The sequence below is a fragment of the Glycine max genome, chromosome 17 (genome assembly GCF_000004515.6).
Source record: "Glycine max cultivar Williams 82 chromosome 17, Glycine_max_v4.0, whole genome shotgun sequence".
Classification (NCBI taxonomy): Eukaryota; Viridiplantae; Streptophyta; class Magnoliopsida; order Fabales; family Fabaceae; genus Glycine; species Glycine max.
Genome location: NC_038253.2, coordinates 31,728,521 through 31,872,699, shown reverse-complemented (window position 1 = coordinate 31,872,699; position 144,179 = coordinate 31,728,521). Strand labels below are relative to the sequence as shown.

The 144,179-nt window shown below is 33.4% G+C and overlaps 10 protein-coding genes, 2 long non-coding RNA genes and 1 pseudogene across 20 annotated transcripts; 7 read left to right on the top strand and 6 right to left on the bottom strand.

Moving 5' to 3' along the window:
• Window positions 1-2,678: 2,678 nt before the first annotated feature.
• On the bottom strand, window positions 2,679-3,275 carry LOC112999942 (uncharacterized). Its single transcript, XM_026126364.1, has one exon. The coding sequence runs from the start codon at window positions 3,273-3,275 to the stop codon at window positions 2,679-2,681; it is 597 nt and encodes a 198-aa protein (XP_025982149.1).
• Window positions 3,276-15,571: 12,296 nt separating this feature from the next.
• On the bottom strand, window positions 15,572-19,955 carry LOC100816031 (DNA-directed RNA polymerase I subunit RPA12). 3 transcript variants are annotated; one of them, XM_026126413.2, is made up of 7 exons: window positions 18,006-19,955; window positions 17,217-17,361; window positions 16,914-16,986; window positions 16,763-16,833; window positions 16,083-16,145; window positions 15,953-16,009; window positions 15,572-15,867 (listed from the first exon to the last, which is right to left on the bottom strand). In XM_026126413.2, exons 2-7 carry the CDS (start codon window positions 17,286-17,288, stop codon window positions 15,793-15,795), a joined length of 411 nt encoding a protein of 136 aa, XP_025982198.1. In that variant the 5' UTR covers window positions 17,289-17,361; window positions 18,006-19,955; the 3' UTR covers window positions 15,572-15,792. The 3 variants fall into 3 exon arrangements, with proteins under 3 accessions (XP_025982198.1, XP_025982197.1, XP_014624964.1); XM_026126412.2 differs by having other exon boundaries at window positions 17,217-18,153; window positions 18,542-19,955; XM_014769478.3 differs by having other exon boundaries at window positions 18,542-19,955.
• A 2,119-nt stretch (window positions 19,956-22,074) lies between these two features.
• On the top strand, window positions 22,075-29,990 carry LOC100815496 (uncharacterized protein At2g24330). The gene is made up of 5 exons (XM_003549169.5): window positions 22,075-22,674; window positions 23,510-23,654; window positions 24,918-25,027; window positions 28,960-29,383; window positions 29,496-29,990. Exons 1-5 carry the CDS (start codon window positions 22,411-22,413, stop codon window positions 29,756-29,758), a joined length of 1,206 nt encoding a protein of 401 aa, XP_003549217.1. The 5' UTR covers window positions 22,075-22,410; the 3' UTR covers window positions 29,759-29,990.
• Window positions 29,991-45,725: 15,735 nt separating this feature from the next.
• Window positions 45,726-55,700, top strand: LOC100814430 (ubiquitin carboxyl-terminal hydrolase 26). Of its 2 annotated transcripts, none has more exons than XM_006601038.4 (14): window positions 45,726-45,978; window positions 46,813-46,918; window positions 47,016-47,612; window positions 48,383-48,638; window positions 50,113-50,840; window positions 51,017-51,125; window positions 51,783-51,961; window positions 52,199-52,483; window positions 52,560-52,758; window positions 53,053-53,124; window positions 53,366-53,596; window positions 54,183-54,446; window positions 55,066-55,213; window positions 55,292-55,700. In XM_006601038.4, exons 2-14 carry the CDS (start codon window positions 46,836-46,838, stop codon window positions 55,384-55,386), a joined length of 3,246 nt encoding a protein of 1,081 aa, XP_006601101.1. In that variant the 5' UTR covers window positions 45,726-45,978; window positions 46,813-46,835; the 3' UTR covers window positions 55,387-55,700. The 2 variants fall into 2 exon arrangements, with proteins under 2 accessions (XP_006601101.1, XP_040866888.1); XM_041010954.1 differs by lacking the exon at window positions 45,726-45,978 and adding an exon at window positions 46,002-46,177.
• Window positions 55,701-56,926: 1,226 nt separating this feature from the next.
• Window positions 56,927-59,618, bottom strand: LOC121173788 (uncharacterized). The gene is made up of 3 exons (XR_005889162.1): window positions 58,880-59,618; window positions 57,958-58,130; window positions 56,927-57,213 (listed from the first exon to the last, which is right to left on the bottom strand). It is a non-coding gene; the product is annotated as an uncharacterized lncRNA (long non-coding RNA).
• A 2,884-nt stretch (window positions 59,619-62,502) lies between these two features.
• LOC121173878 (uncharacterized) lies at window positions 62,503-63,992 on the top strand. The gene is made up of 2 exons (XM_041011416.1): window positions 62,503-62,978; window positions 63,467-63,992. The coding sequence occupies exons 1-2, from the start codon at window positions 62,503-62,505 to the stop codon at window positions 63,990-63,992; spliced, it is 1,002 nt and encodes a 333-aa protein (XP_040867350.1).
• Window positions 63,993-71,592: 7,600 nt separating this feature from the next.
• On the bottom strand, window positions 71,593-72,906 carry LOC100798973 (guanine nucleotide-binding protein subunit gamma 2). Its single transcript, XM_014769399.2, has 4 exons — window positions 72,449-72,906; window positions 72,256-72,308; window positions 72,087-72,131; window positions 71,593-71,893 (listed from the first exon to the last, which is right to left on the bottom strand). The coding sequence occupies exons 1-4, from the start codon at window positions 72,662-72,664 to the stop codon at window positions 71,812-71,814; spliced, it is 396 nt and encodes a 131-aa protein (XP_014624885.1). The 5' UTR covers window positions 72,665-72,906; the 3' UTR covers window positions 71,593-71,811.
• A 6,739-nt stretch (window positions 72,907-79,645) lies between these two features.
• LOC121172637 (ribosomal RNA small subunit methyltransferase H) lies at window positions 79,646-83,533 on the top strand. 2 transcript variants are annotated; one of them, XM_006601036.4, is made up of 5 exons: window positions 79,647-80,153; window positions 81,395-81,463; window positions 82,175-82,367; window positions 82,621-82,750; window positions 82,908-83,533. In XM_006601036.4, exons 1-5 carry the CDS (start codon window positions 79,917-79,919, stop codon window positions 83,188-83,190), a joined length of 912 nt encoding a protein of 303 aa, XP_006601099.1. In that variant the 5' UTR covers window positions 79,647-79,916; the 3' UTR covers window positions 83,191-83,533. The 2 variants fall into 2 exon arrangements, with proteins under 2 accessions (XP_006601100.1, XP_006601099.1); XM_006601037.4 differs by having other exon boundaries at window positions 79,646-80,153; window positions 82,621-83,533.
• Window positions 83,534-84,476: 943 nt separating this feature from the next.
• Window positions 84,477-90,491, top strand: LOC100813897 (uncharacterized). 5 transcript variants are annotated; one of them, XM_003549166.4, is made up of 8 exons: window positions 84,477-84,644; window positions 84,764-84,854; window positions 85,788-86,018; window positions 86,582-86,690; window positions 87,762-87,807; window positions 88,370-88,455; window positions 88,902-88,960; window positions 90,075-90,491. In XM_003549166.4, exons 1-8 carry the CDS (start codon window positions 84,641-84,643, stop codon window positions 90,181-90,183), a joined length of 735 nt encoding a protein of 244 aa, XP_003549214.1. In that variant the 5' UTR covers window positions 84,477-84,640; the 3' UTR covers window positions 90,184-90,491. The 5 variants fall into 5 exon arrangements, with proteins under 5 accessions (XP_003549214.1, XP_040866887.1, XP_040866885.1 ...); XM_041010953.1 differs by having other exon boundaries at window positions 84,487-84,644; window positions 88,888-88,960; window positions 90,075-90,214; XM_041010951.1 differs by lacking the exons at window positions 84,477-84,644; window positions 84,764-84,854 and adding exons at window positions 84,878-85,173; window positions 85,334-85,415.
• Window positions 90,492-92,067: 1,576 nt separating this feature from the next.
• On the bottom strand, window positions 92,068-97,887 carry LOC100813358 (protein starmaker). The gene is made up of 3 exons (XM_014769750.2): window positions 97,694-97,887; window positions 96,886-97,264; window positions 92,068-94,462 (listed from the first exon to the last, which is right to left on the bottom strand). The coding sequence occupies exons 2-3, from the start codon at window positions 97,239-97,241 to the stop codon at window positions 92,329-92,331; spliced, it is 2,490 nt and encodes an 829-aa protein (XP_014625236.2). The 5' UTR covers window positions 97,242-97,264; window positions 97,694-97,887; the 3' UTR covers window positions 92,068-92,328.
• Window positions 97,888-110,343: 12,456 nt separating this feature from the next.
• Window positions 110,344-116,283, bottom strand: LOC100527271 (transcription factor Pcc1 domain-containing protein). The gene is made up of 5 exons (NM_001354207.1): window positions 116,093-116,283; window positions 115,036-115,133; window positions 111,344-111,416; window positions 111,206-111,261; window positions 110,344-110,762 (listed from the first exon to the last, which is right to left on the bottom strand). The coding sequence occupies exons 2-5, from the start codon at window positions 115,065-115,067 to the stop codon at window positions 110,648-110,650; spliced, it is 276 nt and encodes a 91-aa protein (NP_001341136.1). The 5' UTR covers window positions 115,068-115,133; window positions 116,093-116,283; the 3' UTR covers window positions 110,344-110,647.
• A 15,279-nt stretch (window positions 116,284-131,562) lies between these two features.
• LOC106796687 (uncharacterized) lies at window positions 131,563-139,603 on the top strand (annotated as a pseudogene).
• A 1,160-nt stretch (window positions 139,604-140,763) lies between these two features.
• LOC102664427 (uncharacterized) lies at window positions 140,764-143,205 on the top strand. The gene is made up of 4 exons (XR_005889161.1): window positions 140,764-141,394; window positions 142,130-142,191; window positions 142,283-142,722; window positions 142,989-143,205. It is a non-coding gene; the product is annotated as an uncharacterized lncRNA (long non-coding RNA).
• Window positions 143,206-144,179: the final 974 nt, after the last annotated feature.

Here is a 144,179-nt window from a genome sequence, read left to right as displayed (position 1 = left end):
CAGCAGCTCTAGCCCAATCTTCTTGGAGCCTCTTGCTCATGGTTCTGGTGATTGGTCCCTTCCTAGGGAGGATTGCATCATTAAGCATCTTAAAACTTTATTAATTAGATCTTCATTAGGGAAGATTTTTCCTAAAGGAGCAAGATGGTTAACAATATGTATGAATCTTTTCTGCATGCTATGGATGTTTTCATTAGGGTTCATCCTACACAATTCATATTCATGTGTAAGGGTATTGACTCTAGATCTTTTCACATCAGTGGTGCCTTCATGTGTAAGTTGGAGAGTATCCCACATCTCCTTGGCATTTGTGCAATTTGACACTCTAAAATACTCATTTATTCCTAGGGCTGAAGTAATAATGTTTTTGGCTTTAAGATCATACTGGATTCTTCTTCTATCTTCTTTTGTCCACTTGTCTCTAGGTTTTTGTGTTGTGGTGCTAGTACTTGCATCTACTACAGTGGGTATGTAAGGTACATCCTTTGTGGTACAAGTAGAGAAGATGCAAGTACTAGCACCACAACACAAAAACCTAGAGAAGATCTCATTATAGTCCACACCCTCTTTCTAACTGTAGCCCTTAGCTACCAGACGAGCCTTATACTTGACATCTACAGGTTCAATCTGTCCAAGAATGGATGACACATCATTGGACGCACTAGGCTTGGAGACTCCACTGTTGGATGAACCAGCAGTAGACGACCCAAATTCAGACAACATTGAATTTGTGCGTTCAACCTTCTTCTTGTAGATCCACTTGCATCCAACAGTCCTTCTGCCTTCAAGTAGCTTCACCAGATCCTATGTCTCGTTCTTCTGAAGGGACTCCATCTCCTCATTCATAGCCACAATCCACTTATCAGACTCAGCACAAGTGATTGCCTCTCGAATAGAGGTTGGCTCAAATTTGTCAACTTCCTCAGCTACTTGTAATGCATAAGCCACCATGTCCTCGAAACCATATCTCACGGGGGCTCTGATTTGCCTCTCAGACCTTCAAATCATAGAGTTTCCTAGTTGAGGAGCAATCTAGCTGGACCCAGCACCAGACTCTCCATGGAATTATTGTTGGATGCACTCCTGAGGGTATCGTCCAGCCCCATCAGACCCATTAGACTGAGGTTGCTCCTGGCGTTTGCTGGTAGTGGCCTCCACCTCTACTTGCTGAGTAACCTCCTGGGACTTCTTTTTATCCTTTTCAGATTCTGCTAAATGCAGCAGAGACTTTTCATCAAAAGTAACGTCTCTGCTCAGAATCACCTTACCTTCAGACGGTGACCAGATTCTGAATCCCTTGACTCCTCGTCCATAGCCCATGAAAATACCATTCTTGGCTCTAGGCTCCAACTTACCCTTACTCACATGATAGTAGGCTGGACATCTAAACACCTTCAGTATTGAGCAGTCACCTGGTTGATCAGACCAGACCAGACCTCAACAGGGGTTTTGAATCCATTACCAGTGGGCGGAGACAGGTTCACCAGATAGCCAGCAGTGTTAACTGCTTCAGTCCAAAAGTTGGCATCCAGATGCGTGTTAGACAGCATGCACCTTGCCCTCTCAAGCAAGGTTCTGTTCATCCTTTCAGCTACTCCATTCTGCTACGGAGTATGAAGAACAGTGTGCTGTCTAGCAATGCCTTCCTCCTTGCAGAAGTTATTAAACTCCTCAGAGCATAATTCCAAGCCATTATCCGTCCGCAGATGCTTCACCCATTTACCCGTCTGGTTTTGCATAAGTGTCATCTAGTGCTTGAAATTTTGGAAGGCTTCAAATCTCTGCTTCATCATGAATACCTAAGTCTTCCTTGAGTAGTCATTAATGAAAGACAAGAAATATCTAACTCCTCCCAGAGATGGAACTTTCGAAGGCCCCCAACAATCAGCATGGATGAGGTCCAAGGTTGCCTTCGTTGTGTGTACTCCCTTTGGGAACTTGAGTCTATGTTGCTTCCCATACACACAATGCTCACAGAATTGAAGAGCATCCATCTTGAGGTTGCCAAGCAAACCTTTCTTGCATAGAATTTTCATACCTCTCTCATTCATATGGCCCAAATGTATGTGCCATAGAGGATTATCAGAGGCTTTAGATTGTGACACGGACGAGGAATTGCCTGTCACAGTGGACCCTTGCAAGATATAGAGATTACCTTGCCTCATTCCCTGCATTACTATAGACTTCCCCTTTTTGACTTGCATCATCCCTCCTTCAACACAACAGACGAACCCCTTTGCATCCAGCGCACCCACAAAAATGAGGTTCTTCTTCAGATTAGGGACGTGATGAACATTGGTCAATGTTCTCACCACACCATCATGCATCCTGATCTTTACAGACTCAATGCCAACGGTCTTGCAAGGAGCATCATTGCCCATCAGCACATTACCACCTACCTTCTCCTCATAGTCGTCCAGCCACTCTTTGTGTGGACACATATGAAAAGAACAGCCTGAGTCCATAACTCACTGCTCAAAATGACGTTGCTGTTGTGAATCGGCAGCTAACACCAAACCTTCGTCTAATGAATCATCCTAGATGATGGCAACTGAAGAATTCTTGTTCCTTTTCTTGGGGCAGTCCTTCTTCGAGTGACTCGGCTGCTTGCAGTAATTGCATATGTCCCTAGGTTCAATCTTGCCTTTCTTGACCTTCTTCTTCTTTTGTTTGTCCTTCTAAGAGGTTGTTAATCCAGAGGCAGGCTCATCACCATCCCCAGACATCTTGTGACGAAGCTCCCTCGAGAAGAGACTGGACTTCACTTCCTCAAGGATGATGCAGTCCTTTCCAACCGTTAGAGAACCCACAAAATTCTCGAATGAGGGAGGGAGAGAGGCTAACAGAATCATTGTGACATCTTCATCTTCCATCTTCAGGTCTATGTCGCGCAGCTCCATCAATATTGAATTAAGCTCGTCCAAATGCTCCTTCAGAGATGCACCCTCCTTCATGCGAAGTCCGAAGAGCCGTTTCTTTAACAAAAACTTGTTGCAGATGTACTTCATCATGTAGAGTTTCTCTAGCTTCAGCCACAACCCAACAACAGTTTGTTCTTCAGCCACCTTGTAGAGAACTTTATCTGAGAGAGACAGAAGAATCAGCGAGTGAGCCTTTTCTTCCTGTTGCTCCAGAACTGATGCTTCCAGGTTGGAGGATCTGCTGGAGAGTGGTGCCCAGATGCCCTGTTCCTTCAAAAGAGCTCGCATCTTGATTCGCCACAAATTGAAAATGTTCTTCCCTGTGAACTTCTCGATCTTGATTGTGCTAGCCATCTTTCAAGAATACTGGAAACTTGAATAGGAAACTAAACACAATAATAAAGCAACGAATATGGAAGCCAGATCAGAGCAAGCTCTGATACCGGTTTGTTACAGATTTAACATCTAAAAGTTAAGAAACAAAGTGTGCAGCTTTAACCCACAAGGAAGAAGAAGAGTAGGAGATAAGAAGAGCCAGCATAGCTTAGTGAAAATAGGGGGTTTTCACTTATTTAATCTGATGCAATGAATACAGAGTTAGTCTCTCCTTTTTCAGCCAGTTACAAGGCCCTATATATACAGACAGACCCTAACTAACTAACTAACTCTAATAGTTACAACAAAATAACAAAAATACAAATAACAGATATGTGGACTCGTCTGAACGCGGATGCGGCTTCAGAAAAGAGCTAGACGCGAGAGCCTCAGTGTATGGGTCCAAATGCTTCTGATGAGAGAATGCTTGCCATCTCTACATAAGCCTTGGAGTACATCTATCCAAGAGCCTCCAGATTGTTTAAAAGAACTTGAAGTCTCCTAAACATGTCGTCCACAAACTCTCCATCCTTCATAATAAAACTTTCATAATGTTTGGTCAGAGTCATGACTTTCCTCGATCTAACATCTTCAGTGCCTTCATAATTTATGCTCAATGAGTTCCAGATCTATTTAACAATTCTTAGTTTGCAGATCTTGTTGTACTCATTTTTTGATAGGACACTTGTCAAAGTATATATGGTTTTTGTGTTGAGCTCCATAATGGTCATATCGTTATCTGTCCATTCAGCTTCAAGTCTGGTAATGGGAATATCCCCATTGGTAATGCTAAACCACATTCTATACTAGGTGAATTTGATGCACATTTCAATCATGTCCTTTCAGTAGGGGTAGTATTCTCCAACGAAGCATGATGGCCTTGTGAGAAAAATTTTATCAGTGATGAACTGACATTGGTTATCTGTCATTTGGATCTTTTTCTTTACACACTATTAAGTGCTCAACCCTTAGAGGTTGAGGTTTGATATCAAATTGTAGAAGCAAATAACACAAGAAGGGGGATTGAATTGTGTTTTTAGAAATTTAAAACTTTTCTTAAGACTGAAAAGCACGTTAATCATTTGATGAACATAAATCTCTAAAACACTTAGAGATGTTTTGATATAGACTGTACCAGATGATGAGAAAAACAATTCTTTGAAAAACAAAAGATATAAGATCTAAAAAAATCAAACCTTTTGTTAGTTAAACAACAATAAAGCACACGAGGAATTTAATGTTGGTTCGTCTCAACCCTGAAACTAAGTCCAATTCTTAGTAACCACCAAGTTTCCTTTAACTTATCGAAGTTACAAGTACTATTCACTATTACTTTTGACTCTTACACTTGCAAACTCTACCCCAAGATTAACTTAAACCTCAATATTCTCTGTCCTACCAAGCTACTATTGGCTCTAAACAAATTAACAAGATGTGTTGGAAGTTTTCTCACTGACTAAAGTTCATCGTCTAATAAAAGAATATATCACTCAACACTTTTTAGTCTTTTCTCTCAAGGTATACAAGGTGTTTTTTAAGAGCTTTGTATATTTACAGGAATTTACAAAGAGCTTTACAAGAAAGAATTAAAGAATAATTTGTTGTCTTAAATTTTCTTCAAAGCTTCTTCTATATATAGTCTTTTTTTCCAAGTATTCGTTGTCTCACGACGATTGGATTCTTCATTTTGATCTTCATCTAAAGTCTTGAGTTTGTTGGAGAACGTCCCTTCTTTATGCAAAGTTCATGCTGATAGAATAACATATCTTAAACTTCAGTAGGGAAGTCTCTTTTTTCACCATATTAGGTCTGCAACAATAGAGCACGCCTTTTGATGAGGACCAGTGTCTTCCAGACTATGAACTTTATTTATTCTTTATGGGACTGTGACAGATCATTGGAGAATGTTTTCTGCATAAATGAATCTCAGACATAGAGTATTAATGAAGGTATTAAATGCACTACTTAAATGTTACATCAAATCGTTTGATGAGTGCATTGCTTGAGATCTTCAGACACACAAATATGGATCATGATCTAATAACACATCAAACACAACTTTTGTCATTTGTATTTATTTGCATCTAATCAAAATAATTAGGAATCCTGATTTGTCTTCAAGAAATAAATGTCTTTTGACTTAACAAGATTCTTGGAAAGAAAATAGCAATAGAAGAATTAAGAATCTGCAAAAAGGCTTCATTTTGTTGCTTGGTCTCTTCAGGTTTATTGGGGGTTAGGTTTGTGGTTTAATGATTATAGAGAAAAGTGGAAGGGAACAACGGTCGTGAGTGAAAATAGGTGGTATTTTGACATCAGAGGTGTCATAAGCTGCTAGTAGTGGTGGTGTTGCAAGATGTGATGGTAGTTGTCTTCGGCAGGGTGTTGCAACAAATAGTGGGTTACGCACAGTGGTGGAAGAAGGTTAACTCGTATTCAATCTCCTTGCAGTGGAAGAAGGCAGCGCAGATGATAGACCTCGACCCAATTGGCAAAACGGGTACAGGTGTCGCGACATAACCGTTGGGGATGTAGATCTTGTCAACAGACAAGGACAACATCAACGATGAGCTCGCAAGCAACACACATGGAGGTTAAGCAAGAGTCAGGCATTGAGGGAGGGAGATCACGTGGTGAAGGAGCGTGAACCATTGGGTTTCAAAATGAGAGAATAGTGTTACAAGTGTAGGGTAATTTTGGGTTTCATTTAAAATTTTAATGGAAACTAACATCGTTAGACACCGGGGTCATGCCAAATAAATGTTTAGAAAAAAAGGGAATACATGTGTAATTAGAGTAAACCTCAAGGAATGTTAGTGTAATTTGCTCTAACATAAATGAAGTAAGTAGTATGGTATTTATAAATAGAGTTAATTATAATGATTACTCTTGCGGTTTGTTTTTATTACATTCGTCACTCTTTTGTTTTTCGGCATTACTTTCAACCTCATTTGTTAACTTTGCAAAACTTATGTAAGTAAATTTAATAAAAGAAAAAAAAAGACATTCATTTATGAAAGAAAAACAAAGACATAAGAAAATGATGTTTAAATAGTGATATCAAGAATTTTGTCAGCAGTTACTTTAATACTTAATTACATTAATTTTTTTGGGTTTACTTAATTGAAGTTTAAATACTAATTCGGCTTGTTGAAACTTAATATGAACCATTTTACACACATGCACTTCTCGACAATCATTTTAACGTGAAGCACCTGCGAAGTTAAAAAGAACGAATAAGGATATTTTAGGTAAAGAAAATTTGTTAAAATCACGTGTTCCTCATGTGACAATCTCAAACTAATATTTATTACATCAAATGATGGCTTCCACAAACAAACAAAAAACATCAAAGGGTAAGAAAACCAACAATTATGATATTTTTTAGGGTTAAAAAAAGTAAAGGTGTCCGATGTAATAAAAATAAATGACATGGGTGATAATTGTAATTTAATCTTATAAATATAATAGAGAATATACAATTTAATAATGAGAAAATATGTAATTTAATTTATATTTGAATATAAGAGTAATGAACAATGCAATACTTGTATATTTCAATCGAGAAGAAAATAATTTACTTTATATAAATTTTAAAGTAAAGTAATTTCTTTTTATAAATGAAAAAGAATTGTATAATTTTTTATGATAGAGAATGTTGAATCTTGAAAATCATGTTTTACCGGAAGGAATAAAATTTGTATGATTAATCATTTAAAATATTTATATATGTTTTTTAAGAATTAAAGTTACATAATATTTTAATCATTTTTTTTAATAATCGCACTAAGATTTGAAGTTAGGACCTCATACATATTACTCCAAACCCCCACTAATAGGCCGATCCTAGTGGTTCATATATTCTTATCGATTACTTTTACATTAAATAATTTAATAAGAATAATATAATGTTTTATTGTAGTAAAATAAAAATAACACTTGGACCAGTATTTATATAACATTAATTAATATATTTATTATATTTAATAAATTTAATGATGATATGAATATTAAATATATGAATTTTAAAATCAATATATATAGCATTTAATTAATGTTATCAAATTAGTATTTATAGACATCTTAATAAATTAATAGTTTTATTATGTAGTATCAAATATTATATTTTCAAATACAATATATCTATTACATTTATAAAAATATTTATAAATTAAGTGGTTTTAATATATATTCTAATCAAAACATATTTTAACACTTTTTAAAGATGTTAAAAATTATTTTAAAAAAAGATGTTAAAATAAATGGAATGGATATATATTTTGATATAAAAGGAGAGAAACAATGTAATAATCGCATTATTTTGGGAAGAAATATGTATTTTAATTTATATTTTAACATAAAAAAGAAAAAATAACGTAATACTCGTATCTCTTAGCAGTTAGCATATGAGAGACTAACTTATTTTATACAACACTGTATGTATTTTAGAGTAACGTAATTTCTTTTTATAAATAAAAAAAGAATTGTGTAATTTAGCCACCTTAATGATGGGTTAGTTTTATTTTAAAAAATAATAATTTACAACATCAAAGTTTACGGAAAATATTAAAATACTAGTACTAACTTCCTATTAACGTCGACCGTTTTAAGAGTACGCGACATCACACCGCACCGGTCGGATTTTTTATTTTTTGCTGAGTTTACCGGTCGAAGTCAATACAGTGTAGCTCATTTTTTTATTCTTAAATATTTTTTTTAATTTAGTGTTTTTTTATTTTTATTTCTTAAATTTATTTATTTTTTTTTAATCGTTATAAAATATATTTATTTTATTTTTTATCCTTAAAATAATTTAGATAATTTTTTTACTGTTTAAATTATTTCTTTTATTGTTTAAAGTGAAAGCTAAAACACTAATGAAAAAACAAAAAAACATAGGAACTAAAATGAAAAAATAAATTTGTAGTGATAAAAAAAAATTAAATTATTGAGACATATATTTAAGGTTTTTTTTAAAGATTTTGTTAACTAAATATATAACTATTATAATGTTTTTTTAGGGAAAATATAACTATTATAATGCAGTAAATGTTATAATGATAATTATTCCATTTCCTATATACATTTTTATTTTTATTTTTATTTTTTGACGATTTCATCCTCTGACTAATTCTGAAAAAACGACATCTACGTCAAACAATTATTAGGATGGATAATTTCTCAGGTTTTTTTTTTTTTTTTGTCAAACTCCACCTTCTCTTTCTTCTTTATTTACAAATATACACTATTTTTTTTTCTCAAATACACCAGTTTTTGTGTTGACGGTGAGAACTCAAGACCGGGGAACTCGACTTTTCAAGGGGTGTGTTTTTCTTTCAATTTTTTTTTAAAAATTTGAAAGGAAAATTAGTTAACATTTTAATTATTTTTTTAAAAAAATTGAATTTTCTTTTAATATTATTTTTGCATTAATAAAATAATTAAAACTATTAATATTATTATTTTATTAAATATAATTTTTTTTGTTTATGTCATTTAATTTTTGTTAAAATGATAATATTTTTTATTTAACAATTTATTTATAAAAAAATACATTACATATAAGTAAAATACATAAAAATAATATTTGTATAAGGAAAAGCTGAATATGAACATATATTAGGATAATTGTTTATGTTATGGTCTTGTTGCATGCATGCAAATTTCACATTTTTTTTTTAATTTTCCGTTCATTTTCTTCCTCGTCTCAGTAGGAATATGAGTTGAAATTAGATAACCCTTTATAGTCCTCATTATTTGTTAACAATGTGCGCATTTGATTCTTTTTGACAGTTATTCATTGCCTCAAAGACAACTGCGGAATACTGCATGCCAGAGTTGATCATTGTCTGGGTTTGTCGGCCTCTAATAGCAAAAAGTTTTACGATCTCGAAGTACGTCTCCTCAACAATGATGACATTGACAAATATCTTATGCTTTTGAACATGGAATTGAGGCAAATTTGAAGTCATATGTCCCCAATGTTTCCCCTCATCCAAGCGTTGTACCTAATATTTTTTGGGTAATTGATCAAGCCATTCAGTTATTCGCACGGATATCCCTAAGATGTCGCCAGTGCATCTTCTCTGATAGTCAACCAATTTAATACGTTATGAAATTTGATTTAAAGTAAAGTTTAACAAATAAATAAAATATTATAGATTCTCACCAGCCTGCATGAGTGGTTTCTTCATATGTTTGCCATTTGAGTTACCGGGAAGGAAATTTTGTGCAATGTGACGCAGACAAATGAAATGGGATATGTCTTGAACCCATAAGTTACTTGGGTTGTTATAGGAACTTATAATTGAGGTGTGTCTATCTAAAATGAGAGAAATATTACTTTGGGGATTAACATGCCTCCTTAACTTCTTTAGGAAAAACCCCACGCTAAAGTTGTCTCCCCTTCTACAATGGCGTGGGCAATCAATATATGGTTAGCACTATCTTGTGCTATAGCTATCAATCATGTGTCTCCCGTAAAGGCATGACTTTTTGTAGGATGGAGCATAATTCATGAACGTTAATGTTTTGATTGAGACTGTTGGGTTTGTCTTGACAATAGGTTTGATGATCTGCCCTATGACGTGTTTGTCGAGTTGATGATGATCTTCTATGAGCATTGGCACGAGACAATTGCGATGACCTCTGATACTCTTAATAATCCATTTCTTATGCCTCCTTGAATTATATGTGCCTAAGCTCCATGTACAACCATTCTCATGTGATTTACACATGAAGTTTAGCCTTCTCTAGTCAGAATATATTGTTTTGCAGTCAAAATGATTTTCTGATGTTGTATTCTTTGATTGCTCAAATACATTGTGTTTTTTCATCGAAGGTCATGCCAACCTCGAGTGCATCGATTGGTAGTTGTACACAGTGTTGTCGCAAAACTAAATGATGTTGATCAATGTATTGTGGTAGGTGGTCAAGATTCAACTCTAATAACACCTAAGTTGGTGATATTACAACAGAGGTGACATTGGTACGACAACACCCTCGTCATCGCTTTGGTCATAGTTTTGGTCATTGTTGTGATGAAACAACTCTTATCCTCATGCTCACTAAAATCATATGTGTTTTCTTCGTGAAATTGTATAATGAGATCTTCATTTGTGATGAGATGTTCATTTTGGTTTGATATTTGTGTTTGTGGTTGTTGTGACGAGGTTGAAGTAAAATATTGTGATGGATGATAGTTTTGTTGGTCAAAGGAGGTTTGTTGAGCATAAAAAAAGAATCATTTTGGGATAATAGTTGTGCGTATGAAGTATAAATGTTAAAGACGTCTTGTGTTGCACGAAGACATTGGATTATTGAGGTTGAGGTTGTTGTACGGTAATTGTCATAGGATGATAGTTGTAGTTGTGGACATGACATTGGAAAAGGTAATTGTGGTTGTGGAGATGGTTGATGAGAATCCTAAAATTGCCCAAATGCAAGGACGTATGATCAGGAGTAGGACCAAACAGTCAGTGGATACCCTCCAACAAATGGTATCAAACATACTTAACAAGGCCAAAGTGGAGAAGGATGAAGGCCTAGAGGCAGAGACACTACTAAGAATATTAATTGTTGCTGAAGGTCCAGTCTAATTTGAAAGTCCAAGCCAAATATGTTCTTTTTTATATTTCTATTGTTTTTCGTTGTCATTTTGGCCCAAACTAATTTGAGAGACCCATGTCTATTTCTATTTTTTTTTCAGATACACTATATGTATTGATTTCATTTTCAACAGAGAGACTTTTGGCATTTTACGAATATTTTGTGAGAGCTTCTCTCTAGGTTCCTTGTTGAACCAATCTCAGACTTATCAAGGTAATTCTTATGGTGTCTATCCTGACTTATCTTTCCTCTCTGGAAGTGGCGTCATCCAAACTTTGTGACCTGTATCAAGCGATCTGCTCCTAGTAAGGATCATATCAATGGGGTTGTGGTTGAGGAATAAGCTCAATAATAGCATACAATTCAACAAAATTCAATTCTAGATTTTGGACAATTGTTTCCAACACGCCTCTAAGATCGTCATTATTGTGTAGTTGTGTTGAAATAAAACGTGCTTGACCATGATGAAATGAAATAGGGACACGATATAACAATTAAACAACTATTTCAGTTGCCCGAGTAGGGAGACAATTGTTAATTTTTCGAATCAATTGTGTTAACCTAATAGACCGACTCACATATAGAAATATTGAGTTTTCACATGAGTACATTGATCCTTGAACCGGGTCGTTTACAATTGACCATGGTGGTGGATGACAATCGATATTTCTTTAGGTGGAGCCATGGGTGGTGTTTGTGGGATGCGAGTGGGAAGACTGTGAGAGTTAGGAATAGAGGTTAGTTTTGTGAGAATGTTGTTGTGTGTGATGTGTTGTGAAATGGTGAGATTATATATAGGGTGAGAAAGTTTGGTATGAGAATTAGGTGGAAGGGTTAGGGGGCAAAGCTAGGTACGAGAGTTAGGTGGGAGAGTCAATGCATGTGAGTGAACAGTGTGCAGTTGCGTACATTAAAGACAATAGACTATCGGTTGCATCATGACTGTTGATCGCACTATTCCGTATCGCGCACCAAGCTCACGCAAATTATTGAAAACCACATTAATGTGGTTGTCGGTGCATGTGAGTGAACAGTGTGCAGCTGTGCACACTACAAACGATAGTCTATTTGTTGCATCATGACTGTTGACCGCACTATTCCGCATCACACATTAAGCCCACGCGGGTTATTGAGAACCACATTAATATGGTTCTCGGTACATGTGAGTGAACAGTGTGCAACTGCGTACATTACAGACGTTAGTCTGTCTGTTGCATCACGATTGTTGACCACACTATTCTGCATCACACACCAAGCCCACACGGATTATTGAGAAGCACATGAATGTGGTTTTCGGTGCATGTGAGTGAATAATGTGCAATTGCGTACATTAAATATGACAGTTTGTCGATTGCATCATGATTGTTGACTGCACTGTTCCGTATCACGCACGGAGCCCACACGGATTATTAAGAACCACATTAATGGGGTTCTCGGTACATGTGAGTGAACAGTGTGCAACTGCGTACTTTACAGACGACAGTCTATCCGTTGCATCACGATTGTTGACTGCCCTGTTCCGCATCATGCACCAAGCCCACACAAATTATTGAGAAACACATTAATGCGATTCTCGGTGCATGTGAGTGAATAGTGTGTAGCTGCATACATTACAGACGACAGCCGGTTCATTGCATCATGATTGTTGACCGCACTGTTCTGCATTGCGCACCGAGCCCACGTGAATTATTGAGAACCACATTAATACAGTTCTTGGTGCATGTGAGTGAATGGTGCGCAATTACGTACATTACAAACGACATTTTGTCCGTTGCATCATGACTATTGATCGCATTGTTTCACATCGCGCACCGAGCCCACACAAATTATTTAGATATGCATTAATGCGGTTGTCAATACATGCGAGTGAATAATGTACAGCTGCACACATTATTGACGATAGTCTTTTTGTTGGTGTCGTGACTGTTCATGGAACTGTTCCGCATCGCGCATGGAGCCAACACAGATTATTGAGATCCGTATTAATGCGATTGTCGATGCATGTGAGTGAACAATGCACATTTTTTTATCCAACTACTGGAAGCGTTGCTTGTCCAATAGAAATTTTAGTTATTTTTTAACAAACCAATAATCCAACTATTGGAAGAAGACATGTCCGTTGCACAACACTTTTAAAACTATGATTGGTTTTGTCATTTTCATGTTTGAATTGTTATTGTTAGTAAATTTTATTGTTTTTTATTTATTACTAGTCAGTAACCCGTGCGTACGCACGGGTCACTCGATTAACCAAACTTCAAAGGTTGATGTTCATGTGAATTTGAAATCCATTCTTTATGCGAATTTAAAATCTGTGCATACACATAGATAACTTGATTAAGGAAACTTGATGTTCATGCAAAACAATTGTTTCAGATCACAAAATTAACAAACTATATTAAGATGAATCTCATAAGGCTCAAACATAATAAACAAAATAAGTGTTTAAAACTAAAAGGGTTAAAAAGTAAAAAGAAAGTGTAATTAAATTGAGAATTGAAATTTCAAATAAGTCAAATAGTTTTTTTTATAAATATATCACAGTATGTCAATTATAATATAAATTACTCCATATTTACATTTGTCAGGTCACATAACAGTTGTTAATTTACAGTTAAACACTTGAATTTCAAGCACCTCAACAGTGACCACACTATTTTCTCTAATTACCTGAAATAAAAGAGAAAAATTATCAATTCCAAATCCATGTTCATGTTCTATTAACTGCATTTAAAGATGAAACTATACACATATAAATAAACAATTCTAAATACAAATCTATTAAAATGCTGAAATGAAAATATATCCCATGTGAAAAATAAATAACTTTTAAAGTGCCACAAATTTAAAATTACTCACTATTAATTTTTAAAGTGTCAAATAGATAATTTTTTATATAATTACTCACTATTGTATACGTCTGATTTTAAAAATAAAACATCAAAAAGAATATATAATAAGTTGAATAGTTAATAAGATAAAAAATAAACACATTTGCTAAAGTTAAATCAACAATACATAATAATAATAATAATAATAATAATAATAATAATAATAATAATAATAACAATAATAATAATAATAATAACAAAATTAATTAATTAATTAATTAAATACAAAAAGAGAAAGTAAGGAAAATTGCTACTTTTCATTACACTATTGACGTGATTTCTCTCCCGTGTGAATCTCAGCATTAAAGTTGGTAGAGTATTTTCAATTACAATAAATAAGAAATTCAGAGTATAATTTGTTTTCCACCCATAAATATAAAGAGAAATAACTAAAATACACAGAAAATCAGAAATATATTATGTAAATAAAAAATGCAGGAAGCAATCAGCAAGATAAAAATAGAAACATTATTAATTAACTGAAAAAGAAAAAAGTGATTTAAAAAATAAAACATCAAAAAAGATATATAATATGTTGAAAAGTTAATCAGATAAAAAAAATAAACACACTTGTTAAAGTTAAATCAACAATACATAATAATAATAATAATAATAACAAAAGAAATTAATTAATTAATTAAATACAAAAAGAGAAAGTAAGGAAAATTTATACTTTTCATTGTACTACCAACTGGTTTGTCTCCCGTGTAAATCTTAGCAAGTTAGTAGAGTATTTTCAATTACAATAAATAAGAAATCCAAAGTATAATTTGATTTCACCCATAAATATAAAGAGAAATAACAAAAATACACAGAAAATCATAAATATATTATGTAAATAAAAATGCAGGAAGCAATCAGCAAGATAAAAATAGAAACATTATTAATTAACTGAAAAAGAAAAAGGTGATTTAAAAAATAAAACATCAAAAAGGATATATAATAAGTTGAAAAGTTAATAAGATAAAAAATAAATACACTTGCTAAAGTTAAATTAACAACACATAATAATAATAATAATAATAATAATAATAATAATAATAATAATAATAATAATAATAATAATAATAATAACAACAACAAAATTATAGCAGCGGGTCGCTCGATTATTATTAGTAATAATAACCAATCTCCCTTTTAAATTTGTGGCACTTTAAAAATTATTTATTTTTCACATGGGATATATTTTCATTCCAGTATTTTAATAGATTTGTATTTAGAATTGTATATTTATATGTGTATAGTTTCTTTTTTAAATAACACTGATATTCGAGCACTATGAATTTATATATGAAATCCTCTTTTGTCATGTCTATTCCCATTGTCTACAGGATTATTTTTAGTAACATTTTATTTAATTAAAGACCAAACCTTATTTTGTAATCATCAAAGCTCAGGGGAACATAAATATTTAACTTTGTGTATATCATTTACGTTGAATTATCTATGTAGCCTTATGCTTGTAATTTTTTAATTTGCAAATGCTTTGGCCAGTTCTTTTGTGGCATGAAGTTTTGTAATATGGAAGATGATATAACCAACACAGTTTTATTTCAAGCAGGCAAAACCAGAGACAACGAAGAAGGTGTATGACATAGTCAAGAAGCGATTGGCACTTCCAAAGGAATCCGCTGTTATAGGCAGTCTAAATTTTAAGCATGAGTACATCAGTAATTAAATATTAATGTATAGTGATAAATAATAAAAATAATTAGTAAAGTAAATATATTAAAAAAAATTCTGCACAAAAAAAAATCTTCTAAATATATTTTTTTATGAAAAGATTAATTGCTACATTTGATTCCAAGTTTTAAGTATTTATTACATTTCACATACATGTTTTTTTTTCCTTTATACACAATCAAATAAGAAGAAGAAAAATTAACTTTCTTTTCATTTTCTCTCCTACCAAAAAAATCATCTCAGTTTTCACTCTTTATCTTTCTTTTTCCTTCCACTTTTCTCTCCCAAACTAAGCATAACCTTAAAGTAAACCACTAATTCTCCTGAGACGGATGACCATAGCTGGTACATGTGTAGAAAGTAGTTTGCCCTTTGTCTGCTGATCTCATCTGAAATTAGAATGATTAAAATAAATAAATTTAGACTGTTAAATAAGAGCTTCAAATTGAATTGGCAAATCTACATTAAAGATACCTGTATAGTATAATAGGTAGCTTCCCCATGGCCACATTTTTCACATTTCTTGCTGACCTGTCAAAAAACAATAACATTTAAACATACAAAAATCTGCTAAAAAACTACTAAGTATTGCATGATGCATCACCTTAGAATATTCCATCACCGTATGTTCCTCAATTATTTCCATTCCAAGCTCTCTTCTAATATCCTGCCAAACACATGATAACATAAGGAACAATTGCCAATACTCAACATAAAATGAAATATGTTCATGGTTACGATGAAAAAGTCATAATACTTAAATCCAATTTGGTAGTGTGTGAATCCAAAATTAGTGCCATAAGAAAGCTTTTCTATAATATCAAAGTAATGGTATGATGAACTCAAGAGTCTCTTTCCTCCACTGAGTCCAATAACTGCAGCAGTAGCCATTATATCCTTTCGTAGCCACTATGTACGATCACCATCAATTTTGCCTATTATAACAATGATCCTAAATCGTATCCACTACTCCTTCTGATAAACCAAAGGATATAAAAAATATTAATTATTGTAATAATATAAATAATGAATTATTCAAGATTTCCTTTATAAAGAAGATTAATAATATACCTAATTTCCCTATTTACATTCAATCATTTTTTTTTGTTGTTTTGGGGATTTGGCAAAATATATCATAATATAGAAGGAAGCAAAGATGCAAGAGGGACACATTATTTTTAATTCAGGTGCGAAGAGAAGAGTAAATGAAAGAAATTAGATATCATCCAAATGAAAGAAATTAGATATCATTCAAACTACCAGTGAGAGTTAGAAAGAGCATACTATGGACTCTAAATTCATTAGAACTGCAGACTTCGTGGATACCTTGGCACGGTCAAGCTGTACCTGTGTAACTACCATTGCAGGAAGCCTATATTCAATTTGGCACATATCAGGATTCACAGCAAGAGACAAAAAGCAACGCAGATCAAACCTTGTCCTAGTGATGCACTTGTTATTAATTCTCTGGCTGCTAAATCCACAGCTTTTGCCACAAAATCAGAGCCCTATATTGATGCATAAGAAAAAGCACTAAATTTTGATATATAAAGCAGTAACTACTATTGTAAAAAATTCCAAAGAGCCTAAAAGAAGGAAAAAGAAAGAGAACACGGTATCCATATAGCAAGAGTTGAGCAATTATTATATAGTTGTAATTCTTCCCTAATTCAGGGAAACCATTTGTGTCATCAACATTAAACCACATCTAAGAAGAGCCTACAGATGCAATTTTTACCTCCCCTTTGCTTATCACGACTGATTCCTTTGCTATTTTTTTCCAAGAATTCTTGACAACCTCAGCCGACATATCATTGGAATCCCCACCCGGCTTTGCATGTTAACACTGGCTGCTCAAGGCAACCAATTCGACCTATTAAAGCCTGCAACAACACATTAATATTATCAGTCAATATGTGTGCATGATTTAGGGGAAAAAATGGGAAAATAGAGCAAGGCAAAGAATGTGTTTAGAAGAATTGAGAAATATCAGTAAAGTACTAAGCAATTTCTTTAACTATATATCAACGTTCCAACAAAAATACTTGTATACATCAAAAACCCCAGGTTTGCCGAGGTAAATGTATAAAAAGGGACAAATTTTAGCGGATGGCGAGGAGTTATTTTTCAAAAGAATGAAACAGGTACATACATTATAATTTTTTATATCAAGGGATGCAATTTAAACATTTTTTTAATTAAATACAAAATATTGACTAAAAGAATGAAACAGGGAAGCAAAAGTTTGCAGCCTCATCAAATAAAAGTGAACAATCAATACAATGGATATATTATGAAATGATAGAAGTTCTTGTTTAATGTAAAAATACATCCTCATGTGTGTAACCCTCAGCTGCACCCACCATATCAAAATCAAAATAAAAAATTCAAACAAAACTTTAAATGAATAAGAACAAATTAACAATACCCCACATTATCTTCTTAGTATATGCCACGACAACAAATTAGCAATACACCACATAATTTTTAGCATCAATAATGCAAGAAAGAGATCAATGCTCTTAACCATCAAGTCTCTCGGGAGGCTAACAATGGTTGGCAGAACACACAAAAGTAAAATGTGATTGGCTTTCTCATTTGTCTCTTTACTGATGCCATTTTCCCTAAAGAATGCTTATCCACACCAGTACTGTTTATCCACGTCCTAAGCCAAACTTAAAAGGAGGACAATGATTTAGGTGCATTAGTTACTTGAACCCATTAAAAGAAGTGAACCAATCAAAATAAAATAAAGTGTGCTTCTTTTCTACTGCTTGAGAAGCAAAATGTTAAAAATAATTGCCCAAAGAATTTCCTTTATATGTTATAAACTTAAAATAGATATTAGAGACTATTTAATTTCAAAGTTCACTCGGTCATTATAACAAAAAAAGGGACATCCAACTAAATAATAATAATAATAATAATAATAATAGCTTCTAAAATAGTCTCTATAAAAACTCACATTTTTCAGAATCTTAAAATCACTTTTTTTGAAGCTTTTGACTAACAATAGTTATAAAGACTTTAAGCACATGCAATGGAACCAAGTCAAGGGAGTACCTTTTTAATCTTCTAAGACCTTTTTTGGTTTTCTTTGTTATCACCACCTACACACACTAGGAACCTCAAAGAAAAATTTCAAAGTTCACTCGGCCATTATAACATAAAAAAGGACACCCAACTACATAATAATAATAATAATAATAATAATAATAATAATAATAATAATAATTAAATAAAATAAAAAAACACAAACTAAGAGAGAGCAAGAAAAAAACCTGCGTTTCTTCTTGTTGAACAAAAAACCTGGGCTTCTTCCTGTTGAACAATAGATTAAAATAATTAAAGAATATAAATGATATCAATACCAATCAATTGTTACAATGATTATCATCAAAATCTTGCATGTATCATTCATTAGACACCCAGCGTGGAATTTGCAGGATGCGCACTGATGCACATGAATTTTTAAGATTAAAAACTAAAACTTCATTTAGGCATTTCATCAAACACATAACTTACAACCCATATGGGGAAGATGACAAAAAAATTAGCTCGGGAAAATAAAAAAGGAACCAAAAACATAGTTGAAAAATCAGTAAAAAAAAATAAAATAACTATTATTAAGAAGCAAACATGCATAACAACAAACAAAATTAGAACCTTGCAAATAAAAACAAATAGTGATGAAACAAACATGCATAACAGCAAAAGAGGAAAAAACATGCCTGTTGGATGCTTCTTCGTCGATAGCCCGACAAAATAAAAAGGAACCAAAAACAAAATTGAAAAATCAGTAAGAAAAAATATAACACTGAGATGTTAATGCTATAAAAGGACACTCGTGAAGAAAACTGCAAAGCAGTGAAACCTGATAATCTTCTGAACTGAGAAGAAGCCATGACAGTGAGAATAAACTGCTCCATTCAAAACACCCTTTGTCTCCTTAACCCTCCCTTGTTTTCCCTTCGTTACAGAGCTTCTCCCCTGAAGCTGAAACCTCAATTGCATTTTCGTCAAAACCCCTCTCGAGGAGCTTTGTTTTGAGAGAGAGAAAGCTTCCAAGTTGTACAGAGAAAGAAAGTGAGTGAGAGAGAAAGAGAAAAGAGCCTTTTGCCATGGGAGAAAGAGAAATGGAAAAATAAAAAGAAAACTGAAAAAACTTGGGATAAAGATTGGAAAAGGAGACACCTGCAACAATACGTGGAGCAACCAAGGAAGTGGAAAATGAAAAGGTTAGAAAAGAGGACATATGGAACAAATACGTGGAGCAACCAAGAGAGTGGGAAATGAAAAGCCTAAAAGACCAAAAAACCAAGGAAATGGACCAAAAAACACATGGCAGCAAGGTGGCAGAAAACCAACCCAACTTAGAAGGGCATAAATGACCAAAAAACAAAAAACTTGGACAGGTGTCAAGCTCTCAGCAATGGGTATTTTAACAAAAAAACCAAAATTTTGGACAGCTGTCAACCTCTCAGCCATAGGTATTTCAGTATTTTCCATTTACTTCTCTTTTACTATATAGATATTGATGTTTCGTTTATTATGTTTCAATTTCGTTTTATTATTTTCAATTGTTATTGATAGTATTTTCTGTTATTTGAGTGCTTTAATTTCTTTATATAATATAACTAATATGTAATAACTATATATTCATTGTTCTTTATAAAAAATATTTAAAAAAATCAAAAGTTTGAAAGTATTGTATAAATTAATTATAATTAAACCAAAAATATTATCAAATTTTAAAAATTAAATAATATAAGCAAAAAAAATTATATTTAATAACATCATTTTCTTAAAAACTAAATATTATTTTACAATTTTTTTAAAATTAAATCAATAAAAATTAATTTTCATAAAATATAAATTTATTTTTTTTTAAAATAAATTAAAAAAGTATCTCCTTAAGAAATCGTGTTCCTCAATCCCGACTCTTCAACACAAAACTGGCGTATTTGAGAATTTAAGGGGGTGTTTGGTTTGGTTGTTTTTTGTTTTCATTTTCACTGAAAACAGAAAACGGTAATAAAAATGTGTTTGGTTGAATTTCTAAAAACATTTTGAGTGAAAATGAAAATAGGAAACAACTAGAAAATGAAACCAATATAAATTCTCGTTTTGAGTGTTTTCAGTTGAGAACAGAAAACCTCATTTCGGGTAAAATGAAATTGCGATGACAATGAATGTAATTTTAAACAAATCTAAAAATACAAAAAGACAAGAAGTGAATATATAATAAATATTCAGTATTTTTATTTCATGAAAACAAAAAAAAAAAGAAGTCAAACCAAACATGTTTTCAGAATTTTAATCTTTTGAAAATAAAAACAGGGAATGAAAATAGAAAATAAAAATGCAAACCAAACACCCCCTAAATTTTTGACTGGATTATATTGGAAATAAAGAGGAGAGAGAAGGTGCAATTTCACAAAAAAAAATCTAATTTTTCAAATATGATTTTTTTTTGAAGCTGACAGCTTTTTTGTAAGGCAAACATGATAGCTATTTACATTTTTTAATTAAAAAATAAAAAAAAAACAAAAAATGTATTTTTTAAGGTTAAAACAAAAGATATTATTAGTTAAGATACGAAGTGAAAAAAAACTAATCCTAATTAAAGAATTATTTTTTTCATAAAAACTACCATAATAATACGGCGACCATAAATTACTTTTCATGTATAAAACATATAATTAGATGACATGATGATAGTAAACATTTTGATTGTCATATTATATGTTATTTATTTACTACTGTTAAAATAGTTATTATTATATAAAATCAACATATCAACATCAACATTATAGTGTCAATATATTTAAATTTTAATTTGTTGATCAGAATCTTCAGCTCAATATTTCACACCCCCTCATAAAAAAGGAAAAGAAAATCTTGTTTTTTTTTTTTCTTTAATGACAACAGAAAAAGAAAAGAAAATGTTAAGAAGAGTAAAAAACGGTTGACTGATCGTATTCATTTACTAGTGTTAGGATGTTCAGTCAACTACCTCATCGCAGCAGATGTTACTCTGTCTCTTTCAGTTTGTTGTTTAGAAGATTTAAATTTAAAATGATATTTTTTATAAGACTCAAATAATAATATTTTTTATTAATTATTTTTGGATTAAATATATCTTTCATTGAAAGAAGAGATATAATATAATGATAAATAATTAAAATAGAAATAAGTATTAATAATAAGGATAATTTAAAAAAAACTATAAATTTAAGATAAATTTATTATTATTAATTAAATTAATTATTTTTCTTATTTTTGATGAATATTGTAATTGAGTTTTATATATAAAAATGAAGGGAATACCAAACAAAAAAATTAATAAAAAATAAATTCATATCTCAAAAATGCATAAATTCAATTTTTACTGTTGTGAAGACTTTATTTTTCAATATGAGGTATGTCTATATTGATTGCGGACCTGACTCTTTTTAAAGTGTATTTTTACACCTAAATATTAACATATCTCTCAAAATTTGAAGGGACAATAAGGAAACAATTTTGATGGCAGTGAGTTTCCGTGAGCCAAATCACCATACATGTTCAAAAAAAGAGGATTAGGTTGATGGAGTGACATCAAACTTCAAAGTATTCGCATCCACGGAGCGTGAAGTCCAACGTGCTTGACACTACGTGGAGAGAGAGAGAGTGTGTTCTCAAAAACCAAAACAAAACCCCAAAATTTTTGAAATAACCCTCTCTCACGCTTCTTCTTCTTCTCCCCACTCTCACTCCACTTCGTAACTCACCACCAACCTACGCACCGAGATCTAAACCGCCGAACATTCTCGAACCCTCCCAGATCGAACAAGTTCGTGTTCATTCCTCTCTCTCTCTCTCTCTCTCTTTTCCTTTCATACCATTTCTCAATTCTCACTTTCTTTCTTAGAAAGAAAGGGGTGAGAGTGATGGGGGATGAAAAAGGTGAGAAGAAAGAAAAAACTAGTCCCAGTGCCAGTGGAGGGAACGATAGCAAGAAGAACGAGAAGAAGAAGAAAGGGTTTATTTCGCGAATTTGGAACGCGATTTTCAGGTCGAACCGCGACGACTTTGAGAAGAGGCTTGAGTATATTACAAAAGAGGAAAACATGGCTCTGACTAGATTGAGCAACAGATCTCGCTCTTGGAGGCGAACCTCTCGCCAACTAATTCTATTCTCTGTTTTATTTGAGGTAACTACATCGATTTTATCTTTTTTTATTTTATTTTTTATTCTTCTATTGAAAGTGAGTTGTTTTGCTTTTCACTCCTCACTTGCCGCTGCGGATGGATGTAAGGTTTTAAATTGCGGTCGCAGTCGCGGAGTCTCTGAAAATCTTGACATTGTGAAAAATTGTGAATGCGATGTGGTTTTGGAGAATTAAAAAATCCCGATGTTGTGGAAAATTTTGGCTGCAAGTGTGGTCTCTTAAAAGACTGGTGAATTTGAGAAATTGTGGTTTTTAAAGACTGGAGAATTTTAGAACCTTAGATATTTGAAGGAATTAAGCAGAGGCGGACAATTTTATGTATTTGGTTTTTTGAAAGATTATTGTCTTGGGTTTAGTCCCCTGAGGATTTTAAGGGTTGTTGCCTTGTTGGTGTTTTAGATTTGTTTTATATTTTGGATCTTGGGAGGACTCGGTTTTTGAAAGGATTGGTTTTTTGGAGGATTTGGGTTAAAAAAAGTTATTTGTGTTTGGGAATGAATGGTTGGTTTTTCTTTCTTTGCCATTCTAGGAATGATGTTTTAAAAGTTAGTTTAGGAGAACTGATTTTGTTTGGACGGGAAAGTATAACCACTTTTTGAATGTAAATGTAGATGTGGTTTCAATTTTTCAGTAGGGTCTTTGAAAAAAATGAAAATAAATCTTTTGAGGAGTGTGCAGTAATGTTTCCCTTTTATTGAGTGACAATGGAGGGTTTACTTGAATTTTAAATTTCTTCTCTGACAAATTAATATATTCTTATTGATTATTGAGGGTGTTTTTATAAATGGATTTTGCTTAAAATGGTTTCAACTTTCAGGTCATTGCTGTAGGTTATGCTATTATGACAACAAGATCAATGGATATGAATTGGAAAATGAGGGCAATCCGAGTTTTGCCAATGTTTCTTTTGCCTGCCTTGTCTTCAGCTACATATACTGCATTTGTCAGCTTCACCAGGATGTGTAAGTTTCCAAACTCAAAAGGTTTACAATCAACATGAAAGACAATTTATTTATTTTATTTCGTTTTGTAAATTAGAGCATCATATATTTATCTGTTCTACTGAATTTGCATCTGACTTCTAGGCCAAGAGAAACTTTATGTCTTCTGATTTTTATTCTCAAATTCAAGCTTGTCAACTGTTCTAGTCCTCCCATTTTTGAAGTTGTTTACGAGTTCTGATTCCATCACTTAACAACTTAGTGGGAGTGGAAAAGTTTATATTTTAGCATTCAAATAAAACTCCTTCACACAGTCACATATATCCTGACCAATGACTTCCCAGTATTCCCAATGACTATTAGTTCAAACTTGAACATGTGGAAGATGTATTTGCCCGATTCATTATTTCTTGGTACCCTGCAATATTTGGGAGTACATGAAGCTTTGTGGGACGACAAGAAAGACTTGTCAAATTGGGATGCTTTTGGTTCTTCACACCAAATCCTTTATAGCCTGTTGTAAACAGACTTTAAAATATCATCCCATTTGGCACTGAGAGAAGAAAACAGAAAGAATTCAAGCTGAATCTATTTTTCGAAGAATTTCCCGAGCATATAAGGTAATATCAAGCCGAATTGTTCATGGGATGTTATATATGCTGTCAACATGTGTGGAATTAAGGTGTCAACCTTAATACAATATATTATGGTTTGCATATTTGTTTGTCTTCCAGAACCGCACGTCTTCAAAACCAACATCCCACCATCATTATAAGTGTCTTGAACCTTCGGTAGAATCCAATCCCAGCACTTGAAAAGCTCCCGAAATCCATTTGAACTTGATTTCATCGTAGGCTTTTTCAAGAGGGCCCTTACTTGGATGTCATTTCCTCATGAGTTTAATGTATGCGTGCTCGATAATGGTGAGCGAAGTACCATCTCTGACTCTAAGAATCTTGTAACAGTTATCCGTGCCAGTTGACCGGAGGACTAAGGACTAGGAGAGCCAACAACCAGAGGATGAGTGTTTCCGATGCCAGTTGGAGGAGAGGGCCAACAACCGGAGGACGAGAGAGCCAAAAATGCTTGATTTTTAACATTACATTCATCAAAAGGTCCTAGAGATCTTGTACAAAAACAACATTTATTAGAAGTTTGGTATCTTTAGTCATAAGTGGTGAAAGCTATCATGCACAACCCAGTGATAAGCTAGTATTTAGATTTGATATGCCAAGTGCAAAAATGATATTATTTAATTTTAAATATAAAATTGTGGTTTTATAGGTGATCGCAAGGACCAGAAAATTCTTGAAAGTCTTAGAGCTGAAAGGAAGGCAAAAATTGATGAGCTCAAAGAGAAGACAAATTATTACATTACTCAACAACTCATTCAGGTCAGTGACAGATCTAGAAATGTTTGGTAGTGGGGGCAATATTGATGCATAAATTTATAGCATTAAAAATATAAAACAACATTGTTAAAGTATAGATCATAGTTGTCAATAGCGGCCGTTGCGACCGCTATAGCGGCGGAGCGGCACCCATCCGCGACAGACATGTGTGTAGTGGCGCGGTTTCGTGTTGCGGCTGGAGCAGCCGCTATCGCGGCAGAGCAGCGTGGGTTGCGGAGCAGTATTTTGTGCCACTACTTTGAAGCGCTGGTGGTTCTGAGTGGGTTTAGTGGTTCTGTTCTGTGTTGCTTCTTCTGCTTTGTTCTTCCCAGAGAGGGAGGGAGGGAGGGAGGGAGGGAGAGAGAGAGGGCTTTGTGTTGCTTCTTCTACTCTGTTCTGTGTTGCTAAGAAACCCTCGATCTCAAATATCACTTGACGAAGTTGCACCCGCGCGCTCCACCAACTATTTATCTCCACATCTCCCAAAATTGTCCTGCCTTAACAATTATCTAGTATCTACCATGTGTATACAGTAGATTCACGTCGTTTTAATATACCATTAGGGGGATTCAACAAAAAAAACATATATACCACTAGGGTTGGCTTATGTAGAGGCAAACAATATTAATATATAATAATAATGTTAATAATTAAATAATATAGAAATAGTATTAAATAAATATAATAATATCATAATTTTATAATATTAAAAACTTATATATATATATATTTTTGTTTTTGAACATATATATATATATATTATTAATTATTTATATATTTATATTTTTGTTTTAAAGTTTAACATATCTAGTTAAATTGTAGCCGAACAATATTAATATATAAATGATATTAAATAAATATAATAATATCATAATTATATAATATTAAAAACTTATATATATATATTTATATTTTTGTTTTTGAACATATATATATATATTATTAATTATTTAACATATATAAAAAAAACATTAGAATAGCGGTCATCCCGCTATCCGCTATCCCGCTATCCCACTTTTGGGGTCCACCGCTCCGCTACGCCGGTGTTGACAACTATGGTATAGATATACATCACAATTCAGGTTAGTGACATGATGTTTGGTAGTGGGGGGCAATATTGATACATAAATTTATAGCATTAAAAATATAACACAACTTGTTAAAGTATAAATATATATCATAATTGTTCTTTACGAGTTTTTATATTATGAAAATATTGGGTGATTTTCACACCTTCAAAAATCCCTCTATGTATGAGTAACTAAACAATTATTCAACATTCATCTCTTGTACGATTTCTCGTCTGATTCTTGATGATATTACTAATTATCGACTTTTGTGGGAAAGAGAGAAAATAGGAATAAGATATTTGAAGTTCTTTTCTTGGTCTCAAATATAAGAAAATTTCAACTAATTAACTTTATCTTATTTAATGTTATTATCTCTAAAATATCTTTCATTTAATTGAGGTGTTAGTTTCAACAACTCTTTTTTAATTGAGTCCTGATTTCAATTTCTAATGAAGCATAAGTTGGAAAAATACTTTTAATTGAAATTAATACAATTATATGTGGATAACTAATTTAGAGAAAGGACCAGAATTTTTTTTTGAAAGGAGGGCAAAAATTGATACATAGATTTACAGCATTAAAAATATAACACAACATTATGAAAATATTGGATGATTTTCACATTTTCAAGAATCCCTCTCTATATAAGTCACTAAACAATTATTCAACCACTGACTTTGGTTGAAAAAAAAAATAGGAATAGACATAAGAAGAAAAATACTTTTTTTTTTCTTGGTCTCAAATATAAGAAAATTTCAACTAATTAACTTTATCTTATTTAATGTTATTATCTCTAAAATATCCTTCATTTAATTGAGGTGTTAGTTTCAACGACTCTTAATTCCTTATACCAATTTCTAATGAAGCATAAATTGGAGAAAAATTTACTTTTTAATTGAAACTAATACAATTAAATGTTGATAACCAAATTAGAGCTGAAAGTCTTAGAGCTGAAAGGAAGGCAAAAATTGATGAGCTCAATGAGAAGACAAATTATTACATTACTCAACAACTCATTCAGGTCAGTGACATCAGATCTAGAAATATTTGGTAGTTGGGACAATATTGATACATAAATTTATAGCATTAAAATTATAACATAACATTCTTAAAGTATAAATATACATCACAATTGTTCTCCACGAGTTTTTTATATTATGAAAATATTGGATGATTTTCACGTTTTCAAAAATCCCTCTCTATATAAGCAACTAAACAATTATACCATTCACCTCTCCTCTCCTATGATTCCTCATCTTATTCTTGATGGTATTCACAACAGAAAATGTTAGATGCAGTTAAAAAAGTTATATTCAATTTAAAGTCACTCATTATTGACTTATTTAATGTTTATTATCTCTAAAATATCTTTCATTTGAGGTGTTAGCTTCAACGAATCTTTATTAATTCCTGATACCAATTTCTAATGAAGCATAAGTTGGACAAAAATTTACTTTTTAATTGAAACTAATACTAAACTAACTTTCTTAGTTAGAGTGAATCATTTCTTATTTTTTATATGTAAGATCTAATATACACTATATAAAGAAACTTGAGAGATTAGTGGGGGCATTTCCCCCCAGTGTTAAACCTGCATCCGTCCCTGACTCAGGTAATTGTTTAAAGCAAGTATTGTTATAGGACTTTCAATATCTCCTTGTTCCTTCTCATTTAGAGCAGATGAAATATACTTGGGTTGTATTGAACTATTGATCAATTCATGCTTCTTAATGACAAAACCTTAAGGTATTGTCTAGTGCATTGTATAAAGTAGATCTTTATTGTAAGAAAATTCCATTTTTACTAGGTGTTTGCACCTAAGTAGTCAAATCTAGCCAAACATTTTGATTCCTTACAATCACTCTTCCAACACTTGATATCACCTAATAAGAAAAAAACCGGCCTCCTTCCTTGCTCTAGTGTAAGCCCCACTGCCAATGCCACTACCACTTACACAACTAATTATCAGATACAACATATCGATAGGAGCCTTCAAGAAATAAGGAACCTGAAGGGCTTTTTATAATCCAAACTTAATAAAAATCCTAATCAATCAAACAAAAACTCGCAAAATGAAATCTTATAAAGACAAGATAAATACCTCAATTGCAAAAGTAGAAAGACAGTTATTCCAAAAAGTAACACATAATTAATAAATATTTTATATCACCCTCTTTCAATAGTTGCCTATTTTTCTTTCTTTCTGGTTTGCTGTTGAATCTGACTTTTTGCTTTGCCTATTTTTCCACTAGCCCATTTTTCTTTCTCTTTCATGTATCTTCATTCTTCATTTGGGTTAATAGAAGTTTCTTGGTTCCTTCGGTATATTTTCATCCTATAGTTAACTAGTGTCTTTTTATTGCTAATAATATGTAGCATCATGCTATCTTGCTGCTTATGCAACTGGGTAACAGGGATGGTATAAGAGCCTAGCCTATTTTTACTATCAGGTCATGTCCCCATTGATTTGACTTAAGATGTAGGAACATGGTCAAAATACTCTAGGCAATCCTCTTCCCTTGAGCTAGCTTTTGGGTTGAGTTAGGTCAGTCAATTTTCAATAACTTGTACTAAATTTCAAGTTATGTTGGAAACTTTTGCACATTAAACATTCACTTCGGATTTTCTTCAAGCTGTCACCAAATGTGATTGCATCCATTAAGTTAATTGTTATTAAGACTTTTGCCTTGGAGAAGATAACAAATCACACAAACAATTCTATCACTTGAATCCTAGTTTCTTTATTTTATTACGACCAAGTATATTCCTTTGCTTTGAAGTGCATTATAAAAGTCAACTTGATATATTTATTTGCAAAATACTTTAATATTATTGTGTATTATACTTAGCTCTTGTGATCCACAGAGATATGATACAGATCCTGCAGCAAAGGCAGCAGCTGCAACTGTTTTAGCATCCAAGTTGGGTGCAGATTCGGGTTTGAAAGTGTATGTGGGGGATGAATCTTCTGGTGTTTCAACAGGGAAGACCAAGGATGTTGAAGTCGTTCAGTCTAGTGGGCTTCGAAATCGCAAACAAGTGACCTCTAGATCCACTAGTCCAGGGACAACTACACCAAATTATTCTGATCAACAATTAGTTGGTTCTGGGAAAATTGATCAAACCCAAACTCATGAGCATAATCAGCTTGTAGTTGTTGAACATCACAATCCTCAAAGTTCAACAATGAACGATGGAGGATGGATTGCTCGAATTGCAGCATTGCTTGTGGGTGAGGATCCAACACAGTCTTATGCACTTATATGCGGTAACTGCCACATGCATAATGGTAAGTTGGCTGCATTTGATGTTCTAGGCTTATGTTCATACACAAAGTAATAGCTACTTATCATTTCTGAATACAGTTTAAATTGTGTTTTTGTCTACTTGTTTCCTTTCAGGTCTTGCTCGGAAGGAGGATTTCCCATTTATTACTTATTACTGCCCACACTGTCACGCCCTGAACAAACCAAAGCAATCGGATGAGCGTATATCTGGTTTAAATTCCCATAACACTCAGTCTCCTAAAACAGATGACGGTGAAGAAGTTAAAAATGCTAGTGATTCTGCAGTCCGGAGTGTAATAAGAAGTGATAATCCCGTAAATACTAGCCCTGAGATTGAGGAAGTATCTGAACCGGCTATTTCAGAGGAGAAAAGCTAGTTAAAAGACAAGCCTGATTTGGGGATGGACTGTTTAGATGACATGTCTAGGCCCCTGTTTCAGGTCACAGACCAACTATAAGGAAACCAACTACAGACCAACTATAAGGAAACCAACTTTGTAGTTGGTTTCCTTATTGCTGTTGTAACAGGAAGAGTTTTGATAACTTTGAGACTTGTGATTTATAAATTATAACACATAAATTACATGGCTTGCTTATGAATTAAAGCAATTTTGGGATTTCCATATAATTTTTCTTTCTTTTTTTGTCCGGATAGTCTTATTTCAAAAATGAGATTGTGTAAAGGGTTTAAACTTTGAATGTTGTTGCAACTTGCAAAGGTTGTGTTTAGATCTGATCAATGTAAAATTTGTTGAAACTATATACATATCATTCATGATGGACAATGGCATCTTGTGATGCATGTAACATGATTCCCCCCGATGGATATTGGATTGTTGTTATTTAATTGTTGTGTAGCAAGTGCTCCCGTGACTTAAGTCGAAGGTGGGGTGTGTGTTTTGGCTGGTGAACAATTGCAAGTATGCTTTGGATGATTTCAAGGTCATATTTTCTATTATAAGTTTAGTGATAGATTAGCGTGTTTGGATCTGCATAAAAAAACACTTTTTTTGTCCAAGTTTATGTTCAAATTAACGCAGAAGAAAGGAATACTTGTTTCAAGGGTGACATGCATCAGGGCACTTTGACACTCATACAAACATGTTGGTTTCAAACTTATATAGTGAAAACATACATGATACATTTCTCACCAAATCACTTTGTGTTGAAAGCAAGTATGTTAAATCTAGTGGGACAAAATTGAAGCAAAACTCTAGTAATTTCACCTATCAAAATGAAAACCGAAGGTAATTTTTTTTTACAGGATTCACAAGACTATAGAAACTAGGATATGGCATTACTTCTGCTATCTTTTTTGCTGAGACAAGAAGGACTAGGCCCCAAACAAAAACGAAAATTACAAGGATAAACTCCCTCCAGCCTTAGCTTGAAGGGGTGCTGAGTAACAAACTCATGAACACAAAAGAAAATGATTCCACCATGGAGAGACAAGCCATTCTTTGCCATGCAATCTGCTGCTTAGTTCCCTTCCCTAAAAATATGGGAAATGCCAATGTCTTCCTCTTCCTTCATCAATCTGTGATTGATGAGGATCAAATGAGCACAATTGTTGGTCGAAGAGACACCTTTTCACACCATTTGGATTGCATTCTCTTAATCGAACTCAACCATAACCTTGGTGAGGCCTTTAGGGAGCACCAATTTGATACCAAAAATAACGGATTTTCTTCTTGGACCGGTAGAATTTCTTCTACACCTAACAATTAAAGTGAATTGGCGAAATTGCCCTTCACTTAAAATTGAAAACCACCATCCCCTCCCTACACCCATCCCCTCCCCTCCCTCTCATGTTTCCCTTCTCCTAATCCCTTCGTTTGCACTGCGAGTCTCCTCTCCTTCATCCCTCCGTTCATCTTCACCATCATTGTTGGTGGTGTTTTGTTATGAAGTAGCCAAGGTGGATTCATCAATCAAATAACACTAAAACAGAAAAGTTGCAAACAGACATAGGGGAGACAAGCACTAACCAGAGGCCCAAAAGGGAAATCAACAAACCTCATCACCTCAAGGATTTCGTATAACTATCTATGAAGAAGAATGATGAACTGACAAAAGATTAGTGGTCACCAAGATTAGTTGTTTGCCAAGAATTTCCCTTTCTATTAGGAATTATTCCCTTGGTTCCCTGTATTTGAATTCCACTAAGGCAAGTAATGCCAAATTTCGTTAGAAATATGTTAGAGCAATGCTTATATAAGAATGAATGTTGTATTCTAATGGAAAAGCATAAATAAAACTCTTTTTTCTCACCTTTTCTCTAGAGGGACCTAGACATTGAATGCTAGGATCATCCTTTTCATAGTTCTGATCATAACACCTTGGTGCTTTCATTGAGAGTACCATGGAAGAATCCACTCACTCGAAATCCAATATGGAGTGCATTGAAGAAGCAATTGCCAAATTAGCTTCCAATCAACTTCACATCACTACTAATCTTGACGAAATCATCCAATGCATCACAGTTCTAGAGACTAGCCAACAACAATCTCCCTCACCTTCATCCTCCTCTACAAACCCACACCCTATCAGCCCTTCATCCCATCTTCCTCGCATGATGCTCAAAGCCCCAAGATTTGATGGATCCGATCCTTCGGGCTGGATCTTCAAAATCAATCAATTCTTTAAGTACCACACTACCCCTGAACCTGAATGCCTCGTTATCGCCTCCTTCTCCATGAAGGGTCTTGCACTAGCCTGGTTCCTGTGAATGATGAGGAATGACCAAATTTCTTCTTGGTCAGGTCTTCTTCACGCTCTCGAAGCCTGTTTCTCTCCCTCATAATACGAAGACCCCATTGGGTCCATTTTCAAACTGACACAGTAAGACTTCTTGAGTGAGTACTTGTCCCAGTTCAAGATGCTTGCCAAAATTATTATTGGCTTACCGACACCGTTCCTTCTGAGTTGCTTTGTTTCTAGGTTGGTCCTGAACATTTGTTGTGAAGTCCAAGCCCTTCAACCCTTGACCTTGGTTCAAGCGGCTGGGTTGGCAAGACTTCAGGAGGAGAAAATAGCAGAACATCGACATTCCTTCCATGGTCGAATGCACTCCGGACCTGAACCTTCATCTTCTTTCACCGCCATCTTTAACTCTATTACCTTCATCGACGAAACTGCCTCCCCCACCTGTCAAGCGCTTATCTCCCGAGGAGATGGCGATTTGATGTGAAAAGGGCTCTGTTTCAATTGCTATAAGAAGTTCACCCGAGGACACCAAGTGTTCCTCTAGGTTCTTCCTCCTCATCACCAATGATGACAATGGTCCTTTGGATGGAAACCCTATTATTGACACACTCACTCTCTGTCCCAAAAGATGTTAGACTTGCCCCAGGCCCAAATTAGTTTTTACTCACTCTCGGATCATTTGGCTCCAGAGACGTTGCGTTTAGTGGGCCGGGTCTCGAACCAGACCGTGATTATCCTTATCAATGGCGGAAACATGCATAATTTTGTGTAGGAGCACCTTGTTCGGTCACACATCCTTTCAGGGTCGTGGTGGGTAATGGAAATGAGGTTTCTTGTCACCACCTTTATGTTGGAGTTGCGATAAACATCCAAGGACAGTTGTATACGTTCAATCTCCATGATTTACCACTATGTGGGGCAGATTTGGTCCTCAGATTCAGTGGTTAAAATTCCTTGGACCTGTACTTACAAATTACAATGACCTTACCATGAAATTTATGCATGATGGAAAAATTATTGAACTAAAAGTGGACACTGATACTAATCTTCACTTAGTTACTCCACCCCAACTTCGCCGTATGGTCCAAACAGACAATGCAAGTTCTCATTCGAGTAATTGACCTCGCGCTTCCTTCAACCAAAACTGATACACTCTTATACCCAGAAATTGAGTCCTTGATTTGCAAATTCTCATCCCTGTTTCAGATACCAACAACTCTACCACCTTCACGCATTACTAATCACACCATTCATTTACTCCCTAACTCTGACCCTGTAAACGCTTGACCTTACCGTTACCCATATTACCAAAAGCAAGAAATTGAAGCTCAGGTAGAGTCAATGTTTAGAGTGGGATCATTTGACCCAACATAAAGTCAATTCTCTTCACCAGTTCTATTGGTTAAAAAGCATGATAGGTCTTGGCGCTTTTGTGTTTACTATCGAGCTCTAAACGCCATCACTGTCAAGGACCAGTTTCCTATTCCGACGATTGATGAATTATTGGACGAATTAGGAGGTGTGTGTTGGTTCTTAAAGCTTGACCTTTTGCAGGGATACCACCAAATACTGATGAAAGAAGAAGATATGAGCAAAATGAATTTTCGAACTCACCACAACCATTATGAGTTTTGTGTTATGCCATTTGGTCTGTGCAATGCCCTATCATCTTTCCAGGCGACCATGAATAGCATATTCGGTCCTTACTTGCGCAAGTTCATCATCATCATTTTCTTTGATGACATTCTGATCTACAATCAGTCATTCACAGAACATCTCGCACACCTAGAAAAAGCCTTTGAGGTTTTGGTTGTAGGACAATTCTTCCTCAAGCTTTCGAAGTGTATGTTTGCTCAGAAGCAGGTCGAGTACCAAGGTCACTTGGTTTCCTAGAAAGGTGTTGAACCGGTTCCCGCCAAAGTTGAGGCAATTCACAAATGGAAAATCCCTCGTTCCACGAGAGCTTTGAGGGGATTCCTTGGTTTTTCAGGATTCTATAGAAGATTTATAAAGGGGTACGCTTCCATAGTAGCCCCATTGACTCGCCTCTTGGTCAAAGACCAGTTTTATTGGTTGCTGGAAGCACATCAGGCTTTCGACAACCTTAAGAGTGCGATTTGCCAAGCCCCTATTCTTGGACTGTTGGATTTTTCTCTGCCTTTTGTCGTTGAAATAGATGCCTTAGGGGTAGGTATGGAAGCTGTCTTGTCTCAGCAGAATCATCTCATTGCCTTCTTTAGCAAACCCTTCTACCCCAAACTTCTTCATTCGTCCACTTACGTCCGAGAGCTTGCGGCCATTACCATTGCCATAAAGAAGAGGAGACAATATTTGATGAGTAACCACTTTACGATTTTGACAAATCATCATAGCCTTAAGGAATAAATGTTGCATGTGATACAAATGCAAGAACAACAATTGTACCTGGCTCGTCTATTAGGCTATGATTATTCGATCTAGTATTGATCTAGAAAATCCAATTCAGTTGCTGATGCTTTCTCCCAGATTCTTGAAGTTTCCACGAGAAAATTAATGATGCTAACCTGGCCACATTTCAATTTTTAGTAGGATCTAAAAGCAGAATTATGCCGCCACCCAGCTTATATTGTTTTTCAGCAGGACATTGAAGCTAACCCTCAGGATCATCTAGACTGTGTCACTACACTGGATTTCATTCTTCAGAAGGGACGAATATGGCTTCCAAAATGGCTTATCTTTATTCAAATGATACTAGAGGAATTTCATTCAACCCCAATAGAGGGCATATGGGAATCACTAAGACATTAACACTCGTGTTAGTGAAAATTTTACTTGGCCATGTATTAAGGAGGATGTCTGTAACTTCATTCTCACCTGTCTTGACTGCCAACAGACCAAATATGATCACTGTAAACGTCTAGGCCTACTTTGCCCCTTGCCTGTCCCTTCTTGGCCATGAGAGGACTTGTCCTTAGATTTTATTGGGGGATTACCAACTTTTTGAGGCCACACAGTTATCTTGGTGGTAGTCGATCGTTTCTCCAAAGGGATTCATCTGGGTATACTCCACCCACCTTCATTATACAGCCTCTACGGTGGCACATCTCTTTATGGATATTGTTGGCAAAATTCATGGAATGTCGCGCAGCTTGGTGTCGAATCAAGACTCGTTATTCATAAGTCATTTTTGGCAAGAATTATTTAAACTCTCAGGCACAAAACTACACATGAGCTCAGCCTATCACCCTCAATCTGGCAGACAAACTAAAGTGATTAATAGGGTTATAGAACAACATTTACGAGCCTTTGTTCATCATCAACCTTTGTCCTGGGGCACGTTTGTAATATGGGTCGAATGGTCGTATAACACTTCAGTTCATTCAGGGATTGGGCTATCCCCTTATAAAATCACCTTTGGCAAGAAACCTCCCAACATTCCCTAGTACCTCACCGAAACTTCCAACATAGATGTTGTTCACGATTTTCTTACCAGTTGTGAGACGATATTTGCTGAGTTAAAGAAGAAGCTCGTTAAGGCACAACAGACAATGAAGTACTTTGCTGATAACTATAGACGTGAGGTTCAATTCCATAAAGGTGATTGGGTGTTTGTCAAACTCTGGCCTTGCTGCCAAATGTCCATTATAGGAGCTACACATTCTAAATTAGCCAAACGTTATCACGACCCATTCAAGGTATTGCAAAAGATTGGCTCAGTTGCTTACCAACTGAAACTACCACCAGATTCCCGCATACACCCAGTGTTCACTGCTCCCTTCTCAAACCTTACCATCAGTCCACCAATCTGGTCAAACCCATTATTGACTTATCGCCCTCCTCAATGCATAATCATCCGATTATTGCTCCTCTTGTGATAATGAATTCTAAGTGGGTTAATTCATATAATGGGCCCAAATTAATGGTCTTGGTCCAATGGCAAGGCCTGTCCCTTGATGACACTTCATTGGAATATTAGGCCACGCTAAAGGAAGACTATCACCTTGAGGACAAGGTGTTTAAGGCATGTGGATGTTATGAAGCAGCCAAGGTCGACTCAACAATCAAATAACACTAAAACAGAAAAGTTGCAAATAGACACAGGGGAGACAAGCACTAACCAGAGGCCCAAAAGGAAAATCAACAAACCTCACCACCTCAAGGATTTCATAGAACTGTCTATGAAGAAGAATGATGAGCTGGCAAAAGATTAGTGGTCACCAAGATTAGCTATTTGCCAAGCATTTCCCTTTATGTTAGGAATTATTCCCTTGGTTCCTTGTATTTGAATTCCACTAAGGCAAGTAGAGCCAAATTCCATTAGAAATATGTTAGAGCATTACTTATATAAGAATGAATGTTGTATTCTAATGGACAAGCAAAAATAAAACCCTTTTTTTCTCACCTTTTCTCTGGAGGGACCTAGACCTCAAATGTTAGGATCATCCTTTTCATAGTTCTGATCATAACATGTTTTCTCTTGCCCTTGCCATCACTGTTGTTGTCACCATTGCCATGAATACCCCTATCTCACCGTAAAATTTAATTTTTATAGTGTTAGAGAATTCGTATGACCATACGGAAATCCATACAAATTGCCAATCTGTATGGAACATACAGATTTTCATTTCGTATTTTTTATATTTTATTATTTAATAAATTATTAATTTAAAAATTAATTTTTTATTTTTGTTGTTATTTAATATTTTTTTAATTAACTATATTTTTTTATTTTTTTTTTCTAATAATTCTTTTATATACTAAATAATTTTTTTATGAATTTTGTAAAAATCAGTGTATAAATTTTTTTGTTATTTAATTATTTTAAAAATAAATATTTTAATTCATTTTTATATTCTAAATAGTTATTTATAAAATAATTAAATATTTATTTATGAATTATTAAATAGTAATTTATAAAATATTTTAAATTAAATTGTAGTTTGATTTTGATGATATTTTTAGTTTGCTAGATTAATCATTTATTGTTAATTTAAATGTTTTTATTACCTTTGTTAAATTATACTGCATTTTATAATACAATAGAATTTTAGAAGATTTATTACTGAATTTGTTAGTTAGTTTTTTTATTAATAGAATGACAAAAAATTTGTTATGAAATATCAAACTCAAATATTATTTGAACGATCACATTAATTGTTATTACTGTTTAAATTTGTAGATTATGGTTAGAATTAGAGGATTGCGTCGGGCTTTAGGTAGACTTTTAGGAAGAGCCTTAGGGAGACATGTTAGTTGTGATGCAGAAGAAGCCCCTAAGCTTCGAAGGCCGACAACATCTGCATGTAGACAGCAAGCAACTGTAGCTATTGCTGAGGATGTTAACCATGTGGATCATGTTGTTGACGAGGTTCATGAGCAGCCTCAGGAACCAGTTACGAATCATGTTGGTGTTGATATAGAGGGTTTTCCAGGCGGACCCCATGATACATCAATGTTGACGTCATATGTTGATCATGTGACAACTAGAGTTTGGGCAGGAAAATTAGTTATTTGTTCGATTATATAATATTTGAATAACTATTTATCATTTTACTTAAACTAATTAATTTTAACTTTTTTCAGGAATGTACTGAGTTGAAGTTGGTCTCTCATGGGAGGAAAGTAGAGAAATTTGAATGGCATGAACCTGAGATTGAAGGCATAGTGGCTGCTACAAGATTAAGTTCTCTGATTACATGTTCGTTGAACATTGGTGACAAGGGACTTTTATCTGCTTTTGCAGAGAGGTGACACAAGGAAACTAATAGTTTTCCTCTACCAATAGGAGAGCTATAACCCTTGATGATGTGACATCCTTGTTACATCTGCCCATTACAAATGCCTTTCATACCTTCGATGCTCTTGATGTAGACCAAACTATGGACTTGTTAGTTTAGTTGCTTAAAGTCAATAAACAAGAAGCAAAATATGAGACATTTCAATGCAGGGGGACATATGTTCGCCCAGCCTGGCTACAAAACATTTATCGTAGCAAATGTGACGCAAGACCATGGACCCTAGCAGCTCAAGCATATTTATTGCATCTAGTAGATTGCACACTATTTGCTAAAAAGAGTGCCACACACATTAGTGTGGTATTCTTGGACGCATTTCATGACCTCAGCCAATATGGAAGCTATTTAGTGGGAGCAGCTCCATTGGTCCATATGTATGACAATCTGAATGATGCATCAAAGCATACAACAAAACGTCTTACAAGATATATCACTCTATTACAGGCAATTAAATTTTTTTACCTCCAGTTATTAATTTTATACTTTATATTTACTATTGATTTGAAGTTTTATTTGTTCTTTATTAATATGTGTTGTGTTGGATCTATAATCATTTCCCTACAATTACTTCCATTATCGGTGATGAGGATTACCATGAGAGGAAACCACATGCTTATCGCTGAAAGTCTGGGAAGGCATTACCAGTGTTGACGTATCATAAGCACTTGGATAGATTGAATCCAGATACTGTGTGTTGGATTCCTTATGGTGACCACCGTGTGTTCAATGAATTTGAGTTCATCTCATTATTTTCTGGACATATTAGATGGGGTTCATCTATTGTTAGACACCAACCAGAGAGGATAGTGCGACAATTTGGTTATGTTCAGACCATTCCTCCACTCCCTGTTGCTCCATCCTTATCCATAGAGGAGATTGACGATAGATGGCTTCAATTTTTAGAATACCTTGCACCAGTTGGACAAATTTGTAGTGCTCCTGGACAGTGTGCAGCGGACTACATGGAGTGGTTCTATAGGATATCTCACCCCTTCATGAGTTTGACATAGCTTGGGAAGCCTCCTAGACATCCACCCGTGGTGCATGATGATACATTTATTGTACCAGATCCTCCTCAAGAGCCCGTCCACGTAGCAGCTATGGCATAACCACTAGCACCTGCAACTGCTGATGTAGACATGCCTCGACATGCAGTTGTATAATATATTTTCAATTCACTATTAGTGATTTTTTATGTCATGCTTCCAATAATTATTTTCTACTTTGTTGTCAATGTCGTAGAACGCTTGCCAAAAGATAACATAAAGTTTGGAACACATAATCAACATGAGGATGGCCACTACTGGAATTGAAGCATACACTCTGACTGAGCACTATCTAAGATTAGCCAAGGGTGTCACTGAGCAACGAAATGCTTATGTTCAGTTCAGACAAAGGAAGGATACACAGGACACGTGAAGATAGTTGGGATTAATTAAGTAGTATAGGATATATGTATGCAATATGATTGAGCGGTATTTAATATTTATGCTATCTTCATAAACCCTAAACCATTAACATGAACCCTAAGTTAACCATAAATCCTCATGTTAAACCCTAAACCCTAACAACTAACCCCTATACCTTCAACCATCAACCCTCAGTCAACCAAAAAGACTAAATCTTAAATCATAAACCCTAAAAAACTAAACAATAACCCGTAACACTAAAGCCTTAACTCACTAAGCCTTAAACCCTAAATCCTAACCCTAAAATAAGTCAACTCTCATACCTAAACTAACTAAACCTTGAATCCTGACAACTAAACCATAAACCCTAAACTCTAAAATAAGTAAATCCTAAACCTCGTAAACCATAACCCCATAAATATTTCTTCCTTTTATGTTTTGTAAAGCTGCCTTTTTTCTAATTTGAATATTTGAACAACTCATGAAGATGTAAATGAAATAATTATATGAACGTCCATTGGAAGACACGTTAATTACCATATTACATGTGTTATCCATGTTGTCACAACTATGTAAGTTACAAATATTGTCCATGTCATACCCTAATTTCGTCTGGGGACTATTTTTTGTTGATCTTTTGATCCTTGCTAGTCGACTTGCGGTGTTAAACGCCCGTTATAGTGCGAAACAGATGATCATTCAATGTTTTGATCAAGGATGCGAAAATACCCAAAGGGGATGGCAAAAGGGTCATTTTAAGGATTTTTCTGAATCCTGGCTTGCCCAGGCTAGCTCGCCTGGGCCACCAAATAACTTCATGGTGAAGTAACCAGCTGGCCAAATTTCCCACCAGCTCAACAATATCAATTCTCAGCCAATGTCAACCCTTTTCATTACCCACCACCCTATCAGCCAAGAACGCTCAATCATCCACAAAGGTCACCCCTAAATCAACCACAAAGCCCGCCTGCCGCACATCCAATACCAAACACTACCCATAACACAAACCAAAACACCAACCAGGGAAGGAATATTCCAGCAAAGAAGCCTGTAAAATCCACCCCAATTTCGATGCCGTATGTTAACTTACTCCCATATCTACTTAATAATGCAATGGTAGTCATAACCCCAGCCAAGGTTCCTCAACCTCTATTTTTCCAAGGATACAACTCAAGCGCAACATGTGCTTATCATAAAGGAGTTCCGAGGCATTCCATTGAGCATTGTATGACCCTGAAATATAAGGTGCAAAATCTGATTGATGCAGGCTGGCTAAAATTTGAGGAGGATAATCGCTTGTGAATTCTGACATGGCAAGCGACACTATGCATGGGACAATTTGAAGGTTGTTATTAGATGTCTTTAATGACTCATTAGGATTTTCAAGTTTATGTCATTATTGTAAACAACAGTCACAATGCTAACAATATGGATAAATTTGATGTCTCTCATTCTCTTAATTATATCTTTGCTTATTTAACTTTCACTGGAATATGAATGTAAGCAGATGGTTTGTTTGCTCAAGTGACCTACGCTCCTGAGTTTGACTTCTAAAACTGTTCAATCAGAAATTACTCGTTCTACACGTTTGGTGAGGGTACCATAAATGACGAGTAAAGTAAAAAGTAAAAAAAAAAATGTTTGATTGACTGTGTTTCAAATGAAAAGTACAAACATTCATCTGATCTCGTTTTATCATTCTTAAAAGTTGTCTTTTTGTGAGGAAAGTGAGGTATCAAGAATAGGAGTCATTCGAGTTAATTTGTCAATTGAAAATCCTTTAAATGTTTCTCGTCCTTGAAAATTCATTTTCGAGAATCTGCACAGTTTCTTTCATTTCTCCTAGCTACAAGGTCGTGACAAAAGACAACAATAGATACCTCAGAGCCCTACACTCGGGCAATGAGAGACACCGTGCATGAGCCCCAAGCAAACCTAGGGGCAGATCAAAATTTCTCACTCGGTAGGTTGAAAGCCTGAAAGGCGACCTAAGCAAAAATTAGGGTTGATATAAAATAAAAAAATAAAATCAGGGGTGTGTTATTAAGGTTTTGTCCCAAAATCCAAACTACAAAAGGATCTTAGTCAAGATTTGAAATGACACATGGCCATGTTTCAACATCCCAAACACTAATTTATCCCTTGTTGCCCCCTGAGCCAAAGCATATTTGTTTTTTGAAAACAACAAAAGAAAATAGCAAAAGCAAAATAGAAACCCTGAGTTGGAACCACCGCTAAACCAGCAAGAAGAGTAATGCAAACAACACATGCATGAAGTTGGACAACAATGGAAAGAAAAAAGAAAATAAAATCCACCAAAGGCGAGTGAAGAAAAAAAAAGAGAGACAACGATCTCCATATTTTACAAGAAAGGCACAAAAGTGCAATAGAAGATTAATGTATAAGATAAAATGAGTAGAGCTGAAATGAATAAAATACAAGCAAGACTCTCAAAGTTCTTACTCAATATAACCCTCAAACTTTGAGCCACTCTAATCCTTTCTTTCATAGCCCTCTTATCCCTGACCACGTTACAAGCCCATGTGGATCAAGGAATGACTAATTTTGCTTTTAAGCTAGAATTCTAGAATGAAATCCGCACACGCTTGTGATTGTTGTAGAAAGTACACACACGCACACACACACACACACACACACACACACACACACACACACACACACACACACACACACACACACACACACACACACAAACACACACACACACACACACACACATATATATATATATCAAAGAGGAAGAATCCTCGAGGTTTTGCACTTGCACATTTGAGAATAAAAATCATTCGACCAAGAGCTCGTGGAAAATGCCAAAAGCTGATTGTGATAGTAGGGTTCATCTAATGATAGTCACTCATGTAGACTCCTTAGGATTCCTTTTGAATCCAAGGATTGCCTTTGTTGTATAATTTCTTTCGGGATCAGCCCGTGTCATTAAGTTGGTGGGATCAGCAAACACATGGCATTACTCTATGACCTTAAGTCAAGAAAGTTTCACTTGGTCACATAACAAAGTGTGAAAATCCATTGCCATCCTTCAATGGGGCGCACGATCGATCCCAAAACCTTATATTTTCTCATTATGCAGAATAATCGAAGTTTTTCTTTAAAAAGGAAAGGGGAAAACCCTAGGATCAATATTACTTGTGCACTGGATACTAAATCAAAAGCCTGTAAAGTACTCATAATCATAGCAGTGGGAGAAGGTAGGCAGATGAGTGAGCCATATCATATTTTTCATGAAGCCAAAGGACTAGGGAACAACAACAAGAAAAATGTTGATGAAGCCAAATTAACTCAAATTTCTACTGGTTGTCAATAAAAAATGCCAAGAAGCATTATAAGCAGAAAATATGGCAATTATTTTGTTGTACCATATCTGATAGCAGTAAACACCAACAATTAACAGTTTAATAGAATATCACCGGTCTTAATCCTAACTTAATCTTTATATTTTTCTGTCAATGCATAGCAAGCCAATGAGATGCACATAACTGATCAACACACACATAACACATAAGAGCAGAGGCAAGGTGAAGAGGTGACGGAAAGCTAGAAGCAATAGAAGTTGCGCTTATAACACATAAATGAATATGTTTAGATAATGATAAATAAATAAAAATAAAATTATATTTAATTGAAATGGGTTTAGGTGAATTGATTAAACTACATTTTTCCCCTTTAATTAGCAAACATCAATGCAATCAACATTAGCATCATTCTATTGTTCTGCAAAGTAATTGACAGTAGATAGACCTAAATCAAATTTCATATGAAAAACTTGAGGAACTGCAAAGTAACTGACAGTAGCAACAAAAACTTGAGGAACTTTATTCACAATATTTCTTTAGCAAAACAACACTTACAATATAAAAAAGATGCTACTACAAATTTTTCCTAAAATATATTCCCCATAAAACTAACATTACAATTAAAATTGAAAAACCTAACAACACAATGTTTGTTAAATTTCTCATTTTCTTCTACAATGCTTCAATTTGTAGGTTCAAATCAGCCACTATCATTGATTCTCTTGTGATAGAAGAAGGATTATAAACTTGGTTTTCTTTTTCAACCTATTGAAAAATTGACAGTTATCTTGGTCTGTTTGGGACAATGCACAAGTATAGAATAACCTTCCTGGGTTCTTCCTTGTTCTTACAGTTTGAATAGTTGCACGTCTTCCATGGTGGCATTGGCAACTACTAGAAAAATGCAGAAGAATTATCACTTGCAGACATGAAGAAATCAAAGTCCACTACGAAGAAGATGAAGTGAGGGGAGGAAAAAGATGAAGCAAGGGGGACAAATAAGACCAAGGAGAAACACACACACTTAAGACTCCACCATGTTGGAATTGAGAGGAGAGAAACTTTAGAAATCCTAATTTGAGAAAGAAGAAGCAAGTGAAGAAGAAAATATTTGACCACTTTTTAAATTTTGCATCAAAGTCTAGTCTACGTGTCACAATCTGAAACAATTTGTCATGTTGGATAGTCTAAAATTGTCAACAATGCACTTTACTAACGGCGTTACTTTTAAATTTAATGGAAGAACTTATTTGCAAAACTTATGCAAAGATAAAGATTATTTTTTACATTTCAAAAAATATGGACTAATTTGCAAAAGAGGTCAAAAGTCAAGGACCAAAATGCCTATTTACTCCATAATTAAATGTTAGCAAATGTTAATAAGTAAAAAGAGAAAACTTTAAATGCTTTTATAAATAATTAATTGACCATTTAAGTTTTTATGGTTTACATCAGTGAGAATAATTTATTTAGTGGAAAAATTCGTGTTCAATTTCCACTGTTGTAAAATTTCATTGGAGCAATGATTAGTCTTTGACACGGTGGGTTAAGGAATACGTGTGATCTTTGACCTAAACAAAAAAGGTATGATTACTTTTTTTTACCACATTAGTATAATTACTTTAAAAATTATATAATATAATTTCAGATGAGTTAATAGTGTAAAAATTTGTACACCGGCAATGTATAAAAAATAAATTCATGTAATAATAACAAAATGTAAATAAAATAAAATTATTTGGAAATATTTTTTTGTGGCACATTGCCTTTTTTTCACTTGATGTGAGTTGTGGTTTTATAATGCAATGCAAAACCTATAATCTTATTCTATAATTAAAGTTATAATATTATCTCCATGATAAAAATTAGCATTAAAAGTTAATGTACATTATGAAAATAAATTTTGATTTTAATTAGAAAAATAATATTTAAAATATCAATAATAATGTATTTACATTTAAATTAGTACCTATTCTTTTTAAAGTTAGATACAATTAATTTCAGTAAAAATTAACAACAAACATCTAAATAAAATTTAAATTAGAATATATAAAGTATTAAAATAATATAATATATTAATAATTTTTTTAAAGATTTTTGTCACTATTACACAATTACATATCATTATATATGATAAATTCTATTAAATTTTATAATAATAGTTTTAAAAATAAAAATAAAATAATTCTAAAATTTATTATTATCATTAACAATCACCAACAAAATATTTTAATTTAAAAACTAAAATTATCATTAGCATACACAGGTAATATAGTTTTTTTTCTTGATTATTCAGTTGAAAATTATCATGCATATATTAAATTTGTTAATTTTTTTTCTTCATAATTTTCATAATATTTATCTCTAAAATCATTTGGAATATATATATATATATATATATATATATATATATATATATATTAATTTTAACTAAAAAACCTTTAAAATTACTATTACACTCCCCACATATTAAGCCATTTTGCTCAATCCATTTACTAGAGTTGGTGAGCTATTATAAACTAATGATCTTTGATTCCTGCTAATAATGTTTTTTTTTTATAACGTTGTATTGACTTAATTGTAAATTTTATCATTAAACTTTCACTATGGTGTGACTTTTATCATTCAAGTTTTATTTTTATACATTTTATCTCTCAACTTTCATAACTTTACAGTTTTTACCACTTAAGTTTTTTTTTTCCACGAATTTTAACATCCAAATTTTTAATATTTTATAAATTCTACCATCAAATTGGTAATAAAATAATATAAAAATCATTTTTCTAAATTTCTGTATATTCGGAATATTTATAATTGATGTAAAAAAATGACTTTCTATATCCGTTGTAATTATAACTTATGCAAAAAATTAAATCATAAGTTAAAATCATTCATCTTTCATCAATGGTTATAAGATACACAAAAATTGAAAATTTAAATAATAAAATTTATGAAAACAAAACTTAAGTAATAATTTTTTTTTCCAAAATAATAAAAATAAAAATTAAGTGATAAAATTTATAATTCACTGCCCACATAAAACAAAGTTACCATAAATTGGTGTCCAAATTGACTCAAGTCTGAATGCCACAAGTACTAGTAGAACCACCACCTTTTGCAATGTGTAAGTGTGAGTGTAGCCTCTGCTGCTCTGCCCCAGCAACAGGTCACAGCACAGAAGGAGGGAAAACTGTGACTCAAAATTGACCCATCAATTCACCAAAACACACATATACTTACTTGGCCCAAGACAAACCAATTGTCCTTTTCCCTCTTTTCACACTCTCATTCTCACTTTTCACCTTCTTCCTTCCTTCCTTCCTTCCTTCACCATTCCCTGCAACCTCTTTTTCTTCTCCTTCTCCTTATGTGAAAGGTAATCATTCATTCATTCATTCTACTAGAAAATAAAATATCAAAATACTGAAATTAACAATTATCTTATCACTAATAATTCTTGTTAAAAATTAATTTCATAAAAAATTATTCTGTAAATTGTTTTTATTTCATATAGCCTTTGTTTTGTCATTGATTGTCGATCTTACAATTTAGAGCAGCGTCGTTTTGTCTCCTAGGTATTCTCTCTGCCTTGATATAATGATTTTAGGATCATATTTTCGCATTTGATTAATTTTGTTATTAATTTTTTTTATTGAATCATACGTTTGCTTCACATTTCTTTGTTCCTTCGTTTCTCCGTTGATTTTTTTATTTGGATGTTTGGAGTTTCTAGGGTTCTTTTAAGCTCTTTGTGATATTTATGTAATTTGATTTTTTCTTCTTTCTGGTGTGCAGTGTGCTATGAATAATGGTGATGAAGTAATGAATATATGATAATGTGCTTGCCTAGATATGAATATAGCCACTGTTTCGTGTAAAATTTTCTGTGATAATTTTGGTTTATTCGTTTTTTTAAACAATATTTGCTATGTAATTTGTTATGAAACAAAATGTGATTTCATTAGTAGTATATTCAATGAACCAATATTGTCCTGTGCTGTGGTTTGCAATTTTTTTAGTTTTTATTGCTAGCATACTAATAATTGGTGTTAGATCACGAGTTAAAAAGATGAAACTAATATAACTATCTGTTGATTTAGTTTGGTTCAATTGTGCTATTAATAAGAGTTAAAAAAATGGATGCGGAAATACTGTCTTAGTTCATCTTTTCTTTTTACTCAAGGAGTTTAGTTTCCTGTCCCTTTTTCAGGGGTTAGGTTTTATAGTTGTACAATGACTAGACTGGCAACTCGAAGAAAAAATAAAAGGCAGAGACAGGGGGATGATGGTGGTGGTGGCACTTCTGACATATGGAGGTACTACTAGCTGACACTCTTTGGGTTTTGGATTATGAAATGTAATGAGATTAGAGCTTATTGTTACACTTTGCATGCTTGTTGTTTTATTGTGTAGGAAAATTCACAACACGGGTGCGGTGACTGAAGATGATATAAATCAACTGTATATGATTTGGAAGCCAGTCTGTTCAGGCTGTCGTGTTAATACTAAAGACAACCCTAATTGCTTCTGTGCATTGGTTCCGCCAACAAATGGTACCCGGAAGACTGGTCTATGGCAGAAGGTGTCTGACTTTGTTGAAAGTCTTGGTCCTGACCCAAATATGGATCTTCGTGCTTCTGATAGTTCACCTGCAGGTCTGACAAATCTTGGTGCAACATGCTATGCCAACAGTATACTACAGTGCTTGTTCATGAATAAATCTTTCCGAGAAGGCATATTTTCTGTAGAACCAGATGTTTTACAACAACAACCAGTGTTAGATCAACTGACTCGGCTTTTTGTACAGTTGCATGCTAGTAAAATGGCTTTCATAGATTCTTCTCCATTTGTAAAAACACTGGAGTTAGACAATGCAGTTCAGCAGGATAGCCACGAGTTCCTGACATTGCTTCTGTCATTACTTGAGCATTGTTTGAGCCATTCCATAATTGCCAAGGCAAGAACAATAGTTCAAGATCTTTTCCGAGGAAGTGTGTCTCATGTGACAACGTAAGAACCAGTAATTGTGTGTAACTTGTTGAATAATATAGAATAGTTTTTTCCTACTAATTTTATTTTACTTTTGTGGGGATGGCACTGTTGGAATATCATAGATTTGTCAAATATGTTGAAATTCCCTCTTTTATTTTTAATTCTTCCCTTCCCACACTTCTTAAAAATACAGGAAAATGCCCAAAGAACAATTATCTTGGGAATGATGTTCATGCTGCTAACATGTAAAATATTGTTGTTTTTTTAGCTGCTGTTGATTCTTCCTACAAAATGCATATATGATTTTTGTTTCCTCTGATGATGTATTTGATATTACCAAATGACACTATTGATTATCCTTTTTGTACTAAATTGGCTGTTACATTTGTCTTTAAGTACTGTTTGGTATTGATAATAAAATTAATGGTACTGGTTGTTCAGAATCCTTTTCTCGTTGTTGGTCAAAAGCTAAGATGCATTGGCACTGATATGGACAGAGGACATGACAGTGACACAGACACGGCAGCACAACAAAATTTGATGTGTCCATGTCTATTTTGTAGTGTCCTGTTGTGTTGTGTCTAACACGAAGTGTTTGGCATGTTTCCAACACGGCCTTTCTTGAAGTGTCTGTGCTTCATATGTCAGAAGTGAATCTGGTATTTTATGATCAAATGATCCCAAATAAATTACTTATATCTTCTACATTCATATTAGATATGTATGTGACCAGTAGTAGTTGTGTTTATGACTGTTACACTTTTCTAAATTTTATCTTTGCTTTACAGGTGTTCGCAATGTGGAAGAGACTCTGAGGCTTCTTCCAAAATGGAGGACTTCTATGGGTTAGAGTTGAATATCAAGGGACTGAAAGGTTTAGATGAGAGCCTAGATGATTATCTTGCTATTGAAGAGCTTCATGGTGACAATCAATATTTCTGTGAGTCATGTAAAACGAGAGTTGATGCTACTCGCAGCATCAAGCTGCGTACATTGCCTGATGTACTTAATTTTCAACTTAAACGTTATGTCTTCCTGCCACAGGTACTGGGAAAAACTTGAGTTCTTATTGGGAGCATTATACAATTAATGCTGTGCATTTTTCATGGTTTACATATTCTTTAGGTTTGATTATAGTTCTTTTGTTTTGGGTACAAGAGAGAAATGACTCAAATGAGTACTACTGTATTAGATTGAGAATGATAGGGAACTTATGAAAAGAATAAATAATTAAATATCCAATTACAAAATAAATAAATAAAAACTTGTGGATATTGTCTATCTCTTTAAGCATCTACTGCACTGTGCTCTGGAAATCCATGTAATGGAAGATCATTCTGGAAACTGTTGATGATTTTATCTTATACAATCATGAAAACAAATTCTGGCCTTACAAAATTAGAGTTCCTCATAGTTCATATGCACCAGAGTCCTGAAAGCTATTTGTGTGTGGGTGCCACTCCCTCTCTGTAACAATAACAATGTTTTAAATCCTGCATAGTGGCATGTAGTGGCCAGGCCCTGAAACACTATAGCTAGATACCCGGTATTTTGAATTTTTTAAATAGTTTACATGTATACATATAAATTCTAAAAAATGATCCAAATTACTCAATTAATGACATTCATAATTAAAAATGAAAAGTCAAGGATGTCAAACAAAACATGCATGTAAATAACAAAGTCAACTAAATCCAAGTCTTCATCATTTTCACTACTATTACAGCTGTAATTTCATTTTTGGAGATTGAAATCCAAAAGATACCTCCCCCTCCCCCCCCAAAAAAAAAGCACTGATGTCTCTGTTCAGGATTTTTTTTTGGAATCAACACCTAGTGCTACAGCCATTACACTATATATCTCTGCTACAGCATCCTCTGTAGTAGTCAGTGGCCGCGCTGCACTACCATAGCGGTGCTAGTGCTACAACGTGCTATTTAAAACCTTGATATATAATTTTCCCAACTATGCCAAATCCTTGTATCAAATACATAAAAAATCCCTCCAGTGTGTGTATCACCATTTATACCAAATATCTTGGTCTAAATACATTATCTGAGAGAGCAACGCAGGAACCTTGATCTGTTTTTCACATGCAAGTTATGAGAGCATCGCTTTCTTGTTTCTAATTCTGTCTTTTGTATTTGTTGGTGTCTTAGTAGGATGTTTTGTCTTCCTTAATAAAGTTTCAACTAAGAGAACAAACTTTGAATGGTTATAAAGAAGAGATACTTGATTTACTTTGCAAACCTGTATAGGATATATTTTGAAATTCTTTCTTTGAGTAGTGATCATGCAAGAGTAGTTTTCTGAAGAGAGAAACTGTGTTAATGGTTGCATGCTTTTTCTTTATTTGGGTGTCTTCATGTTACAGTGGTTTTTTACTTTTTTTTACACCATCTTCTTTTATTTCCCTTTAATTTTTGGTCTCCTAATGCCCAGGGACTAAATCTTATTTTACATAACACTAAATTTCTTTCTGATGATTTGTCTTTTATTCTTCTGTTTCCACTGACAGAATACAATGAAGAAGAAAGTTACTTCTGCATTTTCATTTCCCGCTGAACTTCATATGCACCATAGATTGTCTGAGCCATCTCAGTTTGAATTGATGTATGACTTGTCAGCTGTACTGATTCACAAAGGAACTGCTGTTAATAGTGGTCATTACATTGCCCATATCAAGGATGTAAACACTGGGCAATGGTGGGAATTTGATGACGAGAATGTTACTAACTTGGGTTGTCATCCAGTTGGGGAAGGAAGTTCTTCTACTTCTAAATCTGTTAAGACAGATGTACTTCATTCTAATTGCTCTGGAGCAATGCTAGCTGACAGTAATGGTTTAGATGCCACTCATTCACGATCTTCGCCTCTGGAGACATTTTCATCTAGTGATGCTTACATGTTGATGTACCATCTTAAGCATAGCAAAAATGTTGGTGAAAAGGGTGGAATTGTTTATGGTGCTAACCTTGAAGAAGTAGCGGGCAATGCAGTTACTGCACAAGACAGTGCTTGTCTTCCTTCTCATCTTTGTGAAGAGATTCAAAGTTTCAATGCCTCATATCTTGATTCTTGCGAGCAGTACAAGCATAGGAAAGTGTTAGAATTGAGCCGTATCAATGAGAGGAGACAGGAAGTTCGGTCCATTTTAGCTGAAGCTCCTACTCAATCACTGCAGCAACCGTATTTTTGGATTTGTAGTGACTGGCTTCGTCAGTGGGCTGACAACCTTATTCCAATGTTAGTGCATAATTTCTATTGCATTTTTTTACCTTGAATATTTATGGTTTTATTCTGTTTATAATATGTGATACAGTTCTTTCCTTCGCACCTTTAGATCAAGTGTTCCTTCTGCCAATTATTGGGGTAGAGTTATTTCACTCAATCTATAGGTGACTTCCTAATGTTAACTGCAGTGCTCTTGACAATACATCTATCCAATGTTCACATGGGAAAGTCCCAGTGTCAAAGGTTACCTCAATGAAGCGATTATCTTCTAAAGCATGGGATAAATTATTGTCTAAGGTAAGCTAGTATACATTTAGTACTTGATTCCTTTTTTTTATTAGTCTCCATGTGTTACGAAATCATACATTGATTCTGTAGCTTCTTTAAAATCAATATGAAATGAAAAGCAATAGTAATGTAGCTTGGGAAAGAATAAATTGGATAGTGATTATTTTTTTGTTCCTCTTTTATTGTGATGGTTAATACTGGTAGGAGAGATGATAAAAAGATTTATCAGAGGGAGCATTAGCAGACAAAAACTAGTATCCCACTATCCCGTGAGTTACTGAATAGCATTAACTGGCTGTTTTCATCATGAAGCACTAAGTTTAGCTTGTTCTTATTGGTGATGTTAGCTAGGAAACTATTGTCATTTGTGGGTCTGAAGGAGGACTGGAGGTGAAACGTTTTGATAAATGAAAGTCTTTGTGAAGTAGGTTATTATAGTGTTTGTTTGTTGACGTAAAGAGGAGAATGCAGTATACTTGTCTGAATGAATTACAGTGTATTAAAAATAACAGGAAATTTAAGCTTTTATTGAAAAGTTTAGAAACTGTTGAATGTTGATTTTTAGTTATGGACTTATGGTTTATTCATATATATCTCCTCATATTTTGCCATTGTTGCTAAAATTGTGTCCATAATATACTTCATTTATTGGATTGTAAAATTCAGTATGGTGGGGGACCAACTCTTTCTCATGAAGACTGCTGTTGGGATTGTCTGATTGATGGGGCTCAGAATGTGGTGTCAGCTGACACCTATCGGGATCAAAGAGAATCATTGAAGCGACTTGCACGGGATATTCTTGATGGAAATTGTGAAGACGGAATGTACTATGTGTCTAGACCATGGTATGGATACAAAACTTTTTTTCCTGCCATTTCTGCTTTTTCAGAAAGGGATAAGAGGTGGTGTGGATAAGTGTTCTGTTTTGGTATGAAATAATAAGTTGCCAGGTTCAGTTTCAGAGAAATCTATCACCTGTTCTGCTCAGTCTTAATTTCCTTGCATTATATTCCCTAGGCTGCTATGATAGTTCAAAAGTAACAATACCAAAGTCTGTTATCCCGACACGTTTAATTTTGTAGGTTGCAGCAATGGTGGAAAAGAAAAGTTGTTGATGTTCCATCTGAAGCTGATGCTGGACCAACAGCTGCCATTTGCTGTCCACATGAGCAACTTATGCCTGAGCAAGCTGTTGGTGCTAAGCGGTTGCTTGTTCCTGAGGATTTCTGGCTTTTCTTATATAAAGATGCCATTTCTGTAAAAGCTGATGATCCTCTAGGTTGCCCTACTTTTCCTTTAGACTCCAGAGAGTGTTCCCAATGCAGTGATGAATTATCTGAAGAGGCTTGCTTGGAGGACTCTTTAAGGTCTCTTCTGTACATTTTATATTTTTATAATAGTGATGTAGAAAATTTTGAGGTGAATTTTGTTTTCATGATGCAGATTAGTAAAACAAATGCAGCGCCAAAATCATGAGAAATTATTTGTTGGTAAAAGTATGCCGCTTACTCTAAATTGCAAGTATTTCTTAGTTCCTTCTTCGTGGATTTCGAAATGGAGAAATTACATTAATTTGGCTGTCAAGACTTCAGATAAACCTGAAACTTTAGATGGGGTAATTGATTCACTGATCTGTGAAAAGGTACTGTTACCTTACCTTGCTTTTTTTGTCATGTTATGTGCATCTTGCTTTTGTGTCAGCATAGTATACTAACTAGCATTTTGTTAAATTGAGTTGGATTTTTAGGTACGCGATTATTATGAGAATATCTACTTTGAAAAGTAATTCTAGGGATTTTACTATTTTAGTTGTGCATTGTAACACTCTTAAATTGTCACTGATTGGGTCTTCATGTGTATGACGTCTTCAGTCTGTCGAATTTAATCCATAGCGATTTCATGATGAATTTTGTTCCCACTTTTTTTGTGTATTCAGCACTCAGGGCTCATTGAAAGGCTTCCTGAACTGGTTATCACACGCGGTGCTATAATCCCAAGGGAATCTTCTGTAAGTTAGAATAATGAAGGAATTTCTACAATGTAGTCAGTCAAGTGACATGTACATGCACCCCTGCATTTTTATGTCATTGTTTTATTAGCAGAAACTAAATTCAGTAATTTTAGCATGCTTCAAATCTTTTTTCTTAAATAGTATGTTCTCAATGTCAACTTGCTCTCTTTGTTCCTCCATTTTTATGCATCAATGTGACTTAAGTGTGCTTTACAATTATTCACTTTGTGAATTCTAGGTAAGTGGCTTAACCATCATATCTGAGAGTGATTGGAAATGCTTCTGTGAAGAATGGAGTGGTATTGAGACCAAAGGAGTATCTGCAAGAATTGAGAATGTTAATGATTCAGAAAATGCTTTTACTGGATCCTGCAGAGAGATGCCAATATGTGAGGATCAACTTAACACTTGGGATAAAGTGAATAATGAAAGTAGGAATGGACAAATTGTGATTAAGACTTGTCCTGAGGTAATCCAAAAACTCTGCCACAAACTGTTGGATATGCTATTTCTGCCCTGATGCTGCTTTTTTTGCACCTTGGTTGCTTAGTAGTTAACTTTGTGCTTGGTTTGTGGAAATATTTTGTTTTCAACTATTCATTTTCTATTTCTATTACAAAAATACCACCTTGTGTATGTGTTCACTTTGTTTCTTATTTTAAAAAATTTGCACAGGAAATGGTGGAAACAAGTTGCATATATTCTTCAAATAATCCAATATGGTATTTTCTGTTGATATATATGAATGAATGTGTAGTTCACCTTGGCTTGAAAGGCTTTTGTTTTTGTGTGTATTGCATGTTTCTGAATGAAAGGAATCACATCTTCAAAAAGCTACTTCCGGATGTGTTTATGTAACTAGACTGAAAATAAAATTGTACTTGAATTAATAATTGTATAGTTTTATTTTATTTGACTGGGTCTATGTGACTGTCCACTCCCATATTTGCTCCCACATAGCTAATAACTTTAACCTACTTATGTTGTTACTAGAAAGTAGAAACTTCCTTGTTTAGTTTGCATTTGAACTATAATCCCCCATTCTTAATATGCAGGTTTGTGAAAGTTGCATTGGAGAAAAGGAAAGCTGTGAGTTAATGCAGAAACTTAGCTATTGCAATCAGGACATTAGTGTAATTCTTGTCCGTGGAAGGGAGGTCCCCAGATCAATCTTACAGGCTTCAAAGGGCTTTGTTGAAACAGACAGACGAGTTTCCAAACGTTCCCGGAAGACTAAAAATGAGAGTTCCATTAGTCTGAAAGTTTCTGCTTCAACATCAATTTATCAGCTGAAAATGATGATATGGGAATCGTTTGGGGTAAGCCAAGTTTGTGCTATATGCTTATCATTATGCTAAAACCCTCCTCATATTTGTATTTAGTTTTTTGTTGTGTAAAAGCATTTCATATCAAGGTGAGCTGAAGCTGACTTGGATGGTTACACAGAAATTAGGGATGTCGATCTGTTAAACTGAAAATAGAATGGGATGGAAAAAACATGATTTAGTTGCTTTGTGAAAAATCACTTTCAATTTGTTTTCATGCTACGAGAAAACCCAATTTTCCGCACAGTTTTTATAAATTAGCTGTACTCTATTTAACTACCATTCTGCTTTCTTGCACAGTTTTTATTTTAAATTTTCCGCCTTCCAATTTTTCCACCTCCAATAAGTGCATCTGTTGTAAATTAACAATATAAGTAGGTGGTTTGACTTGAAATGGATGGATATTTTGGTTGACACACAAGAGAAACGTGTTAGTACTTAGTAGGTTTACACTTTACACAAATGAAATGACATTTATGGGTGTGGTTGTGTAATTTGTGTTCACTTTTATCACAAGATTATACTAATGAAGTACCTTCAGTATTTTATTTTTTGGGGTGGGGGTGATTTTGTTAATTAGTGTGTATATTATATCTGATAATTGTCCTTGCAGGTTGTAAAAGAAAACCAGATACTACAAAAAGGTGATAGAACAATTGATCTTGATAATGAATATGCTACGCTTGTGGATGTAAACATATTTGCTGGAGATCAGATTATTGTGAGGGACTCTGAGATCCATGAAAATCGAGATATTGCAGGTATGCTATTTGATACTAGTACATGATTATCTTTTCCTTGTGTATACATACAGAAATTGTCATATTTGTATTTTGCAGATGAGCTTTGTGACGAGGAAATGGAAACACAACGTATCGAGGCAGGATTTCGTGGAACACTCTTAACGTCGAATGGTTTATCTCAGGTGGTTTAGGAAGTGCACTTTCAGTGGTATCATCTTTAACATTAGTGTATATAGGAGTTCTAAAGAAAAAAGTCCGAGTGAGAAAAGAAAGGTTGTGGTGTGATTTAACTATGTAAATTTATGTGCCTGGACTTTACATACAGGTCCGAAAGCCAAGATAATGGCAAATTTTGGAATGTTTCTCTTTTTGTTTTGGTTTGTGTGTGAGCAAATGCTCAAAGGTTGAGCTAGCTACCTCATTTAAAAGTGAAGGAATGCTACTTGCACTTTTAGATAACCTAATACGAGGGATTTTGAGCAATGATAATCAAATTTATGGATTACATGCATAGCGCATCAGCCATACTAGTTACAATTGCCATGTATTTCCTTGCTAGTCAAGTAGTTATAATCTTGCAAATTATTAACAACGAAGTCTTTCTATTATAGAAAAATTGAGACTAAGATCTTAATATTCGTGTATTTTTTAAAGATAGAAGTGTTTAGTAGATATGTATTTTACTAACTTGTAACATTTTCAAACACTACATTATGTTTGAACTCCATACTCATATATAACCAACATTTGCCTTGGCACCTTCTCAGGTACGTTCTTTACTCCACAGGCTTCTAACCTGGGTGTTAGAGTCTCTATAGGTGGACATCACCCACATTAGGGGTGATCATAATAATCGGTTATATAAAATTTAACCAGTTTTATAGTATCTGGTTAATTAAATTTGGTTATAAATTTAACTAGATTCTAGTACTAAAATACCTTTTGGATCAAGAGTCAAGACATTCATTTCGTAAATCATTTTTCAACATTTGCTAGGATTCTGTGTTCCAAGATTAGGTGGTTAAGCTACTAGTGATTTTTTTTTTTTATAATAGTTAAATATAACGAATTGGACCCTCTAGTTCAGCAAGCAACTAGCCATCTTTGTCTTCGTGAATTCTAGGGTGAATCACCTTGCGAGTGGTTCACCAATGAACCACAATGTTATATTGTTAGACATAATCATATAATAAATGGTTCTGATTTTTTACTAGCAACTGGTTGGGGAAGTTTATTTGAGCTAGCTTTTGAGGGGATTCGACAACAAGTGCGCATTAGGGGTTTGGAATTTTGTTCTTGCACCAGTCATTTTTTCTTCTATATCTAACATACTAGTTAAGTATCTGTGCATACGCAGGAGTAAGTCGTGAAAATTGACAATATAATTATATTCGTATGACTATAACATTGGACAATATTATCATGTATTCAATTGGAAACTAAGCAAATGAGAACAAAAATGAATATAAACTAAGTACTTATGCATACGCATTGATAAGCCGGAAAATTATATTTAGAGTATAGTTATAGGCATATAGTTATAACATTGAACAATATTATCATGTATTTAATTGGAAACTATCTAAATGAGAACAAAAATGAATATAAGCTAAAAAATTTATGATCAATGATTTGAAGGTCAAGCAAAATAAAACAAATATTATATAAGAAACTGTCAATTAACAAAGTATTTAAATTTAGAAACATTGTTTGTAGGAAAATTTTGACCACAATAGAAGTTGTCTATTTGCAAAAATTGACATATGCCACAATTACATTGCACTCGATTTATAAACATAACCAAAACAAAGCATAATTAACTGTGGATTAGGAAACTCAAAGATAATTTTCAAAATTTTGTAATTCAGAAAAAGCTCTTCATCCATAGTCATTTTTTGATGTCTTTCTTCAGTCATGGTAAACAATGCGGCATCCCGCAACATCTTCCAAAACCAAGTGAGTGAACCTTTGCTCTTTCAAAAAATTGAGAAACGGACACGTGCGGACACTCAGGTAAGCTGCAAAATTAAATATATAGTATAATTATATACATTTAATTATAATTTTGTAGAACTTATTAAATGAGAATCAAAATTAATATGATTGAAATATATAATATATAACAAGTGTTACACATGCTTCTATTTATAACTTAGGTAGCTTCCTTAAAAAACTTCCTTAAGAAACTAGAGCTTAACTACACACACCCCTCTAAGAACTAAGTTCACCTCCTTGAGAAATTTCCTTGAGAAGATTCTAGGAGAAACTAGAACTTAGCTACACATACTCCTCTAATAGCTAAGCTCACCTCCTTAAGATGAGAAACTAGAACTTAGCTACACACACCCCCTATAATAGCTAAGCTCACCCCTATGCCAAAATACATGAAAATACAAAAAAAAAAAAATCCCTACTACAAAGACTACTCAAAATGCCCTGAAATACAAGGCTAAAACCCTATACTGCTAGAATGGCCAAAATACAAGGCCCAAAAGAAGGAAAAACCTATTCTAATATTTACAAAGAAGAGTAGACCCAACCTTGGTCCATGGGCTCTAAAATCTATCATGAGGTTCATGAGAATCTTAGGGCCTTCTTTAGTAGCTTTAGCCCAATCCTCTTGGATTCTTCTATCCAATACCCTTGGGGGTAGGATTGCATCAACTAAGTACTAACATGTGTTATTTTTAGCTTTTGAAAACACAGTGGCCATGCCACATTTCCTTTTAAGTGAGATGGGTAGCTTGGTTGTGGTTATGTACCTGTCTTGAGGAGTAGGTTGAACTGCACATTCAAAATAGACCATTTTTCTATCCTTGTCATGATGGTTCTCCCATACCAACTTTGCATATTGCATCAAGATTCCACCATCATTAGGATCTGCCATGGTAGCACGAAGAAAGTACTCCTCAGCCCCTCAAAGGTCTCCATTGGACTATCAGTAAATAAAAAAAAAAATAGATGTCAACATCCTAAAAGAACGATAAGAAACTTCATGCTTGTCTAAATGAAATTAAAAGATGATGAATAAATAATAGAGCCTCATTTATGAACCATGCATGTATTGTCTCCTTAGAAACATAATCTGAAAAGAACTATAAGAAACTTCATTCTTGTCTCAATGAAACTAAAAGATGATGAATCAACAATAGAGCCTCATTTATGAACCATGCATGTATTGTCCTAATAAGCATGCCTCATGGAACTTATTACAAATATGAAAGGTTCAATGTCTACTATTCATATAAATCCAAAAGTTGGACCTGCATCAGAATCAAAGTTTATGTCTTTTTAAGGACATAGAAAGTAAACACAAAAATCTGCAATTTTTACAATCAGTTTCATTTCATGATAGACAAACTCATTTGTAGCCTGAAATTGAACTTAATTCAATGCATGTGAAATTTTAACACAAAGTGGTCTTACAGTCCTAATATACACAAAGTGATTATGTCAGTGAAATTTTCTAATGATGCAAATTGCTAAAGTCATATCTCACAAGGAAGATATTTAAACACATAACTCTTAAAAGGAACCCAAGACAACATATCTTCTAGACTGGGAAGATATTCAAAAAATTGCTCTCCAAATGTGGGATTATTTCCAACAAAGAAAGGATTCTAAGTTCGAACAACACAAACTGGGAATGAGCAGTTTCACCTCCAGCTTGATTTTTCTTCTCACCTGTTTCACCTGTCTTAGCTTGATCAATTTCTTCTTCTTCCTCAATGTTGATAAAGTCATCTCTACACATTCAACCCACCTGTGCCTTCCTGCCAAATATTAAGAAAATCATGACATTTAATAAAGCTATAATAGAGCTCGATAAGTTGCCTATCTTTTACTTGAATATGTTCTTGCAGATCATGCATTCGTTTCATTAAATTCCTATTTTTCATACCCCCAATAAGCAAGAAAGAGAAGAGAAACATGCCTCAGTCATTATAGGAGCAGAAACGACATAGATCCAATTTGAAACAGAAAATAAAACAAAGAACTCCAAAAAATAACAAATGATCCTATATTAAACAAATAAAAAAAATTAGATACTATTAATAATTAAACCTCCTAAAAATTACGTTCATAGACACAAGCTTCTTGAACATCTCTGATTGCAGCCTATTCAACAATGTTCCTCACTAGAAGCCTCTTGATAGCCTTGTCCTGTTATTATTATTATTTATTTTTTTACAAATCGCAAAAAACTTTAATTGAATTGCTACAGAAAAATTGAACGTTTAAGAAAGTGAAATAAGAACGAACCTTAGGACAACATTTGCCACACTTGGAGCATCAAATGAAAATTCTCATAATCGTTTTGTCTCTTTCTTGCTATACTTGATGGCCAAGCAAAGACATTAAATTTTAAGAAATATGAATAACTAATAGCTCAAAGGTTCCCATTCCGAGATTTATTAATAACAAAGAAAAGATATTACCAACACTAAGCATTGCCAAGGAATAATGCACAAAATAGAAAATGAAATAAAATCAAACAAAGAATTCCAGAAACATCAAATGATCCAATATTGAACAAATAAAAAATAGATACTATTAATAATTAAACTCATGAAAATTATGTTCATAGACACAAGCCTCCTGAACATTAGACTGTTGTCTGTTCAACAATGTTCCTTACCAAAAACCTATTGATAGCCTTTGTCAAAATCGTGTTACTTAGTGTGTATTTTAGGAAAGTTTATATTTTATCCTTGATTGTATTTTTATTCTCTATCACAGCTGTATATGGCTATTAATACTAGGATTATGTATTTAGAATAAATCACATAATTATAGGGATTTGACTCCTTAAAATTAGTTTCCATATTTCCTAAAATAGCCAACAGACTCATGTACATATAGGTCCAATGACCTCATAATTCTTATGAGAAAAATAAAATATTATTCCTTCAAAATTTGAGATGGTATCAGAGCTCATGTTCCTTAGGAGCCTCTAATCGTGCCTGAAACCCTAAGTCACAACCCTCATTGTTGCACAACCTTGAAACCTATCGCAACCTTCATTGCTACCATCATTACTCATTGCAACCTTCATTGTTGCCTTCATTACTCATCGTAGCCTTCATTGCTGCCTTCATTACTCACTGCAGCCTTCATTGCTGTTAACCAGAAGAAAATGGATTTCCCAATATGGAGAAAAAATATGAGGAAGTCTGGTGTACCTACTGCAACAAGCCACGCCACACAAGAGAGAAGTGCTGGAAATTACATGGAAAACCCCCAAGTCGAGAATGAGGGCAGAAATGAGGTCCTAAAAAAGGGGAAGGACAAAGGCAAACACACACTGCTAATGTTGGACATAGCAAAGAGGTTGTTCAGCTAAATCATGAAGAGATAGAAAGGGTAAGATCCTTCCTTAGTAAATTGGAGGAGCCCACAGGTACGTGCCCCTTAACATATTCTGGTAAGTTTCCATTTTCTTTTGGACTTAATATTTTAGATACACCATTTACCCACTATTGGATATTAGATTTTGGAGCCACAGACCACATGACCCCTCTACCCAAATACTTCTCCACATATTCTCCGTTAGCAACAAGGAAATTTCCACAGCAGATGGAACCCCTTATAACTGCAGCAGGACAAGGAGAGGTCCAAATAAGCCCATCCATAACATTAAAAAATGTCCTTCATGTTCCTAAGTTGTCCACCAATCTGATTTCTATACAAAAACTCACAAAAGATCTCTCATGTAATGTTGTTTTTTATAGCAATTCTTGTATATTACAGGACAAGAACTCAGGGAGGATGATTGGACATGCTAGAGAATGGAATGGCTTGTATTACTTCTGAATCTACCACCAAACCTGAAAAATAACAACTCTTTTTTCTCTGATTCAATAAAGACCACCAGGAAGAAGGTCTTCCTACATCACTGTCGTCTTGGACATCCTTCCTTTAGAGTCATAAAATCGTTATTCTTTTCCCTTTTTAGCAAATTAGATGTGGAAAGTCTCCATTGTGAAGTGTGTGAGCTTGCTATGCACAAGTGTGTACCTTTTCCAGTTAGTAATAATATGAGCACTTTTCCCTTCTATTTAATTCATACTGACGTGTGGGGTCCCTCAACTGTCCAAAATGTTTCTAGTGCCCGTTGGTTCCTTACCTTTATAGATGATTATACTCGTGTCACATGGGTTTTCTTACTAAAACAAAAATCTGATGTCAGCTCTGGTTCAACGTTTTTTCTCCATGGTAAAAAATCAGTTTGGTGTTAGCATTAAGAGGATTAGATCCGATAATGCCAAAGATTACTTTATTCATGGGCTTATTTCCTTTTGTCAAAAGGAAGGTATCATTCATGAGTTATCCTGTGTCAAAACACCTCAACAAAATGGGATTGCTGAGAGGAAAAATGGACACTTACTAGACCAAACTCGAGCTATTCTTTTTCAAAATCATGTCCCTAAAAAATATTGGGGGGATACCCTCCTTACTGCCACCTATCTAATCAATAGGTTACCCTAAAAAATCTTAGAATCAAAAAGTTCCATGCAAGTCCTATCCTCATTCTACCCACACTTGGACCCAACAAATAAACTCCAACCTAGAATATTTGGGTGTGTATCCTTTGTACAAGTTCATAGTAATGAAAGGGGAAAACTAGATCCTAGGGCTGTCAAGTGTGTATTCTTGGAGTACTCAACCACACAAAAGGGATACAAATGCTTTCACCCTTCATCAAGAAGATTCTATGTGTCAAGGGATGTCACCTTCAATGAACAAGAAAGCTACTTCAAGCAACCTCATCTTTAGGGGGAGAATGTAATACAGGAAGATGAGCCTCTAATGCTTCCGAATATGACATTTGGACCTGAAATTGGGACAACTAGCACTGCTGTACCTAAAACTGAAAGAAGTCCAGATTCAGCAGAACAATCCCCAGATTCAACAACAGGACCTATACTTCAACCTGAGACTAATGGTGGGAAATTTGGGAAAAATCTGGTATATTCAAGGAGAGAAAAAGCTATTCCAGATTCTATCCATGTCCAAGAATCTGATCCACCATCATTACATGAGGTAACATCTTCTAATCCTATAAATAATTCTAATGAGTTTGTTGCTGAAATTTCAGAAGTACAAGTGAACTAAAACCTTGACCTTCCCATTGCCCTTAGAAAATGAACTAGAACATGCACCCAACAACCACTTTATTCTCTATCAAATTTTCTATCCTTTAAAAAATTTTCTCCTACTCATAAAATCTTTCTCACAAACCTAAACACTCACCTACACCTTCTTCTGTATCTGAAGCATTATCTGACAGGAAATGGAAACAAGCCATGGATGTGGAAATGGAGGCATTAAACAAGAACAAGACCTGGGAACTTGCCACTTTGCCAATTGGAAAAAAACTAGTTGGGTGCAAATGGGTATACACCATAAAGTATCGAGTTGATGGGACCATTGAACGTTACAAGGCAAGGTTAGTGGCCAAAGGATTCACTCAGGCATATGGAGTGGATTACTTGGAAACATTTGCCCCAGTTGCTAAGATGAACACGGTCAGAGTAATATTGTCATTAGCAGCAAACCATGATTGGAACCTGCAAGAGTTTGATGTGAAGAATGCATTCCTACATGGAGATCTTGAAGAACAAATATACATGGAGTTACCCCCTGGTTATGATGGACAAGTTGCTACTGGAACTGTTTGCAAGCTAAAAAAGGCTCTATATGGGCTGAAACAATCCCCGAGAGCATGGTTTTGGAAGATTCACCAAAGTTATGACAAGTTTGGGCTACAAACAAAGCCAAGGTGATCACACTTTATTTATCAAACATTCAGTTTCATGGGAAGTAACAATATTATTGGAATATGTAGATGATATTATAGTAACTGGGGATGACAAAAGGGAGCAACAAGAGTTAAGTTAATGCCTTGCCACAGAATTTGAGATTAAGACATTAGGGAGACTTAAATATTTTTTGGGAATTGAAGTAGCTCATTCTAAGAAAGGAATCTTCATATCTCAACAAAAATACATCACTAACTTGCTTAAAGAAACAGGAAAAATAGCTTGCAGACCAGCAAGTACTCCAGTTGATCCAAACATCAAGTTAGGAAGTGCAGAGGAGGATATTTTTGTGGAATTGGAAATGTATCAGAGAGTTGTGGGCAGACTTATTTACTTATCCCATACTAGGCCAGACATTTTTTGCTGTAAGCTTAGTCAGTAAATTTATGCACCAACCAAAGGAAGCACATTTACAAGCTGCCCTTAGAATTGTTCAATATTTAAAAAGGACTCCAGGAAAAAGGATTTTGTTCAAACGAAACAAGAGTGTAAGTTTTGAAGCATATACGAATGCAGATTATGCTAGGTCAGTTGTGGATAGGAGATCAACTACTGGATACTGCACTTTCCTTGATGGAAACTTGGTGACTTGGAAGAGCAAAAAACAAAGTGTAGTAGCTAGATCAAGTGCTGAAGCAGAATTTCGAGCAATGACCCAAGGAATATGTGAACTTCTATGGCTGAAGATTATATTGGAAGTCTTGAAGATAAGGTGGGATGAACCTATGAGGTTATATTGTGGCAATAAATCTGAAATTAGTATAGCCCACAATCCAGTGCAACATGATGGAACCAAACATATTGAGGTGGATAGACATTTTATCAAAGAAAAGCTAGACAATGTCTTGATTTGCACTCCATATGTGTCCACTCAAAATCAACTTGCATATATACTCACCAAGGGGCTAAACTGTATTAACTTTGAAAGAATTATATCCAAGCTGGGAATGGAGAACATTTACTCACCAGCTTGAGGGGGAGTGTCAAAATCGTGTTACTTAGTGTGTATTTTAGGAAAGTTTATATTTTATCCCTGATTGTATTTTTATTCTCTATCACAGTTATATATGACTATTAATACTAGGATTATGTATTTAGAATAAATCCCATAATTATAGGGATTTGTCTCCCTAGAATTAGTTTCCATATTTCCTAAAATAGCCACCAAACTCATGTACATATAGGTCCAATGACCTCATAATTCTTATGAGAAAAATAAAATATTATTCCTTCAAAATTTGAGAGCCTTGTATTATTATTATTATTACTATTTATTTACAAATCACAAAAACTCTAATTGAATTGTTACAGAAAAAAATTGAACGTTTAAGAAAGTGAAATAAGAACGAACCTTAAGACAACATTTATTTGTCGCACTTGGAGCATCAAATAAAAATTCTCATAATCACTTTGTCTCTTTCTTGCTATACTTGATGGCCAATCAAAGACATTAAATTTAAGGAAATATGAATAACTAATAGCTCAAAGGTTCCCATTCCGAGATTTATTAATAACAGAGAAAAGATATTACCAAGAGTGAGCATTTCCAAGGAACAATGAACAAAATAGAAAATGATAAGCAATGAACCAATATTTTTTGCATTCTGATTATTTCCCTATTTTTTTTTATGACAATAAGCAAGAAAGAGAAGAGAAACATGTCTCAGTCACTATAGGAGCATAAACGACATAGTTTCAATATGAAAAAAAATCAAACAGAATTCCAGAAACAATGAATGATCCAATATTAAACAAATAAAAAAATTAGATACTATTAATGTTGTAACAATAGTTTATGGCAAACTGAAAAAATTACTGATTGAGTCGCGAACAATGTCGCTTTCTTTAAGACGTTTCGTGGCACTGCCAAAAAATGTGCAAGCAGACTATCAACCACAAAGTCCCCAGGATAAAACAGCCCAGATCATTGTATAAGATTCCCACTGCACTGAGGGAACCTTTTCTAGAATTACACCCTTTTGTATGACTTGAAAAGTCACTCTAAAGTCACCCAAAAATATGACTTGAAAAGTCACTCTAATAGTCAACCGAAAAGTATGACTTGAAAAGTCACTATTATAGCCAACCGAAAATATGACTTAAAAAGTCACTCTTATAACCAACCGAAATTATGACTTAAAAAGTCGCTCTTATAGTCAACCGAAATTATGACTTAAAAAGTCACTCTTATAGTCAACCGAAAATATGACTTAAAAAGTCACTCTTATAGCCAACCGAAATTTTTAGAGCAACAGAAAGAAAGAGGGAGAAGTTTGCCGGAAATGCATCGACTGAAATATGAGAGGGAGAAAGAAAAGTTGAGGAAATGCTTCTCAATTGGGGCCAAGAAAAATGAAGAAAGGAGCTCTATATATATAGGGATTGAAACACTATTCAAGTGTTTATCCTGAGCGATGTGGGACTTGAAACCTTTTTTTCATCTTTTTTTTTTCTTTCTTTTTTTCAAACTTTCATCCACATTCTCCTTTGTTCTAACAATCCCCCACTTGAAATTTGAAAAGAAGATTTTTGAGGATTTCATAAAATTGTGCATAAACAAAGGTGTCATACAACTTGAACCTTTGCATAGTGAGTAAGATTCAGATTTTACTAGAGTGACTCGAAGTCTTGAACTCTATCTCCGACATCAAACCACACACAACCTTTTCATAGGTGTATTCTATAAAGCCCGTGTGTTAAAGGCCATGCACGTCTATCCCGGTATAGTGAACGCTCTAGAAATTTTTGCCCAAAATTTCATATGAAGCGGCCCCCACTTCAACATTCACATAGGTGAGTCTATCAAGAGTACTCCTGTAGCATAGGTACTCCACTCAACATAGAGTATAGATCTCATTAAGAATTACGAATTTTTTTTTTCATAACTCATCCTCTTGTTACTTCAGGAATCATGCTGCTTTCACTTATAACAGCATGTTCATCTCATATCACTTCATAACTTGTTATTACCCATTGAACCTAGTTCTTGGGATCTCCAGTCATTTAGGTCGGGTTACCATCATGAATGATCATCACAGTAAAGGCAATAGTCCCATTCTTTTAGAAGTGTAATGGACTTTCTCTCTAGCTAATCCTTTCGTCAAAGGATCTGCTAAATTATCATCAGTGCGTATGTGATCCACTCTAACAACTCCTGTTGAGAGTAATCCTCTAACAGTGTTGTGCTTACGACGTATCTGTCATTTCTTACCATTGTAATAACGGTTCTCAATTTTTTTTCAATAGCCGCGGTACTATCGCAATGGATCAACACAGCTGATATCGGTCTTTCCCATAACGGAATCTCTGCAAGTAAGCTTCTCAACCAACTTGTTTCCTCACTAGCAGTTGCTAGTGCTATCATCTCAAATTCCATAGTGGACTGAGCTAAGATAGTCTGTTTCTTTGACTTCCAAGAAACATCCCCACCAGCTATGCTAAATATATAGCTGCTGGTTGCTTTGGAATCATCTGAAAGAGTGTTCCAATCTGCATCGCTGTATCCTTCAAGTACATCAGGAAACCTTTTATAATGTAATCCAAGGTTTGTGGTTCTTTTAAGATACCTCATTACCCTTTCAATAGCGTGCCAATGCTCCATACTAGGTCTACTGGTAAACCTGCATAATAATCCCACAACATAGGCTATGTCGGATCTAGTACAATCAGTGGCATACCTATGGCTGCCAATGATACTTGTGTACTCAATTTGTCGTATACCTTCACCAGTGTTCTTAAACAGTTTTACACTTGGATCATACGGTGTACTACCAGGTTTACAGTCAAAGTAATCATATTTCTTTAAGATCTTCTCAATGTAGTGAGATTGATCCAGAGAAATTTCCTCTTTTGACCTAGTAATCTTAATACCAAGGATTACACTTGCTTCTCCGAGGTCTTTCATATCAAAGTTGTTACACAACAATGATTTCACATCTAATTGGTTTGCAACCAGGAGGCAAGTCTACTAAATGTCAGGTCTTGTTAGATTCTAAAGAATCCATCTCATTATTAATGGCTTCTTGCCACAAGTCAGCATCCAAAGAAGACAAAGCTTCTTGGAGGTTTGATGGATCCTCCTCTAATGTATAGGTCGTATAATCGGGCCCATACTCTTTAGCAATTCTTGCTCTCTTACCTCTTCGAGGCTCTATATCTGATTCTGGTTGTGCAAGATTTTCACTACTAATAGCAAGAAGATAATTGGATGAAGTACCCCCACTATTCCTTAATTTAAAAGAAAATCAGAAACCAGATTCTTTCTCATCTCTGGAGTATGCATCACATCTTTGAGAATCAAAGTCTTTTCAGAGGTAAACTTCAGTTCAACATCTCTAGTTCCAATAACCGTAGAGGTGTGGGAATCACCCAACAACACTTTCTTATTCGTGTATGTTTTAAACATAGCACGGTCATAGCAGACATAGCGGGAGGTGCTAGTGTCTACCCACCATCCATCTGATCCTCCAATCATATTGATTTCAGTTATCACAGCTATGTATGACTCTTGAGCAATTTTCTGTATCTCATGGGATTGAGACTCTACTGATTTATCATCAGTCATTTGATACTTGAGATAGCGGCTAACAACATACTTTTTAGTCCCAGCTTCCTCAGTATCATACTTCTCTTCCAGAGCCAGCCAAACTAATTTGGCAGACTTATATGGGCTATAATCATAGAGATCATCAGCTAACCCATTCAGAATGAAATTCTTGCATAGGTAATCATTTTCATTCCAAAGAGCTAAGTCCATAGTCATTTTATCCTTCACTTCCTTCAAAGCATCTTTAGGCATCACTGGAATATCAGTGTTCAAAACATAGGCAACTTTTCTCATAGTTAAAGAAAACATCATCTTTTGTTGCCAACGTTTGAAATGATACCCTTCAAACCTAAAAGGTTTGTTGAGGTCATTGTTGTTTGAGCCAGTAATATCTACAGTAACCATAGCAGAGCCGAAATTGTCTTAAAATTGTTGTAACAATAGTTTATGGCAAACCGAAAAAATTACTGACTGAGTCGCGGACAATGTCACTTTCTTTAAGATGTTTCGTGGCACTGCAAAAAAATGTGCAAGCAGACTATCAACCACGAAGTCCCCAAGATAAAACAGCTCAGATCACTGTATAAGATTCCCACTGCACTGAGGGAACCTTTTCTAGAATTACACCCTCTTGTATGACTTGAAAAGTCACTCTAAAGCCACCCAAAAATATAACTTGAAAAGTCACTCTAATAGCCAACCGAAAAGTATGACTTGAAAAGTCACTATTATTGCCAACCGAAAATATGACTTAAAAAGTCACTCTTATAGCCAACCGAAATTATGACTTAAAAAGTCGCTCTTATATATGACTTAAAAAGTCACTCTTATAGCCAACCGAAATTTTTAGAGCGACAGAAAGGAAGAGGGAGAAGTTTGCCGGAAATGCATCGGCTGAAATATGAGAGGGAGAAAGAAAAGTTGAGGAAATGCTTCTCAACTGGGGCCAAGAAAAATGAAGAAAGGAGCTCTATATATATAGGGAGTGAAACACTATTCAACTGTTTATCCTGAGCGATGTGGGACTTGAAACCTTTTTTTCTTCTTTTTTTTTCTTTCTTTTTTTCAAACTTTCATCCACATTCTCCTTTGTTCTAACAATTAATAATTAAACTCTTGAAAATTGCGTTCATAGACACAAGCCTCTTGAACATCTGACTACAATCTTTTCAACAATGTTCCTCACAAGAAACATCTCGATAGCCTTGTCTTGTTATTATTATTATTATTTATTTTTTACAAATCACAAAAAAATTTAATTGAATTGCTACAGAAAAAAATTAAGCGTTTAAGAAAGCTAAATAAGAACGAACCTTAGGACAACATTTGTCGCACTTGGAGTATCAAATGAAAATTCTCATAATTGTTTTGTCTTTTTCTTGCTATACTTGATGACCAATCAAAGACATTAAATTTCAGGAAATATGAATAACTAATAGCTCAAAGGTTACCATTATGAGATTTATTAATAACAAAAAAGATATTACCAATAGTAAGCATTGCCAAGGAACAATGAACAAAATAGAAAATGATAAGCAATGAACCAATATTTTTTGCATTCTAATTATTTTCCTATTTTTGTTTTTTATGACAATAAGCAGGAAAGAGAATAGAAACATGCCTCAATCATTAGAGGAGCAGAAAAAAATATAGACCCAATATGAAAAAAATTAACACAGAATTCCAGAAACAAAAAAAATGATCCAATATTAAACAAATAAAAAAATAGATATTATTAATAATTAAACCTCCTGAAAATTACGTTCATAGACACAAACCTCCTGAACATCTCTTACTGCAGCTTGTTCAATAATGTTCTTGTTATCAAAAGTTCTTTATGGAAGTTGGCAAAAAGCATATTATTTTTCCAAATAAGTGGTGTCAAACACCTACAATTAGGAGAGAATTGACGTGAGAGTGAATCACCTAAGAGAAGGAGAGAAGCTTTGAGATAATCGTTGTTGTTGTTGTTGCTGTGAGAGTTGCCGGAACTGGATCTGCGGCAAGAGGAATCGCAGCAAATGAGGAAGGATCTGTGCCAGTGGGATCGGAGTGGCAAGAATTCGACGACGATGGAGCTCGGAACGAAGCGGGCACTACAACTCAAAAATAACTTTGAACGGAGCGGGTAGTACAACTCGATTTTGTTTAAAGGAAAGATAAAGAAGAAGAAAGAGTAAAAGGCCTAGAAGAAAGAGGAAACACTTGGTTAAAGGAAATGTTGTCTGGTAGAAATTTGAAATTTAAAATTTAAAAAGCTGATTACAAGGGGAAGAGGAAGAGGCCTCTTGGGCGGAAGAAAAGGAGAAGCAGAGTTGAAGCGTGTAATGAGTGGTTTTTTCAAATTTTGAAATTTAAAAGAGCCGGTAAATGGTTGGAAAAATAGAGAAGCAGCAGAAAGCTGAAGCACAAAGACGAAGGAAAGCACAACATTCCCAAAGGGAGGAATATTAAATTTGAAAAAATGGAAAATGGTGATACGTAGAGGAATTAGTCGGTCTTTTACTACTAACATATAGATTTTTTATAATTTCAATATTATCCTTATGTATATCCTATATGGATTTGTCAATCTGTATAGACTCATTTGGATTGTCAATTCATATGAGACTATATATAAGGGTATTTTTTTTATTTTTCTCTCATTGTTGGATTGCCAACCCTTAGGAAGAAAATCCCTAAGGATTTATATTTAACCTTATTGGATACATGCAGTTAAAGGTTGGTGGTCATTACTCAAAGCCAGAACAAGTTATGGATTTCATCCATATGGTTTTCCCGTTGGACATGGAAAGTTGGTGTAGCAAGGCCAATTGTTTTTGGGTTCATGTCCTAGAGACTTTATGTTGGGGCATTTCAAGTTACTAGGAGGATACTCAGCAATTGAAAATTCAAACAATGGCAACCAGTGAGACTTTGGTGGGAATTCTATGGCTGCACTAGTTCTATACAACAGGGATTAAAATCAAAAACAAAAAATTAACATAGGAATAACAGGCGTAATTTATAGAAAACACATAGGGTGTGAGGGGAGAGAAGGAGTATCTTGTTACAAGAGAGTAAACTAAGAGATTTTTTTTATAGTGGGACAAAATATAAGAATATCAAATGTAATAAGTGAAACTGAAGGGAGTCCATATAATTTACTCTATCTTAAATGATAACTAAAGGTGTCTAATAAATTATAAAATAAAGAGAAAAGGTTGGAGGACATGAATATGTTATGATTTTTTATGATATTTTAATCAAGTATTTAGTTCCTAAAACTTTAGGATATTTTAATTTAGTTCTCCTTTAAAAAAATTTCACGCTAATAAAATATATTTTTCTTTGAGTTTAATGGTGATTCATGACCTTCTTGCAAAACAATTTTGCACTAACAACTAATTATTGTAAAATATACTATCGTTTCATAACCTATTTTCTCTTTTTTATTACATGATCTTTTTATAACATTTCATTTGATTCCCTCTAAATGTCATGATTTTCTCGTTCAGTACTTCAGTCTCAAATACTTGAGGGAATATTTAATAATAAAAAATGATTCATAAATAACTTATTTTAAAAAAAAAATATTCTAAACGAAACACTAAACAAGAAAATGAAAAGTTCAGAGTAAAAAACTTAATTAAATCTTTATTAAATTTATAATCCTCATAAAATGAATTCACCATTTACTTGTTGGAAAATTTTGTTTAAATGATATAACCCGTATCATACAAGATATATCTAGACAGAATAAAATAAATAAAAAATAAAAATGAAGTAAAAAAAAAAAAACAAAGAGCGATATTAAATGTGTCAGGTCCTCACCCTCTTAAGATTCTATACAATTGTTTTGATTTTGTCCATTGTCATTGATACGAAACTTAGATAATACATAATAATTAAGAAAATAATGTTTATTCTTCTCCCTAATTAATCGAGTTAAAAATAGCGCAAAAGGTATCTAGTCGTTGTTATAACACAAATATGGCAAAATAAGAAACAAAAAGTGCTGGAAAACAAAACAGAAGTATCAAACAAAATAATAAAAAAACTAAAGAAGGAATTTCGATTCATTTATAATCATCATGCTTTTCTTTTTCTGGAAAGAAAAGTGAATCATTAAAAACTGAAAGAACATGTAATTCATTTATCACTGTAGTACATTAGAATATCCTCTTTTGTTTCCATCACTAACAGGTAAATTTTAAATTATTTGTTCATAGTAACCAAAAAATATATATAAATAAAAAACAAAATATCTAAATCCAACGTTTGTGATTTCGAGAGTGGTGGGCACCTCCGAACCATCGATCCCAACCAGCATCAACTGAACTTTTGGTGCTGCAAACAAACATTTTACCTTAACCTTAACTCTAATACATTAATCATTTTTGTTCAAATATCTTTTCTTTTTTTACCTTTTGGATTATAATATATTATTTACTTTCTTTACTAGTACATTAAAAAACACATACAACGCAACATTGGACCCTTAAAATTAATATCATGAACATCAAGAGGATTAATTTCTTACAATGGAAGGAGAGGATCTGGAATGGATTCAACGCTTGAAATTAAACTGCAAGAGCACAAAATGGATGGAGCAATTCAATTTAGATTATGAACAATAATTAAACTCTAAGGTTTGAAGAACCATAAGAAAGAATAATAATATCATAGTCTTATATGTTGGCTTTGCTTACTCCTTGCAAACGGTGGAGGATTCACCAATTGTTTCAACTTTTTCCAATTCTTCCTGCTCATCATAGTTCATTTATCAAATTCTTCTTCTAGGAGAATTAAGATGAAGAGAAAAAAAATTGTGCATATAAATTGAACAAAATAAGATGGATCACCAAATTGACACAAAGAAGAGACATGATGAGTTGAGTTGACCTGCAAAATACTAATTTGGTTATTGAGGTTGGTTATGGCTGCTTGCAACCTATGTTTCCCAATGAAGCCTCCAGGGAAAGAGCCAGTTCCAGCTTGAGCAAGAGGATGAGGACCCTTTTCTCTCCCTTCTTCTCCATAGTCCTCTGATTCTCTCCCATTTTCTGATGCTAATGTTTCTGATGATGGTTGTGGTTGGTGTCCATCCATGGCTATCATCACACCACTTAGTTGAAAAAGAGAGCTAAGCTAATTATACAATCAAAGTGACAAACAACAAACCTATAGGGGTATAGGGAGGAAGGAAAAAAAGAAAGAGTTTTGGGTCAAAACAGGAGGGAGGAACATGACTTGAGGGGGGCGACCAAAGGATTAAACAATATCCAAATGAGAGGAGGAGAGGGGGGGGGGGGGTGGGGTGGGGGGGTGGGGACCAAGTGGGTGTGGGGGGGTTTGATTATGGGTCATTTGTGAGAGAAAATGTAGTGCTATTAATTAATATTGGATTGGTGGGTACAAACAAAAACAAAGAAAATGGGCTGTGAAGAAGTTAATGAGTATAAAATATCATTTTTTTCCTTTGGTACTAGTAGTTATAGTTTTGAAGCCCCATTAATCTTTGCACATAAAATAGATATTCTTTTTCTAATATAATTTATTTCATACTCAAAGGTCAATCAGAATTTGAATCTTGGACCACTTAATTAAAAAACAAAAATATAAATCATTATCACTTGTGTCAATTATTAATGTTACAACTTATCATAATAATGCACAACTATATCATATATACAATTAATCATTTATAAGTCCAGAATTCTTATAATCATTTAATATATTGAATTACATATAAGGAAAATTTATATGTAATATAATGCTAGCTAAAAAGAAAGTAAATTAAACTATTTTGTGAATATTTTTGAATACAAATTTCTCATTTTGAAATAGGTTTTCTTAATTTAGAAAACTAATTTTAATTAGACTAATATTAATACAACTTGAAAAAACCTGTAAATCATACTGTAATATATGTAAAACGGTTATAAACAAAGAATTTCACATACAAAATAAATAAAAATTTAATAAAGCTTGTCTTATAAATAAAAAAATTGTACATAAAATAACGAAAACTAAAAGAAATTGAAAGCATATCCCCTTAAAGCTAATGTAGCTCCATCCCAACTAAACAATATATCTAAATTCAACTCAACTTATAAATTTAAAATATTATGATTTTTTTTATAAGATCATGGAAGGACAGGCTGGTGTATAATTATTGTCTATTTTTTAATATAACTTTGTTACCAACCGTAAAAAAATATAGCTTTGTCACATAAAAAATTATTAATTTCTTTATATATAGTTAATTTAGTACTTTTATTTAATATGTAAAATTAACACAATGATATAAAATCTTATTATATTTACACGTAAATAATCAATTTAACGAAACAAATTTGTATTTAATTTTCTTCATAAATAAAATTTATTTAGACTAGTAATAATCATATAGAATGATGTTAACAAAGTTGAGCGACAGCCGTAGGATATATATAACCCAAGAAAAATAGAATACTTTTGTGTGTGAAATAACTACTGTCTAAATTCCACGCAATTTAATTTACACATTTAAAGCTAAAATGAAGTGGAGATCTTGATTTATTTTTGGTTAAAATTGTGAGATTGGGACAGTGGTGTGGACATTGCTGTGATAGCTAGGAATGGAAATAAATCGAACAATTTGTCAAGAGTCTTTAACTCGGTCTATTTAAGATTTAGTTTCGCTAGACTTGTTTACTATAAAGGTCAATCTCAAACTTTTAAAAAAGTTTTTTTTAGATAAAAAGGTAAAACCCAAATTATAAAAAATAGTTTGTTAAACTTGACAAACTGGTCTATTTAAGTAATAATAATAATAATAATAAATATCATTATTAAATAAAAAACTTTTAAAATTCTTCAGATTCTTATAAAATAATAAATAGAAAATAAAAGTACTTTTAAGTTGTATTGTAACCTATAAGTATTTCACCTCTGCACACGTCCCTTTGCATTCTGACTTTCTTAATTCATTTTCTTTCTCTAAGTTTTGTATCTACACCAAATAGTCTTACCCATCCTGATTAAAGTCATTCCTTGTCTTTGTATGTATTTTTTAATATTATGCTCTCTTTTTTTCATTTTTTTTATATTCTTTGTATTTTAACTACTTGAATTCAATATGATTTTGTTTATCAATTATTTTTGGATTTGTACATTACTCATATTAAATTTTATAAGTTTCTTTTTTTTAGTTAGTATTTCACTAGATTTTAAAATAATTAATTGATCAAAGACGTCTTTAAGCAAGCTTTTAATTAGACTCGCCAAGCTAGACTTTTATGTATGACAAAGTTAAGCCTATTAGAGATAATTAGTCAAACTCAAGCCTTATGTGTTCAACTCAATTCAAGTTTGGCTCACTCATTTCCACCCCTAGTGAAAGCCCAAAAGGACAAGCTTGACTCCTTCCCTCATTTTTTTCATCAACTATTTTTTTTAATCATATGTGTTAATTATAAAAGAATAAATTAAAAAAGATAAAAGATTAGAAATTTTTTTCTTTCCCTCCGTTTTGTTGGTTACTGCAATTACTTTTTTTAATTACTATTATTAGATAAATGATAGGAAGATACTTTAAAAAAATTATTCGTAGTAGAAATTTGTTAAAAATCACAAAATTAATTTGATTCAAACAAATTAAGGTGCAAGCTCGTTGAAAGTCTTATTTTGTACACGCTTTGTGCATGATAAATCCATGTTTAATCATTATGATTAGATTAAGCTAAAAAGGCCTTGATTCATTTTCAAAATTTAAAGGTTGTGCCTCATTTTTTCACTGACAAATTGATGTGAGAAGGGGGTTATAAACAAGACCCAAATTCAATGAAATTTTAACCATTGTGACTTTTATGGGCTAAGTCTATATCATACCATGATCCATGGCTAAAATTGCCCAGATTTAAACAAAATATAAAGTACTAGGCAAATAGATTCAAATCGAAATGCTCGGTTCAAACAATTTCAACATCTCTAGCAAAAACTAAAAAAAAAGTGGAGAAGATTAAACAAGACAAAAGATTAAATATGAGTGAAAATAATTTTTGCTAAATTAGAAAGAACCTATGTTTTTCATGTCCACGTCCAAAACATGAAAAAAACCTAGAACAAGTTTGTGATTCTTCCATCAAAGCATTTCATTTCCTTCTCTAATTTTGCTTACTTTACTCTAAGTTTCAGAAATTTCTCGAATTTCTTGCCACCAAACTCAACCATGCTTCGCGTGACACTAAAGTTGAACCACATAGTTACCACCATAGTTACCAAGAGGAGGGTGTGCATATTGTATTCTATAGCAAGAGGTAGCAAAGTGATTGAATCAATGGCCACCAATAACATGTCCCAGAAGCCAATACTGCTATCAAACCTCGCTTCCAGTGTGAAACAAGTTCCCTCTAATTTCATCAAGCCCTTCGATGACCGTTCAACTCTTTAAGACTTTCAATTAGGAGTGAGAATAGGTCAGGTCAGGCTTTGAAAGACCTGAGTCTAGTCTACAATGAATTTTTGAGGCCTGAGCCTGACATATAGCCTATCAAAGACTTTTATTTTGATTCGGCTTGACATTTTTAAAAGTTTAACCTGGTAACTTTTTTAAAAGCCCTTCTTTACATTAAATCTTTAATATCACTTTGCTTTGAAGTAGGAACGTAATAGGAAAGTTAAAGGAAAATGAGACTTTAACAGAAATAGGAAAGCCAATAAAAATAATGAGAAATATAAATGAGCACATGACTCACACCTAAATTGTAATTAAAGTCTTACTTGATTATAGGAATAGAAGTTATGGAGTAGTAATCAAAATCTGATAGTTTACAAAAAAAATAGTTGTACCCAAAAAATAATATAAGTATATATTGGTACCCAAAAAATAATATAAGTATATATACATATATATAGGCCGGCCTATCAGGCTTATAAGGCTTTTTAATAAGTCTAAGTCTGATCTATTTAATTTAATAGGCTTTTAAAAAAGCCTGAATCTAACATTTTAATTAAATAGGTCAGTTCAGGCCAGACTTTATGTAGGTCAGGTCGTAGGCCCTTGTAAGCCGGCCTGGCCTATTCCCACCCCTACTTCCAATACTCCAATCCTTATATGTGATTTGTTTCTTTTTTTTTCAATTATTTTTATTTGATTTAATTAAAGCAATAAAATTGGCATGTCAAAATACTATTAGCTGTCTGTGTAATTTGTAATTTTACACGGACAATGCAAAAATATTTTTCTCTTAAATAAAAGAGTATATAATTTTCAAAATCTTTTTCTCATGGTGAAAAAATGTTCAGGTGTCATATTTTATAAACATTTTGTTGTTGTGTAAGAATGAAAAGTCAGCCAAAATATATTTCGATCAGCCTTGCTTTGACATATCACAAATAATGGTCAAACAATTTATTCCAAGGGGACTCTGCTTCTTGAATATGGGTTCCTAAGCTACTTTAGAAAGTGCTTAATGTAGATGAACAAAGAAGACGAAGAAAGATGAAGAAGGAGAAGATTGGCGTAAGAATAAAGGTGTGGAAAGCTATAAACAAAGGACTCTAAATGAAAGTCTCGTAAAAGAAAGCGGTAATGTAAAGAGATAAAAGACAAAAAGATAAAATATATAATATAATAGTTTTGTGTTAGATTGATTATGTCTTTAAAATTTGAAGTACCAAACTTATCTATAGGCTACACACTCAAATCCCCTAAACCATGTTTTTCTACTTCATAACTTCCTAGAACATGGTTTGGGAGTCATACAACTAGCTTTGGGGGGTCATTCGGCCAGTTTTACGCTGATTCAGCTAACATTTCGACTAACTAATTCTGAGGTAGATGGATCTTCAGGTAATTGTTGACAACTGCTCCTAAAATCTAGACATTTCCCCTATTATCACAAGCCAATTGATCAATTTATTTCAAATGTTAAAGAAAATGACAACCACTTCCTATTTGTAGGGACTGGTATCATTGATAAGTTTTAACCGTCGCAAGCCATTTGAATATCAGAAAATCGTGAAAAATGTTCTAATGTCTTTATTAAATTAAATATGACTTAATTTAGCTAATTTTTTTATGCATAAAGTTAGCTTAAATCCATAACTTAACATTTCAGCTAACATTGTAAGTAGTAAAATTGACATTACCCACCTTCAATTAACACTAAAGTTAGCTGAATCTCCCACACAACTAATAGTGAGCGTAACCAAATTGATCATCTACTCATTCAACTAACCTAAAATTAATCGAATTCTGCCAATTTGACTAACATTAATCGTATTGACTTTTCTAGGTTCTGCGTATTGACTTTGTCCAGGTTCTATTAACCTTCTTGATAGACTAATATTGATAAGTCATCATTACCCTATTCAACCAAACTAGCATTCATCTCATTATGCTAACATAAAATTTTGTCGAAATCCACCTTGACCAGCAATCATTCTTCTAAATCCTCAACAATTGAATTTTGTAACACAATTTGGGTGTTAACAAATGCCCCCCTACATCTTTTAGCTAAAAACGTAAGGAGGAAGATGAAAGATTCATTGTATCAGCCGATTCATGTTGCCACCATTCTTCTACTAGCGGTGTCTATGATTCTCAGCTAACATGGTTCTGTTGCATGTGAAAACTGGAATCTTCTAGAACTATTAGGTTTGTAGAAAGTAGACTTGTCACGCTTTAATAACATCACTATATGCTTCCCCAACTTCAAGTTAACTAGGTTTGCAGAAAGTAGACTTGCAATGTTAAGATAACATTGATATATGCCCCCCAACTTAAACGAATGGTTGTAAACGAAAGTAGTAAAGGAAAGTTGTGTAAAGAGATAAAAGACAAAAAGATAAAATATAGAGTAAGATAGGCTTATGCTAGATTGATTATGTCTTTAAAATTTGAAGTACAAGGCTTATTTATAGGCAATAAACTCAAATCCCCCCGACCACATTTTTCTACTTGATAACTTTCTAAAACGTGGTTTAAGAGTCATGTAACTAGCTTTGGGGTCATTTGACTAGTTTTATGCTGATTCGACTAATTATGGCTAATATGCAATGTGGCTAGTATTATAAGTAGCTGAATCGACCTCATCCACCTTCAACTAACACTGAAGTTAATGAAATCTCTCACTCAGCTAATATTAAACGTAGTCAAATTGATCTTCTACTCATTCAACTAACCTTAAAATTAGTCGAATTTTGCCAATTTAGCTAACATTGTAAGTAGCCATATTGACTTTGTCCAGGTTTTGTTAACTTTCTTGTTTGGCTAATATTGATTATTCAATCAAACTAGCATTCACCTCATTCAGCTAACATAAACGTTACCCGAAATTTACCTTAATGGGGAACCATTCTTCTGAATCCTCAACAACTGAATTTTATAACAAAATTTGGGTGTTAACACATTTAAACTCATACAATTCAATATTCATACATAATCTAGCTACAATAACTCTTGGCACTCCAAAGGCCTTACAAAATCATCTTAAACAATTACAAAGGTATAGAAACTTAGATATAATCTAAAACTAAAAATCCATGTCTTAGAGTATACATAATCAATGCTAATAATAAATTGAAGTCTTAGTCTTTCCTCAAAATCATCATATGTCCTTGTATATACTCATTTGCAAGGGTGAGATTGAGTCCAAATACATACATAACCTAAAGATGGAGAATTTAGACCCTAAAACATCACCCAAGAGCAACTAGCTAGAATTGATTAAAACTAAAATAATGGATATTTAAAGAGTAATTAAATAAAAGATAGACTTATATATAAATTTAGATTTTTAAAATCTACATTTGATCCCTAATACTTTTTTTTAATTGTTTTTGAAAAAAGTAATTATTATTATTATTTGGTCTTGCCATTAGTTGATTATTTTGTTCCTTGAATTATTATTTTTTTCATAACCACGAGCTAATATAACAATAAGGAAAAAAATATAAAATAAAGAAAAAAAGTGAGAAATCAAAAGTGAAGAAAAAATTTCTTCAGAAACCAAGTGTAAAATTTGAATTTGTTTTAGGAGAAAAACATTATAAAATAAAACAGTTTAATAAAAAGTGAAAAATAAGATTTCCCCGATTGTTAAGACGATAAAACACCGTGGTTACTCATGGAGTTTTTTAGGTTTGAAGCAAGCAAGTTCCGCAATGAGTGAACCCAGATAGAGAGATAGATAGTGGCGCAATCCGGGTTTGGTTTGTCCCCAAATAACAGAAAATGACGATGCTTTCCAAGATATCATCATCACTGTTACTATCACTATCCTCCAAACCCAAACCCAAACCCATTTGCAACTATCACTAACCTCCAAACCCATTCATTCTTGTTTTTTTAACTGAGTAAAAAGTGCCACTACTATTGAATGGAATGAAACAGGTTATTAGGGGCCATCCAGAGTTGAAGTATTTGGTGGGGATGGACGTGGACTCTCTAGCACACGACATCGCCCAGCCTCGTCTTGATGCCGTTTTGAACGCTGGTGTCAAAGCGATTACCGTTTTGAGGAATTTTAGAGACGTCAAGTCTGTGCTTAGAGAAATCGCTGAGCTACACTTGTTGGGGGTTGACGCCATCTTAATGGACTTGGGAATGTCATCTATGCAGGTTCATTCCACAACTTTATACGTGTACCCTTTCTTTACTTTCTTGCATGCTCATGTTCCCAACTCTGTTTTGAAGCATATAGCATCACATCTCCAAACATACAGAGATGCATCAAACCCCTGCTTTTTTGTCTTATGCCATTTCCATGCTCTAAATTTAAAAGCATCCTCGACAGCTTCCACATATCATATTTGATCTCCAAAGGCAATAATATCTTTCTGTGCAACCAAATTGACCGCACTACTGCCATCCAAACTACCCATGATTCATTATTTGGATTCTTCCCTGTGATGTTGCCTCGATGTTGCCAAAAGTGGTCAATACAATCTACTGGGTGTTGCACCAGATTTCCAAAGCAAATTTACAATCAAACATCAGGTGTGCAGCTGATTCCACATGTGCATTACAGAACACACAATTTAACAAATTTCCCCCTTGTATGATTTTCCTCTTGTACAGATTGTCCTTCATTGGTATTCTTCCCAATTCCCAACACCATTTTCCAAACAAAAGCCTTAACTTTTGAAGGCACAGGAGCTTTCCTAAGGGTGTTAAATTTTTTTGCCTCATGTACCTCCCCACAAGAGTGTAATCTATCACAAACATTTTTTTACCATACAATTGTTGTCGGCTTGTCACACCAAATTCATTCATCCTTAGCTTCTTTTTTCGGTCTCTTCTCCCCAATATGATCCCACATAGATGAGAAAACTTCTATAGAAGTTAAGTACATAAGTTGATTTTAGCTTATTGGAAAAGTTCAATTCATTTTACTTTTTTATTTTCTTCTCTTATAAGTGCTTAAAGAGAAGTTTATCCAAACAGAACTTTAGTTAATAAACTTATTATACATGATAGTTTGTGATTAGTTGAGTGGATGGCAATGTAAAAACCCTTTACACTATCAACACACACTATTTTCTCTTTGGAATTGTAAAGTGGTTCGATGATAGAGAGATGAGAGGTACAGGTTTTTATATATTCAATTGACTGCTGACTCAACAGTTAGTTACAGTTGTAGCAGTCAGTTAGACAGCTAGCTTGTCCTAACAGATTTGATTAGGATAAACAATTATACATACACTAATATTTCTAATACGGACCATAATTTAAAACTATGATATGATTGTATCTAATGGCACTAGAATATGTGGTTGAGACTTGAGTATTTTGAATCTTTGATAAAGTCATGATGAAGAGCAGTTTTTTATTTTTTATTTTATTTTGTTTTTTTGGTTTAGGTGGACGATCCTGCGAGAGGATTCAGTGTGCTTGGTGATGGACCCCTTGATATGCGGATGGATCCTCAGGTATAGTTTCAGGCATTTTGGATCTCAGTGTGAAATTTATGCTCTTCTGAGGAAGAATGAGATCAATAGATATGGTGCCAAGGCAACTGTTGATGGTTTTTCCTTTTTTAGATTACATGTAATGTTGTTGCTGACCTGGTATCAAATAAATGCTGTTTAACATTGTCTGATGATTTTTTTTTTGTAGTCTCTTTGCTATGTTAGTATGGTTAAATCCATTCCAAGACATACTTCTATGTCTAAATGGTTTGGCTTCTCTAGACAGGGATGCATGTTAGAGGGAAAGTATGGAGTTTATAACCATTGATTTCCAATCAATGGCATTGTAACAAAATGCATATATATATACCAACCCATGGAGTTGTTAAAGTTCATTCTGTTGTTTTTCTAATCAACAATTGCAAGTCTACATTTTTCCCTCTGAAGTGCATAAAGGAGTCACATTTATTTCTAAAATACCTTCATAGATATATGGCCTGGCTTGTGCATCTGTCCAAACAATGTTGGAAACTTCTTTGATGACTTTCTTCAATCTTTCTTGTTAGTGAAATGTACCAATTTCTTCTTTTACCACACACTAGAATACTTTTGTTGTTGTTTTTGTTAATTAAGGCAAACAAGTTTCTTATGTAATGATATCTTGTTGCCCATATGCTGAGAGTAGTACATAATTTTTCTTTCCAATTGAACTGATGCACAGGCCTATGACAGGCAAGTCTTAAAGCAGAAGACATATTAAATTCCTGGCCAGATTCTGAAGTGGGCCGTATCCTAAGAGAGTATGGGGAAGAAAGTAATTGGAGAACTCTGCAAAAGAAAATTGTCAATGCCCGATTACATGGTGGATTGCAATCGACCAGTGACTTACTAGATCTTATTCGGCGTGTGACTCCTCCAATGAAAGGTGGTTCCTTTTCCCATTTTCTTTTGTAGCTCTGTTTTCTCTTTGGCCATAAGCATCAGTTCCCATTCATGTCATTAATCGATTATCACATATGTTCCTGTAATGTTCTCTACAATACCATTCCTGATCTTCATTTATGCCTACTTTCGAAGAGAATTTATAACATGCTTTTGCATTCTGCTTACAAATTTGTTCATTAGTGTGAACTGTAATAAAAGTCCTACAAATTTGAATTACATTGTAATACTAATAGGTGGAAGGCAAGGTTGGATAAAGATGGCAACCCGGGTGTTTCAAGCTCTGAGAATCGCTGTTAATGATGAGTTGAAGACACTTGAGGATTCTCTCTATTCTTGTTTTGATTGCCTTGCACCTGGGGGTAGGCTTGCTGTCATATCTTTTCATAGTCTAGAGGACAGAATTGTGAAACAGACATTTCTTAACATAATCAAAGGGAGGGAAGATGTGGAAGAAAGGGAGAGCCTCAACAGTGTTTTGAGGAACACTAGTGATGAAATCAAAGAAAAAGAAAGGGGGTAGGCTTGCTGTCATATCTTTTCATAGTCTAGAGGACAGAATTGTGAAACAGACATTTCTTAACATAATCAAAGGGAGGGAAGATGTGGAAGAAAGGGAGAGCCTCAACAGTGTTTTGAGGAACACTAGTGATGAAATCAAAGAAAAAGAAGCATGGATAAAGCAAGTGATATATGGATCAAATGGAACAATTCTCACAAAAAGACCAATCACGCCATCAGGAGAAGAAGAAAAATTGAACCGCCGAAGTAGAAGTGCAAAGCTCAGGGTTATTCAGAAGCACTGAACATGATAAAACATGACAAATTGTTGTCTGGTGTAGAGTTTTTAGAAACATCTGTATTCATAAACTTGTCTGTAACTTGGTTAATCTTTATAAAAAAACAAGGTGTTCACAACTCGTTAAAAGAGAAAGGTCAAAAGGGACTTGTGCATACGGTTGCAAATTACTTGATATCTATTTTAACTAGTGATTTCTAGCAAATTACCATCTAAAGATTTGAATTTTAGTAATTCATCTGCTTAGGCTTTAAACATGCAGCAGTTTATATGTATTGGAAGCCTTGATTATAATTGTAGACCAAGTGTCATGAGTTTACTTAATGCCATGAAGTGTTTGGTTTGATGGCGAAAAATGCAACATGTTTGAGATTAACATTGGAAAGAAAGAATGAAAATAGTTAAATAATAAATTGTTAACTAATTTATTTGTCATATAATAAATGACGTCAATATCATTTATAAGGAGAGACTAAAAATAAGTTTTTTTTAAAGTACATAGAGTAAAAATAAGATTTCATAAAAATATAGGAACTAAAAATATATTTTCTAAAAAAAAAATTAGGTTGATATTTTTGTTTGTTAAAATATTTTATCCTTCTTGTAATATTAGTATTTCTTTTACCAACATGTAAAAATTATTGTGAAATTCACATGCTAAATAAATTGCTTTATCTATAATAGTATCCATAAATAAGAATAATTAAAATATAATTAAATTTTAAATAATTCACAATAATTTATTTAAAGTAATAATTAAGAATAATAGTGTACAATGTAATATTTTTAAATAAAATAATATTTGATAATATAGTTAGTAAATTAAGAAAATTTATTTATATATAAATAAAATTATTATACAATATATAACATTAAATATTTCATATGTTTATTTGTGTATTTGTCAACATATAATATGTGTGATGAATATGATGTATCATTTATTTTATGAATAATTAATCTCTTTTAAAAGATGATGTTTTTAATAGATTTTTATTTGTAATTACATTTTTTTTATCCGGGTCTCAAACATGAAATCTTAATAAATTAGATTCTAATATCACTTCCATGAACCTTAATTTTTAATTTAACTTGTTTTTCTTTTTAATTTTATATATCTGAAATTCACAACAATTTAGCTCCTCCAAAATAAAGCAGATGCACTTTAGAAGATAAATTACATCAATAATAATAACTATCAATTAGAAAAATTAGCATTGAATTTCCAATTAATAGTTATTATGTCACTTTTGTTAACTATTTAAATGAATTCAAGATTAATAAACGCATGCCTCTTGCATGCAAACAGCAACACTTTTGCGGTTAAATAGCCTCTCTTTTCCGTTAAAGTTGTTAGTAACAGACAGCATCATCTCCCCAATTCCTTGTCCAACTATTATGTAATCTGCTTTTTGTTTCAATCATTTCTTCGTATTCCTTCAACACCCATCAGATTAATGGGTGATTACTCTAATTAAGCATCACTTCCTTTTCTCATTTCTCTGCAATCAAACACTCCCATTCTGAGTTACCGATTGAATTCCCGTTTTCCATTAACCCTTGGTGCTTTCATTTTGCAGCAAAAGCTATCCTCTTGAGCAACAAATGGTACGGACATGAGCAATTCTGGGTCACACGTTCTTACCCCACAATACAGAAATTCAGCCACGGGTTAGTTTGTGTAATAAACTTGGTCCCATAGTAGCAATGTATTAGTTTTTGTTTTTGTTTTGTTTTTTTTTTACGGAAAATGTTAGTTGTTAGTGAAAGGAATTTAAACACACGAACTCTTGCTCCCACATTTTCCTTTCAACCACCAAGCCAACTTTATAATAACTCCCGTAGAATTGTATTCGTATTGGTCATGGTTTTAAATAGTGGTCCGCAACTGCAATTGTGGCCGCATCAACCTCATTTTCCCGCAATTGTCTACTATGTAAAGGTTTTCTAGCTCACTGCAACTCAGTCGCGACCGCAATTTAAAACCATGGTATTAGTGTTAACAATGTTGATATGCTTGTGGATATTTCATATACATGATTTCTTTTTCTTTTCTCCTTTTTTATTTGGTGCTTCGGGAGACCTTGGTTATCCCTAAATCACATTAGGCTTCAACTTATCCAAGTTATATTGTGTGAACTTGCTTGAAGGATAAAGTTTTCCCTTGCTACGAATACTTGTGTACTGATGAGATCTTGTTGTAGTACTTCTTGTTTGTGCTTTATTAAAGAGGTTAGAGAAGCGTTTATTTGTTTGTTTATTTTTAGAGCAAATTGCATTGACATTCCTTTGCAGTTTCTTGAGATTGCACACAATTTCCCTTCCTTACATTACAGTAACTCTTCTTACAGGGGTGCACGCTGTAATGTGTTTCTTGGGTATCGAGGGGTGCTAGTGTAATGTATTTCAAAGACTTAAGGGGGTCTGTAGGGGTTAAAAAGGCAAGGATATGATGTGCAATCTTAGGAGATCACAGGGGTGTCAGAGTAATTTGTTCTTGTTCTTATTTATTTTTTGTTGGATTTGTTGTGTAATTTAAATATTGTGAATTGAGATCTTTGCTAAGAATTGTTAGCTTTTTTTACCATGAATTTAATTTTTTAGGAAAATGGATCTCAAGGTGAAGGCAGCAACTTCCTTGAATTCAAATGCCAAAAAGAAGGCAAATTTGTTTGCTGAAAAAAAGGAGAGAATCCGGCTGCCAACATATAATGATGATCTTGGAGGCAAGAAATATCACATCAGTGAATTTCTGAGCCAACCTAGCGGAATTGCAGCCGTGTTGAATACGAAGGCCTTGCAATCATTTGAATCTCTTGATGCTAACACATACAGGTCTGCCGCCTCCTTAATTCTGTTTTGGTGGCCTGAGTAGTTCTTTCAAGTTTCAATGGTTTGGATGATGCAAATTCTGTTACTCATCTAGATTGTGACATAAAATTAAAGTCAAGTTCAGGACCAAATTATAAGTTATGGTGCTTACCTGATTCTTTTGCAATATTTGGTACTAACAATAAAGATGAACATAGCAGGGCATGTTTTGAGTTTTGCTCAAACAGAAACCACCCAAAATTATTACATTTTTTTAATAAATTCAAGGTATTTCTTGTTTATGAAGAATGTGTAGATAAACAGCTGATTTGCATGAGTCCACAAGAAAGTGGAGCTTAGGTTATCATACTGTCCTACACTTTGAATGGTTCAGCTGATAAAATCAGTTATTCAAAATAGGTTGAAAATACTATTCATAAACAACTGTAAAAAACTCTTGATTTTTAGACAACAAATACTTCTTTTTTCTGAATGTTTTAATGAACTTTGGCAAATATCTTACAGCACTTGGGTTGTGGCAGAAGAAGTATGATTCTGAAAGCAAATAATTATTCTTGTATGCGTAGGTGTGAACTGCCTAAACTTCAATTTTTAAACTTTGAAGCTGCGCCATTGTTGGATCTGCGGGTTACCTCAACAGATGAAGATTGCTTGGTTGAGATGCTTTCTTGTAAGGTGTTCCCCTCTCCCCAACCAAAAAAGAACAAAAATGTTGGGTTCATGATGTAACACCTTTATTTTTTGTGAGAGTAATAGAGACACTAAAAACACATTCATTATACACACAAGTTAGGATCCTTTGACTGTACACTAAAGAATGTTTTATAGGAAATGGTATTGATACTAAAATACGATATAACTCGAGGAAATCTCCTTTACATGGTAAAATACTTCTCAATAAACAGAAACACATCCGAAAACAAGAAACACAACTATGAGAGATAAAAATAAGAGGTGATACATAGATTCTGCCCTCCCTGGCCTAAGCCATCAATTCACTCTTAAAATTCTGTTATGCCACACCATTATTTGCCCTCTCCTTGTTCACATTTCCTTCTCTCTCCTCCCCCCCGCCCCCCTCTCCCCTTCCCCTCTCCAATACATTGCCTTCATGTGTACATTGCGTTACACTCTCCCACCATTTTCCCTCCTTACACCTAACTGCATTTGTATTTCTCCTCTCATGAACCTTTGCCCAACAGTCCAGCTCATTCTCCTTTCCCCCCGTTATCTTATACATGTCTCAAAGACCCATCAGTGTTCCACACTATCCACTCCCAGATTAATGAGTATTCACTGTGCGTGTCATTCTTATAAAATTTTACACTAAAATTACATGCAATTGTTTAAAGTTTCTAAAACTTTGTTGTATGAAGTGAATATAACCAAGTGTAATTCAACAACTGGATTTCTTAAAGTAAATTTTCTAGTGCTTATCAGATAGTGCAAGTGCGTAAGTTTTTCTTATAAAGGTTTCCACAGATCCTAACTGTGTTTGTGAGTGAGCGAGACAAAGTCAACGAATAATACATACACACACATAGTAGTAAAGTTGCTTAATTTCTAAGTTCGCATGTGCTTTTAAAAAAAAAAAGCTAGTAATATGCTTAAATCACGCATATTAATTACTGCCCTAAGTTCAATAAATGTATATAAACCTTGGTTTGATTGAACATGAATTCTTGTAACATTCCTTTTGTCACTCATCCCATTTAATTGTTGGGTACTTTACTATATTATTCACAGTTTGAGGGTTCAGAAGTTGTGAAAGAGCAAAACGACCACTTTTCAGGTATCTACAATGTACTGTGTGCATAGTCATACTTGTTTTATGGGATATAAATTCTTCCCTTTGTCAAATTGAATTATAAAAATGTTTATTTTCTATCAAAATCCTTCTGCAAAGAAACCGATCAGTCTTCCATAGAATAGAGAGAAAGATGTTTGGTTTTCCTTGCAGCATAGTGCCGTATCCCATAGTACCTTATTCCCCACCCAGTGGTGCTGAAAATACTGGAAAGGACTTAAGATGAATGCAAAGAGACATAAATGTGAAAATGTGATGGGATTTATTTAGTTGATCTGATACAAAACCATTTAGTTGGCCTCGAAATGAAAAAAAAAAAAAAAACCGATTTTTAGACTCCTTAAAATGGAAATTTCTCCAGATATCAGGGTAAATTTACTCAAGAACTTTGGATGTTATTATCTTTCTAATAGCTAGTCTTTCAACACAGTTTTCTGCTGAATTCAAGTTTATCTGCAATACATGTTTCATGTGACGCTTTTGGTTACTTCAGTGTTTTTAAGAATTGTCACAGTAATGTTTGTTAATAATTTCTATGGATTCGCAGCATTCATGAGAAACCAAATGACTTGGGGTGGTGCTGGTGCTGAATCATTTTTAGAAGTTGATGTTAAGTTGAATCTCACACTTGAGGTTTGTCTTATCCTCATAAAATATATAAAGTTTACATATAATGTTAGATCCATATTTGTTTCTCTTTCTTGGGATAGACGAGTGGTAATCCTGTATGTTATGATGATTGAATTTGTTTTCAAGGACCATGAAGGCATGAACTGCATTACTTAGATCACCCTCATGTAAATTATATTGTAGCCTCTTGGTAAAGAAAGTCCAGGAATTCAGTTGAATTTTATTGTTGTGAAAGTGCAATTTCTGTTTTCTTTTCATAGAGACTGATGAGTTAAGTTGACCCATTCCTTCTTAATCCTTACTAATTCATTTTTTGTAGCTGCATATTCATATGTTAAAAGATCACTTGTTTTGAATCAAAATTAGTAGCCATTAAACTGTATTTCAGTTCGACATTATGGATTTTTGCATTTGCCTCTCATCTGTAAAAGAAAGATCTCTGTCTGCAGATCTACACACAACCATTTACCATGATGCCTACTTCAGCCGTTGAGGGTCCTGGAAATATGTGAGTTATTTAGTAAATATTTTTTATTTTATCCTTTTAGGTTATGCACTCCGCATGGTCAAGTTCTCTGATGATATATTTATACATAAAGTATTGCATGTAGATTCTCAATTTAAAATTACCAACTATTACTGGCTATAGATGTTGTGCCTAATTCTTTTTTATATAGTCTTTCACTAAGTTCTCTGTACTTAATTGAAAGGAGGGAGATATACAAAAGCCACTTCTTGGAAATTTAAAGATTCTAGAATAATGGAATATAAAGTTAATATGAGGAGTAGGACACTAATATATTGCAGTTATCTATCTAGTTTTATTGTGGACTAAATTTAGGGGGAAATCTTCAGCCATTATTATTTTTCTGATTGATGACTTGGTTTCTCCTCCTCCTTCTTACCCTTTTCTATGATGTAGCCTTTGTGAAACCATAGAGGTTTATCATCAAGTAAATATTTCACCTTAACATTTCTCCTTCAGATCTGTCAGGTTAAGCTTCCTACTTAAATATTGACATTACCAATTATGACATTAGATATTGTGTTAGTAAATATTGAGATGGAATTCCTAATCATTCTTCAGGATGTGCACAAAAGTTCTATTTGCTATGGATTCTGTTTTAACATAAATGATAAATAAGAACTCAGTTTATGCAAGGTGATTGGAGTCATATTCAACTATTAACATAGTTGATAAATAAACCTGTGGCCGTCTGGGAGAAACCTTTTTTTACAATTTGGACTTTAAATGAGAAATTATTTGAGGTTTAGAAGACAACAAACAGAACTTAAAATTCTCCAGGGAATTTGGTGATTTTTTTTCCTTTCTACGTTCATGTCTGTGGCATATACTTTGTTTATGCTTTTGTGTGTAAAATCATTTTGTTTCTTATAGAGGATTAATTTAGGGGCCTATTTAGACTTATAAAAGTAGCTTATGACCTTCCAGTTTAGCTTATTTCAATAAACTTCACTGTAAAACTTATGAATAAGTTTTATGTGATAAGAACTTATTCGACAAATACTTACTAAACTACTTACTCAAACATGCCTTAAATACAAAATTTAACAACTTATCGTTTTGCTTAGGAAGATTAATCTCTTTTGGCTATGTACAGAATGATGCAAGCTTTGGTGGACAAGCTGGTGCCACTGCTACTTCAGCAGATGCTGCAAGATTATGATGAATGGGTTAGAAAGCAATCATATTCCTTAAAGTCATTCTAGGTACGTAAAAGCCACTTGTACAAACTTTTTGGGTAGAGACAACAGAGGAGGGAGAACCTTTGATGTTTAGGGAAAAGGAGAGAAAAATGAATGGTGAAAAATTGATTTCTGAAAGACTTCTGTTGAAATCTGTGTCCATGTAAACATTACTCTTCTGGTTGATATTTAGTAACAAGTGTCTCTTTCTGTCTTCTAGTTGTTCTATCTAGTTTGGCAAGAAATTATAACACTAGTGAGATGCAGGGATGAATCCATAGGGAATAACATTACGTAAGAATTTATTTTTTATATATAAATGAAATTTCGTACCTCGAGAAATTAGTCGGACTCTTGGTTAAGGATATCTCATGTTTAAAAAAAAGAATAAAAGTATATAATAAATAATAACAGCTTTCAAAATTTAAAATTAGGCTTAATTATATTTTTCACCACTCAAGTATCACAAAGTCTTTTATCTTTTCTTGTATTTATAATCAAATCCCTCTATTTTGATTTCTGACTTGACAAACTGAACATCAAACACTATATCAACCAAATAAGCGTTTGATATTTACACCCCTTAATTAATAAGTATATCTCCTTCCTTTTTTATATAATTTTATTACAAATATACCATTTCATATAAAACCAATGTAAACCCTGAAAAACCCTAAATTTTCCACCCCTCTTACAGCTTCATTGTTCTTTAAACTAAATTTTTGCACCATCTTCACCATTCTTTAAACCCTGTTTATACACCTCCATCAACCCGTACGTCTATTTTCATCTCTCTATTTTTCTCTATAATTTTTTTTTCTCATAATTTCATTGATTTCCAAGAAGAGGTATAGTGGAAATTAGTAAAATTAACAAGATTACCAATCAAAGCAAAAGTGTGATTTACCACAAGCGAGGACCAACAAGCTATATGCATTCTCAGCCACATTTCTAAGAATCATTTCAAAGTTTTCAGCAAATTTTGCTATAGCATACTGATCCAACCTGTTGGGTCATTGCAAACGTTTAGTCCATCCCATTCACGTGTATAAATTAACTGCATAAATAATAATATCGTCATTATTCGTCGTTGAATGAAAAAAATAAAAATCAGCATATTTACAATTTTGAAAGTTCTATTTACTGCTTTCCAAAACCAATTATACTAGCGTTTGAATTATTTCAACCAAAAGTGAACAGGCATAATATAAAGAATATCAATACAACCCTCTTAGATCAACATATCAAAAATGATATTCAATTACACATTTAGATAAATCAATTTTTCTTTAACCAAGGTATCCCCCGTCAAGAATAAATGATTTGAGGAATTAATCTCTCCCAACAGATATTATTTCATACACACGAGCTAGGGATCGATCCATGGCCACATGCTTAAGGTTATCTATCAACCATATCATAACTAAATGTAATTATCCAGAGGCAAGCTGTTTAGGCTTATCATTAGGTGCATTCAAAATGCTGTTACTTGACTATATATGTATCAGAGCACACACCTGTTTGTATAAATTTTACCTCGTACCACGGTACTAGTCTTGAATTGAATCAGTCAATAATTGGCACGAGTAGATGATGAAATAAGATTCAATTTTTTGAATCTCACGATTTCCAAGACCAAGAATCTCACATAGAATATAGCTAGAAAAAACAAATAAATCCTCAACTATGTAACTTCTGTAGATCAAGTACTAAAGCCCGAGGCTGGGGTTTAATCACCCTGTTACCAAATTTATTTATGGTTTAAGCTCATAGGGATTAACATTCCACCGCTATCCTATTATAGTGGCCTTCTTGACTTCACATCTCGTTGCAAAAGAAAATCATTCGCTTTCACGCAAATAGTAGTCACACACTCGCACTATTCCACCCTTGCAAATATACAACACCTGCATCAGATTTTGTATTTTATTTTTTTAAAAACTACCAGTCACAACATAATACAGAATTTTGGTAAAAAAAAACATAATACGGAATTTGAAACGAAAACACATGAAACATAGTTCACACACAAATTACATCCTCTAAAAAGCAAATGTATAAGACAACTGACACATCTAATTCAAATATTAAAGCAGCAAGTAAACATTCTCAAGATGCCTGGATCACAGTTCATGAGTCACTTTCACACCTCTCACTCGAACGAGAACCTTAGTATCTGCCTCTCTTGGAGTAATCTCCACGGCTTTCCCTCTCATAACCTTTGTTTCCGCGCTCTTCCTCCTCCCTTCTGTGCTTTCTATCTCCACGACCATCATCATCCCTGCTGTGCTGCTTTCTTTCTTCAGGATCATCATCATCCCTTCTGCGCTGCTTTCTTTCATAACCATCATCATCATCATCATCCCTTCTGTGCTTTCTTTCTCCACGGCCATCTTCATCCTTCGAATGCTTTCTTTCCCTATCATCATTCTCCCTTAAGTTCTTTCGTTCTCCATGCACATCCCCATCCCTTAAGTTCTTTCTTTCTCCATAAACATCATCGTCCCTTCTGAACTTTCTTCCTTCCCGATCATCCTCATTCCTTCTGAATTTTCTTTCTCTATGTTCATCCTCATCCCTTGCCTGTTTTCTTCCAGTTCGGTAATCTTCATCCCTTCCACGCTTTCTCTCTGCACGGTCATCTTCATCCCTCAAGTTCTTTCTCTCTCCACGGCCATCATCATACCTTCTGTGCTTCCCTTCTTTGGAATCATCCTCATCCCTTGCATGCTTTCGTTCTCCAAGATCATCCTCATCCCTTGCATGCTTTCTTCCCATACGATAGTCTCCAAGGCCATCGTCATGCCTTCTGTGCTTTTCTTTAGGATCATCCTCATCCTTTCCATGCTTTTTTTCTCTGACATCCTCTTCCCTTGCATGCTTTCTTCCTGTACGATCATCTTCATCCCTTCCATGCTTTCTTTCTCCATGGTCATCATTATCCCTTGTATGCTCATGCTCCCTATGATTATCATCATCTTTTCTACGCCTTCTGGTTTCATGATCCTCACCATACCGAGCAGTTCGACCAACAAAATGTGATTCAACATCCTTGTTATAATTTCTTCCTCTCTGCTCAGAGCTATCATCATCAGGCCCTGCAAACCTAGCTGATTTAGATTCAGACTCCATTTTTCTATCATCTTCATCATGCTTGACCACTGTGACAGGCTCCCTCTCTCTGTCTCCATCAATTTTCCTGTTACCGTGTGTCATCTCTCGACTTCTACTATTTGATCCCTTTGTAATATCTCTCCCATATGACTTTGTAAGAGAGCCCAATGCATCAACATTAGCACCATACTTCCCTTTATCTGCACCACTATCTCTGGCTTCATCTCTGAATCTATTTTCTTCCATGCCATATCCTTTAACTTTCTTTGCAGCAACAGACCCACCTTTTTTTGTTTTTTCACGTCTGTGATCACTAGAACCGCTGTCTGAATCACTGTCACTGCTACTCTTGTTAGAGGAAGTGTATGACCCCCTACTAACATATCTGTCTTGACCCAATGCACGCCTAACACCATCTTTATCAGAGTCCTCATCATCAGAATTATGCCTCCTTGTCTTCTGCTTCTCAAGTCTACCATATTTCTTTTCCTCACTGTCAACATCAGATTCCTCCTCAGAATCATGACGTTTGTTCATTTTTGAATGTTGCTTCCCTTCCCGATTTTTATGGTTGGAGACATCTTCATGATCATCAGAATCATCATCCGAAGAATGCCTCTTAAGAGACTTTTCTTTCTTATAACTTTTTCTTGCAAAATTGCTGTCATCAGAATCATAAGAATCAGTATCATCACTATCCTCCACCCTACCTTTCTTGCGGTGCTTAGGTATCTTCCGCTTCTTTTCAGCCTTGAGCTTCCTCTTAGCATCACTATCAGAATCAGATTCATCACTACTGCTTGTATACTCTTTACCACGCTTCCTTGTACCTCTCTTCTCATCAGACAAACTGCTGTCTGAATCAGATGAATCATCCTCATACTTTTTCTTACGAGTTTCAACCTTCTTGTGGTGCTTTGTATCTTTAACACTCTTCTTCTTAGTATTTTCATCCTTTTGATCTTCAACCATTTGTTTCTTTCTACTGAAATCTCTATCCAAAAAGGAATGTTCAGGCTTTGAATTACCCTCCACATTAGGACCATTTTTTCCATCATTTCCAAGCCCATCAGTCCCATCTTCATTTATTTCATTGGCTTCAGATGAGACTATGCCAAGAGCAGCCTTCAATGCTTCCATCTGCTTTTCCTTCCTAGCAGCAATTTGATGAGTCTGTGTATTTGAAACCCTGAAAAATCCCCCAAAAGAATTATTGTTATTGACATCATCTTTAGACAAACTATTCATGAAAAAAAGTGAAATAAGTTTCTCAAATACCATACAGATAAAGGGCAATTAATTAGCATGACATTAATCTGCATATATTTACATCCATGCCTCCAAAACATCCATCAACAACCACCAACCTCTAAAATAAGGCTATGTTTGGTAAAACTAGCTTATAAGGCTATGTTTGGTAAAACTAGCTTATAAGCTAGGAGCTGAAAAGCTGGAAGCTAGCTCAAAGCTTATAAGCTAACTGATTTAATTGAAAGTGTTTGGTAAGATTAACTGATAAATGTCAAATTACATAAAGGACATTAAATTGTGCATAGGGTCTATTCAACAAAAAGGGGAATTTTTGCTTTTAAAAATTGAATTGATAAAATAAAAATCATGCAAGGAAACAAATTAGGTCATAATTTTATAAAAAACATAGAATAATTCAGCAAATAATTGTAACTTAATATTTTATTTTTTTGCTCAGCAAATAAATAATATATAAATATAAATATATCAAGCACAAGAAGTGCATAATAATACAGCTAACAGTTTCAAAAAGCAATCAGGCTTTCATAACCCACTACCCCAAGGAAGGAGAAACGTATCTTTAGCATATACACCAATCTCACAAAAAGCATCTAACCAATAATTAAAAGCAATACCCTGTGGCTTTTCCTGCACATTCAACGTTAATAAATGCCACCAAAATATTGACACCTAACCAACTTAACATTTACAGCATTTAACCATCTTCAATGTGAAATACTATAAATGCCACCCCTTTCAGAAAAGACCCACCGCCAGTGGTCTCCCATATGCTCATCATAACAATCATAATGGGATTAGTAAATACACAGAAAGCCTCATCATCCCAGCCTCATACCAACTTTGATGACCGAGCCATGCCTGATATTTTCCCTAACCCCATGAATGTCAGCACGCCTACCCATTGGATTCTGGCCTCACTACTTCATATGTCAACATTCAGACTCACCAAATAACACAATAACCACTTCTGTCATTCCATAAACTGTGCACTCGTTAATTGTAACCCATATAACAAAATCATTGAAATCTTCCTCCACGCCTCTTCAACACAGTCGAATGCAAGCTCCAGGATTCATTTGCCACTATACAAAGGAAAACTCAATCGAAGTTGTAAATTGTTTTATCCAAGATTCCAAGCTTATGCAGAGAACATAATATCTTGCAAGTTGCAACACCTCCATCTTATCAAAAACACCATTCTTGAAAACACAAATGTTCCTATTTTTCCAAATATTCCAAATGACCGATGCCCAAACAATATTCCACAGATCAGCTAATTCTCTATTTGTACAGATTAAACAATGTTGTAGAAAATGCATAGCAGGATCCTCCGGTAGAACAGAATTCAGATTAATCCAAGAGTGACAAACCTGCCATATTTGTAGAACCTTTGTGCACGAAACAGAATATGGTTCACAGATTCAGATTCAGAATTACATAAAGGACAGAAAACATTTGATGCACCCAACTGAATATTCCTCAACAAGGGGTTTTGCCTCATAGGTAATCTTCTCAGAAAAGCTCTCCAAACAAAAAAATTAACCTTCAGAGGGATCTTCATTCTCCAAACCTGAGATAAGTTGCCTTGAACTTGTGGTCCTTTAAAGATATCATACAACTGCTCATATGCTGAACTTACTGAGAAAAAACCCTGGGTTACTTCCCTTCCATATCCACTTATCAACTTGATCTCTTTGTTGTGACACGGCTCACCTACCTTCCAACTCTTCCACCATGCTTCTTTCCCAATCAAACCACCCTCTTCTCCAACTTACTTAAAACCCACACCCAAACTTCTCCATCCCAAATGCACCAAATTAGAAATATTTCCTTGTTGGTTATCAGAATTGGGGAAAAGCCTAGGAAAAGACAAAGTCAAGCTTTGTTGACCAATCCAAGCCTAGGAAAAGACAATTTAGTTTATAGGAGTTTGTCAGCTATGATTCTAATCTTTAGGATGCTTCTGAGGTAAATATAATGATATTGATCTTATCATCTAAACTTAAGGATGTTATCATTTTGTTTTAAGATTACAATATTGTTAGTATTTGAATTTTCTGTTACACTTTAGTTCTATTTAATTTATAGAGTCCAACAACAAAAGTTTAAGTGATCCTCCACGTAACATTTTTTTTTCTTTGTTCTCAGATCAAGTTTTCTAAAACAACAGTAAAGATAAGGGGTAACTAAAATGGCAGACACATACGATACATAAGGAATGCAAACACATGATACTTGATTCAAAGGCACACACATCAATTCACAAAAATAAAGAAGTGCAAATTGAAACAATATTATTTCACAACCCTAACAGAAGCATCAAAATTCAAAATCAATTACTTCTTATCTGATGCAGACACAGACGCAGGTCCATCTGTTTCCTCGGAGGCAGTGGCGGCTTCCAAATTTTGGCGAGCCTCCACGAGCTTTTCAGCAATCTCCGCATCGGTGTAGCCCTGATCGATGAGCTTGTCTTCAAGGATGGTGAGCTTGAGTTGAATCTGACGCTTGCGGTCATGCTCAAGGATCTCTTTGTTGGGCTTTCTACTAACACCAGCAGTGCCCTGATCCGCCTCAAACCCCTTCATGTTCTCGGCAACCTTCGAAATCTTCGGCTTCACAAAAAACTTATTGCTCTGAATGTACCCATTCGTACCCGACCCTCTTGGGGTCTGTAACCCTATTCCGTTGTACATGTCAACACCCACTGAAATTAAAACTGAAAAAAAAAACAATGAGAAAGAACGAAAGGATTAGAAACCCTAATGTCAATGTTAATTTAGAGATCTTAAAGTTATCATACCAAAGAAAAAATCACATCTGATGCACTGAACAACTTAAGCACGAAACAAAGAAATTAGGTTTTTATTGTAAGAAAAAAAGATTTAATCTGCAACATTCATTGCCGTACACTTGCACATAACAAGTAAACTAACTACTACCCAGGAAAACCTAATAACAGAAGTATGGAATTTGTATAAAGGGGATTTAATCCAATTCGATAGCTCAAAAAAAAACATGGAATTATGTTTCTTGGATTCAATAATCATGGCGTTGAACGTCTTTCACAGGGTGATTTGGAATTAAGCAAGATCACTTTTATTTTAGAGAAGAGAGTTTGAGAAAGAAAGAGAATTGAAAATTATACCTAGAAAACGAGAGGAAAGACAGAGGATGGCGTTAAGATCAAGATTTTGGTCGGTGAAATGGTCGTAAGTGCTTGATTTGTGAATAGGGCAATTTGATTTTATGAACAAACAGGGTGTCGATATTTTTTGTTCACGTTCAGGGCTTCGGAAAGAAGATGATTGATGAATTGATGGTCCTAAGCTTTGCTATATCCACTCGGGAGTTGCTACGTGCACGAAGCATTATTACTGGGGCAGCAAACAGTGACGTGACGAAACTGCCCTTCAGCAATTATTCTTTCGGAAGAATATTTTTTTTGAAAAACTTTTTGGAAAATCTCTTTCCGGAAATTTTTCGGAAGAACCTTCTTCCGGAAGAAGAATTTGTGACTTCCAGAAATACCCAAAAACTACTTCCAGAAGAACGTCATTCAGAATGTTTTCGGAAGAAGGTTCTTCCAGAAGTTAGTTTTTTTAAAAAAAAATTTTATTTTGTAATAATTTACTTTTAATGGATAAACTAAATTATAAAATAATTAATATTATTATACATAAATAATTAAATAATTAGTGAACGTAATTATGACTAATATTTATAATTTGTTTTTTAGCCATGTAAAATATTAATTTGTTACAATTTACGTAAATTTTATTAAAAATATAAATTATTTATTATGATAACATTTAATTTCTATTACAAAAGTTAATATATAATAAAAAATGATTATTATTTTATAACAAAATGAAGAAAAAAGAATTTTCATTTTATAATAATAAGTAAAAATAAAATAATATTTAATGCATATGTAATGACGATTTTGTCCCTTGTGTAATTTTCTTTAAATTAACGCGTTCACGCTTCTTTTCACGCTTTCTTTCTACTGCTGCTTTCTTCTTTTTTTGTTGTTGCTTTGGTGGTGGTCCTTTTGCAGTTTCCATTGGTGGTCCCGTGAAGTATTTGAAGATTTGGTGGTCCCGTGTTCCGTATTTGAAGTTTTGTTAGTGGTTGTTCTTCCTATTTCGTCGGAGGTACGCATTTATGAGTATTTTTTCGTTTTCCGGCTAGTTTTTAGAGAAGAAAAACAGTAAAAATATATCCGGAAGAAATTTTAGGCACAGTAGGAGGAAGGTCCGGAAGACCTTCCGGAAGTACTAAGCATTCCGGAAGAAGTGCTTCCGGAAACTTCCGGAAGACCTTCTTCCGGAAGAAGTCTTCGAATGTAAATTATTACATTTTTTTATTTCTGTTTTATAATTTATATATATATATATATATATATATATATTATATAATATATGTTAGTGGATTATTGGTTTAATTAGGTATAATGGTATAATATTAAATGATTTAGGTAACTTAATTGTATAATGGTAGAAAAATGTTTTATTAGTTGTTTATTATAGTGATAAGTTTAGTTTAAGTAAATAATGTAGTTATAAATTTAGAATATTTGTATTAGTTGTTAGTTAATAAGTAGTCAATTTATGGATGTGGTTATATGATAATTTGAATATAGTTGTGTATGATGATATGTGCTGTTAATATGTTTGTTATTTAAGGTGTAGTAAATTTTTGGATGTGGTTATATGATAATTTGAATGTACTTGTGTATGATGCATATGTCCTTAAGATGGACGAAGATCAATGGAGGTATGACTTTGCGATGTCACAAGAAGTTCATATGGATTATGATTATGATAATCAAGAAGAATGTGGGTGAATGAACCACATGTGATTGTTCAAATGCTTTTAATACGTCTCAGGTAATCATAGATAATTTGAGTCATTTGGTTGAATTGATGTTTGTATAAAATTAATATGTTGGGTTGCGTTGTAGGTATTCGTACTCGAGATGATGTTTTGCAGTGGGCTCGAACAGTTGCCCATGAAAATGGATTTGTTGCAGTGATTATGAGGTCTGACACAGAGACCGGTAGCAGAGGAAGAAGTTCATTTGTCTTAATTGGGTGTGAAAGGAGTGGTACGTACAAGTGTAGAATAAAGAATTCGTTAGAAAAGACACCGGGAGTAGGAAATGTGGTTGTCCCTTCAGGCTTCGTGGGAAACCAGTGCATGGAGGGGAAGGTTGGATGGTGAAGTTGATCTGTGGGATTCACAATCATGAATTGGCCAAGTCCTTAGTTGGACATCCATACGCTGGCGATTGACTAAGGAAGAAAAGAAAATTATTGCTGATATGACAAAGTCGATGGTGAAACCAAAAACATCTTGCTAACGTTGAAGGAACACAATGCCAACAGTTGCACCACGATAAAGCAAATTTACAATGCAAGAAGTGCATATCGTTCTTCAATAAGAGGAGCTGATACCGAAATGCAACATCTGATGAAGCTTCTCGAACGTGATCAATACATTCATTGGCATAGATTGAAGGATGAAGTTGTGGTGCGTGATCTGTTTTGGTGTCACCCAGATGCAGTAAAGTTATGCAATGCATGTCATCTGGTGTTTTTTATAGACAGTACCTACAAAACAAACAGGTACAGACTCCCACTACTTGACTTTGTTGGAGTGACACCAACGGCGATGACATTCTCTGCTGGGTTTGCATATCTGGAGGCTGAGCGTGTTAATAATATTGTATGGGCTTTGGAACGATTTCGAGGCCTATTTTTAAGAAACGATCGCCTCCCTGTTGTTATTGTCACTGACAGAGACCTAGCACTGATGAATGCAGTGAAAACTGTGTTCCCGAGTCTACAATTTGTTGTGCAGGTTTCATATCGATAAGAATGTGAAGGCGAAGTGCAAATCTTTAATCGGGAAAAAAATGCGTGGGACTATGTAATGGATAACTGGGGTACTTTGGTTGATTGTCCGTCCGAACACGAGTTCCATGAGTCACTTCAGAAGTTTCAATTGCTTGTTCGCCTTGGCCGATGTTCATTGACTATGTTAACGACACATGGATTATCCCCACAAGGAAAAATTTATTACAGCATGGACGAATAAGGTCATGCACCTAGGCAACACAACAACAAACAGGTATTAAGAACTGATTTTATTTGTTAGTAAGGATTATATAAATGGTATTTAATTGTTGTATATTTTCATGTTTGTTGTGTATTTTAAATGTAGGGTTGAATCAGCTCATTGGGCTCTCAAAAGAGTACTACAAAATAGCGTTGGAGACCTATGTAGTGTTTGGGATGCCATGAACAACATGATCACGCTGCAACACGTCGAAATTAAAGCATCCTTTGAAACCAGTACGCATGTGGTTGGCCATGTATATAAAAAAACCTTATACAAGAGGCTTCTTGGGATGGTTTCAAGGGATGCTTTAAATCAGATTGCTTCTGAGGTTGACCGTCTACGTTATCTCGGCAACAATCTCTCTTCTTGTGGTTGTGTGATGAGAAGCACGCACGGTCTTCCTTGTGCATGTGAGCTTTCTAGGTATACTGCTGGCAGCATCCCATTGGAGTCAGTCCATCTTTTCTGGAGGAGACTTTGCTTTTCAGACCAAGGGTTATGTGAGACGGAAGTCACATCAAGGAAGAGATCATATCTAAAAGGTTTGATGAACTTGATGTGTTGGCAAAGTAACTCTGAAGAGTAAACTTCGAGAAATTGCATACCCTGATCATAACTCTATGTGCCCTCCTCCGTCAAAGGTCAACACTAAAGGTGCACCGAAGAAACCGATGAAAAGAAGTCAAAGATCCACAAAGCGTGATCCGTCTTACTGGGAGTATGTTGATGCTTTTCATTCTGTTCAAAGCAGCAACTCTCCAGTGAAACGAAGTGCATCATGTTCTCAACCGCCTCAGCCAACAAGGATCATCCCGATGTTGGATCAATTTGCGTCATTCTTTCAAGGTTTCATTCGTGACGTTGTGGATGTGAAAGCGGACGGTAACTGTGGATATCGGTCCATTGCCGCTTTATTAGGTATGGGGGAAGATTCGTGGCCGTTAGTGCGTAATGAATTGATTAAAGAACTTGGCAGGTGGTCGCATGAGTACATGAACCTCTTCGGTGGCACAGAGAGATTTGAACAATTAAAGTTGTCCCTACTTGTTGATGGTTTTCAAGGTATGTTTTTAGGTTAATTTTTTTAATAACAATTTTAAATTACTTACATGTGTATGTTTGGTTCATTCAGGTTAGTGTGGACAAGTGGATGGATATAACGGACATGGGATATGTGATTGCTTCACGTATAACGTAATCCTTGTATCGTTGTCCCGACAACAAAGCATGACATTTTTCCTCTTAGAAGTCAACCACCACCTGATTCTTCTGGCACGCATCATATGTGTCGGTCACGTGTTTGGAAATCATTTTGTTCAGGTACATTGAATATAGTTAGTATAACAATTATGCAATGACTTCGCTGGTTCATTTGGCACGGTCAGCGCATGATATAATGTTTGTTCATGTACAACAGGTTTATTTGAAAGACCATTGTCCCTTGCCGCCTCCAGCGCTGTGTGGTCAAGCAATTGTTATTCTCAAGCAAAGTAGTGGGCAATTCCATATATTAGTAGAATGCAGCAATACACAAGCTTGATGTCATTCAAAACACACTATGTAGACCTAAATGAAGACTAAACATGCATTGTTTATGTAATTGTATTCATTATGCGATATAATTTGTTGTAACTCGTTACTAACCAATTAATATTATCAAGTACTCGTTTGGTTAAGCAAGGAAATTGTTGGTCCAACAAAAATCATTTACGCGTGCAGCATACATCATTGTCATAATTGACAACACATAATGACATGCATGCGTATTACAGTTTGAGCGCGACAACACATTGGCTAACTTCAGTACACATTCTGAAACTAGCAGTTGCTCGACAACACATTGGCTGACTTGACTACACATTGGCGACAACACATTGGCTGACTTGACTACACATTTACGCGTGTCAAATTTTTTGTAAACAAAGTTAAACAATGGCTCGGTCACAACCATCTATATATATGGCAGACTAGGCTACTAAATCACACATTATCTTGCTTTCAAATAATCTCCCAACTGATACACAAACTATGACATTTTTAGGAGAAACTAGCAGTCAAACGATTGCCAACTCAAGGTTGACTTTCATTTATCCAAATGAATCGATTATTCACAATGATACTAGGGTTTACTTCCAAACTTCAACTCTGGTGCCCATTCGAGTACCAAATAGGTGTGATTTTGCAAGCCTAAAAACCAGAATACACAATACTCTTCAGCTATCCGACAAACAATTTTTGGATGAAATTCACTACCGGAAGCCATTCACCGATACAGGTAACCAAATTCGCTTTGAGTGTATCAAATTGATAAATGATGACAATGTCAACACAATGTTAATGTGTAATGATCAATTTTCTTGTGTTGGTCCGATTGAGTTATTATGCACCGTTGGAAGAACACCAGATGGAATAATAAACTTACTTGAACGCACTATGCCTCGTATTCATGACGCGATCCTGTATTACAACGGGAAATGGAACATGCCACCGCAGAACAAATTTGTTGGATGCGTTTTCACAGAAAAAAATCCTAAGAAATTTCAAATTCCTTCAACATGTACCATCGATGAACTGAAGAATTTAATCAAGCAAGTTGCACCTAAAAGGATTCCCCCTCTTGGAATTCACGAATCACAAACGGTAAGACGATTGTTTTTCCGCCAACCAGCTCAGTTTGAGTATTCAGATACGGTTATAAAATATGAAATAAATGAGTTGATCACCAACGAAGAACTGGTGAAGGTGTTAGTACAATCTAACTACTGGAAAAAATATGGACCAATAGAAATTTTAGCTGTCTTTACTAAATATGTTGAAGACGAGGTCAGTGGGACGTCGCTAAACAACTGAATGTGATGTTTAATTTTTTGTTTTTTCGTTGATGTAACCTTTATCTATTTACGGCGTGCTTAATTCTCATAATAAAGTTGAATGTGTTGTTTCAGTGGTCCAAAAAATTAATTGTTAAAAGGGTCCATTTCCTATTTTTTTGGATTTTCAGGCTTTGTTTTGACGTGTTAGTTGACGGAACCGGGGAACGGGAGTATTTTTTTTGGGTTCTTTGACGTCCAAACATGAGAAATGGCCGCCCTCCATTGTCTCAGGGCACTGGCACACCCACGCAAAAAAATCCCAAACATGGGTTCTTGAATATGGAAAAAGGGTCCATTTCCTATTTTTTTGAATTTTCAGGCTTTGTTTTGACGTGTTAGTTGACGGAACCGGGGAACGGGACTATTTTTTTGGGTTCTTTGACGTCCAAACATGAAAAATGGTTGTCCTCCATTGTCTCAGGTCACTGGCACACCCACGCAAAAAAATCCCAAACATGAGTACTTGAACATGGAAAAAGGGTTCATTTCCTATTTTTTTGGATTTTCAGGCTTTGTTTTGACGTGTTAGTTGACGGAACCGGGGAACAAGACTATTTTTTTTTTGTTCTTTGACGTCCAAACATGAGAAATGGCCGCCCTCCATTATCTCACGGCACTGGCACACCCACGCAAAAAAATCCCAAACATGGGTACTTGAACATGGATTTTTTTTAAAGTCATCCTTGTAGTATCTTATATGGCGATTTCATTGTCATGTAATTTTTTTAAAATATTTAGTTTTTGGTACGACCTTATATATTAATGGTGTAAATTATGAATTATGAATTATTAATGATTTTAAAAAAATTTATTTTTTTATGTAATTCTTACAAACAAAACTCATGATTCTAGGTTCCCTTTTTTTAAAAATAAATTTAAAACAACCGTAAACTTTGCTTAAGGACCACAAACAATCGGAATAATAAACTATATTATAAAATAATAAACTATGCAAAACACGTCAACTATATTAAACAAAAACTGTAATAATTACAAATATTCATGTCAACTACAACATAAAAAATAAATAAAATGATTAATGGTCCGTGCGGCGTCTCTGACGAGCCCTGACCGTCCCATCAGCACTGGGTCCCCCTCTCGCGATCGTCAGGCAGTCCTGCATAATGTCATATAACTCTGTGCCTGCAGTGACTATCCTAAGGTTGAGCACACGCTCCAACCTCAGTGCAATCGCCTCATATCCCTCGTAATCATCCTGTCAAAGTCATTAAAAACATTTATTATGAAATTTAAAATAAACAACAACTCATAAAACATTAAACGCGCAAATATCTTACCACATGTGGAGGGGGGTCAAATGCCACTGGAACCTGGGGCCTAGGTGGCTGTATGTAGTCCTTAGGGTCTGCAACTGGTGCATCCTTCTGCTGGTCACCTGCCTGGGTCGGTGTCATGAATGGGTGAGATATGCGGAAAAACCACTCCATGTAATCCACAGATACCTGCCCAGGCACTAGACAAAGCTGACCCGCAGGTAGTAAGTGATCTGCAAACTGCATTCACCTGTCATCTATCTGATCGTGTGATAATCGTGCACTAACAGGCGGCGGAGGGATACTCTGGATGTAACCGAACTGGCGTACCACCCTCTCCGGTCGAACCGTGACGACCATAGGACCCCATCTGAACTGACCCTAGAAAGATGAAATCTCCTGAAACGCCCTAACCCCCCGATGCTCCGTGTACGGCAACCAAGACACATCTGTGACGGTCAAACCATCACAACGTGCCCTGTAGGGTGCTCCTGTGATTCCCTTCATGTGCGCCTTCGACGTCAACCACCGGGAAGTACGTGGGACGTCTCCTGGTATGTATCGTCAATCACGCACTGGTGCACACTAGGGAAGTGCTCATAGATCCAGCACTACACAATAATTGAGGTTAACATAACATAAAAACATGTTTAAATCATAATCGAACCTAACATATTAATAAACACAAAATTTACCTGAAGTAGCGTCAAGTACCCCGCAAGCTGTCGGGTGGTGGTCCTACAAGCCTCATCTAACTGGTCATACATATGAACCAGCGCGGCAACCCCCCAATCGTAACCACCACTATGAGCGAGGTCCCAGAAAGCGTCAAGGTGGACCACATGCACGTATGTTGCACTCTTATTAGCAAAAAGAGTGCAACCGACAAGGTGCAGCAGATAAGCGCGAGTTGCGACAATCCACCGCCAGGCCTGACATCTGGTCTCATAAATGTCACGAACTCATCCTAATCATACATATGCTCCACGTGTGAGTGATGTCTCGGCTCTGGCCTCCTCGGCAGACACTTCCAGCAACTCTGTAAGCAAGAATCTGGCCTCCTCCATAGAAAGAGCGTGGAAACTGTGCAAGGCGCCAGTGATGGGCAAATGTAGGATGGACGATACATCATTCAATGTGATCGTCAGCTCTCCTACAGGAAGGTGGAAGGTGCTAGTCTCACTGTGTCACCTCTCCACAAATGCGGATATAAGTCCAGGATCGTCAGTAATAACTAAACAATCTATCAGTGGACTTAATCCTATGGCAGCCACCAGGCCTTCAATCTCAGGCACTGGCCTCCCAATCAGTGTCACCTTCCTCCCATGTGACACTAACTTCAAATCAGGGCGTTCCTGATTTGAAGTACAAATTATACAATTATTAAAAAAAATTAATCATAAACAAATAAATCAACAATGGCAAATAATTAACAAATTAAAATACCTATCTACTCCAAACTGCATGTGCAACATGCTCGGCAAATGATGTGAGCACTGACGGGTCACGTGGACCACCAGGGAATCCCTCAGCAGCATCATCATCATCTGACCCCTCGCCACTATCAACACCCTGTGCGTCCGCATGCATCTCAGGTGCCTCCGTAGGCTGCTCAGGGACATCGTTAGTCATGTCAGCGACGTCCTCAGCCATATCACGTCCCTCCGTAGTCATCTGATGAACGCGTAGCCTACGGGCTGAGGCAGTAGGCCTACGCCTCTCGGGAACATCGGCAGCATCCTCGTCAGCAGGTCTATCTCTGCCTACAACTCTACCTATGGCACGACCTAAACCTCGTGTTCTAGCCATGATCTGTAAATCATGTCGAACACATATTTTTTTTTGTCAAAATATACACAATTTTCTTTATAAAAAAACAACTTTATTTATAAACAAATAAGATTAACTTAAATCAAATTATTTTAAAACATACACAACCTAATTTTAAAAAAAAATTAAACAACTTCATTTATAAAAAAAAACACAACTAATGTAAACAAAATTTATTAATAAACATGCACAACTTAATTTTAAAAAAAAATTAAACAACTTCATTTATAAAAAAAACACAACTAAATTATTTAGTAAACATCCACAAGTTAATTTTTTTTAAAAAAAATAAACAACTTCATTTATAAAAAAACACAACTAATATAAAATAATTCATTACTAAACATCCACAACTTAATTTTAAAAAAAAATTAAACAACTTCATTTATAAAAAAAACACAACTAATGTAAAAAAAATTAATTAGTAAACATCCAACTCTTAATTTAAAAAAAAATAAGAAACTTCATTTCTAAAAAAAACACAACTAAATTACTTAGTAAACATCCACAAGTTAATTTTTTTTAAAAAAATAAACAACTTCGTTTATAAAAAAAAACACAACTAATATAAAAATAATTCATTACTAAACATCCACAACTTAATTTAAAAAATAATTAAACAACTAATGTAAAAAAATTATTTAGTAAACATCCACAATTTTTTAAGAAAATAAAATACTTCATTTATAATAAAAAAACTAATTAATTATAAAAAATTAGTATTTTTATAAAACTTCCAAAACACACAACTTTAATTATAAAAATAAACAACTTCATTTTAAAGAAAAAACACTAATTTAAAAAAATAAACAATAAACAAAAACAAACACAACTACTTTTATAAAAAAAAAATAATTTACAAATTAATATTTAGTAAAAATACACAATTTAAATTATAAAAAAAACATGACATCAAAAACCCAAACCTCATTTTTCATAAAATCTAAAAAACAAAATAACCAAATAAATACAATAATTCATTTAAAAAAAACAAAACAATTTCTGTTTAAAAAAAAAACAAAAAAACCACTTTCCGGAAGAAGTGGATCTTCCGGAACAATTCCGGAAGAACCACTTCTTCCTGAAAGTTCTTCCGGAAATTTGAAAGTTCTTCCGGGAGAGCGCGTCTTCCGGAATTCTTCCGGAAGAACCTTTTCCGGGAGTCTTCCGGAAGACGTTTGGTTACTTCCGGAAGAACACTTCTTCCGGAAACTTTCCGGAAAAGGTTCTTCCGGAACTTCCGAAAGAACCCCTAACGGGTCTTCCGGAAGACTCCGCCGTCAGCCTTTTCCGCCATTTTTTCCGGCGTACTCTCGTCTTCTCCCCTCTCGTCTTCTACCCTAAGGTTAATCTTAAGGTTCCATTGCTATGCTAACAGTGCTGCACATTACAAGCAAATGGTAAGGGGAAGGGGAACTAACCTGTTCGCAGAGAAGAAGAAGAAAGCCTTGGCGCGCCTCGCGGAGAAGAAGCTTCACGGAGAAGAGAAGAAGAAGCAGGTTCCGGGAGAGAAGAAGAAGCAGGTTCCGAGAGAGAAGAAGAAGCTGTTTGAAACAGTGTCTTCCGGGAATTACATTCGCGCTTTTTATAATTTTATTTTAAAGGGCAAAATGGTAGTTTCAATAAATTGTTGGGTGCACCTAGCAACTCCCTATCCACTCCTCTTTAAGGGAATTGAGCCCAAATTTATTTTTATGTTTTTTGGTTTTTATTATATCCACTCCTCTTTGAGACATGCTAGCGGGCCATCTCTTATACTTCTTTTTACTAAGACTCTCTTAAAAATCACAATTTTTTTTAAGTTTTGTTTCTCATTTACTTATTGTGTTTTTAATTTTATATTAAATGAGAAGTACATTCTAGGATGATGTTTAAATTTTTGTATTTCCCAAAGTAGTTTCCAGAATCCACATTTTGTATTTCAGAAAGTACTTTTTGAAAGTCAAAAAATTCTATAAAGTACTCTCCAGAATTTAATAAAAACAATGTTTTGCATCTATTTCCAAAATCCAAAAAGACAATAATCTTAGCAAAATGACACACAGAGAAAGCATTTTAATGTCTTTTATATCTCATCTCTTAAACCTCTAACCAAATTATACAATATGTACAAACTATCTATGGAGATGGAGATCTGAAACTTGTAAGCATTTTCTTAATTTGTGGTAAGAGAATAAAGTTATAAAATTAGTAAAACCAAGAAAGTGAAGAAGAAAGGAAAACCAAAACAAGATAGGGGAGAGTGTGTGCCACTTTGAGGGAATAAAGATAATTTGAAACAAGAAGGTTATTTAAGTTTTTAAAAGAAAAATCAGGGTGTAATTAGAAAAAAGAGAATGAATATAGCAAGGGGTTTTTTCTTCCTTTTCTCTTTTTCTAATTTCATTTGTGGGACCTCAATTTCAGCCCAATTTAGTCCAATTTAGCTTCTCTTCTCTTTTTTTTGTTGTTGTTGGTCTAGACATGACAATGGGGCGGACGGATATAAGTATTGTCTCCTCAATCCCTTACCCCGATTCTCCAACATATTCTCATACCCGTACCCCATATCCGACGGATTTAAGTTTATTGTCTCATCCCCGTACCAATCGAGTATCGGGTATCCCCGACCCCATCCCATACACGATTCAAATTAGAAAAATATTTTTTTTTGTAAAAAAATATTAAAAATTTGATTTTAGAAAAAATAAATTGATTGTTAAACATTTATTTTTAACTACTTATATATCAATAAATTTATTATAGCGCATGTGTCTACAAAAATAGTTAAGAAAATAATATTAAATTATGTAAAAATTCTAAAATAAAGTTAAATAGTAATAAAAATTCTATGCATTTTGATTAAATTATGCAAAAATTCTAAAGATTTTAAGTGGCGGGACGGATTTGGGTTCGGGAATGGGAAGGGTCTAGTAATCCTATGCCCGTACTCATACCCGACTTTTGGTTATCGGAAAAAAACCCGAACCCGAACCCATACCCAGTCAACTCGAATATTACCCATTAAAGTCGGGACGGATTCGAACGGGTACCCACGAATATGGATTTTCTTGCCATGTCTAAGTTGTTCTTTTTTATGTAAAACATAATATACAATATAATAAACTAAAGGATAACAATAATAAAAAATATTAAAAGTATAATTTAAAAATAAAAAAATAACATAATAAACTAAAAAATCATAATATATGATATAACAAATTAAAAAATAACAGTAATATAAAATATATAAGTATTTTAGATAGGGAAAGTAAGATCTTATAATCTGAGTTATAAGTTTTTATTCTTCTCTTTTTTTTTAGATAACATCTCGATTTTAACAATATTAATGCTGACTAAGGTTGATAATGATGGATAATTTTAGAATTTAGAATTAATCACTTTTTAGTAATTTTTCTTAACATATCTTTTCTATCCTATATCTTTTTCATCTTTATTTATAAATTAAATTTTAATATTTTTTAAAAAAATTATCAATAATTTAAATTGTTTATAATAAATATAAAATATAAATTATTTGTTCAAAAATATTTATTTCTTGCACATTTTAATTATCATATAATTAATACTTTTTATAAATATTTATTTGTTATAAATTTTAGTTATTTAAATAAATATTTATTCTGTTGATGATTGTATGGACTAAAATACTAGTAGCCTATTCAATAAAAACTAGGTTTATATATATAATCATTAAAAAAAAACATATTTCTTTAAACAAATACAATATATTACAAATTTCTAAATATAAGAAAACAAGTGTCATGTTTGTCTGTGTCATGTCAACAATTAGCATTCAGGAATTGAGAGTAGGTAGTAGTAGAAGAAGATTATTAGAGTGACTAAGCATTACATATTAAACCCTTGAAACATCATGTAATACAAATTCAAAACAATGTGAAAATCTTTTCCTGCTTGAAAGAAACAAATAAGGGTACATTCAGACAGTAAAAGTCATAGTCCACTTCAACAATCTAACATTCAATATATGAGGAGACGTCACAACTTCATTACTTGACCAAATTCTTCAATAGTTTTGGTGGCTAGTGTCAGGACATCTACAAAAGCACTAAATGATGCCCGAAGAAATCTGGCTTCTGTTGCCTCAAAGTGCCTGGATAAGAAAGATTGAAAGGAGAGAGAAGTAAGATTTAACATTCAGCATGTCCTTGAAGCTAAATTAACTAATGACAGCAGCAAATGAATCCTTTTAGATAAAAGTCAGCCTAAAATTAATGACTAACAGAAAGTGCTCATATTGCACATGATATATTTAAAATTGTAGTCATTGTCATAATGTCTTCATGAAAAAAACAATTGCAATCAACCCAAACATGATACAGACTCTCGGGTATCTTTAGATAGCAGCATTTCATAGACAAAATTGATAACAATAAAAACTTCACTTGAGCTATCAAAACAATGTGTTTTATATGCTAATATCCTAATTTACTCCTAATAACAAAATAACATTTAACCAGCAAACGATGCACTCTATTAAACCGAACATAAACTCATTTACAAAATCTTTCAACTATTAATACCAAAGATACTCACACTGATAGCTTTCCATCAGACACTGTCATAAGTCGTTTTACTTTATCAGGCTGTAACTGCACAAGGCACAAAATTACATTAAAACTAGTTGAAAACGATTGGTAAAGCATTGGAAAGCTCATGTCTTCAGACAACCACCTCTTTGTCAACTGCTAAGGCAGCATACACAATGGAAGCATTCTCCTCCGATCCAAAATACATTTCCATGTCACTGTAATTATCATTCCATTTTTAACAACAGACATTTGTTAGTATTAATTTCAGTACACAAGGAAAACCTCAGCATTTTCGAAGCAAGCTTTTTTCATGGTAGTGATTCTTTCAAGTTCAGCAAATTTGCACACAATTGATGTACATATATTCACCAGATCAGATGATTCTCTGAGAAGCCTAGGCTCTGTTTTTTTTGGTAAGAACTTTGGCTCAGTGCCTTAATGGAATTGAATAACACTTATACAACCTGGTGTTCTATCAGTTACATAGTCCTAATTCTATAATATCATTAGTAGCCCAAGAACTAGGACACACAACAAAGTCAGATGCAACAACCAAAAAAAGAAACTGAGAAATACCAAGCAACTGAGAAATACCAAGCAACTGAGCAAATTCAAAACTACTCTCAGCATTCATTTATTATATTATAATCTAAGAAGTACAAATATGGAAAGACTACACACACAGAAAAAAATGCAAGTGTTAATTATAATAAATCTTTTGTCAACAATAAATTACATCTTTGTTAATCTGTTAGTAGAGAATTTAAAGTTTTACGGAACAGGAGGGTTATTAAGGTATAAGCCATACCAAATTTTTAAATATTTTCCTTTTCTAATATTGTGAATCAGCTATAAATTTGTCCTTTATAAATCTGTTCACATTCTCTAAGAAAAGCTACGTACAAAATGTGAACCATTTAAAAAAAAAAACACAAGTGCAATGAATAACCAAAATATATATTATTACACTAGTGGAAAGCTACCGCTAACAATGAAAAATACACTTCAAATTACAGGAAAAGACACTATCAAAACAATTACATAAATTATAGACATATTGTTTAAGATGCAGTTCAGACTAATTCAAGCTCAAGCCTAATAGCAAGGAGAGAAGTAACCTTGCTCTGAAACATTAGAAAAGAAAAAAAAGTGAGTCGAAGACTCAGTAGGGAATTTCATTATTTCTCCTTTGGTTTTGTTTATTCAAACAGGATTTGATTTGTCGGTTCCATATTCTCCATCCTAGTTTCCATTGTAACACATGTGACGACCATAACAAACTAATAGGATCAAGGACACTGAATACCAGTTGTAAGGTACCAAGACTACACGAAAAATGAATGAGAGAACGATATTTGTATGGGTTTCGATCAACTGATCCAAGAGCCAATGTATATGAATTCAAATATGTATCCAGAAGAGCAATTCAAGAGTGCTCCCCTCTCCCAAATCTAGTTCCAGGTCCCAACCCCCCTAACATATCACACATGTAATAGTCCCTTCCCACTAACTCACATGAGCCTCCCTCCCTCTCTTAATTCTGATTAGATGCATTGCCCCTATACTTCCTTCTCTTGTATACTGACCTTGGGCCTATGTGTGCCTTGGACAGTAACAGAAAATAACAACTTTATTCAACCAGGAAGCAGCTCTTGTGCTGTTAAAAAAAACACAAACTTCACTAAACTGGTGTTGAACTGCACCAAACTTAACTAAAAAAAACTGAACTATTTTTAATAAAAACTAAACCGAATTGTTATACAGTTTGGTTTTTAAAAACTGAACTGTTGATAACCCAAACTGCTAAAAACTGACTATACTTGTGAAATTTAAAGTGCATTTCAACTTTTTCTAATTTGAAAGTTATGTATTCCCTGCATGATCAGGGGTTGCAATTGCTTCCTAGTCTCTACTGTCTGATGAACTTTTTTCTCCCCTCGCGTCCTAGTTGGGTTCTTAATTATTTCTTTTTATATTACAATCTGGAATTGCATCTTTCCTTATGTTTTTTTAAATATCTGTTCGCCTGAACTGTTTTTCAGTTCGGTTCGGTTCAGGCAAACTGTTTTTGCAGTTCAGTGCAGTTTGGTTCTTTTGGCCACCCCTGACCTTTTGGCAAACAACAAAAAGACACATTGAATGAATGCCCTGTCTCAAAGAAGTCAAAAAGGGACAAGGAAGGGCTAGCAAGACAGATGGAATATATGGTGTTGTGAACAGAAGCATGGAGGGTGGCATGGACCCTACACGTTGTGCCATGTAATAAAGAATTCTAAACTTTGAAGTTTCTAGTTCATTTATTTGCATTATAGGTTTAAAACCAATGGACATGTATTCATTTGATCTTTGTGGAATTCTTTAGCAAAAGGGCACTTAAAACACAAATTAAGATAAGTTTCAAAAGTTGGTTTCATCATGCACTCATACTTTCAAACAGTTAGAATGAAAGTGGACTTTAAAGTTTTTTTCACTAGATAGTTCCTTGTCACTACCATCTTCTGTCCTAGAAGCTCTCCCACTTTTATCTTCTTACTGTGTCAATATCACCATTCTTATTAATCTTTATATTTCAACAAGCAAAACATGTAATAAAATGCACCATAACAGTTATCTATACAATCTTGGCTAAATTTATTTTAAGCAAGAAAATATATTTGGGCAGCAATGTGACTTATGACCTGGGAACCACTGCCAAGATGTGATATATCAGAGCTTCTAATATCACATCCTCACAATTAACTTGTCACCTAAGAAGATAATCATTTGATAACAGACTTCTACAATTTCCAATTTATTACACTTCTAAAAGTATGCATCTTATTGTATTCCAATAGCATCTAAACATCCTGCTGGGAAAATCACAAGGGTACATAACTACATATAAAATATATGTTGTCCTTTACATGTTCAGATCAAGATTTTCAGCCATGAGTTTGCAACGAAATAAGATAAAGACATGAAAAGAAAGGCTTCTTAAATGTGATTCCTGTCTGTAATCAAGAGAGGTATGACTAAAGTTACCAATTTCTAAATAAATACCATCTCACTACTAAAATATAAGACCAGTTCCAAAACGGAAATCAAAAGCATAATGCGAATACTCCACAAATTCGAAATAAGAGTCTTCATTACCTGAGATCCTATGGTCAAATCTCAAGGAACAGCATGGTATATACATACATATACACACACATATATATAGCACTTTTATTCCCTAAATTTAACAAGGATTCTTTGGATGACATACAAAAAAGAAGGATCTCAATATTTGGGCAATTTAGAAACCAAATTCAAATGTTAACAAAAATCCTTGAAACAATTTCATCATTAAAATATTACTCTCTCTTCTACATAGTCTCTAAAATAGAGAAATTATATAAGTAATCCTCCAAGCATTACATCATGCTAAATAGTCCTCTAAATATTGGAAAATCCTTCAAACCAGTCCTGAACATTGGTAAAATATATATATTTAATACTTTAAAGACTACTTATAAAATTTCATTGCTTAAGAGGAGAGAAGATAATAGTTGAGGGACCAAATTGATGGTTTATTCCAAATCCTCCGGAAATAAGAAATTAGAGTCACTCAAAATTCTCAACAACAATAATAATAACAACAACAACAACGAACTTGAAGAAAAGAATAAGTTATGAAACAGTAGGAGCGGGAACAATGCAAATATCAAGAGAGAGATACATGTGTTGCATCATCGTTCACAGAATGCAAAAACCTAAAAATTAAAACTTGGTTGAAAAGGTATATATATATATATATATATATATATATATATATAGAGAGAGAGAGAGAGAGAGAGAGAGAGAGAGAGATACCAGCTAAATTCCCATTGTGGTGGTGTAGCCATGTGTGACCCGACCGGGTTCAAAGCGTGGACTTGCTCTGATGGCAAAGGAAGCGGAACGTAGGCAGACTACAGAGAGAGTGAGGGAAAAAATCAACAAAATTGTAAAATAGGGTTTCTTTACGGATAAAACAGACAAAAGGAGGGAAAGGAAAACACAAACTGATAGAAGTTTTTTTTTTTTTTTGACTGAACACAAACTGACATAAGTATAACTAACTATTTGTGTTTTTTTTCACATATATTTTCCTAAAGACACAATTATTATGCTGAAGACACGTTGCACACTAGATTCTGATTTGCCATTGTAAAAAAATAAATCGTCTTGATATAAAATTATTCAGTAAATTGCACGATGCGTGTAGCTCAGCTAACATTGATCTTTAATAGGAACCAAGAATAAAATTCTGGTTTAGAGTGATTTTATCCAACTAAAAACAGAGCTTTGAGACAAACATAGCAGTCTGCCCTGCTTCATACAAAACAAATCCAACATTCCCAACCCCCTCTTTCCAAGCACCCCGGCCTCCTAAATATCCCTTTGCATCAAGCAAATTATTTGACTAAAATGCTAACCACCTGCCACCTCAGCTAACTAATCCAGGGGAATCAACCAACATTTCCTTAGCAAAGTTAATAAAACCAATAGGACTCACGAGGAACAAGACAATGACATCAGCTTATACATCGTTTAGTGATCATTAAGGACGCCAATTTTCATCTAACATCAGCTTAAACCCTTCATCTAACATCCAAATTTTTTTCTCAAAGAAAAAGAAAATAGAGAACCCAATTTTCATTATTAATACAAAAATGAGCAAGTTGACCAATCCAAAATAAAGGGTATTCCAAAGGGATGGAAAAACTGGCAAAAAAAAACACACACAAACAGCTAAGAAGACATAAATTGAAGCGGACCCAGCAAACAATCAAAGACCCAAAAAAGAAGAAGCAAAAAAAGAGAAAAACTTCGAAAGAAAAAAGTGATCAAAGTACATTGAAAAATACAGGGTCCAAGGGAACCAAACCTTAAACACGAGAATTGATAACGGAACAGTACGATGAGGGATTGGTGTTTTTCTGTTTCAACTTTCAAGTGTTGTTGGGATCTTTGTGCAAATGGCGAGCGATGGCAGTTTCAGCAATCAGCACTAGTATGAAAAGGTGCGCAGCTTCTCTCTCTCCTTTCTTACCCTTCGCAAAGTGCAATTCCTCATTTTCTACCATTTTATAATTTGCAAAATAAAAATAAAATAGAATTTAAGAATTTAATAAATCATCCATCGTTGCAATAATTTTTAACAACTTTTAAGAAAATAAAATAAAATAAAACTCAATAAAATTATTATATATATATATATATATATTATAATTGAATGATATTATAAAATTATTTTAAAGTATATCTTAATATGATTTATGATTAAATAATAATATAAAATTGTTTTATAAATTTGTTATATCAATATTAAACTCTAACAATACTGAATTTGGATTTGGATTTAGTTACTTAAACTAAGGCAATTTTGAAACTATCAAGATATTTTAAAAAATTTATTGGGGTAGGTTATATTTTAGAATAATTTTTATGTATTGTTAACATAATTATTTATGGCTCGCAATAAAATATAATTATTTATGTCAGTAGTTTAACATCTAGTGTCTGGCATGGACATTAAATTTATATTTTATAATTTATAAGAGTAATTTTTATATTATTTTTAAGTTTTATATATTATTAATTATTTAATTTAAATTTAAATAAATGTATGTTAATAAATATTTAAATATATTTTTATATACACACCTGTTCAATTTTAAGATGATGACTATTATAGAAGGTGTTGTCTTGGATAGAATTTACTTTACTTTAGTGATGTCTTCTATGTTTCCTTTTGACTTTCTTTTAAAAAATTAATTTAGTTTTTGTTATTTTTTTAATTATGTTATTAATATGAAATATCTAATGATTTTGTTGATGACTAATATTTGTTAAAAAGAGTAACATATGTTCACGAGACAAAATTTTATTTTGTAATAGATTTTTAAATGTAATTACTTAATTAATTATTACAAATAGAACCAATAAGACATTAGATCGAGTGAGACAGAAGTCGTTTCACTTAGGTAAGGTTTCATGTTCAAGCCTTGTGGATGGATTAGTAATTGACAAAAGTGATCCGCTCGATTCTTCAACGGAGATTAATCATTAGCAAAAGTGATGAGTCTACTTCTCCAACAAAGATGAGTCATAAGCAAAGTCGATGAATACTCCATAACATATTAATTAAAATACTTAAATTAAAGTTGCTAAAGTTTTAAATAAATTTACCATTGATACATGTAATAGTTATCATGTATACAATTTTTTCAAATAATAATATAAAAAAATTAACAAATTTTTATATGACTAATATATGTAGAAATTGATTGATTTTTTTTAAAAAGTATTATAAACTCAAATCAATAATAATAAATATTTGTTAGTATTCAAGGTAATTATATATAAGAAATATAATAATTTATTATCAACATAGATATTGTGAAATGATTTATATTTAAGGTAATAGTATTACTTAATAATCCAAATCAGAGATTGTGTGCAAAAATTAAGATAATAGTATTATTTGATAATTTATATTTATTCGTTTCTTATATTAATAATTAATAAGTAATAATAATTTGTTATCATGAATATATCACTATAATACATAAATACTTAAAATTATTAAATAATAAAATATAAATTAAAGATAATAAATATGAATTATGAAAATAAATTATATTATTATTATTTCGAAATGTTCAAATCATACAAATTTTACGGATCATAATTTTGAATGTTTTAATAGAAATCAAAATATATACTTGTAGTTTTAGTTTTGAATGTTTTAACCATAAAAAAATGGATGGTAAGAATTACTACTATAAATTAGTTTGAATCAAAATATATGCTTGCATTATTAGGTTCAATATTCAAATCATAATTTTTTTTAATTCAGTCAAATTTTTAGACAATTCAGTAATTGTTATGCATGATTTTGATTTTAATATAGAAGAATAAAATAATACAAACAAATGTTCAAATTGATTGCATTTAATGAAGAATAATAAATAATTAAAATGAATATTTCAATTGATTGCATTTAATAAAAAAATAAAACAAATAAAAAGAAAATTGATTGCATTTAACTTAGAAGAATTTATATGGGATTACCAGGTGGCATCACCAATTACAACAAAACATTTTTTTATATATAAACTATATTCGATATGATATTTTAGTTGGTTTTTAACTTTTTTATTAGTTGAAATGTTCATTTGTTTGTTCACTAAACAAATTTTTTTTAATAGATTCTAATGTTGTTTGAAACGTTAATTGGAGTATAATTTTTAAAACGTTAGCTTCTAACTTTTAGTTTTCTTATATTTTCTTTCACTTTCATCCTCAATATATTTATTGATTTTTCTTGTTATCTTTTTTTAATTAATCATATTTTATTATTTTTATGTAATTTTATACTTTTTAACTACACTAACTAGTTTTATTGAACACTCCTAATTTAATAAACTAGTTTTTTAATTTTCAACTACTAGCTATCAGCTAACTTTTCAGCTAGTTTTGTTGAACATAGGATAATGATATTAAAAAATTATATTATTAGTATGTATTATTTACTCTATATTTTACAATTGCAATTTTTATATTTATTAGTTTACAAATAAATTGTTCGTCCAAGTTAAATTAAACTAGATTCTCTTAAGCAATGTCTCAAATTTGAGTTTCATGGATGAAAAATATGATCGTAAGAAGAGATCCAGGTACGTATAAGTTATCAAGAAGGTTAATGAATACTTTTTATAAATGTTATTGTAGAAAAAAAAACATTTATAATTCTTAGAACTTGTTGATACATATTGTTACAAAATTATTCGTGTATATAGAAAATATGACTTATTTCATATTAGTAATTTGTTTAAAAAATATTTAATAATTCTAAAAGCAAATTATACCATATTGATAAAAAAAGTTGTAGTTTTAAAGATAAAGTGCAGTTATTTTTATTAATTATAAAATAATGATTGAAATATACACATTTTTATAATTAATTATATATTATTTTAGTGATCAACTTTTTAATTAATTGTTATTTTTTAAAAGTACATCATTTTTATTTTAGAAGAGATAGATTTAACAATATTAAATACTACTATTAATGTTCTTTTACCAGTTAGATTTCAATCTATGTTAGCCTTACTTAGGATATCTTCATACTATTTTTGTTCCAGATTTAAATTTTAATCTAACGAATTTTGCTTAAAAAAAAGCAAAAAGATTTTACAAAAGAAAAATCGTTTGGTGATCGAGTAGTCAAAGTCAAAATATTTTTTGTTTTTTAAAAACACTTGATAACCCTGATAAAAAAATAAGGTTTCATCAATAAGGTGATATTTGGTTTGGTTGTTTCCTATTTTCATTCTCACTAAAAACAGAAAATGGTGATGAAAATGTGTTTGATTGGATTTTTGAAAAATATTTTCCCAAACGAACTAGAAAATGGAAACAATAAAATCATGTTTTCAATGAAAATATTTTTACAGAAACCTCATTTTGGGTAAAATGAAAACGCGGTGGCAAGTAATTTTAAGCAAGAAGTCAAACCAAACATGTCAAAATTCTTATCTTTTGAAAATGAAAACAATTTTTAGAAAATGAAACCAGGAAATAAAAATAGAAAATGAAAATGCAAACCAAACAAACCCCAAGGAAGTTGTTGGAAATAAAGTTCCATTCAATTCATGTTAACCTTTTAGAGGATAATGGTGGTGGATTTCTTGATGGCTTTTTTTTTAATCAATTCAAAGAATTACAAATGTTAGTGTTTGTAGGCACGGTTAAAAAATTAAAAATAGAAAAAAAATATTAGAATAAATAACATTGTGTTCATTAACTAATATCTTAAACATCCAGGTAAGTAAGACTCTAAAAAATAATAAAGAATTAAATTCTTATGAAAGGAGTCATGAGTCAACCTACTTTTATTTTAAAAACTAGTTTTGCATGGGGTATTAAACTCATATTTTATAATGAGAGAGATTAAGTTATATTGATATAATTTTAATAAATTATTATACTGTTTAATAACTTTAAATTAGATAATGTTTTCTTGAAACCTATTATTAGATTAAAATTTTATTTCATTTAAATCATATATAAAGAAATTTCATCTTAATACAAAATTATTTACTACCTCATTCATACAAATTAAAATTGATGTGATATAAATTTTTTCATATATACTAAAATATGAATCGTTTGATTACTTTCTTATTATTACTATTATTATTATTATTATTATTATTATTATTATTATTATTATTATTATTATTATTATTATTTAATTTTAAAAAAAATCACATAAAAAATATTGGTAATATGTAAATATAATTCAATTGATGGATCGATAAAAATCATATTCTATATCAAATTATAAAATACTATAATAGTTACTTAAGTTACATTAATATAATTTGCTTCCTCCTCTTTTATAATTTATAAGAATAATTTTTATATTATTTTGAACTTTTAATATAGTATTAATTATTTAGTTTAAATTTTAATAAATACTAGTCGGTAACTGTGCATACGGGTCGTTCGCCAATTGATTTTCGATGAATGAATTAAAAGAAAGGTATAGTAAAAAAACAAAGCAGTGAAAGAAAAAGAAAAACAAAAAGGAAGAAGGGAATAGCTGAAGGTGAGTGTGTTGCACTGGAAAAAGAGAAATGCAAAAAGGAAGAAGGAAATACCTGAAGGTGAGTGTATTGCGGTGGAGAAAGAGAAATGTGAATCCGAAAGAAGAAGAGATAAATGTGGTTGTGGAAGCGGAAATATATCCTACAGGAACGACAGCGAGATAAACCATGACTACCTAACCCATCGTCAAACCTTAACCAAAATTGTAAAAAATAGAATGAAGATGAGAAGAGAGTCATATCAAGAATAGAAAATGCAACAACGTTTCTAGAACCCTCCTATAGAGATTAAGAGAGAGAAAAGATCTCACTTTGTCGCTGCCACATGTCAACAACTCTGCCACACGTCAGCAAATTACGCAAAGGCCAAAATGACCAAAAAACCGACAAATGTGTCACGTGTCAAGCTGGATTTACAGTTAAAATGAAAAGAAAAAAAAGATAGTTAGAAATTTATGTAATATAGAGCATTACTGCATAGGCAAACGGGTAAACAAAGGGATTACTATATAGGCAAACTGGTACTTGCATGAATTTCACCAATGTAACTGCATGAAACTTAATGCTTCATAAAAGGAAAATGGTTTTAGTTGTTATTACCACCTATACACACCAGGAATCCCAAAGAAAAATCTCAATGTTCACTCTTTGCATTGCAACATAAAAAAGGGCTTTTCAGCTAGAGCATACACAATAATAATTATTATTATAATAATAATAACAACAACAACAACAACAACAATAACAACAACAACAATAACAACAATAATAATAATAAATGAGGCGAAGAAACAGGGAGAGAGAGGACAATTCTGATTATTAAGTGAAATTAAATGGGGAGTTGAAATCCGCCAATTAGGGAGTGACATATGTTTGAAACTTGATATGCAATGCGACACTTGGCGGTGGCAACAAAGCAAAACGGTGCAAAAAAAGGGAGGGGTAAAATGACCAAAAAAAAGTCTCGAAAATGCTTCATGGGGAGTTCAGAAAAGACTTCACAGCAGCATCTCAATTGTGTAAGTAAATAATATTACAGTGGCCTGAAGAAAAAGGGATGTGTTCTCATTGCCAATAAAGAGTACACCACAGAACAATGTGAGCAACTGTGATATGCATTTTTTAAATTTACAGTTCTCAATTCATACACAATTGTGAATGCCAATTAACCGTAAGATTGAAACCCCCCACTGTTGCCCTGTAACCTAACAAGCAAAGAGTACATCCTGAACCACTTTGAACCTCTAAATCTGCAAAATCCAGTCACAACCACCCCAAACTAGGTAAATAATATTACAAACATGAATTTGAAATGCGCGAGAAAATTAAAAAGCAATAAAATGAACTAGGAGTCTAGGATAGGTTTAGGGTTTAGGGCTTACCTTGAGAAACCGCAGAAATTGGTGCAGAAGCAAAAATCGCGAGCGAGAGAGCTTGAGTTCGAAGAGCGGGTCGAAGGAGCGAGCAACTGATTGTCCTTCGTTCGTCGAAAGGGGGTTAGGGTTTCGGTGGAATCAAATAGAGTTTTTTGGGAGTGAATTTTGGAGAACGTAATCAGTGACTCTGCTGATGTTGGATGAAGGAAAGAAAGAATAAAAATTCCCTCCCAAATCTATTTTTATTGTTTTAAAAATATGGTAAAAAGTATTTTAACAACCAGTAAAATATAAACTCAAAATTATCCAAACAAATTTTGAGTTAAAAATATCATTTCAAAAGTGAAAATTACCATGCCTTAGTCTTCATTCTATGCTTTTAATTTTGTACCCAAACTCTTTTTTTGTATTGCTCTTTTTAAATTAGGATTAGGTTTTAAATTTTTATTTATTTCAAAAATAATAACGAGTCTCAATAAGAAATAGTAGATAAATAAAATATATGAAAAGTTATTTCCTTCTTATTCTTAAGGGATAAAATACATATTTTTAAAGTTTTTAATTTATTTATTTAAATAGAAGTAACCATTTTAGGATGGACTAGAATATTATTATTTTTCTTGTGTGTAATTGAACTTGACACGTCTCAAATCTTATTTTAAAGATCAGATAAAATTGTAAAACTAAGTCAACAAACACACTTTCCTTATGGAGTCCGCGATCAAAAGAGACAATGTTTGACATGCTTTTGACCAAGCTTGACATGAGGGAAGACAACATTGATTTGCAATCACGATTAAAGATAGAGGTCATCCAAATCTAGATTGGTTAGGACCCTACATGAACATTTAGATTGGAGCCAATTTACAATTAGAAGTCAAAGGAAAAGTGATAAAGTTTTTTTGAAGCAACACTAACTTATTTGCATGGCCCATTGTTGACATGTCATGAATCAATTATAAGTTCATAAGCAATAGCTAGACCCATTAACTTCTTCAGACATTATTATATGATATCCGTAGCGGGTAGGAATGAAAACAAGGTGGATTCAGATTTACAAAACATGAGTGTAAAAATGAAACCAAATCTTATCCCCATTGGATTTTAGCGGGACACATATGGGACAAAGTGACATATCTAAACCCAAACTCAAACTCGCTTCTCCAAGTCGGGCAAAATCAAGGTGGGGTTGAACAGGTACCAACGAGTTCGATTTTTATTGCCAAGCTTATCCATAGGAATTGAAGATTATGTTAGAAAATTTTAACAACTCACGCATTTGTTTAACCAATTCAATTAGACCCCCTTAACCTACAACTACTATCTACTATACTATATAAGATTATGTTTGATTCTATTAGATGATGATATTGATTTCCTCCCAATAATTCAATTAATTAATGCGGATTTTATATTTATTCTATTTTATTATATTAAATTAATTTAATCATTGAATTAAATCTTAAATTATTAATTGATATGATAAAATATTAGTTGATTGATTAATATATATATATATATATATATATATGTGTGTGTGTGTGTGTGTGTGTGGGGGGGGGGGGGGGGGGGGGGGGAGTTATAGGGAAAAAATTTTGTATTATTATATATTTTCAATTTTTTTAACATATCTTCTTTTCTATTGTTCTAATTTCTTATTTGATCATAATTTTTCTCATTTTATTATCTCCTGACATTCTTTGTTTTCTCTAGGTTTTGATTTGTGTTTTTCCTATAAAATTAGTTTTTTCTCCTAGAATTAATTCTTCTACATATAATCATTATGATCATGTAGTTGACATTCTTTTCTATTTTTATTTTCATTTTTTTGTCCTTTGTTATGGAGGTCATGTTGTTGATTGATATATATATTTGTAGGTATGTGATTGTGGATAATTTTCAAGGTATGATTAGAAAGACATTGTCAAAGTCTCTAACATGTTAAACTTATTTTAATGTGTCCAAATTGATATTTTTATATTTTTACCTTTATTATTTTTTTGGCATTTATCATAATTACAATAATAAAGTTTTTAATAAAAAGGGAAAATTAAATATAAAAATTGAGTGGGCAATATTTATTTATTAATTTTAATAATGTTTAATTTCTTATGACATTTATTCACTTAAAAATATTCAATGAATTATTATAAAAAATTACACAAAATTATTTATTAACATTTTTTAACCATACTAAAATTTAAACCTTGCAAATGAAATTATACAAGATTTTATCATTCATGAAAGTATATTTCTCTATGGATATTTATTTATTTTAATAAATTTTCATTTCTTATGACATTTATTCACTAATTTTTTCAATGAACAAGTTATTTTTGGAACTAATTTAATTTAAAATAAAATTAACCATAATAAAATTTAAAACAAAATTGATGTAGGTAAATGACTTAATTTTTGGAATAATTCAAATTAAAAGGAAAGATATAATAATGCATATATATTTATAATTAAAATTTTAAAATAATATAACATGAAATTAATCAAATTGTCAAGTATCAATTCAAATAATTAACATTAATATAATTTATTTTATCCTTCAATTCCAACCATAATGAGATGATGTTTTTTAAACACTATTTTTTTACCATTTAAACATTTTTAGACGAAATTTAAAGCTTAAAAAAAGTAATCATATCGTAATTAAAAAACATTCTCAATTTTTTTAATCTCAAAACAAGCTTTCAAACCATAAAATAAATAAATAAATAGAAAAATTAAATTAACCTTTTTTAAAAGAAAATCAAAAGAGAGCATGCATACACCACCAAAGTGAAATAAATCATACCTAGGACAACACCCCAATTTTCTAGAGCATGTGTATATAAAAATATATTTAAATATTTATTGACATATTTACTAACATATCTATATATCTAATCTACTATATTATAAAAGAGAACCCCAGGAAAATTACTGGTGTACCCCTTAGAAAATTGTCACCTGTCCGTTTTGCTGGGTTTATTGTCATTTTGATGTGTTAAATTACTGGTGTGACCCTTCTAAGAAAATTGCCACATGTCCCTTTTGTTAGGTTTATTGTCATTTTGATGTGTTTTTTGTTTGTCCTCAGCTTCTACACGTGGGTGGTTTACGTGTTAAACTTTTTATCTGCAATGGTTTACGTGTTAAGCAAGTGGTTTACGTGTTAATTGTTTTGATCAGCAAGGAATTTTTGTGCCATGTGGCTGATGACTAAGGTAGCTTCCACTCTTTGATTGGGCACGTGGTTTGGGGGTTTTGTGCAATCCCGTTGGTTGTTGTTGTGTCATTTTGGTTTGTTTCTTTTTCAAGTTTGAAAGCAAAACTGGATTTGAAGGTGTGAGGCTCGGCTCTGGTTGTTTCTTTACTAACTTTTATGTGCATGGCTGTGATTTTCATTTTTGTTTTCCAGTTTGGTTTTGTTCTGTTGTTGGGGTTGTTCTATTTTTTTGTTTAATGTCTTTGTGTTGTGTGTTAATCTTTTTCGCTGTTTTTTTTCTTTGGTGCTTTGTTTACTAACTTTTATATTGTGCATGACTGTGATTTTACAGTTTTTCTTTGGTTGACAAGTTTCTTTTGGGGTTTGCTTTTCCTCCGTTGTTGGGTTTGACTGTGAGAAGAAAAGGTAATGTTTATGTTGTGCATGTGTGTTTTAGCTTTCGTTTGGCTTTTGCTGGGTTTGTTCTGATTTTGTTGTCCTTTTGTTTTCTTCTTCAGGTGCAACACGTCTGTGGTTTATGTGTTTGTTTTTTTCCTCAAAAAATAATTGTTGTCCCATGTGTCTGATGGATAAGCTAGCTTGCATTGTTTGATTGGACAGGTGGTTTGGGTGTTTTGCAGAATGGTGTTCGCCGTTGTTGTGTTATTTTCATTTGTTTCAGTTTTCAGTTTGAGAGCAAAAGTGTTTGTTTGATTGGTCGTTTGTTTTCTAACTTTTATGTTGTGCATGGCTCTTATATGATAAAAGAGAAGTATAGGAAAAATACTGGTGTGATCTTTTACGTGTTGATTTTTTTATCAGCAAGTGATTTACGTGTTAAGCAAGTGGTTTACGTGTTAACTTTTTTATCAGCAAGGAATTTTTGTGCCATGTGTTTAATGGCTAAGCTAGCTTCTACTCTTTGATTGGGCACGTGGTTTGGGGGTTTTGTGCAATGTCGTTGGTTGTTGTTGTGTCATTTTCGTTTCTTTCCCAGTTTGGTTTAGCTTTGTTGTTCAGTTGGTTGTGAGAACAAAAGGTAATGTTTTTTTTGTTGAATGTGTTTGTCTAATTTTTCTATTGTGCATGACTGTGATTTTACATTTTTCCTTTGGTTGAGAAGTTTGTTTTGCAGTTTAGTTTTGCTGAGGTTGGTTGGGAGAAGCTAAGGTACTTCTTCATGTTGTACATTCTTTGCTTGACAGGTTTGTTTTACAGTTTGTTTAATTTTCAAGTTTCCGAGGAAAATTGTTTGTTTGTTTCGTCATTTGTTTTCTAACTTTTATGTTGTGCATGACTGTGATTTTCCTTTTTGTTTCCCAGTTTGGTTTAGGTCTGGTGTTTGGTTGGTTGTGAGAACAAAAGGTAATGTTTTTTTTGTTGAATGTCTTTATCTAATTTTTGTATTGTGCATGACTGTGATTTTGCAGTTTTTTTTTAATTGCCAATTTTGTTTTGCAGTTTAGTTTTGCTGAGTTTGATCGGGAGAACCTAAAGTGATATTCATGTTGTGGATTCTTTGGTTGAGTAGTTTGTTTTACAGTTTGGTTTTGTTTGGCTGTTAGTTTTGAGTGTGACAAATGGAAATTATACTTTTGTACCCATGTTTGGGTTTGGCTGAGAGAAGTTGTGGTTTGAGTTGAGGGTGGTTGTTTTTGTATTGTTTGTTAATTTTGGTGTTAATGGATTTTTATATGTTAATTCTGTTTAGTCACATGTGCAGATGTTTAGTCCACATGTTTATTTTTACTTATTTATATGGAGTTTATTGTGGTCTTATGTGTGTTTTATGAATTTTCTTCTTTGTTTTGTTGGTGACAGGCTGTTAACTTTGGTTTGCAGTGGTTGAGGTGTAGTTTATTTTTGTGCCCGTTTGACTATATGCTTGGTTTTTAACTGATGTTCTGTTTTTCTTGGAGTTGTTGTTCAGGGTTTCCGATTATAAAGTTATGGCACGTGTTGCTGATAAAATAAAATTGATAGATGGATCAAGGGAAGCTCTTAAGCTTTCTGTAAGGATCACTGATCTTTGGTTCATTGGGATTCCTGGAAAGACTGAACAAGCCGAAATGGTGGTTGTTGATTCTGATGTATGTTTTTGGTGGTTTTTTGGGATTATAAATTGTTATTATATTATTGGTCATTCAATGAAGTATTTATATGCTTTCTATATTGTAAGGAAATGAAATCCATGTTGTTTGCAAGCAGGATCAGCTGAAGTCTCGCAAGGCTTATTTGAAAGAGAATTTGACTTATGTGATGCATAATTTTAAAGTTATCAAGAATGATGGGAAATTCATAGTTTGTGATCATGAATAGAAATTATGTTTTACTGGAGTTATTGTTGTTAGGCAATGTGATATGGAACAGTTACCTTTTAGAAAATTCATATTTGTTTCTTTTTCCAGTGTCATTGCTGGTGATTTTAAAATTGGACTCTTGGTTGGTAAGATTGTTGTTTACAATTTGTGGATTGATTTTGATTGACTTGCTTATGTCTTTTTAAGTAAGATACATTTACCTTGTGGTTGTTTTAGATGTTATTGGCGTGGTTGATGAAATGATATTCCGATATGTGTCATCCAAAAATACGAGGGTTGTTTTGAATTTAAAGGATTTGAGGTTATCTTTGACAATTTAATTTAAGTGTGTATGATTGTTGTTTGTAACTGATGATGATTAGCTGCTGATATATTGATACATTAATTGTTGTTTCCTTCTAATAGTGGCCAGTTACTATCCTGTACACTCTGGGAAAATTACTGCTTACAGTTTTTGTCTTATTTGAATGATATTGAAGATGAAAGGCCGATCGTTATTCTCTTGACTCATGCTAGGATTAAGGAAGCACAGGGTCAGTGTAATGTTAGATTTCTCAATTTCCATGCTTGCTAGATTATATTTTTTTTGGGTCTAATCTGTAGGATCATATCCGGCATCGGTCAGTAATTCTTTCAAGGCGTCCAAACTCATGATCAATGACCTCGTGCTGGAAATTCAATAATTTAGAGAGAGGTATTTTGGCAATGTGGTGCTTATGTGATTGTAATTTCAAATTGTTAAAAATATAAGTAATGTTTGCTGGGTTTTTGCATTTGTTGTATTGTTATAGTCTTTTAGATTTAGGGATCGAGGTTAGATCAATTTTGGCGCCTATTGGACAAGGGAGTTCACAGGTTTCAGGCTCATCTCAATTATCATCAAAAGATGTGTTTCTGTCAAAGACTGAAGTAAAAAATATCTCTGAGATTAATGCCAGTTCAGAGGTGATGTTCTTATTCATTTGCAGCTTTTCTTTATAGAAAATCTAATGTCAGTTTCTTCAAACAGGAGTTTGTTCGTGTTACTGTCGCCAAGATTACAACCATAGTGATGGACAACTATTCATGGTGCTATCCGGCTTGTGGTCAATGTTATAAAAAAGCTGACATGCAAACTGTGCCATTCACATGTCTGTATGGCAAAGAGAATGATCAACCTGTACTGAGGTGATTGATTCACTGTTTAATTAGTATGAGGTTCATCAAGTACTTTTTCTTATGTTGGTATCTATATTGGCAGGTATCGGGTTGAGGTGATGGTTAGTCACAAGGGTGAACAAACCAAATTTTTGATCTGGGATCGTGAATATGCACAGTTAATTGGTCAGTCAGTGGATGAAGTCAACAGGCTCAAAATAGAAGTATGTTATTGTATTGTCATGCAATGTTTTTTAATTTACACTAAGCATTTGTTACCTTGCTATCGATTTTGATTCTTCTTTTTCTGTGCAAGGATGGAGATGTTGATTTAAATGCCTCTCCTCAAGCACTAGATAGACTATTGGGTTGTTTCCTTGCATTCAAAGTGAAGGTGCAACCAAGGTTCAGGAATTTTGTTGTTCTTAAATATTCAGATGAATTAGAGTTGATCAATGTTGTGCTAGATATGATTCCCGATAGTGAGGTTGTGTTTTGTCAAATCAATTTTAGTTATTGTGAGTGTATGCATATATTCCATTTGTTTTTTAACTGTCGATTCATATATCATCTAGCCATGTTGCAAGATCGAGAATTCAATACTTGAGTCGACCGATCCTACAGTGCTTGAATCTGTGAGCTAAGATTGTCTTTCTCTGTTTTTCTTGGTGTATGTTGCAATGATGGCAATAAAATTTAGCTGACTCATCAATCAATATTTGATGCAGCAATCTCTGTCTATTACAGCTGATCATGATCGGTCAATGCTTGCCTCAAGTGAGCCTACAGAGTTTGAATCTGTAAGTTGCGGTTATCGTTGTGTGTTTTTGCTAGTGTATTTTTGGATGATGTCAACAGAATTTAGCTTATCGGTCAATTAATATTTTATGCAGCAATCTGTGTCTGTTACCGGGGATCATGACCCTCTTCTCGGGATTCCATTGACACCAACTAAGCGCGTATCTTCTTATGAGTTGGATAATGAGCGAAAAAACTTTGAGATCTCACCTGCTGAAGTTTCCTCGAACAAATTAGCCAAGCATTCTTAGCCTGAATGAATTATGTTGTTGAAATGTTGCCTTGGATGTTTTTTTATGACCGTATGGTGAAATTGTAATATTTGTCCCGTCACAGTTTTTGTGGTTTTTGAACTCTTTGCATGGAGGACGTTCTTGGAACATTAATTTTCGTTAAATTGATTTTGTAGTTGTACACAAAACTGGTTTTCCCCTCTTTCATTAAATGAAACAGTAGTTTTTTGGGACTTTGCATTACTCTATTTGTTAACCCTGTGATGGAATTCCAATCTGTGCATTGTTGTTGTCAAAATCTTAATGTATGTAATCAATTCAAGTTAGCTGATGAATGTTAACGAGTTAAAATAACTGAGAAAGACAGATTGAGTGCAAGGATTATTTCGGTTCAATACAAGAATGCTGATAAATGCTACCAAGTCCAGATAACTCATGAATTAAGGTTTTTTTTGGAGGGAATTGCACATGAACTAAAATATAAGCTGACATTTACTAATTAAAAACTTAGTTTTTTGACTACTCAAATATTAATGGTAAGTCATTAGAATCAATAAAATACGAAATTGCTATTGCACAACTAATTTGGAAATTTAGTATAATCAGTGCTAAGTGAGGACAGATTCAAGGCATGGACTATTTCGATTCTATTAGAGATGAGAATTGCAAATATGACACATTGATCAATTAAAGAGAGATTGGACAGCGTTCAATATCAAAGTTTTCTCTACCCTGCATCTTTAGTAGTAGTTTTGTGTTGTAATTTCAATTTAATGCTAAATTTCCTTTTTTATCTTTCTCTACCCTGCATCTTTAGTTATAGTTTTGTGTTGTGATTTCAATTTGATGCTCGATTTTTTTTATTATAATGATAACTGTCAAAATGTCTAATCACATTTAATCTAGCAAACACATATTTGATATTTGGCATCTCTTGCTTTATGTTAATTAAGATTTGTTTATTAAAATTTACGCATGAATCTTCAACTGTAATTTTGGATGCCAAAATAAATCTACTCATTAATTATGAAATCCATTATATAAAAATGTCAAATCATATTTAATCCCCCAAACTGGCATTTTATATTTGGCATCTCTTGGTTGATGTCAATTAACATTTGTTTATTAATTTACAAAATATTTCATCCTTTGTTGTAAATTGCGTTCTAAATTTTTGACCTCTAAAAATGCAGATCAATCACATAGTCGATTCTATATCCAGAACTTACTCCTCTGTATATAATATATCTTTACAGCTGAGTCTGATCATTCCTCCATGACTGATTTTCGAAACTACTTAAATTCAACTTGCATGTTTACTTTTGTTTTTATTACATAATTGAACATTTGAAATTACTTTGATGTATAATTTGTTCTCTGTGTATTTCAAATCTTTGTTGTGGTGAATTGATATACCAAAGAGTTTCATTGATATCAACTGCAAACATGCAAAAGAATGCAAATGCAAATGCATGTACCTCAGGTAAAGCCAGAATGTATAGAAAAGGTATCCAGCAAAAAAAAGAAAAGGCTCAGCTTGACAGATCACATGAGACAAGTATAGATTCCACTCTGAAAGATATACAATGTCATGGTGAGAAATTATAAATAAGATGTTTTCTTTTATAAATACATTAATTTGTTCAACTTGACTTAATTTGTCTCTATTTTTAAGTCATGACAGTTGATTTATTAGAAGATATGAATTCTGAATCTCCACAAGGTATGATGATAGAAAATCCTTACTCACTTTTTTGCCCAAATTTTAATTATATCTATGATATCTAACGTAAATTGTCACAGCATCTGATTCTAATTCTTTCTCTGACGATGAAAATTGCGAATCCAATACTAATGAAGCTGCAATCGATACTGAAGGTAATAATTATAGCTTTGATATAACGTTAAGGATATCAACTGATATCCTTTAAATTAAATTCCAGTATCTCATTAGACAATTTCAGGCTATTCAGACTTGGGTGATCAGGCCATGCAATGTACACATTGCAATGCAAAAATGTGGTATGATGAAAGAATTTCAAAAGATAGAAATACAACAAGTCCAAAATTCAGCTTATGTTGTGGAGATGGGAAAGTTGAGCTTCCGTTATTACAAAGTCCACTGAAATATCTTGAACGACTTCTGTTTGATGGTAAAGCAAGTGATAGTAAAAATTATCAATGTAACATACAGACATACAACATGATGTTTGCCTTTACGTCTGCTGGTATTAAGCTAGACAAATCAATTAATGAAAGTAGAGGACCTCCTACAATTAGAATTCAGGGTCAACTATGCCATCGAATAGGCAGCTTATTACCAATGCCTGGAAAGCAACCAAAATTTTCACAATTGTATATCTTTGATACGCAGAATGAAGGTGAAAATAGAATTAATACAATGAGGTAGTACTTCTTTTGTTTCTTTTATTATCAAATATGATGTATTCTAATTGCGAAAGCATTTTTTGTCACACCAATGGATCTGCTTTTATATTATTTTTTGCAGTCAACATGTTGGAATTCAACTAGAGATTGTTTCAACTTTAAGTCAAATGCTGGATGAGTACAATGTTCATGCAAAAAGTTTTAGAATGGTCAGGGACAGATTGGCAGATACTCAAGTCGATAATGTAAAATTGAGATTGATAGCTATACGTGAGAAAGATGGTCATACGTACAATCTCCCAAATGTTTATGAAGTTACTGCTCTAATTATTGGTGATTTTGATCTAGACTCAAGAAGGGATATTATTGTTGAAACTCAAAATGGAGAATTACAAAGAATCCATGAATTACACTCTAGCTATCTAGGACTCCAACACCCTATACTCTTCCCTTATGGTGAAGATGGATATAGACCTGATATACTTCACCGTTGTACACTTAGCAGCAGAAAAAGGAAGAGAAATCGTCTAACAATGAGAGAGTGGTTTGCTTATAGACTACAGTCCAGATCAAATGAAGCACAAACTTTGTTGCATTCTAGAAAACTATTCCAACAATTCATTGTTGAAGCATACACGATGGTTGAGTTTGAAAGACTTAGCTACATTAGGAATAATAAAAAAAAACTTAGAGTTGACAAGTATTGCAGTTTACAAACATCATTAGATGCTGGAAGCAGTAAAGGTTCTTCTAAAGGAAAAAGAGTGATTTTGCCGTCAACCTTTGTTGGCAGTCCACGCTATATGGACCAACTTTATTTTGATGGTATGACAATATGCAGCCATATGGGTTTTCCAAATCTTTTTATTACTTTAACCTGTAATCCAAATTGGCCTGAAATCCGTAGAGTGCTTGCACCTTTGAATCTAAAACCAACAGATAGATCGGATCTTATCTTACGTGTTTTCAGATTGAAGTATGAGCATATGCTTTTTGACTTAACAAAAAAACACTTGCTTGGAAAAGTTGTCGCATGTGAGTTTGCCATTAATATGCTTTTTAAAGTTACACATTTGTTTATTGTTTTTCATTTTTCCTTGATATAATACAACTATATAGAATTTCTATATTACTGTTCCACTATTAATACAATTAGCTAACAATTGCAGATATGCACACAATTGAATTTCAAAAAAGAGGACTTCCTCATGTGCATTTATTGCTATTCTTACATCCAGATAATAAATATCCATCTTCAGATGACATTGACCACATAATATCAGCAAAAATTCCTTCGCATGAAAATGACCCTGAACTCTATACATTAGTCCAAAATCATATGGTACATGGACCATGTGGAATTCTCCAACCTAAGTCTCCATGTATGAAAGAAGGAAAGTGTAGCCGTTTTTACCCAAAAATGTTTCACCCTCAAACTGTTTTAGATTCAAATGGCTGTCCAATCTATCGTAGAAGAAATGATGGTCGTATCATTTCAAAGAATGGAGTTATTATTGATAATAGATATATAGTACCTTACAATGCAAAATTGCTCAGGAAATACCAAGCACATATAAATGTTGAATGGTGTAATCAAAATACTTCCATTAAATATCTATTTAAATATATAAACAAAGGTTATGACAGAGTCACTGCTGTTGTTATTCATGATGCTAATGGTACACTTGAGAATGCTATCAGTCAAAATGATGAGATTAAAGAATATGTGGATTGCAGGTAATATTAATTCAACATGTATACTTAAGTTACTGATTGTTTCTTTAATTAATTCTTTTAATTATGATTTTTTTTTGTCAGATATATTTCTCCATGTGAAGCTACTTATAGAATTTTTGGTTTTCCAATACATGCTAGAAAGCCTGTTGTGGAGAGATTACATTTTCATCTGCCAGGACAACACAGTGTTTTTTATGAAGATGATGATGATATAGATGATATCCTGTCAAAGCCAAGTATTTCAGATTCAAAATTCTTAGCCTGGATGAATAGCAACAAATGTTTTTCAGAGGGTAGAAATCTGACTTATTCACAATTTGTTTCCAAATTTGTCTACAACCAAAAGGCTAGATCATGGAACCTTAGAAAGAAAGGCAATACAATTGGCAGGTTAATATGGGTTCCACCAACCATTGGTGAATTGTTTTATCTAAGAATGATGCTTACTACATGTAAAGGAGCTACTTCATTTGAAGATATTACAACAATTGAAAATGTTATATACCCTACATATAGAGAAGCATGCTTTGTAATGGGTTTTTTGCAAGATGTCAGAGAATTTGTGGAAGCAATCAAAGAAGCTAAGGACTAGGGTACATCTAATTATTTGAGGAAATTATTTGTGTTAATACTATTATCAGGTGTCATTACTAAACCTGAAGAACTTTGGAATCAAACATGGAATTGGTTAGCTGAAGACATTGCATATCATTATAAAAAAACAACTCTGAACACAAGTTAGTTTTAATCAGTTTGTAACTTTCTATATTGAATAACATCACAGATATGCATTGTTTAACTATCTCCTTTATCATTTGTTAGAATTACACATTGATGATGAGCAACTCAAAAATTTAACATTACTGGAAATTGAAAAACTTCTGCATCCAAACCAAAAATTACTCAGAGACTATCCTGCAATGCCATATCCTAAGGGTGGAAATCCTGCATCATGTCTAGAGAATAGTTTGATATTGTTTGAACTTAATTACAACAATGATGAGGCTAGATTAGAATTCGAAAATCTTTTTCTATCGATGACAGGTAATCTACCAATTCATATATTATAAATTGCATTTAACAAAGTTAAATTCCATCTGTATTTTCTAATTTTACATCCGCTAATTCTTCAATTCCATCAAATCTCAACTTATTCTTTATTCTAAACAAACAAAAACAAATTTATCACAAAATTATGGAAGTTGTCAACGACAATGAAGGTGACATGTTTTTTCTATATGGATATGGAGGTACAGGAAAAACATACATATGGAGAACATTAGCAAGTTCACTGAGGGCAAAAAATCAAATTGTGATTATGGTTGCTTCTAGCGGCATAGCTTCTTTGTTATTGCCAAGAGGCAGGACTGCTCATTTCAAATTTAAGATAATGGTGCCAATTTTTGAAGACTCAACATGCAATATACTTCAAGGAAGTCAGCTAGCAGAATTGTTAAATCAGACAAATCTGATAATTTGGGATGAAGCACCCATGGCACACAAATTTTGCTTTGAAGCACTTGATCAAACTTTAAGAGACATTATTAAAGAAAAAAAAAATCCCAATAAAATTTTTGGAGGCAAAGTTATTGTATTTGGTGGAGATTTTCGACAAATTCTGCCAGTCATTCCAAGAGGAAGTCGTTCAGACATTATAAATGCAACAATCAATTCATCATATTTGTGGCCTTCCTGTGAAGTCTTAACACTCACAAAAAACATGCGTTTACAAGGCAATGCCCAATTAATTGATGATCAAGAAACTACTAAATTTGCAAAGTGGATTCTAGATATTGGGGATGGATTTATTGGGAATCAAAATGATGGATATGCTACTATTGAAATTCCTGAGTACCTACTGATTACTGAATATAATGACCTCATTGATGCTATAGTCAAATCAACATTTCCAGATTTATATCAACATCACAATAATCCTGATTTCTTCAAATCTAGAGCAATATTAGCTTCCACCAATGAAACAGTTGAAGAGGTCAATGATTATATACTTTCCTTGATTCCAGGTATTTATGCATATCTGAAATTTATAAAAACTAAGGTATACTTAGTATTTATTCTCTATTTAGCTTTGTATGGTACCTCAAATAAATATAATAGGTGAACAAATGGAATACTTAAGCTCTGATTATATAGAGAAGTCAAAAACCATTGACAGTTGGCATTTCCAATCAATCACAATTGAATTTCTCAATTCACTAAACACATTTGGTCTGCCAAATCATCGTATCAAGCTAAAAATCGGTAGTCCTATAATGTTGCTAAGAAACTTAGACCAAACCCAAGGACTCTGTAATGGTACTAGATTAATAGTTACTAGACTAGCCAAACATGTCATTGCAGCTGAAATCATTTCTGGCAAAAATGTTGGTGATAATGTTTACATCCCAAGAATGTCAATGTCACCTTCACAATCACCATGACCTTTCAAGCTTTTAAGAAGACAGTTTCCAATCATGCTATCTTATGCAATGACGATTAACAAGTCTCAGGGCCAATCACTTTCTATGGTTGGGCTTTATTTGCCAAAACCAGTCTTTAGCCATGGGCAATTATACGTTGCATTATCGAGGGTCAATTCAAGGCAAGGATTAAAAGTTCTTATTCATGATAAAGACCAAAAAAATATGACTACTACTACTAATGTAGTCTTCAAAGAGGTTTTGAAAAATCTTACAAGGTAACTCTAAATTTTCAAACAAGAAATTGTACTATCTATTGACAATAATTCCAAACTGTTATCTTACTTATATACATTCTAACATATAGCCAAAGATGATATCATATATTACAATGTTAAATTTAACATTGCCAGGTATGCAATCTTAATCACCACATTAATATCTTCCATTTATAATTTCATTTACTTAACATTATACTATTTAGCAGTTTATCACAGCTTAACATTTGCTTTGACATTTACATGAACAAATTTTCTTTATTTCTCTGCGAAATATAGAAATTTTAATTGCTGAAGTTCAATGATGAAATATCTAGCGTTCATATGTTACTGCTTATATGATAATTATGCTTGAAACAATATTTTTTAAAAATTGTTCGTGTCAATCGTCCAAATGTAGCACATCATGCTGCATATACTGCATTCCTTCAAACCAACATCATTCTTATTTTACACAAAAAAAAACCACATTTAAAAAATGCAGTTATGCAAGATGACATAATCACCTTTAAATAATTCGTTCATACCCCCTCTGCAATACATAAAAAACAAAATGTTAACAAGCAATTCTAGAAGTTGGCCCAATGCTCATATCTTGGCCCAAGATAAATTTAGACAGTTACTGCCCTATAATACCAACGGTCTTAGGCTTCAAATTCGAACAAAAACTCTTCATCTACTTCATACTTCTTCAATTCACAGTTATTGATATCACATTTATTTACAACCGTGCGACATTGGAAAGAAGCAAATATTAAATACCACACTAAAGGCCTATCATCTACTTTCTTTTGCAAATCCTTTTTCATTCCTCTGTCCAAACTCTACTTTCATGCCATACAGAAAATGAGCACCACATCTTCAACCGCATCAACTGAGGTAAATCATTTCTACTCTTTTCTTCACGACACCTAACTTTTTGTTGCGTTTATTTTCATTTTCATGGGTTTTTGGTTTGCGATTTTTCTGCTATGTTTCTGATGCACGTGGTTTAGCGGTTTTGTGCAATGTCGTTGTTTTTTGTCGTGTCATTTTCCTTACTTTCTTTTTCAAGTTTGAAAACAAAACTGGACTTGAAGGTGTCCGGCCCTCCTTGGTCGTTTCTTTTCTAACTTTTATGTGCATGGCTTGGTCGTTTCTTTTCTAACTTTTATGTGCATGGCTATCATTTTCGTTTTTGTTTTCCACTTTCGTTTTGTTCTATTGTCGTCGTTGTTCTATTTTTTCGTTTAATGTCTTTGCCTTTGATTTGGTTTCCGTTTGTATGCACATTACTCCTTTCCGCTGTTTTTCTTTTTTGGTGTTTTGTTTACAAACCTTTATATTGTGCATCCCTGTCATTTTATAATGGCATCATGCGACCACCACTGATCATGCAATTTATCGATGCCTTCAACAATGACAAGGTCATCTTTTTTCTCAATTCTTCCATTACTATTATTGTTACATATACATGCATTTATATTTCCCACTTTTTTTTCAGAATACCATACAACTTCCAACCTTCTATCATACTCAATGGGCACCAAACTATCCTGAGATTGTTCATCTCAGATACAATGGAGCCATTTATGAAGTACGAGTCAGACAACGCAGAGATAAAGTGTATTTAGCAGATGGACTCCAAAGCTTCTGGAAAGATTTGAAAATTTATGAGTCAACCAGCATCAACTTTTTTGCATGTGACAATCACTCTGTTTTTTACATACATTTCATACCACCACTGGAGCGGCAAACTTGCGGCAGGCAGAGGAAGACCATATGGACTCTTCAACTTACTCAGGAAATGCCGGATCATCCTGAACCCCTGGTAAGCTGACTTTCATATCTTAATCTCTTTAAACACATTTTTACCATTTTAACAATTTAATTTTTTTCCAAATTACAGAAACTCCCCCATTGTACAGAAGTTCCTCTTAGAGCTTGCGGCAACCACATGACAGTCTTAAGGCGGCATGGCCCCCCACTGCAATGGAAAGTTGAAACGCTGAATCCTGCTATTGGTGGAAAAGGTGTTGTCCAACCATGGTATGATTTTATTCAAGAAATGGATTTTTGATGATGGAGATGAAATCTCTATTTATTATAGGTATTATGAAAAAATTTGGGATATCATAATCAGGAGGCAGGAAGATTGGGAAGATGATGACAGTGAGTACGTTGTCTTTATCATTTTGCTGTTAGTATGTTGCTGGTGCAACAAACAATTTTTTTATTTTGCTATGTTGTTGGTGCAACGAACAATATTTTTATTTTCCTGTTAATTATCCATGAACAACTAGATTAATGCTTTAGTGTTAATTTTTATACTCATGCATGTGCACGGGTTGCAGACTAGTTATCTAATAAAAGAGAAGTAATTGGAAAAGCCTGTTGTGCCCCTACCTAGAATTTTGACACATGTCACTTTTTCGGGTTTTTTGGTCATTTTGTCTCTCCCTTTTTTGGCACCATTTTTTTGTTGCCTCCGCCACATGTCGCTTGCTGATTGACGGATTTTAACTTCCCATTTAATTCCACTTAATACTTGGAACTGCCCTCACCACATGTCGCTTCCTGACTGGCGGATTTAAACTCCTCATTTAATTCCACTTAATAATCACAACTTTCTTCTCTCTCCTGCATCATTTTCTCTGTTGTTGCGTTTTCTCCCTCAATCTTCTCTTTCTCCATCTTTCTCTTCCTCAATCTTCTCCTCTTTTCCTTACTTTCTTCTCTCTCCTGCATCATTTTCTCCGTTGTTGCGTTTTCTCCCTCAATCTTCTTTTTCTCCATTTTTCTCTTCCTCAATTTTCTCCTCTTTTCCTTTTATTCTTTTTGTTTCTTCCTTCATGCAGGCGATTACTAGCGATTCTGGCTCCATGCACGCAAGTTGCAGCCTACAATCTGAAATGAGGACGAGTTTTTACTACAACACACTCACCTTCAGGTATTTCCTTCTTTTTTTTTCTTTCATTGTAGCTTGATATCTAATTTTTTTTAACCTTCCTTTTCTCTGTGAGTATTTTCTGCTATGGCTGAAGAATTTGTGAAGGGCTCTGTTCATCAAAACGGCGTTGCTCTTATAACCCTCGATCGCCTCAAAGGTATTTTCTTCTTTCTTTTTCTTTTTCTTTCACTGTAGCTTGGTATCTAATGTTTTTTTTTTGTGGTGTTGTTGATTTGTTGTTCACAGAGGTAAATGTTTTTTGCTTTGTTTGTGGTTTTCCCTCTTATGAGCTGATCCACGAAAGAGCATCCACGAGGCAAGTTTGTTAGTTTTTGATCTATTTTTTGCATGCTTCTTTCTGGTGACTCTTTTTTTTCAAAAACTGATATGTCTGATGTTGTTTGGTGTTTAACAGACGAATGTTCGAGGTAAGCTATAATGACCATGTCTGGAATGTTTTCTAATATCTATGCATGTTTGTTCGTTACCTTTTCTTTCCACCCCTGTCTTGCCTAATGTTATTTGGTGTATGTTTTGGTTGTCATTTAGGCAGGTGTCATTCTTTGTTACTATTGTTGTGCATTTTACTTAGAGTTTGATGGATTCTATTTTATTATGTTTTTTTCCATGCTTGATCAAGCGTGATGATGTAATATTGTTTTTGGAAGTTTTTGTCAGCATTTCAGAGTCATAGATGATGGAAGGAAGAGCATTAACATGCAGGTAAATATCTATTGTTTTGCACTTCAATCCATATTAAATCTCATGATTGTTGTCTCATACTCATTCCAAAGAAGAATCCCTTCTTACTTTTACTGTGTCGTGATTATTGTCTCAAACAATTCAAATTTCAAATTTTAAACATCTCAACTAAAATATTTTGTTTTAAATAAATCTGATTGATACCTAATTCTCATTGTTACAATTTTTCCCCACCTCATTCTATATTCCTGTATCATTTGTGTCTGTTCATTTTTTTTAATTTCACATATTTTCTATTTTTTGGAATTCAAATTGCATACAGTTGTGGCTTTATTGATGGATTCTATTTTATTATATATTTTTTCCTGCTTGATCAAGTGTGATGATGTAATGTTTTTTTTTGGAAGTTTTTGTCAGCATTTCAGAGTCATAGATGATGGGAGGAAGAGCATTAACATGTAGGTAAATATCTATTGTTTTGCACTTCAATCTATATTAATTTTCTTGATTATTGTCTCATACTCATTCCAAAGAAGAACTTCTTACTTTTATTCTGTCGTGATTATTGTCTCAAACAATTCAAAATTCAAATTTTAAACATCTCAACTGAAATATTTTGTTTTAAATAAATCTGATTGATACCTAATTCTCATTGTTACAATTTTTCCCCCCACTTCATTCTATATTCTTGGATCATTTGTGTCTGTTCATTTTTTTTTAATTTCACATATTTTCTATTTTTTTGGAATTCAAATTGCATACGGTTGTGGCTTTATTGATGGATTCTATTTTATTATGTTTTTTTTTCTGCTTGATCAAGTGTGATGATGTAATATTTTTTTTTTGGAATTTTTTGTTAGCATTTCAGAGTCAGAGATGTGGAACCCTGTGTCTTGATCAAGTGTTATTGATGCTTTAGAAAGATTCAGGACTTCTTCACGAGGCCATCAGGGATGCAAAAACGCAATGATTTGACTTCTCAATATAATGCTGGTGGATATATACCTCAGCAAGATGGAGCTGGGGATGCTGCACATGGAGTTTTTGAAATTGAGGTATTTTTTTATCCCTTATTGGTCAGCATAATATATATCTCCAGGATGTCTACTATCTTTTAGTCAATTGTTAAATTAAATTTTATAGTATACATAATTATATAATAGGTATTATATACTTTAATCTCTGATACAATAACACATCTTCTTATTTTATTTGTTAAAGTTTTGTCATGATCAGTCGATTATATAATAGGTATTATGCGCTAACTTTTTGACGATGTGGTTGCTAGATTGTAACTATGAACTATATCAATTTTAAGCCAAAACTTGTAACCTAGGAAAACATTATGTTTTGTGCTACTAAGATCTTTTGAATTTATCTAAATTTTGTATTTTAAATTGTGAAAAAGTTGAAACTAATTGTGGGAATACATGGGATGCTCGTTGCTAATATCTTCTTTCGTTTGGTGTGTTGAAGATTATTTTGATGTAATGATTAATGGCACCGGTCTTGCTTTGTAATTTGTAAAAGCATGCTATCATAGTAATTCAATCTAGCCAATTTGTTGATTGTAATTTCAGGTCTGAGCAATTTGGTTGGTAGAACCTGTGGTCTTAGAGAGTCAAGTTTTTTTTGCCTAATTCAATATTTCATTTTAATTTTGTTGTACGGTGATTTTTAAGGCCTGTGATTTTTTTTCCTAATTCAATATTCCATTTTAATTTTGTTGTGCAGTGATTTTTGTGTTATTTTTTTTTTGTTTAATTATTGTTATTATTATTATTATGTAGGTGCTAGCTGAAGGCCCCTTTTGTACGTTGTGATGACACATGTCTTCTTTCTACTCTCTCAGGTAAAACTAACATGCTAATTTGTTATAGAACCCTCTGAGTTACTTTTTAAATTTGAGGATTTACCTGGATAATTTCTTTTTACCAATGCAGGGGAAGGCATGAGTGAACTGTCTTTGGCAGATCGTGCCACCATAACAAACATGGAAAATAGTTATGTTTGGATTCTGATTATTTCTCATGCTACCACGTATAAAAACAAAATGTTGGGATATATTGAAGACTATTTTTTCCATATTCTCTTTATTGCAGGATTTTGGTGGCTGTTTTGACAGTATGTGAGAGAGTTAGTGATACTTTTATATTTAGAATAATTTTAATTTTACATGCAATGAAAAAAAATTCATCCCGTGATTCAAATTTGTCTTCTGAATCAGGTTTTGTGATTTTAATTTTGCAGGTTAATTTAGAATACCTTGGTAGAGTTGTGTTCAACACAAATGCCAGGAACTGATTCACACACAACTATGATTGATGGCCTTGGTGTTGCTGGATGGGGAGTTGGTGGAATAGAAGCTGCAATGCTTGGCCAGGTAAAACTAACATGCTAATTTGTTACATAACCCTCTGAGTTACTTTTAAAATTAGATAATGAAATTAATTTATTCTCTGAGTATCTCTCAAAAATTCCAATTCTCTCCTTTCTTTTAACAATATGCATGTTGTTTGTAATAATGTATAGACCTGTGTGGTTTTGACTATAGGAGAAGTTATTGTTAGAAGTTTTTGTATTTATCTAAAATCTTTTTATTTGGGGGTTTGGAGTTTGGACATTAAAGTTTTGTCTGGTTTGTTGCAGGTTAGTATTTATATTTTTTATTATTATTATTTTTAGTGAATGACAATTAAACCAAGGATACCAAGGATACCAAATGCTCTAACAAGAGGAAGACTTGAGCTGGGACATTGAAGATGATGATGATGAGACTGTTAAGGCTTGAAATGTTTGATGCATTATGTTCTGATTTCTCAATGGGAGTGTATGGTGTAAGTGTCATTTTCACGCAAAGAAATTTGTCCGTGTTTTTATATTTTCAGAAATTGGGATAGAAGTATTGTAGTTTGTTCTGTTCCTAAAATGCATGAAAAGTATTTATTTCTATGTTATTGTTTCTAAAAGTCTGCCTGTGCCTTTTATTTGACAACTTATGAATCAGAACTAATTATTTATTACCAGTAATATATTCCTTTAAGAAACTTGAGCTATGCTCACTTTATCTGGAAACATAAGTGATCAAATCAAAATCAAAGCAGAGGAAATGAACGAGTTTCCCGCAATTCTTTTAAAAATAAAAAAATGACTAAAATCAAATTAGAGAAAGTCAGATATAAACTACATCACTGTCATTCCTAACCCAAAAAGTCTTGCTACTATTCATGGAAGTTATAATGCTTTTCATGATTTCACATAGATAAAGTCAATAATTCACATTAGTATGAATTATATAAAAGGAAAAGGTAGTAAGCCGCAGTTGCATCGCACCACAAGAACACGGATATGTTGGAAATGAGAAATGGTAACCATAGTTTGTTTTTGTACAGCTTCTGTATAAAAGAAAAGAGAGATGAGAAGAAAAGAAAGAAAAGTTTGTGATGAGTGATGCAATAAAGATAAAAAAAAGAGAGGAAAATAAATGTTTTTAACAGTATTGTATGAATAATATAAATTGTGGAAAATATTCAGCTGAAATTGTGTTAAGTGTATACTTTCGAGACAAGAGATAGTTACTTATCTAACCAATATAAGAATAATTAAAACAATCCACAAATAACAGAGCGTGTTAAGTACATTATCTTAAGTACGATCATTGCTCATAGTGCAACATAAAAGTATAACCTCTTGAGTTTTTTTTTTTTAAAGGAAAAGTATAACCTCTTGAGTTTTTTTTTAAAGGAAAAGTATAACCTCAAATTTATTTAACTAATTTAGTTCACCTGTTTTTAAAATGAAGCAGATCTAGTTTTGTGGTGTTTTTCTATCTTAAATTCT

Bases quoted from the DNA above. Each gene is read 5' to 3' on its own strand.
- LOC112999942 (XM_026126364.1), bottom strand. From the start codon at position 3,275: ATGGCTAGCACAATCAAGATCGAGAAGTTCACAGGGAAGAACATTTTC.
- LOC100816031 (XM_026126413.2), bottom strand. From the start codon at position 17,288: ATGTCGGCTGAGGTTGTCAAGAATTCTTGGAAAAAAATAGCAAAGGAA. The intron at 16,834-16,913 runs GTTTGATCTGCG...CTGCAATGGTAG, and splicing joins AAGTGCATCACTAGGACAAG to TTACACAGGTACAGCTTGAC. The intron at 15,868-15,952 runs GTATCTTTAATG...TTCTAATTTCAG, and splicing joins CTACCTATTATACTATACAG to ATGAGATCAGCAGACAAAGG.
- LOC100815496 (XM_003549169.5), top strand. From the start codon at position 22,411: ATGGGGGATGAAAAAGGTGAGAAGAAAGAAAAAACTAGTCCCAGTGCC. The intron at 22,675-23,509 runs GTAACTACATCG...TTCAACTTTCAG, and splicing joins TATTCTCTGTTTTATTTGAG to GTCATTGCTGTAGGTTATGC. The intron at 23,655-24,917 runs GTAAGTTTCCAA...GTGGTTTTATAG, and splicing joins TGTCAGCTTCACCAGGATGT to GTGATCGCAAGGACCAGAAA.
- LOC100814430 (XM_006601038.4), top strand. From the start codon at position 46,836: ATGACTAGACTGGCAACTCGAAGAAAAAATAAAAGGCAGAGACAGGGG. The intron at 51,126-51,782 runs GTAAGCTAGTAT...TGTAAAATTCAG, and splicing joins GGGATAAATTATTGTCTAAG to TATGGTGGGGGACCAACTCT. The intron at 51,962-52,198 runs GTATGGATACAA...TTAATTTTGTAG, and splicing joins TACTATGTGTCTAGACCATG to GTTGCAGCAATGGTGGAAAA.
- LOC121173878 (XM_041011416.1), top strand. From the start codon at position 62,503: ATGGATGTGGAAATGGAGGCATTAAACAAGAACAAGACCTGGGAACTT. The intron at 62,979-63,466 runs GTGATCACACTT...ATATTTAAAAAG, and splicing joins GGGCTACAAACAAAGCCAAG to GACTCCAGGAAAAAGGATTT.
- LOC100798973 (XM_014769399.2), bottom strand. From the start codon at position 72,664: ATGATAGCCATGGATGGACACCAACCACAACCATCATCAGAAACATTA. The intron at 72,309-72,448 runs GTCAACTCAACT...TATGATGAGCAG, and splicing joins ACCAAATTAGTATTTTGCAG to GAAGAATTGGAAAAAGTTGA. The intron at 72,132-72,255 runs GTAAGCAAAGCC...GTGCTCTTGCAG, and splicing joins TCCTCCACCGTTTGCAAGGA to TTTAATTTCAAGCGTTGAAT.
- LOC121172637 (XM_006601036.4), top strand. From the start codon at position 79,917: ATGAAACAGGTTATTAGGGGCCATCCAGAGTTGAAGTATTTGGTGGGG. The intron at 80,154-81,394 runs GTTCATTCCACA...TTTTTGGTTTAG, and splicing joins TGGGAATGTCATCTATGCAG to GTGGACGATCCTGCGAGAGG. The intron at 81,464-82,174 runs GTATAGTTTCAG...GGCCTATGACAG, and splicing joins ATATGCGGATGGATCCTCAG to GCAAGTCTTAAAGCAGAAGA.
- LOC100813897 (XM_003549166.4), top strand. The intron at 84,855-85,787 runs GTTAGTTTGTGT...TTAATTTTTTAG, and splicing joins ATACAGAAATTCAGCCACGG to GAAAATGGATCTCAAGGTGA. The intron at 88,961-90,074 runs GTGAGTTATTTA...GGCTATGTACAG, and splicing joins GTTGAGGGTCCTGGAAATAT to AATGATGCAAGCTTTGGTGG.
- LOC100813358 (XM_014769750.2), bottom strand. From the start codon at position 97,241: ATGTACAACGGAATAGGGTTACAGACCCCAAGAGGGTCGGGTACGAAT. The intron at 94,463-96,885 runs GTAATTGATTTT...GGGATTTTTCAG, and splicing joins GTGTCTGCATCAGATAAGAA to GGTTTCAAATACACAGACTC.
- LOC100527271 (NM_001354207.1), bottom strand. From the start codon at position 115,067: ATGGCTACACCACCACAATGGGAATTTAGCTG. The intron at 111,417-115,035 runs GTATCTCTCTCT...TGATAATTACAG, and splicing joins CCACAATGGGAATTTAGCTG to TGACATGGAAATGTATTTTG. The intron at 111,262-111,343 runs GTGGTTGTCTGA...TGCCTTGTGCAG, and splicing joins CCTTAGCAGTTGACAAAGAG to TTACAGCCTGATAAAGTAAA.